The following is a 144,179-nucleotide window of genomic DNA, read 5'->3' on the forward strand; positions in this document are numbered from 1 at the left end:
TCAGTCTTTCTCCCCTGCCATTGAAGCAGAGAGCTATGCTGGATTTGTGTGAAGTATCAGTCTTTCTCCCTTGCCGTTGAAGCAGAGAGCTATGCTGGATATGAATTGAAAGTGAAGTATCAGGCTAATTTGGTTTGGGGTAGTAACCACCGTAACAAGCAAGCTACTCCCTGCTTTTTTGTGAATGCAAATCCTTTTTTCCACATTCATTCACATCCTCTAGACTTTATGGATCCACAGTGTTTATCCCACGCCCCTTTGAAGTCCTTCACAGTTCTGGTCTTCACCACTTCCTCCGGAAGGGCATTCCAAGCATCCACCACCCTCTCCATGAAGAAATACTTCCTGACATTGGTTCTGAGTCTTCCTCCCTGGAGCTTCAAATCGTGACCCCTGGTTCTGCTGATTTTTTTCTGATGGAAAAGGTTTGTCATTGTCTTTGGATCATTAAAACCTTTCATGTATCTGAAAGTCTGTATCATATCACCTCTGCTCCTCCTTTCCTCCATGGTGTACATATTTAGATTCTTCAATCTCTCCTCATAAGTCAGTCGATGAAGACCTTCTACCTTTTTGGTCGCCCTTCTCTGCACCGCCTCCATCCTGTCTCTGTCCCTTTGGAGATACGGTCTCCGGAATTGAACACAGTACTCCAGGTGAGGCCTCACCAAGGACCTGTACAAGGGGATAATCACTTCCCTTTTCCTACTCGATATTCCTCTCTCTATGCAGCCCAGCATTCTTCTGGCTTTAGCTATTGCTTTGTCACATTGTTTTGCCGACTTCAGATCATAAGACATTATCACCCCAAGGTCTCTCTCCTGCTCCGTGCACATCAGCCTTTCTCCCCCCATCGAATACAGTTCATTAGGATTTCCACTCACCATATGCATGACTCTGACTTATTGGCATTGAATCTCAGCTGCCATATCTTTATATATATATACTTTGTGCTAAACAATTGATATTACATAAGATTTGAAATACTGGGTCAGATCAAAGGTCCATCAAGCCCAGTATCCTGTTTCCAACAGTGGCCAATCCAGGTCACAAGTATCTAGCAGGATCCCAAGGGTTAAACAGATTTCCAAGCTGCTTATCCCAGGGATAAGAAGTGGATTTTTCCAACTCCACCTTAATAATAATTTATGGACTTTTCCTCCAGAAACTTGTCCAAACCTTTTAAAAATGCAGCTACACTAATAGCTTTCACCACATCCTCTAGCACCAAACTCCAGAGCTTAATTATGCATTGAGTAAAAACAATATTTTCTCTTATTAGTTTTAAATGTATCACTTAGTGACTTCATTGTCTGTCCACTAGTCTTTATACTCTTTAAAAGAGTACTTATTTTGTTGTTTTGTTTATTTTGTAACTGTTGAAATACAAGTGTTTAAGTTAAGCAAGAACTAGTTCTTTCTACTGCAAAATCATAGCAAGAAGGTCTTTGGGATCCAGAACAGCTGGCCTGGAGGGAGAAAGTGGAAGAATGAGGGGCTTGGGGGAGAGAGAGAAATTAGAGTGTACACAGAGTTTGTGTGTGTGTGTGTGTGTGTGTGTATGTGTGTGAGAGCGATTGTGAGATATTGTGCATGTGTGTGTACATGCGAAAGAGTCTGCAGAAGGGGAGGGGACAGAATAAGTTCATGTGCACTGTTCTTCCCTCATCACCGTTAATCTGCACCATCCCAGCGCAACCAGAACTCAAACGTTCTGAGGTCGGGCCCATGCTGAGTGCCAGTTTCATGGCTTTGATCAGACATGGGCAGTGATGTAAGTCTGTGAACATTCCCACCTCAGCCCTCAGAACTGTGTTATTTTAGTTCAGTAAAGACACATTTAACAAAGTTGCAGAGAAAACACTATTTTACTGAAAGCTGGCACCACAGTGAAAACAGAAACAAACTATTTTTTCCTAATAATAGAGCCATAGCCAGGCCCTTTGGCACCTATGGCCAAGTGAAAAAGTGCGCCCTCACCCTGAACCCAACATACAACACTATGAGCTGGGAGACTCTGTTACATGGAGGGGGCTTTAATCTCTATTTTTACTCAGCAGTGTCCTCCTGCTCCTTTGGGCTTCCAGTTCAATCAGAACCAATGCAGGGATCCTGGAACCATAAGCCATATTTATTTATAAAAACGTTATCTCTCTACAATTCTAGGTGGGGTACAAAATTACATACATATTAAAACTTATAACCAGCAAAAGGTTCACAAACAAAAATATTTTTACATCCATACATCAAATATTGTTCACCATATTAAATTAGTTACATTTGTAATGTTGGAATAGTGAGCATGGAAAATATTATCATCAGATCAGAGGATTCAGAATCATCAGACATATCCACTGCACCTAATGTAAGAGGCTGAGAAACTGCCCAGCAAAATTCTTTGAATATGTGGGGGCCAGTTGGATCCCTGGACACATGCACACCCACTGACTTTGCTTCTGCATGGTAGCAGGTGCAAACTCATTCAGTACTATAAAGCACACACAGGAGCTACAAAATGAAATCCCAGCATGTTGCTTGCTGGTTCCACCTCCCCCTGAAAACCTTGCACTCTCCACACCACCAGTCATAGCCTCCTCACACAATTAGAAATTATGCATTTAGAATGCATGAAATTACTTCCCCCCCCTCCCAAAAAAAAAAAAAAGAATGCATGAAAAAGAACATTCATCCTTCTGAGGTAAAAATATCACTTTCAACATGTATATTATATTTACAACATGTATATTATATTTACATGCACTGCGGTGGTGCCAACCCTGCAAAATGGATGATTGAAACCCATATGGTATTATGCCTATGATAACACGTGTTCGGTGTGGGCTTGGTCCTGAGAAAGCCATACGTAAACTGAATTACAATTAGAATATAGTAAACCATTCATATCAAAACAATACTAACTGCCAGCATTGAAACAGTAACAATCCTACCTATGAAAAGGCAACACTGCAAATATTATACCAGGTCCTAGAACACCAATGCACCCTCTATAAGGAAAACAGAATAAGCCAAGCTGCTACACATGCCTACACAGAAACTATACTCAAGCAGAATACCTCACCACGGTCATAGGTACAGAACACAGACAGACTCTCAAATACAAAATAAAAAGACCATAAAGTATAAATAGAAACATACAGATAAAAACTGAACTGGAAACCACAGCAAGTCAGACTCTATGCAGAGCAATAATAGAAAACCAGAAAGATCACCATTCCTCATAAAGCAACCAATAAAATCAAGAAATATAAAACATTAATCATAATAATAAAACCATACTAATAAAAATTATATTTCAAAACAGCTGATGAAGAGAGCATCAAATAATTAAAAACTCATAAAATATTTCCAAATGCCAATAAAATATTTCAAAACAGCAGACTCATCAAATAACACCCCAAAATTCAAATTCAAATTAATAAGGATTAAAAAAAAAATCCCCTGCTTTCCATACTTGGGAACTTTTGATTTCCAGATGCTGTGAGATTGTTGTGGATTAGCAGGGGGAGAGTAGGAGTTGTTGCACACATGCTCTCCTATGCTGTCTCACTCACACACTCACTCACTCTCTTCCATTCTCAATCTCATGCGCATACATGCACACATGCTCTCTATCATGTTCAATCTCACATGCACACACATGCACTTGCTCTCTTCCATATTCAGTCACATAAGCACACACACACACATACACGCTCTCTGCCATACTTAATCCCACACACACACTATAGGCGATCTGTCTCTCCTATGCTCAATCACACACATGATGTCTCTCTCTCTCTCTGCCATGCTCAATCAAATGCATGTGCGGCACACATGATCGCACTGTCTCTCTCTCTCTGCAATGCTCAATCCCACAAACACACACACACACATTTTATCTGCCATGTTCAATCACAAACATGCTGTCTCTCTCTGCCATGCTCAGTCATACACATAGAAACACACATATGCTGCCTGTCTTTGCCATGATCAATTACACACACGCACACACAAGCTTTCTCTCTCTACCACAGCCTCAGTCACACAAACATACACCCACTGTCTCTTTCTTATTTGTTTCTCCCCTCTGAAGGCACCAGGAGTATCAGCAGCGGTCTCCTCCTTCAGCCCCACGGCCTACCAGATTCTTCCTCCTTCTAGCCTCAGGACACGCTGCTCCTGCTGTTGCTCGAGGGAAGACGATGCTTCTTCTTCAGGCCGAAGGCCCAGCTGCTCCTGACTGTGGGAGAAGAGGAGGATAAGTTTCTTCTTCTTGCAGCCTGTGCTGCTGCTTCTGCTCCTGAGTGTTGGGTGGAGGAAGGCTGATGCTTCTTTTGCAGTCCCACGGGCCATTCTGCTCCAGTTGCAGTGGGGTGGGGATAGGCCAATGCATCTTCTCCCAGCCAGCGAGCAGTGCTGTACTTCCTGCTTCTGATTATTCTCGCAGCCCTGCAGACCCCTTGCTGCTCCTGACTGCAGAAGGAGGGGATCCTATGCAGGCCTCCTCCACTGAGCAGTAGGGTTGGTATTTTTGTTATGATTTGTCTTCTCCCTCTACAAAAATGGCCCTGAGGGGAGGGGGGACACTTAGAGCAGGCACAGAAGCTCTTCTTCTCCCGCCTCCCAGCAGCAGAGTTCTTGAGGACCAAGGATTGGATTGGGAGGAGGAGAGGCACTTTTCAGCACATAGTATGAGAGAGTGGTGGGTTGTCATGCCTCATGGTGGATAGCTCCTATGGCCATGGCTATATCAGCCATATGCTAGCTATGGCTCTGTCTAATAGCCTTCAGAACTCAGATTTGCTGCCATATATTAAGACTACATAGACTTAATTGGCATCTCAGAGACATGGTGGAAGGAGGACAACCAATGGGACAGTGCTATACCGGGGTACAAATTATATCACAATGACAGAGAGGAGCACCCAAGAGGCGGTGTGGTGCTTTATGTCTGGGATGGCATAGAGTTCAACAGGATAAACATCCTGCACAAGACTAAATGCCAACTGAATCTTTATGGGTAGAAATCCCTTGTGTGTCGGGGAAGACTATAGTGTTAGGAGTATACTACCATCCACCTGGCCAAGATGGTGAGACTGACAGTGAAATGCTAAGAGAAATTAGGGAAGCTAACCAAATTAGTAGTGCGGTAATAATGGGAGACTTCAGTTACCAACCAGGAAAAGTGCAGATGAACAGGATTCAAGTCCCAATCAAAATATTTTCCAAACACTTCTGTGCATAGATCAAATATAAGGCTTTATTGAGGCAACTCCACTGCATTAAATTTCAAGCGAGAACTGTTTACAATAGTCCCCCGACACGGTCCCTTGTTTCGCCGGTAGCTGCATCGGGAGGGACCAACAAGTTTATAACAATCTGTAAACAAAACAATTAAATGATCAGGACAAAACAATGGACTTAGCGCCAACCTAGAGATTAGTAAGGTAAACAATTGTTACATACCTGGATGCAGAATTTTATCAACATGGCAGGGAGTGCACTGACCCTCAATGCAGCCCAGTTACCCCAATATTGACTGGGTAAATGTATCATCGGGACACACTACAGAAATAAAGTTCCTGGATGGAATAAATGATAGCTTTATGGAGCAATTGGTTCAGGAACCGACGAGAGAGGGAGCAATTTTAGATCTAATTCTCAGTGGAGAACAGGATTTGGTGAGAGAGGTAACGGTGGTGGGGCCGCTTGGCAATAGTGATCATAATATGATCAAATTTGATTTAATGACTGGAAGGGGGACAGTAAGCAAATCCACGGCTCTCATTCTAAACTTTCAAAAGGGAAACTGATAAAATGAGAAAAATAGTTGGAAAAAAACTGAAAAAAGCATCTACAAAAGTAAAAAGTGTGCAAGATGCGAGGTCATAGTTAAAAAAATACCATCCTAGAAGCACAATCCAGATGTATTCCACACATTAAGAAAGGTGGAAAGAAGGTAAAACGATTATCGGCATGGTTAAAAGGGGAGGTGAAAGAAGCTATTTTAGCCAAAAGATCTTCATTCAAATATTGGAAGATAGATCCAACAGAAGAAAATAGAATAATGCATAAACGTTGACAAGTTAAATGTAAGATACTGATAAGACAGGCTATGAGAGAATTTGAAAAGAAGTTGGCCATAGAGGCAAAAACTCACAGTAAAAACTTTTTAAAATATATCCGAAGCAGAAAGCCTGTGAGGGAGTCAGTTGGACCATTAGATGATCGAGGGGTTAAAGGGGCACTTAGAGAAAATAAGGCCATCGCTGAAAGATTAAATGATTTCTTTTCTTCGGTGCTTACTGAAGAGGATGTTGGGCTAGGTACCCGTACTGGAGAAGGTTTTCATGAGTAATGATTCAGAGGGACTGAATCAAATCACGGTGAACCTAGAAGATGTGGTAGACCTGATTGACAAACTGAAGAGTAGTAAATCACCTGGACCGGATGGTATACACCCCAGAGATCTGAAGGATCTAAAAAATGAAATTTCAGACCTATTAGTAAAAATTTGTTACCTGTCATTAAAATCATCCATTGTATCTGAAGACTGGAGGATAGCTAATGTAACCCCCATATTTAAAAAGGGCTCCAGGGGCGATCCGGGAAACTAGAGACCGGTTAGCCTGACTTCAGTGCCAGGAAAAATAGTGGAAAGTATTCTAAACATCAAAATCACAGAACATATAGGAAGACGTGGTTTAATGGAACTAAGTCAGCATGGCTTTACCAAAGGCAAGTCTTGCCTAACAAATCTGCTTCACTTTATTGAAGAAGTTAATAAACATGTGGATAAAGGTGAACCTGTAGATGTAGTGTACTTGGATTTTCAGAAGGCATTTGACAAAATTCCTCATGAGAGGCTTCTAGGAAAAATAAAAAGTCATGGGATAGGTGGCGATGTCCTTTCGTGGATTACATTTATTTATTTATTTAAAATTTTTATATACCGGCATTCATGTTGCAAACACATCATGCCGGTTTACATATAACAGGGGTGTACAGTAAACAATTCAATAACCTATTTGTGTAGAAGGAAGCAGTTACAAATAACAAGGTAATAGAACTGGGAGGAGAGAAGAAAAGAAAGAGAATAACATTAGGTATAGGTATTTACATTAGTAATAACATTTTTACATGTGGAAGTGGTAGAATCTGGCTGAATAGAATTAATCGGTGTCCGGGAAAGCTTTTTTAAACAGCCAGGTCTTAAGTCTCTTCCTGAAGGTTGGGAGGCTGGGCTCCTGTCTAAGGTCCGGTGGGATGGAGTTCCATAGAAGGGGGCCGGCTGTTGAAAAGGCCCGATCTCTCAAGGTAATGTGTTTGGTAGTTTTGGCTGGGGGCACTTGAAGAGATCCTCTGAGTGTGTCTCTTGTTGGTCTGGAGGAGTTATAAATTTGGAATGGGACTTGTAAGTCGAGTGGGGTGTGTTGATGGATGGTTTGTTGTGCTCCGCGGCCGTGGCACCCCACGGCCACAGCCCCCTACCTGATTTGCAGCACTGCGGGAGCCCCGGGGGAGAGCTCCGACTCGGGCCATCGCGCCGGCGCTGCCCATTGCAGGGGAAGCCGTCCTGCTTCCCCCCAGCGGCGTCTCCCCTCCGCGGGGGAAATCCAAAATGGCCGTCGCCATGCTTAAGCACTAGGCCACGCTCCCTCCACAGAATTAAAGGGACCCATCCCTTTAAATGGCCTCACCTGTTCTCTCTCAGCCAGGGCAGAGGAAGTATAAAAGGCAGCTTCCTCTGCTCATCCAGTGACTTGGCAACGTCCTCCAGCACTGTCCGGTCTGCTTGCTTCGGTGAGTCCTTGAGCTTTGGATCCTGTTCCGTCTTGGTGTTCCTGGTTCCTGACTCCGAATTGGCTTACGGTGATTCTCTGGTTCCAGACTTTGTATTGGCTTACGGTGATTCTCTGGTTCCTGACTTCGGATTGGCAAGCGGTGATTCTCTGGCACTTGACCTAGGACTCCTTCAAGACCACCATCTCCAAGGGCCCACCTAAGTCCCAGCGGCCTGGGTCCCTATGGGCTCCTCCTGGGGGGACCGCGGGCTTCCAGGGCAAAGTTCCAGTTGGCCTTTGCACTGATAACCTGACCTCTCTAGGTCCACCTAAGTCCCAGCAGTTGGGTCCCTATGGGCTCTTCCCGGGGGGACCGCTGACCACCAGTGGTGAAGACCGTCCATCTGCTCACCTCCTCATCCGACTCCACAGTAGCTTCTGTCTTCAGTACCAAGGGTCAGCTGCTCTCATCCTCTGTCCTGCCTTGCCACCTGACAAGAGAACCTATGGATCCTCCGCAAGGTGTAACATCCCCTCGTCGGCCCAAGGGTCCACAAGCCTGAGCATAACATTACAAACTGGCTAAAAGACAGGAAACAGAGAGTAGGATTAAATGGACAATTTTCTCAGTGAAAGGGTGTGGGCAGTGGAGTGTCTCAGGGATCTCTATTGGGACCCTTACTTTTCAATATATTTATAAATGATCTGGAAAGAAATATGACAAGTGAGGTAATCAAATTTGCAGATGATACAAAATTGTTCAGAGTAGTTAAATCACAAGCATATTGTGATACGTTGCAGGAAGACCTTGTGAGGCTGGAAAATTGGGCATCGAAATGGCAGATGAAATTTAATGTGGACAAGTGCAAGGTGATGCAAAAAAGCAAACAGAATGTTGGGAATTATTAGAAAGGGAATGGTGAATAAAACGGAAAATGTCATAATGACTCTGTATCGCTCCATGGTGAGACCGCACCTTGAATACTGTGTACAATTCTGGTCGCCGCATCTCAAAAAAGATATAATTGCTATGGAGAAGGTACAGAGAAGGGCGACCAAAATGATAAAGGGAATGGAACAGCTCCCCTATGAGGAAAGACTAAAGAAGTTAGGACTTTTCAGCTTGGAGAAGAGACGGCTGAGGGGGGATATGATAGAGGTGATGTTCCCAACGTATCCCGGTATATAAAAACACTTAAATAAATAAATACAATAAATAAATAAAATCATGAGAGGTCTAGAATGGGTAGATGTGAATCGGTTTTAAAAGACTAGGGCGCACTCCATGAAGTTAGCATGTGGCACATTTAAAACTAATCAGAGAAAGTTCTTTTTCACTCAACACACAATTAAACTCTGGAATTTGTTGCCAGAAAATGTGGTTAGTGCAGTTAGTATAGCTGTGTTTAAAAAAGGATTGGATAAGTTCTTGGAGGAGAAGTCCATTACCTGCTATTAATTAAGTTGACTTAGATAATAACCACCGCTATTACTAGCAACTGTAACATGGAACAGACTTAGTTTTTGGGTACTTGCCAGGTTCTTATGGCCTGGACTGGCCACTGTTGGAAACAGGATGCTGGGTTGATGGACCCTTGGTCTGACCCAGTATGGCATGTTCTTATGTTCTTATGTTAAGGGTCTGCAACTTTTCATTTTTGTTTGTCTTTGACCAAAATATTTCAAAATGTCATCACACGCATGACTATTAATATATATATCTATACACACACATACATGAAACATAGATACACATAGGAGTAATTTTCAAAGATCTACATGTGGGGTTGTGCATGTAAAATTGGCATATCTGCATATAAGGACTGCCTCTGTGTGTGGTAAGCACATTTTCAGAAGAGAAAGTACGCCCATATTGTTATTGCTATGTGGAAAAGCATTTGCATATAAAGAGATGATTTTGAGGGCATTCTGGGGCAGGGTTTATCAGTATATGTCAAGATCATCAGTCAGGCACCCAAATTTTTACACCTCCTAATTATAAGAGAGTCTACAGAAAACTCCCTAAGACCCCCTTAAGGGACCAATCAAAGCTATCTGACCTGGTCCTCCTTAAGTCCCAATCCAGCAAGGGATTCTGGGCCTTGGGAGGATCCTGTCAGCCTAGAATATGAAGGCAGGGTCCAGAAGAGTTAGACAGGCCCCGGGGAGCAGGCGGGAAACCGTTGTATGAGAAAACCTGCTATATGTGATAACTCTGTTTTACCTGAACTTTAAGGTGAGCTGCATCATTTGTTTTGCTTTGCACTTTGTTTTTCATTGTAAATAAATTGCACATAAGGGAAACAGCCAGATTCTGCCTACTTATTCCTTCTGGGTATTTCCAAGCCATTATTGCCCAAGTTACCATATATGGTGGTAGCAGCGGGATCTCTTCCTAAGCGGGAAGCACAGGCAGCAGAAAGAAAAAAAAAAACCCGCAGAGTTTTTTTTTCCGCTTTTCCTGGGGCCTCCCAATTCCATTCACCCAGCTGAAGTTTCAACAGGCTAAGAGGGCAGCCCACCTGTACAGACAAGGTTCAAGCAATAAGTCAGGGCTGGACAGGCCAGCAGTTTTGGGGTTTTTTTAGATTTTTCACCTCTCCTTCCCTCAGAGAGATACCCAGCTTAGAAGCAGCTCAGTAAGCAGGGAAGATGGAGGAAGTGATCCAGGCCCTTGTTACAGAGCAGCAGCAATTACAGAACACCCTGCAAACTCAAACTGATGAGCAGATGGCACTGCGAGAACAGATGATGCAGCAACATATGGTGCTAACCCAGATAGCACAAGCTGTGCAAATTGCCGTAACCAGTCCTCCTGCCTTGTCACCAACACTACTTAAGATGACCCCGATGGTTTCTTGAAAAACTCTGAACACTCAGCTCGACTGGCAAGGTGGCCAGAGGACAGGTGGGTTACCTAACTGGGGAATCTACTCACCGGGAGTAGTCAAGACGCCTTCCAAACCGCCAATCCGAAAGGGAGGGCCACATACCAGGAAGTCAAAGCCACCATTCTAGAGACAGCAGGACTCACCCTGGAAACCTACTGACAGTGGTCTCAGCAGGGAGTTCTTCAAGCTGAGAGAAACAAAAGGAACCTAATACACAGATTTAAGGATGATGCTTGGAAGTGGCTGTGCCCAGAAGGGAAGATCAGAGTGGAGGTAACCAAAGTGCTACACAGCCTGGAGTGGCTTATGCAGCAGTGGGTCTGCCGACATCCAAACCTTATGCTGGAAGTGGTGGATGCCAATTATTAGGCCCAGACCATGTCTGAATCACCACAGTTCCCAGAGAAGCCACCTAACCTGGCTAGAGGATGACAGACTCCTAAGAGCCAGAGGCTCCAACAACCAGTAGAGAAGACCCGGCTGGACTTTGCACCTCAACCGCAAATCTCGGCTGGGCCACCATGTTTAGCTGTGGAGAAAGGGACCATTTTGCCAGAGACTGTGCCTGCAGGGAAGATGAACCAAGGGACATTAATGCTGTGACTGCACACTTTTGTAATTTTGTGGATGTCCCCAGCCAGAGAGTCTTTACTTTTATGATTGCGGTTGAGCTAGATCATATTCCAACCCAGGTATTAGTGGCCTCTGAGAGTGTAAAACACTCATACAAAGAGAGTTACTGAAGCGATTCCAGATAAACTAAGAGTAGTGACCCAGGCATGAATACATAGGGACCAATGGCAGTATCCAACAAGCAGGGTACAACTAAAGTCCCTGGTCAGCCAAGACAAATTCGAAGTGGGAACTCTTTCTTAGCTACCCTATGCCATGGTGATAGGATGGGACTGTCCAAACTTTAAGAGCCTCTTGAACCAGCTTAAAACGGGTTTGTTCAGCCACAACAATGAAGAATTGGAGTTTCCAGAACTCTTTCCCTTGAATGATCCACATTTGTATCAAAAAGACTCTAAGACTCCTAAGTCCCAGCGGTTATGCTGATAGGACAAATGTAGTTATGTTGCTAATTTAAAGGCAGCCGAGGAAGAAGGGTTGGAGTCAGGGGAAGAACAGTAAAACACCCAGAATGTTTTACCTGACTCCCCTTTGTGTGGGAAAAGGGGGGTGACCTGGGGTGCTTCCGGCAGGCCTAAAGGGAGGATGAGTCCTTTAAGTGGGGCCAGAAACATATATAGAGGGTGGACAGAAAGTTAGTCCCTGGAGCACAGGTTGCAGACTCTATTCCTCCTTATTTTGTGACAAAAGGGTTCTACTTTACCAAGTCACAAAAGGAAGAGTGGAGGGGAATTGATAGACCAATTCCTAGTTCCCAAACTGTATCACAAGAAGGTCAATCAACTTGCCCATAGCCACCTTCTGGGGGGGGGGGGGTGTCACTTGGGAAAGGATATTGCACAGTTCTATTGGCCAGGCCTCAACACCCAATTCTGACCCCAAAACATTATCCAAATACAACATGCTCATGGCAGTTAGAGACCTCGGAGTCACCCTAGACAAGGAACTAAACTTCAAATTTCATATCAAGACACTGATAAAAGAAGGATTCTACAAACTTCAAGTCCTCAAGAAACTCCAGCCCCTTCTTCAGCCCCCAGACTACCGTACAGTTTTACAATCCCTCCTCTTCGCCAAAATAGATTATTGCAATGCCCTCCTAACAGGCCTACCCACAACCACCCTCAAACCCCTCCAGCTCCTCCAAAACGCAGCTGCTCGGTCTCTAACAAACAACAAAAAAACGGATCACATCACGCCCACACTCAAACAACTCCATTGGCTGCCCGTACCCTTCAGATCTCAATACAAAACTCTCATGCTCATACACAAAGCAATCCACAATGACAAAGCCAGTTGGCTACAGAGACCACTGACCCCTTACAACTCCACCAGAAATCTCTGCTCAACCAACACAGGCCTTCTCGCCACTCTCTCCATCAAGGAAGTACATCGAATCATCACCCATCTATAGCAAGCCCTCACCTCTGGAACAACCTTCCCCCCTCTCTCAGATCCAACCCCTCCACGCCCTCCTGCGGAAAAAAAACCTCAAAACCTGGCTCTTCCGGAAAGCATTCCCTCCAGACACATAATCTTCTGCCGCTTCCCACCCATCCCCCCAGATAAATTGCCCCGTCCCCCTGGCCCTGCCAACCCCTCCTCCCTACCACTGTACATAATAAGTTAATCGATGTACATAATAAGTTAAATCAGAACATGTTCTATTAAAAGAATTATTGTAATATATTCTGTTAGTTATCTCGTTAAGCAAGTTAAAAGTACCTAGTTAACCTGTTACACTGTACCATGTCTTAATAAGACTTGCCTTTAGACATCATGTTATATGTAAACCGATGTGATATGCCAAATCGAATGTCAGTATAGAAAAATAAATAAATAAATAAACAGGTCCAGTTGTATTGCCGGTCCTGCCCTACCTGCCAACTTACAAAGCCTGCCGGCACTTCTCATTCCCATGCTCATAACCAAGACCCCTTTTGAAAGGCTGAGTATGGACCTTTGGGGCCACTAGAGAGATCTAGTCAATGAAATAAGTTCATCCTCATCATTTTGTACTTTGCCACAGGATATCCGGAGGCAGTACTGCTATGGAATATGAAGACCCCGTCGGTGGCGACTGCCCTAATGGAGGGTTTTTCACTACTTGGGCTCCCGAAGGAGATCCTAACAGATCAGGGAACCTCGTTCATGTCCAAGGTAATGAAAGAATTCTACATCTTGCTCAAGGTAAAAACCATGCGTATCTCAGTGTATCACACGCAGTTCGATGGCCTCATCGAGCTCTTCAATCAGATGCTCAAACAAATGTTGAGGAAGACAGTTTGAACTGGGATGCATTGCTACCATAGATCCTGTTCGCAATTCGTGAAGTACCACAGAACTCAATGGGTTTTTCCCCTTTTGAGTTATTGTATAGGAGGAGACTGAGACAAATCTTGGAAATAGCTCATGAGACTTGGGAAGATGAAGAGAACCGCGGGCAGAACCTCACTGACTACGTTCTCCAAATACAGGATTGCATAAAAAAAGGCCGAGGAGGTGGCCTGCCTATGCCTAAAGAAGGCTCAGGCTACCCAAGTCCAAGGTTACTGTGAATGGGGTAAATAATAAAAAAGTTTTAAATGTAATTATCTGTCTTCTGGGAATTACTGGTTTGCTGGGGCTGTGGCTGTCCCTGCTTGTGTTGTTAGGGCCTGGAGGTCCAGCGAAAGCATCCCAATTTTTTTTTTTTTAATTTTCAGGAGGCCTGAGGGGATTGATTGTCTGGAAGGCCTCAGACCATGGCTGCAATGTATTTTAAAAAAAAATTCTGGCTGGGAGGAGGAGGAATCGGGCCTGCTTCAGTGGCATCAGCCACGTTTAAACTGAAAGCGGCAGCGAGAGCCACAAATGAGAGGAGGTGGCCAGGCATCGGGGAAGTTGGGGTGGTCAGCTCAATTAGCTGCTACTCTGGATTTCTCTGATGCTACTACTGGTTCGTGAGGAACTGCCTCGTGTGTCACGGGAGACTGGGGAGCTCCCAACAGCATGCAAGAGCGAAGCCAGATGACACAGGACTGGAAAGGATGGCAGCTGAGACTGTTAAAGCCACTCCTGGATCCCAAGAGACTGCCAAGGCACCTCAAATTTGAATAAATAAATTAAAAAAATGTAAAAACCTTTTGTCGCTGTGTGAATGCAGCAATAAGGAATGGAAGTAAGTGAGGACGCTGTCAATGCAATGATTTTAAAAATCATGGTAACAGAGCCTTAGGCAAGCCCCGGTGCAATGCCAGAACCTCAGGACCCCACAGATGATGTCATTGGAGAAGTCAGTGGGCAGGTGGCCAGCACAATGCCTGAAGGCACAATTTTAAGTGGGAAAAAAAAGGAAAAAAGTAAATTAATATTTTTTTTTAACATGGTGATTTTTTTATAGATATGAGGAGAGGTTGCCACTTAGTTTTCAGAACCCAGTAAGCACCCCAAGGTTCCAATTGCCACAAGACTTCAAAGCTCACTCAAATTGAATAAAATCAAGACATTTGACAGTGGTGAGGAGGGTTATATGACCAGGGCAAGACCATTTTTATGGAGAAAATTAGTTTATTAAAATAGTTATTTTATTAAGTGTACCCAGAGCCTTCCATCTTATTAAAATTAAATGAAATGCTTCAGTATACTGGAGAAAGTCACCAGGGAAACCCACAGAGGAAATGAAGGAGCTCTGTAAAAGGTTATTTTAGAGAAAAAATTAAAGTTTTAGCTATTCTGACACAGGAAATCTCAGGAATATTTTCTATAATAAGGGGTGATCCTAGGGTATGTATGAATGGAATTAAGTGATTTTTGTAGTGATTGTGATTGTTAGGATGTTTTATTTTATGAGTTTTGATTATATTTATTCTAAACTTCAGTGCTGATTACAGTTAAAAAAAAAACAAAAAACAAGGTCCGTCAGGTGAGCATAACATAACAACTAGTAACTAGGGAAGCTATATCCATAGAAACACCAAGGAAATACTGTAGCTCTCCTGAACTTAAATGTTATGAATCCTGAATAATTATATGCTTTTTAAACAAATCACAACTGATTTCAAGTAACTGAGTTAAAAGAAAAATGTATTAGTCTTAAATTTATTCCCTTTATTCTGTAACATGAACTGGATTTGTTTAAAGGCAGATTGTAAAGGTTTTAATATGAAATTGAGCATAAGTACTATTTTAATTAATGACATCATTAGAAGCAGGAATTTCCCAGTTTTCAGAGCTGATAGTTTAGAATACTGACAGAGAGAGATGAGAGGAGCTGAGGGGAGAGGAGCTGAGGGGAGTTTGCTCGCTCACTTTTATGCGCGGATTATCGGCACAGGTTTTGAGCGCAGATGCGGTCGCTTATTACATAGGCCTTTACTGCGCTTATATACAGGTATTTCTCCATATGTGCATGGATTTCAGCACGCAAATCATTTGCATAATTTATTTTGTTCACATTCCGCGGTAGCAGCATCTTCAGCCGCGCTCAGTGATCAAAACCCATGCTCATAACTAGTGCTTGTTTTGCTGCAGGTCTTATTATATCAGCCCCACTGAGAGTTAGGAATGATAGCCTCTAGAGCAGGGGTGGGCAAGTCCGGTCCTCGAGGGCTGCAATCCAGTCGGGTTTTCAGGATACCCCTAATGAATATGCATGAAATAGATTTGCATACAACTGAGGCAGTGTGTATGCAGGTCTCTCTCATGCATATTCATTAAGGATATCCTGAAAACCCGACTGGTTTGCAGCCCTCGAGGACCGGAATTGCCCACCCCTGCTCTAGAGTCTCTTATTGGAATACACTTTCAGCAGATTTTTCTTAAATTGGATAAGGGCGTTCAAAGGACTTTCAGTCACCTATTCATTTACCTAAAGGACAGGTATAAAACTTAGAATCACTGGGAGAAAGACTTTAGCATTATTAGGGAATATTTTTTATATAGCCTATTTCTAACATTTGTTTCTCCTTAAATAGTCAATTTCATGCAGTATTCCCACTTTCATAACGTCCTAAATAGCTAAAAATAAATCCATGTTTCAATTATTTCCTTACCTTTTAAACCATTAATAAATACATTCCCATTCACACTCATTCATTCTCTAGTGTTTCCACCTAAATTGTGCTTTGAAACAGTAATTAGGCCTCAATTTTAGACATCAGCAGCCCAGGTCACTTCTTCCCCTCAAATTGGACGTGCGTTCATGCACCTTCGCCGGCGGGGCTGCTGGAAGTCGCTTTCGCCGCCGGCTGCCCCAGGAGGCAGGGGAGCCGCGGTGGGCGCCTCGGGAGGAGGGGAGAGAGGACTGGGGCTGCTGGAAGCATGCAGTAAGTTTACTTTTGTTACAATTTCTATTTGCTTTAATAACATGTCGAGTCGATTTTCGCCCTGTGCCTTGCTTCGGGAAGGGGGGAGAGAGGTCTGGCAATCCCCAATGCCTGAGCGTAGGAGAACCATCCACTTCCTGGTACCTGTCATTTCAAATGACATTTGAAATGACAGGTACCAGCGCACCCAGGATACTGTATAGGCGCTGTATAGCGTTCTATACAGTAAAATGGATTGCGCACGCCTACCACTTCATGGACGTGCTTTGGACGCGGCTTGCATTTGCATGCCATTTAAATACTGTATCGAGCGGTATGTGATCCGAACTGTGCGCGCGGCAAACGAGCGGGCACCCGGCACTGCCACACTTTTTCTTACGCGCCCTTACTGTATTGGCCTGTTTGTTGGGAAGAAATCAGTAAAACTAGGGAGTCACGAAATGAAACTCCAGGGATGAAGACTGAGAACCAATGTCAGGAAATATTTCTTCACTGAGAGGGTGGTGGATGCCTGGAATGCCCTTCCAGAGGAAGTGGTGAAGACAAAAACGGTGAAAGATTTCAAAGGGGCATGGGATAAACACTGTGGATCCCTAGAGGATGGAAATGAGGAAAAGAGCACATGGTGGGGATTTGCTGGTGTGGCAGTTACTACCCTTAAACAATAAGCCTTCATACTGTTGATACAACTCATTATTGCTCTCTGCTTTAATGGCAGGAGCAAAAGAGGAAAAGGGGAATTAGTTTCAGACAGCAATCAACAAGGACATGAACTTTACAGTCTGGGAAAACAAATAAGCATGGGGGTAACTTGCTGTTGCGGTTGTTACTACCCTTAACCAATAAGCATTATACTTATGATGTAACTACAACATCGCTCTCTGCTTCAACAACAAGAGATAAAAGGGTATTGGACTCGGACAGAAACCAACAAGAGCCCTGACTTTAACGGTTTGGGAAAATAAGTATGGGGGTAACTTGTAAGGCAGATGCCACCCCCTGATGAGACCTTTATGGGGGAGACCTGTATGGCACGGCTGGTGCTACCATAAGCTTGCTGGGCAGACTAGATGGACCATTTGTACCTTTTCTGCTGTCATTTCTATGTTTCTATATATAAACTGGCTCATGAGAACAGTTCACAATAAATTAAACAAAATAAAACAAAAAGATAAAGGTATATGTATCAGTAAATTGTATAATATAATACTGAGATGTAAAATAGGGTGAAGAACATTAAAAAAGTGTTAATTACAATGTTATGAATGAGTGAACTTCTAAACAAATGAGAAAAATAGTGTTCATTCATAACCGTAGTGAGAAGAATCTTGAAAGCTTTGATCAACTTTAAGCAGGGACTGAAGTGAGCGTAAAGTAGTGGCTTAGCAAGGAAGAAAGTGAAATGATTTGGCATTTTAAATGCAAAACAAACACTCAAAGGACGCCAAAACAAGCAATCAAAGTACCGTCAGCCAGCATGATATCAACCTGCAAGGCAGAGTAAACAGGTTATTGAAAATACCTTAATATCTATAATATGATTTTGGGAGGATAGAATCAACTTAAAGCAGGGGTTAAGAAGAATGTGTGAAAGCGCCTTAACGAGGCTATAGAGTGAAAAGAACTCTGGGTGCAGAGCAAACAAATAACAACTATCTTGAGAGAAATACCTCAGAAGCATAATGAATAAACAATAAATAAAAATTATAGGGCCTGAATCTGTATGGGGACAAATTAAGAGAAAAGTATGCAGGATCATCATAAACAAAGATGAGAACAGTAAATGTGAAAGCTATGGCAACCAAAGAAGAATATAGCAAAACAAATTGGACAGCAAAACAGGCAAACATGAAAGGATGAATTAAGGCATAAAAATGTTCGTATATTAATAACAGTGAGTGTAAAAATAAAAAATAAAAAATGAAATAGAAGCTTGAAATACAGTAAACAGAATATACAGTGGCATTAAAAGCACAAAGACATAGACACATAGAACATAGACTGCCTGTATGTAAGTAGAAAAAATAAGCAGATAAAAAGAGTTCACAAGAGAGAGCTCCACTCAAATTCCTTATTTAAACCTAAGGAAATTAATGAGTGAAATTCAAAAATCTAACATTGTTCACACCAGTCTAACAATGCAGAAAAGTCCTCATCATGGGGGTACAGCAAATGGACTTCCAGAACAAAGAAACGTAAGTCAGATACAGAATGGTTCACCAATTGCCAATGCTCTACCAATAGTGCTTCAGATCTGTTGTTTCAAATACAGGAGCAGTGTTCAAAAATCATAGTCCTGAGCTTACGAGATTTTTTCCAATGTATATAAGATCGCAGGGGCACAGGATGACATAAATTACTCCAGTGGTGTCACGCGAGGATGTGTGTTTCAATTTGTAATGTTTGCCACTACGGAGATGAATGAAGGCAGATAAAGTACATGATAAGGTATAAGCTTGACAATGGCCACATGGAGAATGACCTGTGGGCGATTCCAGATTAGTGTTGATAGGTGTCAGAAAAGAAATGACTAAAAGATCCCGAAGGTACTTGCCGATTTATAGGAAAATCTAAGAAAGTAGAGATAGCACTGGTCAATGTTTACGAATGATGGAACAAATTTCACTGATACAACTTGAAAAGGGTAATACGCAAGTAATTCTTGTATCTGGACTGGAGGTAGAAGGCAAAAAAAGCAAATCTCAATGTACATGATGGGCTCGTTTGTAAGCTTTCCTCAATAGGGGTCTAGGGTTTCCCTGAGAGAGAAAACTAGAAAACAACCTGTGCATTGGAAATAAAATCCAGAGTAAGGAGCATAAACAGCATAGTCATAAAAACTGGCCTGTAGAAGTATTATTCCTCAAGCGGCATGGATGGTCACTTGTGAATTGTAACAACTTGTTATGGTCAGTGGATTTGCGGTAAATGGAGGTTGTCAGTTGGCCTTCATGAAAGGACACCAAAATAGCTAGAAAAGGAATACAATGATGGGATATAGAATGAGTGAAGTGTAAATAGAGTCAAAACTTAGCACTGCAGCCAAATACCTAATCGCTATCAGAGATGCTGAACCACCTAAAGTTATGCCTCAACATGAACAAAACGGAATGCATACTCATAGGAAGAAACATCTCAGCACTATCATCTCCATCACTCTCACTACAAATAGATAACATCAACATCCAACTGAAAGAATCAACAAAGGAACTCAGCATCTGGATCGACAATGAACTCAACTTATTTATTTATTTATTTAAAGTTTTTTCTATACCGGCATTCATGATACAATCACATCATGCCGGTTTACAGATAACAGGGGGTGTGAAAAAAGAAACAGAACATTGAACATGTGCATAGAACCATAAAAATTACATTACAACAAGGTATATCTAACTTGGGGAATATTACTTTCTTCTCAAAAAATATTTTGGCAACTTAGCTTTTTTTTTTTTTTTTTTTTAACCATCATGCATATTGTACTTGAATCTGGATGTAGTATTTTGTTCCCCTACCCATACCCACGGTTTTAAGAGTTGCTCAACTTACAAAGAATTTTCATAATGTTTACAAAGACCTCTCTGGTCATTCAGTACAAAATACAATGCTAAAGCTCACACAAACGTAAGCAGCCCGCAAGATTAATGAGCAACAAGTCCCAACCCATGTGTCCATTTCTAATGCCATATGCCTGTAGTTCATTAAACCTCCAAAGGAGGCCAAATTTCCCAGCTTGTATTGGAAAACTAGGTTTTCCTCTATAAAAACGTAAGAATGCCGCTTAAAAAAGAACATTGCAACCAAAACCAAAGAAGGCTTTCACAAACTTCACCTCCTCAAACACCTAAAACCACTTCTCCACCAACATGATTTCAGAACAGTTCTACAATCGCTCGTCTTCAACAGCATTGATTACTGCAACTCCCTCCTGATTGGCCTACCTAAAACTACACTAAAACCTCTACAACTACTACAAAATGCCGCAGCAAGAATATTAACCGGAAAAAAGAAATCAGAACACATCACCCCTGTCCTGAAAACTCTTCACTGGCTCCCAATCAAACAAAGAATAGAATTCAAAACTCTAACAATAGTTCACAGTGCTTTACACAAAGCCAACAACTCCGCACTCAAGGACATAATCCAACAACACAAACCTCAACGACTGACCAGAACAGCCAATAAACTACACCTAGAAATACCCTCGCTTCCTCTCGCGAAACTCACCAACGCCAGGAACAGAGCGTTCTCCATAGCAGGACCAAATTTATGGAACTCTATACCCCTACAGTTAAGATCAATCTGCAACATCAAATCCTTCAAAAAAGAACTAAAAACTTGGTTATTCAGCCAAACTTTAAGAGACGGCGTGGGCTAAGCAACGTACATCTATCTCGAACCACTACACATCTCCGATCCCACTCTTTAGTCACACCCTCCTCTTCCCCCCGCCTTTCCATCCCCACCCCTCCTAGTCTTCCTACGTCATGCACCACCCCACCCACCATGCCCCGGTCTCCTATATAAGCCCCTTTCACCGACCACACAATCTACTGTGCTGCCCTTGCCTCATTAACTTCATATTTTCGTATTCCAGTAACATTATAATAGTTCTATTAAGTAATCTCTTAATCATATTCTATTTCTTTTTGTTATGTTACACAACGTTCTAAGGTTATCTGTATGAATTATGTTGTTGTATGTATTATATTGTTCTCATGTAAACCGGAGTGAAGGCAGAATGCTATACTTCGGTATATAAAAGATCCAAATAAATAAATAAATAAAAACAATTTAAGCAATCTAGAAAAATATAAAGTTGGATAATTGACCCCCTCCAGATAAAAAAAATTGTCATCTATGAAATGGAGCTAAATGGGGATAAAAGGTTGGAAAGGAACAGATGAGCAGACATGTTAAGATTCGAAATGGGACACATATAGGCAGGCTATGTCAGGTGGCTTAGTTGTACCCATAGCAGTTTCCTTCATTTGTTGGTAAAAAAATGTCTTGAAAAATAAAAAAAAATTTTGCAATGTAAGGTAAGCGAATCAGTAGGGATATGAACAGGATGCGGGCAAGAGTCAAGGTGAGATTCAATGATCAAAAGGGCCTTGTCCTGAGGGACATTGGTGTATAATGATTCAATGTCATATAAAAGTCACCCTTGACATTGAATCATTATACACCAATGGCTTCCTGTAAGTGTGTAATAAAATGTGCCAAGTCCCTAACAAAAGAAACAGAAGAAATCACAAATGGCTGTAGAAATTTGTCGGTGAAAATAGATAAAGGCTCAAAATAGATCCTATACCCGAGATGATAGAGCATCCAGGAGGGTGTGTGCGAGTCTTATGTATCTTTGGAAGAATGTAAAAAGTGGGAGTTGTAGGGTGATGTACTGTTAAGAAATGGGCTTCATGCAGCACACATTTCTCCTTTATTTTTATTTCTGAAATATGTTCTGCTCACCAATCCACTTGCTTTTTGTGATAATTAATTAATTGCCATCACTAGATATAGAATACTAGTATATATATTTAAGTTATCATCAGCTCTACTCTATAGCTAGGGTTATTTGATTATCCTTTTTTTAATTTAGTTAGCAAGAAAGTGTAGTTCACATTAGATAAAGCACATTAAGGAAAAAATATTAGATTGGCGAAAGATTCTCAAAGTAAGAAGGATAGCTAGTCTCTTTTATTGGTTTTGAAAAGTTAGAGTAGTAGGGGGAAGTTTTTTGACTATGTGCTCAAGAGTTGGTCGCTTTAGAGATCGGTTCCAGCTGACGCAAGCCAACATCGAGAGCCAGCTTCAAAATCTAGCAACTAAAGCTTCTCAACTTTGGGGCTCCAAACCAACGTGAGCCAGCTCTGCTCCCTATCTACATGTATTTGAAAGAACCCAAAAGTAAGTGTGTACACATGACCTGAACTGATTAGATACAAAGCACCTGATAATAAAAAATATATACTTGACATAATTAAATTGAGTAAACAAATCTCTCCTTATCGAGCTTGTAGCCAAACACATTAATGCTGACAAACCCGCTATAATACTGGGAGACTTTAATTTGCATGTGGACGCTTCCCCACAATCCATCAACTGCATAACAGTCCTCTCATCACTCAGTCACTTGGGTTTTACTCAAATCGTCAATAGTCCCACCCACAAGGCAGGCCATACACTGGACCTCATCTTCATTAACAACAGCTTTACCATCCACTCTAACCCCACGTGCTCACCAGTTCCCTGGTCAGACCATAGGGTCATCTACACAACACTTAAGATCAACAACCCACCACCTAAAGACTCTACAAAATCCACCATCCATTTCAGGAAACCATGTTCGCTAGATCTCCTTAATGAAAAGATATCAGAATCACTAAATCAACTAGATTTCACAGACACAACCACAGCAACTACCTCATGGATCAATCTCAATAATAAAATTGCAGATCAAATCTGCCCAACGTCAACCAAAACCATACATCCCACATCAGACAACAGAAAACCCTGGTTTACCCCGGAACTTAAATCTCTCAAGCAAACACTAAGGAACAAAGAACAATGCTGGAGAAAAAACCCCACCACTACGACACACGCAATATACAAATCCCTCCTCAACACTTACAGGAACGCTATACTCAGGACAAAGAAAGACTTTTATGCAAAAAAAATTCACAACTTCATTTTTGACTCAAAGGCACTTTTCTCATACGTCTCCTCATTAACTAAACCATCTCCTCCCTCCATCCCAGACCACCAAGCACTCAGTAAAGCCAACGAACTCGCCAATTATTTCAAGACAAAAATCACCAACCTCACCTACTCTCTCACAACCAACAATATTCCCCCAACCTACCATCTCATATCCCCACCTCAACAAAACGTTAGTCTTGTTTCTTTTGAACCTACCTCTTCACTGGAGATAGAAATTACCCTCAAGAATATCAAACCATCATCCCACCCATCGGATCCATTACCAACAAACCTGCTCATCTCCATACCAAACACAATCTCAAAACCAATTTCTGATATAATTAACACATCACTCTCTCAAGGTCAAGTCCCCAACCAGTTAAAATTGGCCATTCTCAAACCACTACTAAAAAAACCAAACGCCTCTCCATCAGACCCAGCGAACTTTCGACCAATCGCAAACCTACCTCTCATAGCCAAATTAATGGAGAAAACTGTTAACAAACAACTGTCAGAATATCTGGAAAATCATAACATTCTGTCTCCGGCACAATACGGATTCCGAAAACTCTCAAACACCGAATCTCTCTTACTATCACTTACGGACACAATCCTAGTCAACCTAGAGAAAAAACAATCCTATCTCCTTATTCTTCTAGATCTATCCGCTGCCTTTGATACGGTAAAACACACCATACTTATAGACCAACTAGCCAACATAGGTATCAAAGGCTCAGCTCTCAGCTGGTTTCAGTCCTTCCTAAGCAACAGATTCTATAAAGTCAGGATAAACAACAAGGAATCGCTTCCAGTTCTTTCAGATCAAGGAGTCCCTCAAGGATCTTCACTCTCACCCACCCTCTTCAATATCTATCTCCTCCCTCTTTGCCACCTGCTCTCAAACCTCAAGCTTATCCATTACCTCTACGCAGATGACATCCAAATCCTTATCCCTATTTCAGAATCCCTTCAAAAAACGATCAGCTACTGGAATGACTGTCTACAGCCAATTAAAGACTTACTCTCAAGCCTCAATTTAGTATTGAATGCCAACAAAACTGAAATGCTCATTATCTCCCAAGATCCCCTCACCATCTCTTCAAGCTCCTCTCACCCAAACTCAATTAGCAAGTTCTCACCAGACGTCAGGGATCTTGGAGCCTGGCTAGACAACAATCTAAACCTAAAAAAGTTTGTAAACAATACCGCAAAGGACTGCTTTTACAAACTGCAAGTCCTCAGAAAGCTAAAACCCCTCCTTCACTTCTCTGACTTCCGGCTAGTACTTCAATCCATCATACTATCTAAGCTCGATTATTGCAACTCCCTCCTTCTCGGTCTACCCTCAAATACCATCAAACCCTTACAAATGGTTCAAAACGCCGCTGCCAGAATACTTACAAACTCTAATAAAAGAGATCACATCACTCCAATCCTTCGTAACCTACATTGGCTTCCTATTAACCACAGGATCCTCTATAAAGTGCTCACAATTATTCACAAAGCAACATACAATCTTGCTCCGATCATATTAAGCACCCAACTCCAACCTCATACTTCATCCAGACCAATTAGAAGCGCATACAAAGGCACATTGCAAGCCCCTCAGGTAAAATCATCACTGAGCAAAAGAGCACTATCTTCAGGAGGCCCCCACCAATGGAATGCGCTCCCCCCAGATCTAAGACTAGAACCAAGTCATCAGGAGTTCAAAAAAAGCTAAAAACATGGCTTTTCCGTCAAGCCTTCCCAGATATCTAATGCTACCTAATCAAGTCTTTTAACCCAAATCATGGGTTATCTCACTGTTTTTTCCTATTACAATTTTTTTCAACTGTACCTTAATTTTTGAGCTCTTTCATCTTTGTATTTATACTTTACTCACACTCCATTTACTCTATCTCTTTTATATTTTTTTTTTCTATATAATATTTATTACTACATTACTATGTTTAATTGGTTATCTATTCTATTTGTTCCATAATTTATTGTTAGTTCTATTGTTACCTGTTTTATTGTTCAACTGTTCTATGTAAAGCCCACTACTCTTTTTGGGCATTTAAAAGTTGTATGTAAACCGGATTGATTTGTAGTTCCTACAAGAACTTCGGTCTATAAAAATTAAAAATAAATAAAAATAAATATAGCTAGGCAATACATTTAGAAAAATAGCACTTACAGTTTAAGCATTTAGTTGTAATACTTCCCTTGTCTTCTGATTCTTGTTGCACAAGAAAAATATAAGTGAAACACAAAGAATCAATTCTTAAATGAAAATTCAAAAGAAAGAGTTACACAATAATTCAAAGAACAAGTAAAAAAAATATACTTATCTGATAAATTTATGTGAAGGAATCAGTTTCTAATTTTAATCCTGGTATTTACCTTGAAAGGTATAGAGAGTATTCGATGAATACTCATTGCTTTTTTAAGAGTTTATTATAATATTTCTGCAAACTTTACTTGTGTTCAAATTGACATTGATAGTTTCAGTACAATTTATTTGATTGAAAACACTACTAGCTTAAATAAAATAACAATAAACTATATCTTCTTTACTTTAAAAACTTTTCTTTGCATTAATTTTTTTTCATTGTAAATTCTCTGGTCTTAACACCTGGAAATCTCTAAATTTAAACAATTTTGGGAAACCCTATAGCTTTGACCATTGAATATAAACATGACAGTGTGACTAAGAGAGATTCATTTTAGGCCAGGGGGTTTACATTACAATCATACTACAATCCAAAGAGTATTCCAGCTAGGGAACCACATCCTTGTCCTCCTCCCATCTTTGGAAAGCAAGTTGTTAACCGATTGGCAAGGACTCTATGAATTGTTGGAGAAAATAGAGCCCATGGATTATAAAATAGCCCAGCCAGATAAATGAAAGAAAACTCAAATCTACCACATAAACCTTCTGAAGAAGTGAATTGCCCATGAGCGCGGAGTGCTTCAAGACAGAGAATTGGTCCAGAAGTCAGACCTGAAGTTGACCAAACCCAAATTCCTTTTGGAGAGTAGCTGTCTACTGCACAGACAGCTGACTTAAATCAGCTGGTGGAGCAAAACAAGGAGATCTTCTCAAATCTACCAGGTCAAACCCACCTGGTGCAGCATGACATTGTTATGCCTCCTAGAGTGGTGGTACAGCAAAGACCCTATTGGATTCCCAAGGCCAGGTGCCACATCATTGAGATTAACCTGAAATAGATGCTCTGGCTCAGGATTATAGAGGAGTGTAACAGTGATTGATCCTCATCTATAGTATCGATGCTGAAGCCAGATGGGAGCATAAGGTTCTACATTGAATTTAAAAAAGTCAACAAGGTCCCAAGCTTGACACATACCCAATGCCATGAGTGGATTAACTGACTGAGCATCTGGGATCAGCCTAGTTCATCTCTACCCTTGACCTTACAAAATGCTATTGGCAGGTACTTCCTATGCCAGCAGTGAAAGAGAAAACTGCATACTTAATACTGGGGGACTTTTCCAGTTTACCATCCTCCCATTTCAACTCCATAATGCCTCCACAATGTTTCAAAAATCACCTGCTTCGGCCACATCAAGGGTACACAGCCACCTACATGGATGACATCATGGTATACAGCCCAAATTGGAAGGCACATCTAAGCCAATTCCAAGCCATGCTAACCAGTCTGAGGAAAGCGGGACTAATAGCCAACCTAAGAAGTTCTTGTTGAGAGGGAAAGAAGTCCAGTATCTTGGCTACACCTTGGGAAAGGGCAAGCTGCATTCACAGACCCAGAAGATTGAGGCGATCACCCAGGTACCAGTCCCCCAAACAAAAGCAAAAGTGAGAGCATTCCTAGATCTTATGGGGTAGTAAGGCAGAGTTTCTCACAAGGTTGTCGCTGAAGAAAGCACAAGAGAAGGTCCAGTGTCAAATGAAGCAGAAAAGGCCTTCTGGGCTCTGAAAGAGGTGTTGTGCTCTGAACCGGTCCTGGTAAGTCCAGACTTCACCGAACCTCAAATGGTATAAATCGATGCCTCAGAAGTAAGCTTGGGAGCCGTCTTAGCCCAAGAGAAGGATGACCAAGAACATTCTGTGGCATTCATTAGCCAGAAGCTGATGCCATGGAAGAGACGTTATTCAACAATCGAGAAGGAGGCCTTGGCCATCAAGTGGGCCTTAGAGGCCTTGTGCTACAACCTGCTGGGACAACAGTTCAAACTTGTAATGGACCACCAACCACTCTTATGTATAAATAGAAATAAAGAGTCCAGTGAGAGGGTGAGTACATGGTTCTTGGCCCTACAGCCCATTCAACTATAAAATCCAACATAAGGCAGGAATGGAAAACAACAATACAAATTTCCTTCCCAGAGAGGTGTCCCTGGTATAGGAAGTTCTCATCTCGGTAGGGCTGAGCTGAGAGTTAGGGTATGTGAGGGAGACTACAGAAAACTCCCTCAGATCACCTTAAGGGATCAGTCACAGCTATCTGGCTGGTCCTCCTTAGGTCCCAACACAGCAAGAAGTTCTGGGCCCAGGGAGGATCCCGTCAGCCTAGAATAAGAAGGCAGGGGCTCAGAAAGCTTAGACGGGCTCCAGGGAGCAGGCAGGAAGCCGTTGTATGAGAAATCCTGCTATGTGTAATGTGTCTGTTTTAACTGAACTTTAAGGTGAGCTGCATCATTTGTTTCTTTTGCTTTCTGCTGCATTTTTCACTGTAAATAAATTGCACAAAAGGGAAATAGCCAATCTGCCTTCTTATTCCTTCTGGCTGTTTCCAAGCTGCTATCAGCCCACACTAATCAAGTAGTGGAAATTAAAGCTGGTTTCTCTTTTGTCTGCAGTCTTTAAACTGGTGGAGGGTTTGGATGAACAGGTGAAGGTCCGGGTCAGTTGGTAGAGGTCTCAGCTAAATGGTGCCTGGAAGTACGTGAACAAGCAAGTATTTTCATAAGCAAGATGCGCACAGACAGCAGCCAACTTTATAAAATAAACTCTCTTCGTGTATAAAGTGAAGGTTATTATGCACACATCACAACTGTTTAACGCAGAAAAACATATGCATGTGATTTTATAAAATAGGTGAATAAACTGTGGATCTTTACATTTAAAAAAATGTGATCCTGCTGCCACTCCTTGTACAAGTCAAGTCACTTTACCCTCCTTTGCCTTAGGGCCTGATTTACTAAAGGTTTTCTCCATTCTGTGTCTATGGGAAAAATGCTTAGCAAATGAGGCCCTCCGGGAGCAGGGAAATAGCTTCTATATCTGAAAGGCGTAATATAAAATAAATAAATAAGTACATCGCCTTTACTGAAACATACATGTGTGCTTTCTGGGCAGTGACTCCGTGGTATTTTAGAAACCCGTAACTTTAGGTGTACCTGCTTACACATGCACGTGCTAAGTTACATACACTATTGAAAATTACCCTCATAAAGCACATGCACTTAAACATTAATGCATATAACAAACTAACTGTGAGTGACGTAAGAGACAGAAAAAAAAAATACATGGGGTATAAAATGTATCTCACAAGAATACATCTCTTTTAGTTTTTTCCATTGTCATTCTTTAACTGTCTTTCCTTCCCAGCCCCCATCTCTATTCCTCCCACAATGCCAGTACCTTTCCCCAAAGTGAAATACTGACTGGGTGGGGGGGGGGGGGGGATCTGGGTTAATTGAGAGAAGCTGAGGCTGAAGAACCAGGACTGTCTCGCCTTGCAGATGGACTGGGCAAACTGGTAAACCAATTGGTAAAACTGATAATTTCATTGCCGAGGCATGATAGAAAATATCCTGACTTGCATGCATAAAACCCGATTTACGGATGGTATATACATGCTTGTAAACTACACAGGTAAAATATTCATGCATGTATTTTTAAAGTTAGATGTAAAAATACATGAAAATAGTAGTTATGCTCCACTTATCCTGATAAATTCCTATTTATCTGGCTAAATCTTGAAAGAGGCACTTATCCGGACAAGTTCAGATTTATCTGGATAAGTCTTAAAACACTGCTTAACTGGTTAAGTCAGATAGCCAAATAAGTCTAAAAAGCTTTATTTATCCGACTATGGGGGTCATTTATCAAAGTGCTATATGGCATTTTCGCATGCGTTAAGGCCTTTTCGCATGCAAAAACCGCCTTTAACGCATGCGAAAACGCCATTAACACATGTGAAAGCTCACACTAGATAGGTATTTATATATGGGAGGCCTACCTAGTAACTCGAGGTGAGGTTTAGGTATTAGAGTAGGGGTTAGGGGCCACTTTGACATTCAAAGTGAGAAGTACGAACAGAACAGAGCTCTCATCAAGCTAGGTTGAGAGAACATTGCACAAATCTCATCTTTGGGTGAGTTTCCTCACTCCGAAGGTCATCAAATCTTCACAAGAGAGCACTGTTCTGTTCGTACATCTCACTTTGAATGTCAAAGTGGCCCCTAACCCCTCACTAATACCTAAACCTCACCTTGAGTTACTAGGTAGGCCTCCCATGGAGATATAAATACCTATCTAGCATGAGTGCATTACAGCTAGGCACTCTCTCTCTTTCCCCCTCCTACTATAAAAACTGCCTATTACCATAAAACACACCCCTTTTCCTATCGCATGCGATATTTAATGCATTTTGATAAATCCAGGCCTATGTGACTGAGCCAGATAAGTAGCTTTTTAAGACTTATCATTACCTAGCTGTATAAATAGGAACTTTTTTTTTAAATTTTATTTGTATGCAATTTCAAAAATGAAAATACAAGAACACCTTGCACAGAAATATGAGGTATACAGAAAAAGAACAAAATACATTAATCCATTATTTAGGGAAGGTAGAAAATGAAGATACCTCACATATTATAATAGGAAAAAGGGGAGAAACAAGGGAAACATAAGCGGATATAAATAAACTATGAAATTAAAGAAAAAGAAATGCCTCTCCCCGCCCAGAACATGCCCCCCCAGCCCGCCCCTTTCTCAGGGCCCGGCTTTTGTGCACGTATCAGCACTTATGCGCGTGGCCAGGCCCTTTTGAAAATGCATGCAGCGCGTGGCCGATTAAAAATTCGGCTGAATATGTATTTGCACTTTTTTTTTTTTTTACTTGTGTGCACATGTTCCAGGGTACATTTGTGTGTATTTTATAACCTGTGTATATCATATACAGGCAGGTTATAAAATACAGGAGTTGATTTTTGCACCCCTTATACACTCATATATGAGGATCTGTACAGCTGTTTGAAAGTTATCCACCCTGTGAGTACTTTGTAAACAAAATGTATTGCTCATAAGCTAAAATTTTCCTCAAAGTCTGAGTTGGTAGAGTATAAAATAAAAATAAAATACTGCGTGTCTCAACAGTCTTTTATTTTAAAAAGCATTTGCATGCGTAAAACTGGGTTTTACTAACGTAAATGCACTATAGTCGAGTAGGTGGGCTTTTGAAAATTGCTACAATATGTGCTATTGAATTGTCAATAGAATTTGCTGGTGTATGTGCACTTTACATGCACAAATGGCTTTTGAAAATTGCTACAATAGTGGTTACATTTACACATGTACATCATTTTGAAAATTTACCTGTATGTGTGTGTGCTAACTTTACCTATCCTGGATTTATCCACAGCAAAAATGTATCACCTTTTAAATTTGCCTGCCATTTCAAATCTTGAGGCCAAAGTACTAAAACATGCTGAGTTTTGCAAAATCCCGTCTGCATGTAAAAATAGCAACTTGTGCGCCTAAATTGAGCTTAGGTGCACAAGTTTTCCTTTTTACATGTGAAGCAGACTTTGCAATTATTTTTGCCTTCGCATATAGTAACCATACATGTGGAAGTTTACACTTGCTAAATTTTTTGCAAATTCAGTTGATAAACTGCAGAGATGTTAAGATACAAGCCAAATGGCCTTGGCAAGCCAGTTATCACAAAAAAGGCAAGTGTATGTCAATGGGGTATAGTTATCTTTATTGTGAAGTTGTCCATAGGAAGCATGTCAGGCTAATTTTAAAACAAATGTGCATGCGTACTGGCACGTGAGCAAATTTAAAATTGTGCATGCACTTACTTGCATGTGAATGTTTAAAATACACCAACTGCATGTAAATACGCTTTTAGGGGCAGATTTTAAAAAAGTACACGAGCGAGTACTTTTGTTCGCTCACCTGACGCAAACAAGAGTATGCCGGATTTAATAGATACACACGTAGCCACACGATTCTTTTAAAATCCGGGGTCGGCGTACGCACGGCTGCGCAAAATCGGCAGCCTGTGTGCGCGGAGCCGCGCAGCCTGCCTCCGTTCTCTCCAAGGCCGCTCCGAAATCCGAGCGGCCTCGGAGGGAACTTGCCTTCCACCTCCCCCCACGTCCCCTCCCTTCCCCTACCTAACCCACCCACCTTTATTTTAAAATTTAAATGTGCCCGAGGCAGGTGTAACTCGCGCATGCTGGCTGGCTGCCGGCGCGCGATTCCCCAGCCCAGGACCAGTTTCGGAGGCCTCGGCCATGCCCCCAAAACGCCTCCGGGACGGGCCCACGGCCCCACCCCCAGAACGCCCCCAATGAAGCGCCGGCCGCGACACGCCCCCCCCCAGGAAAGCCCTGGGACTTACGCCGTCTCGGGGCTTGCGCGCGCCACTGGGCCTATTCAACATAGGCTCGGCGCGCACAAGGGAGCTTGGGGCAAGTTTTCGGGGGATACGCGCGTATCTTACGCGCGTACCCCTTTAAAAATCTGCCCCTTAATTTTCAGAGGTCACTTGAGTACAGCTAGTGCTTTTCTTCCATAGAACTTTACCGGCTTTTATGCACACATGTAGGTAGATTTTAAAATATGCTTGCACAAGGGACAACCCAATTAGTCCACCAGTTTGCCCAGTTTATATCGAGGTGTTCCTGACCCCTCAGGATCTTCATCCTGCATGTCTCCCGGTTGACCCAGACCCCTCACCCTGTCCTGAAAGCCCTAAAACTCAACATCTACAGACTTGCTCTTCATTTGGAGCAGCAATAAAGTTACATGAATAACCAGCCGACATACGCCATGGTCTCCATTTTCAAAATATGGATTTATGCGGATAACTGTTGGCCCCGCCCTGGAATGCCCATGCTTCACCCATGCCCCATTCCTTCTCCACACTTTTTTTTATGCATGCACCGGTATGTATTCACATACTTCACGGCTTTTAAAAATCTGCGTTGCTCATGCGCATATATGGGCATTTTTGCACGGGCAATGCTTTTAAATCTACCTCTTTATGCATACATGTCCTGGTAGAAAATCCCAACTTGTGTGTGAAATTCAGAACACTTTAGTACAGTGGTCTCTTAAATGTAAATTTTTAAAATGTTACGCATGTAAAGGTTAGCATATTTATGCAGAAGTAGTCTCTACTTGTGTATTCCATATTTTAAAAGAGTCGATAATATGCACATATTTTAACTTTTGCGTGAACATAGACTTGCGTTAAAAAGGGGCCTTCAGTTATGTGCATAAGTTTCTTTTTTAAAAGACAAACAAGTACATTTTCCAACTTGTGTGTGTATTCTTACACCCGCTAATTATCTGGCTTCAGTGATATTAAACGTGTTTATTGTGTAATACTGATTGGGTGGGAGGTCTGGTTGAACTGGGGGAGTTCAGGCTGAAGAATCAGGAGGGTCTCGATGACCTGAAGAAAGACTACACTAACTGGTGGACTAAATGGTTAAACTGGTAATTTCACTCACATAAATATGTTTTAAAATACACCAACTTTCGGCGTGTAAATCCCAATTTACTTTATTTTCACGCATAAAATATGCACGTGTATATTGGGTAAGGTATGCACATTCAATTCATTGATATCTGCTGTTTCAATGCATTGCATGTATTCACATATTTTATGATATGCACGGATTATAAAATACTAGTGTAGATCTATGTGCAGCCATATACACACGTGCATGTGGTCATTTGCTGATGCTTGAAAGTTATCCTCTCTGTTTGGAATTATCATTAGAGCTTGAAATGGAGTGATACTCTGTATCAGCACTTCTCATCATCCCACTTGGACTTCAGGCCAATGCATCTCTCCTAGGGAGGAAGAAGTCGGAACGAGGAAATTGTAAAGAGTAATGGGGAAGAAGGATGCCATCATTGTTGTGGAAAAATAATCCCTTAAAAAAGAGAACATTTTTGCATAGGGGTTAAATGAATTTCAAATATCCCCAGGATGTCACTGATCAAAACAAGGCATGATGAATGCTTTGCTAGATAACTTGTACTGACTCTACTTCTGGTAGGAGCTGTCAGAGTTTTATACCAGACAAGGGTGGGGATGGAAGGTAGGGAAACGAGAACTAGAAAGGGCAGGTTAGAAGAAAACAAGAAAGTCAACTCAATGAGAAAGCCAGGGTTAAAAAGACATACTTTTACAGAGTGATAGTCATAAGAAACATTATAGGCGACTAAATTAGCAACTTGTTCTCTTAAGTGTAAAGCAAGAAAATGTGTTGTCATAGCCTTGAGGAAAGACATTCTAATTCTTCACTTGGCTTTTATACACAAGCTGCTCAAATAATGATTTAAATGGCAGACAGATCATCCAAGTTAAAAGTTCATACCTGGGCCTGGAGGTAGGGCGGACTTGCTTGCTGGATAGAACAACAGGTTTTCAACCTTGAGTAGTTTTAAATCACCGCTGAGATGAGTTCTGACAGTGCTTGCAGAGTCCTTGACGAGCAGCTGCTTACTCATAAACGGAGAGCGCGATATTTAGTGATCTTTACTTAATTACATTTCAGGAATTTGGGCTATCTATCCTTAATGTCATTGTACAAAATGAGTACAAGTTCACCGATGGTATATTACAGTGCATTCAAGTGCACCACTGGTAAACTAGCAAAAGGAATACTTCAGTGGGACAGTAGCGGTGGGAAAAAATGAATGTTGTTTTCCTTACCAATATCAGATGAACTGAAATAAGAGTCTCCAAAGTACATCCACATCCCAAACCTTCAAACCTGTAAAACTCTAGCTTTACTGAATCCAGGTTTAAGACCCAGGTATAGTGAGACCCTGCTACACCAAATGTTGCCACTTGTTACATTTCTGTGGATGGAACACCAGATAGCGCTGCACCAATTTACAGCTAAACATGGGTGAAAAAAGCAAAAAAAAACTTTTGTTCAAAAAGTGCAGAAAATGGAGCTCTGAGTTTTCATCATGACAAACTGTTTACGACATGAGGATGTTACTTCTGGCACATGCATAAAAACATATTTTAAAACTGCACTTAGATTTTGCAGCAATTGCAAAGATATTGGCCATGTTGCCTTTTCTTCCATAGAAACCTCTGTTATCAAATCCTATGGTAGAATTTTTTCATTAAACCTAACAAATTTTCATTGGAACTTATTGGGGAAAGAAGAAATCTACATTCTGCGCATCCTTATTTAAGGGCGTTTGATCATCCTAACTTATTGATTCTCCCAAAGTAAGCCTAAAGTCACTGAAACACTTGTACACGATGCTCCATCTAAATTTAGGTGACACTTCATTTTTGCACTGATTAAGGACCATTTCTTTTTTTTTTTTTTTAACTTTATTTTTATTGAAGTTTAACATATTTCAAATACAATCATATTTGAAAGGAAAAACAGAGGTTATATTGCTGAAATGAAAAGTATATATTCAAATGATAATTAAAAAAATACCACAGCAATCCCCTCATAGTAAATATAGATATATGAGGGAGGGAGAAAGAGATCTAAGGGCAAAAAAACGAATCAAATCAGAAAAAGAAACAAGGTAAAAGGAAAAAAACAGCGTTCCTGATTGACATTACCCACTCAAATGAGCCTCATCTTAAGTAGGTTGAGGGAAAACAATGCATCTAGCCTCAATAAAGTCCTTCAATTGTACAGGGTTGAATATAACATATCTATTAGTATTCATTTACCACAATACATTCACATGAATATCTAACGACGCAAGATACCCCAAAAGCTAACACATCCATTCGCATAACAAGAAATGTTCTTCTACGTTCCCGAGTAGACCTAGCTAGATCGAGAAAAATCAATATCTTCTCCCCTTGAAAGCATAAACGAAGAATATTCTCTCTATCATGTACAAACACAAAGGAGACTAACAAAGTAGCTTCTATTATGAGAAGGCAAAACAGAATTCTCAAGGAACTCAGTTAAGTTCAAAGAAACTTCTTGCTGTGTTCTGTCCATGATTTTCTTAGTAGATGGTAGGTAAAACAGGTTTTGAATCGGGGGATAAGCCGACACCAGAATTTGCAAAACTTCTTTCAAGTAAAACTTGAACATTTCAATAGGAGACAGTAATGGAATTTGAGGAAAACTCAAAATAAGTAGATTGAAATTCTTTGAAACATTCTCCAAGCTTTCTAATTTACGTGATACCACAATAGATTTCACTATGGGGCAGATTTTCAAAGCCCGGGAGGATTTACGTGCGTAAGGGGGTTATGCATGCCGGGCCTATTTTCAAAAGGCCCAGTGGCGCGTGTAAAGCCCTGAGACAAGTGTAAGTCCCGGGGTTTGAAAAAAAGGGGCAGGGTAGGGTGTGGGTGGTCTGGGGCGGGGCCGGAGCCTCCAGGCACAGAAGCCATTTGCCGCTGTGCCCGGGATCGCGGGCCGGTCATTGGCCGGCACCCACAACTTGCGCCTGCCCAAGGCAGGCGTAACCGGGTAAGATAAATTTTTTGGGAGGTTTAGCTTAGGGCTGGGGGGCAGAAGAGTTAGGGGAAGGAAAGGGAAGGTTTGGTAGGGAAGTTGCCTCTGAAGCCGCTCCGATTTCGGAGCGGCCTGGGAAGGAACGGAGGAAGGCAGCACGGCTCGGCACGCGCAAGGTGCACGTTATAAAATCGGGTGTACATTTGTGCGCGCCGGGTTGCGTGAACAAATGTACGCCGCGCGCGTACCTTTTAAAATCTGCCCCTAATTGTTTAGCTTGCAGTTCTTTAATCTCAGAGACAGATGTCGCTAAATCAAAAAATAGAACCTTCACATGCAGCCATCCCTTGCTCTTGGTTCAAACATTTAGAATGAGTGTCTAATGTTATGGTGACCAGAGATGAAAGAGAATTCTCAACTGATACCAGGATGCCCCAAAGACTGTCCAGAGTCACTTGAGAAGGTTTAATCAAAGCAGATCTGACCTGGAGGTTATTAAATACGTCCCAAATCTCCTGTGTACCAGAGACCATGCCAAGTGAGGGAACTTCACCTGCTGCCAGGGCACTAGGAACCGCTCCCTCAAACGAGCTACCTGCCTCCTGGAATAGTTGAAAGCGCTCTGCCATTTTCAGCTGCAGTCCCCTCAGCAACAGCAGAAGCACTGACGCCACCTGATGAAATGGGAGAAACACCAGATAGCCGCACCTGCTCCGGCGATTCTACTCCCACACAAGTGTCAAAGCCAGGTCGCCGCAGCAATGATCGAGCGACCGGGCTGAGCAAAACCTCAGCAAGCGACGGGCCGGCAGCCCCGCCAGCCAAGTCAGCAGTCGTTGGCAAGGGTAATGCAGGTGTGGAACTCGGGCAAGGTGATCTGCCGCATAGTTCCAGCAGAGGAGAAAGTTCTGACAGCCCCCTTTCCTGTTCCCCATAACGTCAGGAAGAAAGAGAAAGCTAGAAAATGAGGAATATGGAGAGGAAACACTGGAGCTCAGAGTTATACATCCGATCAGGATGCCGCCCTGACATGCCCCCTCCCATTCATCAATTATGGACCATTTCTACAAATGCAAAAAGATGGTGATTGATAATTATGAAGGACCCCTGTCAGCCCTGCAGTATTCTGTTCCTTTGTATTCCCATTTGGCTAAAAACATAAATTCAGATAACTTAGCCTTAGGGATGTAGTCACTCAAAATAAATGTGGCCACTGGAGGAAATATAATGTAAAAATCTAAATAACTGCAATAAAAGGAGAACAACAACAAGAAAAACAACAAAAAAATAAGACTCTAGGATGTCAATGGAGGAGTAACTATAAACATTCGGCTGATGCCTTCCACACTGCCCATAAACCTGTCTAGAGAGACCAATTCAGTCAAATACATCCAAGCCTTTGAATTATCTTCAGGTGCCCTCAGACTCCTGCTTGAGATAGGAATAACTCTGGACCAGAGCACTGCTAGAATCACGTAGCTCCCATTATTTCCTGTGGGACAGATTATAATCCTTTTTTTAAAAAAAAATGTAATCCTTATATAAAAACAGAAAATCTACCAGCAGCAAGCCCTCATTTTTATGCCTATCTGAATCCAGCCGCCCCACCCATGCAAACTGTTCATAAGCTTCCAAGGTTCGTATCTACTGCTGAGAGTTGCCCAATCTCAATCCCCTTTTTATGGCGACAATCAAAGGTCTCCTCTTTGAAAAATCTGTTTTCAACTTCCTTAAAGCCCGTATTGTCTATAAAATATTCATGCCATCTCTTTACTCCTAAGCATATTTTTCCTTGCAGTCACAACTTAACTCCCTCTCTTCTTCCCAGTCAAAGATTATACACTCACCCATTCGTGCAACATACGTTGCAACAGTTTAACATATCCATCTTAAAACTTTTAATATATGCACCATATGTTATGAAATGCACAGCAGATATGCAAGGGGTTATGCATCCCTAGGACTGTACAGATATAAAAAATTATACATCGTATTCTTATCCTGTACATGTAGATTACTAAGCGTGACTCATTTTACACAGAGTCTCACAACACTAGGGTGCACTACTGCATGCAGTTTTCTCTCTGGCACAGAAACTACTGCATATATCTATCTATCTATCTATATGTCATTCATACTTCTTTATCTTACCACATATAACACTTCCACCTACTTAACTTTCCTGGCCTATATAGAACTGTAGAATAAAATGCATACATAAAGTAAAAGCAGGAACAAAAAAATATGCAAAATAGAACTTTTTTATTTATAAACTTCCCCTGCCCCTCAAAAATAAGAACATTATACAAGTCTTGATTTCATGGATGATGGCTGTACTTTATGGCCGAGGATTAGTATGTGGCTGGATTTATCCAAGGGCTTAGGGTTACTCCTCTCATGAGAAGAAGGGGGCGTCATGTCCCTCTTTCTCCTCCTGCTGTTCCTCCAGCCAGAGACTAGCGGCCGTCAGTGGTTGGGTTGAAAAGAAGAGAGACTATATATGAAACCATATGTAACAAAGATTATTATTATTATTATTTAAAGATTTTTATATACCGCGGCACGTGTGTCACATCACCTCGGTTTACAGATAACAATAATTCAGCGAGGCACTTTACAATACAACATGTTAACTGATATAATAGGCAACAAGGTTTACCCGTAAACTAGGTAAATTAAAAAATACATAGAGTAATAATTAACAAGAGGAAGAATTTCAGGGAGAGAGGGGGGGGGAGGAGGGAGGATGGGGAGGGGGTGACGGCGACATAGTTGGGTAGTAGAAGACTCAGTTAGTTAATAGTATGCTTTTTGAAACAACCAGGTTTTTAGGTTTTGCTTAAATGTTTTGTGGCACTCTTCCTGGCGTAGATCCGAGGGCATGCTGTTCCATATTGTAGAACCAGCTATGATGAAAGATCGATCTTTTGTAGAGGCAAGTTTGGTCATTTTAGGAGAGGGTATCAGCAGTCTGGCTAGATGCTGGGGTCTGGTTGGTCGGTTTGACTCTTTGAAGTGTAGATGTTCAGAGAACCAAAGCATATTACTGTTGTGGATGGCTTTATGCATTAGTGTTATGGTTTTGTATATTATCCTGGATGAAACGGGAAGCCAGTGTAGAAACTGAAGTGCAGGAGTGATGTGTTCGTGACGACGTGTGTCAGTAATAATGCGGGCCGCTGCATTTTGTAACATTTGCAATGGTTGTAGTGTGGTTTTTGGTAAGCCTAGTAGCAGTGCATTACAGTAGTCAAGCTTTGATAGTATAGTTGCTTGTAGTACTGTGCGGAAGTCATATGGGTGTAAGAGCGGCTTGATACGTTTTAGGGTGTGGAGCTTGAAGAATCCATTTTTAACCGTTTCAGAGATTAATTTTTTGAACGTGAGATTGCTATCGATGATGATGCCAAGGCTGCGTACTTGTTGTGCCATAAGAGGGCTGGCTTGTGATAGTATAGACTTGTCCAGTGTGGTGTTTTTTGGAGGTGTGATGAGGAGTAGCTCAGTTTTGTTGGTGTTGATAGCCAAATAGTTGTCCGTGAGTATTTTTTTGATTTCTGAGAGGGCTGCGTTCCAGGTGTTCAGGGCATTTGCAAGAGAACTCGTTATAGGAATAATGATCTGTACATCATCTGCGTAAATGAAGTGTTGAAGGCCCATTTTTGATAGTATGTATCGGAACCACCACGATTTTTGGTAACTGTTTAAATTATTAAAAAGCTTGGAGGTAAAACATTGGGTGTGAAAGGGGTGCTGGGTGTTGAATTAATGATGGATAGTGGAAAAGTAATGAGGAAGGAAAGAAAAACTGAATTGGCTAAACAAGTGATATTGTACAAGCAGTGACGCTTTTATGGCTGGCAGCCAGGATTCATCCTTGCAATGTGCTACAACTGGACACTGGATGAGCCAAATGTTTTTTTCTGCCATTGTATTCTAGGTTATTCTGGACCCAATATACTGAGCATTTTTCCCATAGACCAATATGGGGAAAAACCTTTATTGCATACACCCCTTAAATATCAACCCAGTGTTCTGTCAGTCCTGCACTTTACTATGCTGCATGCAAAGTAAAGAAAAAGATTTTCCCAGTATTGTAAAAGTATTGTTTCAATAAAGGATTAAGAGTGAAAGAACTTCCAGTCTGTTGTTCGTTGCGGTGTTTGCAATTGATTTTTTGGGGTTTTTTTCAAAGCACCGGCTAGACTTTGCATCTGCTTTACTGCGGGTGAAACTACATGTGGAAATTTGAAAAAGAAATCCCTTGCATACCTGCACTTACCTGCCCTAACTCCATCCACTTTTCCAGAGGCTAGAAGTGCACATGCATGTACATACCTGAAATACACACAGATTGTTTTTTTATCTGCTGTGGGATTTACCCAGACAGCTGCTTAATTACCCATGCAAACTCCCTTCAGAATCGTCCTCCATAGAATTAATAGCCCCAGATCTAAGGCTATTCGTGGAAAGTCCCATCCCACATCCTGGATAGTATGACTTCTCCGGTAAACCACTTTATTTCTTGAGATGGAAATGCGGATGAGTGGGAGTGAATGGGAGAGCTGGGATGAGTGTGTTGCTGTTTATGTGAAGGGGTATGTGGCGGTGGCTGAGCATGTGTGAGGGATATTAAAGTATGTGGAGTGTGTGTGTGTGTGTTGGTTGTGGTTTTGTGTGAAGGGGAGTGATTGTGTTTGGTGGGTATGGGAGTGTAGGAATGTAGGGAAAGGTGAGAGTGTGCAGGGTAAAAGATAGGCATTGAGCACGTGCATATGTGTGCGGGTGGCAGGTGAGTGGGGATGTAAGGGGATTTGGGGTGAGTGTGCCTGTGGGTGTGTGTGGGCATATGAGAGGGCATATGTGAGTGAGGGGTGTGGGTGTATGAGTTGTGGGAAAGGATGGGTGTGTGGAAGTAATGGGGGTTTGAGCGGGTAGGTAGATGACAAGTGATGGAGGTATATGAGGGTTTGAGGGACGGTGTCTCTAGTGTGTGTAGAGGTGCGGCGTGGTATTTGTGTGTGGCTATGGCAGTGTGGGGAAGGTGGCTTTGAAAACAATTTTTGGTGCCTTCCTTCTCAGACTATTTTTCACTGTCTCTGTCAGTGTTGCTCTCTGTGCTAAAGTGCTGAAAGGATGGGGGAGGGGAGTGTTTTGGAGTGGAGTGCCAGTCAGAATTCTAACATGTTCTTATAAAAAAAAAATACTAACCTGAGGTTTCTGGGTTTCAAACTTGCCTGATGCATTCATATTTTCTTCCTTCCAAATCTGGTGAATTTCCATCCCTTTGTTAGAGACTTGTGCCTACAAATGGACGGACAGACAGACATCCCTTTTACATAATTCCTTCTAACATTCTATATGTTGTAAAGCATAAAAAGAAAAATACATGAATTTATGCTGGAAAACTGATCCACTTGTTTCATGGCTTAGCTCAGTTCAGCAACTTGGCACAAATGAAGGAGATTTATCTCCACAACAGAGGACTTTTTCAAAATAAAGATAGAAACTCTTAAGTGATACCCAGTGCAGTTCAGAGTGATTTGTCACAACAATAGATAATGAGGTCAATATTCAAAAGCCATTTAGACAGATAACTGAAAATGTATCCATCTAAATGGCTAACCGGCGATATTAAGTACTGTATGTGGCTGCATTCTAGCCGCAGAAGTAAGGGGCGATCTGGGGCAGTCAGGAGGTGTTTCAGGGAGGAGTGGAGTTAGACACATAAGTTATGCAGATAACTCCGATATTCAGAGTTAGCCACACCGCAGGGCTGTCCTAAAGTTAGCCGGATATACTTATCTGGCTAACTTTAAGATAGCCGGGTATATTCAGTGGCACTGCTGCGCCACTGAACATTCACGTTAAGTTAGCCACGGCTGAATATCAGCCCCATTTGGTTTAGATTTTGCTGGCACTAAACATCATATTTTAAATCAGACATGGATAGCATTGTATAGTACATTTGATTCTTCTGGGGAGACAAAATCAGGACACTTTTTGGACTCTGAATTGGGCTCTTATATTCTGATTGAAGCTAATTTTTCTATTACAGATTGAAGTGCAGTTATAACATTGATGCAGTCATATTTTATATTTAATTATGGCTCCTTAATAGTCATTTTCATTCTTTTAATCCCTTTGGTTCATAAACTGAGTACGTATATGGGGGTATTTATCACAACAGTTAATATTTTCATTATGAGATTCCCCCCCTCCCGGCATAACAGCTCCTCCTCGAAATTATATTTTATTGGAAAAAAAATCAAAACACCTTTTTTTGAAAAATGATTATGTGTCATTTTCAATGTCAGATGTTTTGCAATACACTGATAAGTTGGAATCAATCAATCAATCATTAACTAGTTACTGGCCAACAGGTTCCTGTTCTGTTAGCAAATAATTTCAAAGCATTACTTTCGTTGGATTTGTAAAATCAATACAAGACTCAAAATGATCACAATTAGATCACAATCCTAACCAAAGCCACAGGAGGTCTGGTACTGCTGCACAATTTAAAGTCTTCAGTAATGTATTTGAGGTGATATTTAGGGGAGTGCATTCGTTTGCAACGTATTGGCAATCCGCAATGTATATGCCATATTCGTTGTATTCGTGGGGGTCACAAAACGTATGGTGAACCCCCACGAATACAAGGTATCACTAACGAATAAACCCCCACCCTTGACTTGCCAAAAGTCCCTGGTGGTCCAGCGGGGGCCCTGGAGCAATCTCCTGCACTCGGGCCGGCGGCTGCCAGTATTCAAAATGGCGCCGATAGCCTTTGCCCTTACTATGTCACAGGGGCTACCGGTGCCATTGGTCGGCCCCTGACACATGGTAGGAGCAATGGATGGCTGTCACCATCTTGTGCTCCTACCATCGCTCCATCGCTCCAGAACCCCTGCTGGACCACCAGGGACTTTTGGCAAGTCTTGGGGGGGTCAGGAGAGTGGGGGGTTGTAGTTAATTAAATTTAAAGGGTTGGGATGGGGGTTTTTTGGGTCCCACGAGAATGGATGCAACAGATTTGGATCCCGACGAATACAAATACCGAATGGGACGAATCCGTCCCTGCTGCACGTTCCTAGCAATATGTAATTACAGTGTACAAACGCGCATTTGTATCTGACACCTTTTATAGGTACTAATTATTTCATTATAACTGAATAAACTAATGCATAGCAAGTGACATCAAACAAATGGTATCAACAGAACACTATAAAGTGAATTTTCAAAGGAGAAACGCATGTAAATGTAACACACTATCGCAGCAATTTTCAAAAGCCATTAACTCAAGTAAAGTGCACTTACCCAGGTAAATCCTATGGACAATTCAATGGCATATGTTGTAGCAATTTTCAAAAGCCTACTTACATGTGTAAAACCCAGTTTTAAGTGTGTAAATGCTTTGGACAATCAGGCTCAATAGTTTTTGGTGGAGAGGGGTTTAGTGATGCAGTTTAATGATTATTTTCAGACTTAAATAGGACACAACAATTTGGCGAGTATGTGATCAAACAATGCTGAGGAGGCAATAATTATATTTCTCCTTTAAGATCTGCTTGTTTAAACATTGTCCATCTGTTATCCAATAATGTTCTAGAATAAGCCTTAATATTTGACAAAATTCAAGGTGCATCATGAATTAGGGGTGTGCACAGACGTCTTTTTCATTTTGTTTTGTTTTTGTTGTTTTATTATTTGTTTTATTTCATATCAATAAATAAAACAAAAAATGAATTAAAAAATACTAAATGCAAGGAAAAAAAACACTTCTGGCCCCTTACCCAATGTTGCCAGCCTCCCTGGACCCTCTTCCCCCATGAAATCTTTAACATCTGTTTAAATCTTCATGCAACAAGGGCAATCCCCAGTTGATTGTGCCCTGTTGCTGACACTATTTCAAACTGTGACATTATTACCTTTTTTCCAGAAAAAATGGCATTATCTTGACTCAGGCCGGCACCATTTTGTATGGAAGAAAATTATAATGGAGCCGACCTTGGTCTGCCATCATCATTTGACACAGCGTAGTGGCGGGGCAGGAGTGACCAGTGACTCCATTGGGTAAGAGGGTCTACAGGAGGCTGAGTGCATGGGGGAAGGGTACAAGAGATAGGCAGTGGTAGAATGGGGGGCAGTCAGCATGGTAGGATCCAGACTATACTTTTTAAAAACAAAACAAAGGAAAATGAATGACATTTTGTTAGATTTATTTTTTTGTTTAAAAACAAAATGAAAAGAGAAATTTGGTTAATATTTCCCATGTATTTATTTATTTATAAAATTCTTTTAACCCATTTGTTCCAAAAATAGTTCACAGCGGCTTACAATAATTTCATTTCAACGAAAGCACATCGCTATCTGCAATGTGAAATTTCTAACCGAATCCAACGTACAACTGAAAACATTGCTGGAGAAGAAAAATGCATTTTCCAAAAGTGTACCTTATGGCCATTGAAGTGTAATGAGTCACAAAGATTTGTAAAAATAATGATGATAATTTCTCCCTAAGTCAGGAAAAGTGGCCAGACAGGATAATGTAAGCCTCACAACATTCTCTTACCCAGCACTGCTACCACTCTAGTAGAAAATGTCCAAAAATGGAACAGGAAGGAGTTTCAATACCCGGACTATAATCACAGATGCATAATTTATCCTGTTAGGAATCATCAAGTAAGAGAACCAAAGCATACAATCTACGGAGATGTTGCTATTTGCCTCTTCTTGTGCAAAAGTAGATAGGTGCTTCAAAAAAGAAGCAGACGTGCTGTGCACCAAGACCAGATCCAACTGGGTGCTGGATCAAACCCTATCATAAGGATGCTCTGCACTCAATGCATGCAAAACTTTAAATGAAAGACTATTTTGTTGTTGTTTTTATTACAACCTTATCGAATAAGTCTGGGAGCTTGTAAAAGAAAAAAAACAAACCACTGCAGATGCTTTTAAGCCAAGCAAGATGTGCATTGGGACATCTGTGTCCCATTTACATAGGATCTTGTATCTTTTTAGTGAATTGATAACAAAACATTAATTTCGCTGACGGCTAAACAAGTGCTTCAAAGGGAAGGAGCCGAGCTGGAGAGGATAGTCCCTCAATGCAAAAGTCAGCAAGAAAGCAACAATAAGAAATAGGTTATTTAAAGATGACAAGATGTACAGTCGGACACTCCCCACATGAGCACATCCAGCATTTGCTGCAAGTTGACATGAATTATGACCTTCTAATAAACCTGTGTACATGATGAACCTGGATCCACCCTGATCCGTGCTATAAATTCTGCGCTTTGCAATCATGTTTGACACATGCTGTCCCTTCCAGTTGATTGCTTTCCAGCTACAGTAGGTGAATCAAAGTTCATCTCACTGTATGCCTACTAATTTCTCTACTTTTAAATAAATATGCATGTTATTTCACAGTTATCAGGGAGCAATAAAGGAGCCTTGCAACCGTAGCTTAAACTACAAAGAATTGGGGAAACCCCCCCCCAAAAAAACCAAAAGCAAACAGCAGAGAAACTCACCTGGAAAGATATTGTTTTGTTTGACAGAAGACAAGGACCCCAGAAATAACTGACTTTTAGATTACCTGTGGTGCTATTGTTGCGTCCGTCGCTGCCCGATGTCTCCAATCTGCCAACCTTACCGCATTGGCGACTAGGGATGTGAATCGTGTGCCTGATCGTCTTAACGATCGGGTTCGGCTAGAGGGGGAAACAAATCTGATCGGTGGTGATGTGAATCGGAATCGGTTTCGATTCACATCGTTATTTTTTTTTTAGTGAGGCCCAACCCTTTAAAATTGACCCCTTACCTTCCCCCACCCTCCCAAACCCCCCCAAAACTTTTTACGATTACCTGGTGGTCCAGTGGGGGCACGGGGATCGATCTCCCGCTCTCGGGCCATCAGCTCCATTTTGGCTGCCACTCAAAAATGGCGCCGATGGCCCGATTAAAAAAAAACCCACCCGACCCTTTAAAAATGACCCCTTAGCTTCCCCCACCCTCCCGAGCCCCCCAAAACTTTTTAAAATTACCTGGTGGTCCCGGGAACGATCTCCCGTTCTTGGGCTGTCGGCTGCCACTCATAAAGATGGCGCCGATGGCCCTTTGCCCTTACCATGTGACAGGGTATCCGTGCCATTGGCCGGCTCCTGTCACATGGTAGGAGCACTGGATGGCCAGCGCCATCTTTAAAGATGGCGGCGGCCATCTTTACGACGGCGGTGGCCATCTTTAAAGACTCAGGACACACAGGAAAAGAACCTGTCGCTGTTACACGCCCTGCCCCGGCCATCCCACGTGCGGGCCTGCTCACCCTCATGGTTCCACAGCGGGTCCCGGGACGACCTTCCTCGCGGTAGTTGCCAGTCCTGCCAGGCCCCGGCATCCCGCGGCGGCAGTCGCCGGGCCTTCCACTGCGCGCCAGGCCTCATGCCGAGGCTCGGCGTCCTCGGCCATGTTAGCCACGCCCATACGCACACGTGCAGACTGCCCGGACTCATGTAGGGCCAAGGGTGGGTCCTAGCTCCGCGGCGCGCCCTGATTGATCCCTCGATATAAGGAAGTTCCTGCCTCTGCTTCCTTGCCTTGGCAATCGGGTCGGTTTGTTCTAAGATTACCTCTGCGCTTGTACCTGTTCCTGCTTGTTCCTAGTCTCATTCCAGGATCCTTCTGTTCCAGTCCTGTTCCTGACTTGTTCCTGCATCCTAGTTCCTGTGTTCGTCTGTCTACCCAGGTAGTACCCTCGGACTGTCTTACTGGTACTGACCTCAGCTTGCTCCTGCCTGCCTGCCTGCCTCAAAGACCACAGCCTGTTCCGGACCTGCCTGCCACCTGCCTCAAAGACCTCAGCTTATTCCTGACCTGCCTGCCTGCCTGCCGCAAGACCTCAGCCTGCCTTTGACCTCGTCCGACCTCCGGTACCTGACCCCTGCTTTGCTGACCACTCCTCGGACTGGCCTCTGGATCTTGACCTTTGCCTGCCTGATCTCGTCTCCAGATTCTGGCTCTGTTCCTCGCCTTGTCATCACCAACTCTGTTCTGGTTCTCCGTGTTCCAACCAGCAGCCAACTTTGAACCCGATCGCACTCCCCCTGTCTCCATGGGCACGCCGGACTTTCATTCTCTCAGGAGACCCTGCGAGGCCCACCTAAATCCAAGCGGCCTGGGTCCCTACGGGCTCCTCCCAGGGGGCCCTCGGGCTTCCAGTGGTGAAGCTCTTCCCAGCCTCTGTCTCCTCCAGTGCTCCACCCCCTGGGGGCAGTTACCTCCTGTTCCCTTTCAGGAGGCGTTCCAACTCTGCCCCAGGACAAGGGTCCACCCCCGAGCGCAACAGTCGCTCAGGTATCACCCAGCAGAATGAGCATGCTTATATGCAGGGCGAACCACAGGAAGTCCAGGGTGCTGGGGCTATAAAACCAGGAATTGAAGAGAGGCTAAAACCAACCAGGAAGCCGACTGTCATGGTACATGTGGGCACCAATAACATAGGATAGTGTGGGAGGGAGGTTGTGGAAACAAAATTTAGGCTTTTAGATAAAAAGGTGACATCCAGAATCTCCAGGGTAGCTTTCTTTGAAATGCTCCCTGTTCCACACACAGGTCCTCTGAAACTGGCAGAGCTCCAGAGTCTCAATGCATGGATGAGACAATGGAGCAGTTTAGAGGGATTCAGTTTCTTAATCAATTGTGCAACCTTTTGGGGATGGTGGAGTCTTTTCTGAACAGACAGGCTCCACCTTAACCAGAGAGGAACCAGGCTGCTGGTACTAACCTTTAAAAAGGAGATAGAGAAGCTTTTTAAGAAGAATAAGGAGAAAAGTCTATAGTTATTCAGCAGCGCATGGTTCAGAGGGAGGTATCTTTGAAAGATACTAATGAATAGGGATGTGAATCGTTTATCTGACGATTGAAAATATCGTCCGATATTTTCAATATAGTCAGATATTGGGGGGTCCCCGATAGCGATAGGAAACCCCACGATTAATTTAGTGGGTTTTCTTATCGTTATGGGGAGGGGGGGGGGCGGGAAGAAAGGACACAACCTTAAAACACAACCTGACCCTTTAAAATGAGTTTGTTAGTATCCCCCACCCTCCGGACCCCCCCAAAAAAATTTTTAAATACCTAGTGGTCCAGCGGGGGTCCCGGGAGCATTCTCCCGCGCTCGGGCTGTCGGCTGCCACTAATCAAAATGGCGCCGATGGCCCTTTGCTCTTACCATGTGACAGGGGCTATCGGTGCCATTGGACGGCCCCTGTCACATGGTAGGTGCACTGGATGGCGTCAGGTGGCAGAGTAAGAGATGCATGTGTTGCGTCAGAAGTGGACCCTTGGGCTGAGGTGGGGTTGATGCAACACGTAGGCAAGGACCTACGGGTCCCCACCGTCAGCAGGTGGAGTGGGCTGAAGCTAGAGGCTGCTGGAGCTTCACCTATAACCAGCCCTCATTCCCCTCAGGTTGAGCCTTTGGGTTCCAGGGTCTGCAGGACTTAGGTGGACCTCAAGGTTAGCTAGAGATGAAAAGTGATTCAGCCCAGAGATAGCAGCCGATAGATGACACTGGGAAAGGAATGGTGAATAAAACCGAGAATGTCATAGTGCCTCTGTATTGCTTCATGGTGAGACCACACCATGGGTACTGTGTGTAATTCTGGTCACCACATCTAAAAAAAAATATAGTTGCACTGGAAAAGGTTCAGAGAAGGGTAACCAAAATGGTAAAGGGGATGGAACAGTTCTTCTATAAGGAAAGGCTAAAATGGTTAGGGCTGTTCAGCTTGGAGAAAAGATGGCTGACGGGGGATATGATAGAGGTCTATAAAATCATTAGATGACTAAAATGGATAAATTTGAACTAGTTATTTACTCTTTCAGATAATACAAAGAATAGTGGCACTCCATGAAGTAATCAAGTAGCACATTTAAAACAAATCAGAGAAAATTATTTTTTCACTCAATGCACAATTAAACTCTGGAATTCATTGCCAGAGGATATGGTTAAGGCAGTTAACATAGCTTGGTTTAAAAAAGGTTTGGACAAGATCCTGGAGGAAATATCTATAAACTGTTATCAAATTAAATTAGGGACTAGCCACTGCTTATTAATAGCATTAGTAGCATGGCATTTTTTTTTACTGTTTGTGTATTTACCAGTGTGGAAACTTGAATGATAGTGGTTTGAAAACAGCCAGAAGGAATAAGGAGGCAGACTTTGGTTGTTTCCTTTTGCACAATTTATTTATAGTGAAAAATGAAGTGCAAAGCAAAACAAACAAATGATGCAGCTCACCTTAAAGTTCAGGTAGCATAGAGACATCACACATAGCAGGTTCTAACATAGGCTGGTTTCCTGCCTGCTCCCCAGGGCCTCTCTAACTCTTCTGGACCCTGTCTTCTTATGCTAGCCTGAAGGGATCCTCCCTGGGCCCAGAATACCTTGCTGGGTTGGGACTTAAGGAGGACTGGTCCAGAAAGCTGTGGCTAGACCCTTAAGGTGGTCTAAGGGAGTTTCCTGTAGATTCCCTCACAGCGAGATATTTGTATCCTGGATTGGTCAATGTTGGAAAGAGGATGCTGGGCTTGATGGACACTAGATCTTACTCAGTATGACAATTTCTTATGTGCCTATGTTAAAACAATCTTGTTAAAAATATACCTTATCATAATGTTGAGATAAGCTTTGAATATTCTCTAAATAAGTGGGACCATCATATAAAGATGCCAAATATACACATTAGTACAGTTGGAAAAGTCTTGATAAGACTACATCTAATATATAATCATTGGTCATCCTTATGAATATTGTTTTTAAAGATTTTTTATTGCAAATAAAAATAACTTAGCTTGAAAATAATGGCATGCTGTTACGCGTGCCGCCCGCAGCAGGCCCGCAGTGCTGCCCTCTCACCTTTTCACATGAACTCCAGCTCCTGCCTCCTTGTCGCTGGCAGCGGTGGGCCACTAGCTCCGACCCCGGGTTCCTTTCGGTGCCTCCAGCCCTGCCACACTACCTAGGGTTACCAGCCAAGATATCCCTGTTTGTCGGGCCTCTCCACGTGGCCCACAGAGAGACGCCGCCATCAGTGCTGCACCCCTTCCTAAGTACACGCGTGCGCGCATCATTAGTTCTTTTAAAGGGCCCGCAGCGGGAACCTGGACGTAGACCCAGATGTCAGACTCTTCAGCATATAAAAGCTCAGTCCTCGCTCCATAGCGTTGCCTTTGCAACAGGTCTCCTCGTACTTGTTGCTGATCCTAGAATCATCTCTTTGTTGTGTCCTTGTTTTCCTGTGGTTCCCGGTTCCTGTTTCGTCTATGTGTTGGACTGACTCTTTGAATTTGACCTCCGCTACGCCTGACTACTCTTCAGCTTCGGACTTCCGCTACACCTGACCATGCCTGCCTTCTCCGTGCTCTGACCATTGCCTTGATTGATTACACTTGCCTTCTGCATGCTCTGATCATTGCCTTGATTGACTACACTTGCTTTCTCCGTGCTCTGACCATTGCCTTGATTGACTACGCCTGCCTTCTCCGTGCCTTGACCCTTGCTTTGAACGACTACGCTACAGACTTTCCTGTGTCCAGAGTTCTACATTGCTTGCCACAACTTCCACTTGCCACTGGCTCTGATCCTAGACTGACAGTGACGCCTCCTCTCGCCTATCCTCTGGATGTGGACTTACAAGACTTAGGCCTTCCTTTGTTTGAGCGCCTCCAGTTACTCATTGTTCCTTTGGCGCCTGAGTTCCAGTACCGAATCCAGTCCAGGGTAGGACTACGTTTCGTAAATTGATATAACTCGAATATATCACTCTTATTTGGTGTATTCTATCCACTGTGTTTGACAGCATCTCAGGCTGGTCAAACACAGTGGATAGAATAAACCAGCCTGAGACGCTGTCTCGGGGACTGACAGTAGCTAGACACAGTCCTAGGAGGCATCTTGCCTGGGAGCAAATCAACCAGATAATCATATGGCTAATGTGGTGGTAAGGTCTCTGCCTGTTGTTTGCTGAATATGTCAGCGAATGCTGTATACTAAAGTGGAAGACCCAGCAGAGCAAGAAAGTCCCCATCTCTAGCAATCTTGATAACACGGTCCCCATCTGTAGCAACCCTCAAAGTATCAATGGGTTATGCAGCATGAGCTAGGGTAATCCCAGAATGATGGGGGTTTATTGCCCTTGGTAGGACATATAAGGAGATGGTCTCCTGCTGTAGGAGCCATGTCTGGAGGGTTAGCAGTAGGGTGGTGAGAGCTAGATGTCTGGGCAGAGGTTAACCATTAGAGATGTGCTTCGGGTTAGAATTTCGTATCAGGCTTCATTTCGGGGGCCCCCCCTGTGGGAATTTCATTTTTCCTGCGATTCGGAGGTTTTTTTTCAGGGGTCCTGATTTTCGGGTTAGTGCACGCTAACTGCGGATAGTGCACTAACTCCCAATAGTGCACCTTAAGGTGGCAGAGTTAGCGCGTACTAACTCCCGTTAGTACGTGCTAACCCGAAAATGAATTTTTTCCAAAATTTCAGAAAAAATTAAATCATTTTTCGGTTCTCCCGAACCATTCCGAATTAAGCAATTTCATTTAAATTGCCTAATTCGGGAAAAACGATTGCACATCCCTATTCACCATACACGGAGGATATTGTAACTGCGGTAGGCAGTGTGGTAGTGGGTAGATTGATTTGGCGAACCAAATCTTCCACAATGAAATTGCCACCTGCTCCAGAGTCCAGAAAGTCTTCAGTGTGGACCATAGTGTCTCTGGAGAGGAGACAAACTGGCACAAGTAGTTGGGGAGAGATATCAGGTTGACCTAGGGTTGCCTCTCGAACCAACCCTAGGCTCAGTAGTTTCCTGCTTTTTCCAGGCAATGGCTGGTGAAATGCCTCTGTCCTGTGCAGAAAAGGCAGAGATTGAGCCCTCAGGTACAAAGAGAACCAAGGAAGTGAAGGTCTAACTCATGAAGAGAATCAGTCTCTCTTAATCATATGCTAGAGGTCCTTATTAGAAGCTGGCATAAAACCTTGCCTTCGTATGCTGAGGAGCCTGGATAGGGCAAGGGATTGCCCTTTGTGAACCGAAAGGAGGAGGTTTAAGCTCATTAGAGGAAGGGTATTGCAGTTGCCTTTCAATCACTATTTGCACAGATACACATGAAACTCAAATAGAACGGTTTCAGAACTCATTTTAGGAAAAGTTAAATGAAGTCTGTACTCTATCTGAATTAAATTCTACAGTACCTGAATGTAATCCACTCTGAAGTGCCGAAAAGCGGAATATAAAAATAAAATAAATAAAGATCATTTTGGCTTAAAACTGAATGTACTTGGCCAGCTTCAGCACTGTTTTCACTTCCTGTGCTGCCGGGGGGTGCTGTGGAGGGGAATGCCAGTCACTGTTCAATGGAATTAGGCTGAGTAGCAGGTTCTGGAAGGAGCCAGTTTATGGCCCTCTCTGAAGGGGAGGAAACACACACACACAAACACAACAAGTAACACAGCCCACAGACTTTAACAAAGTGGTCAATGAAAAGGCCTCCGAATAAAGAAATGGCAAAAAAGTGATCCTGCACCAACGGGAATGATTCCTTTAATTTTCCAGTTGTCTTAAAGACAGAAGCTTGGTATCTCCCAGATACGAGATCAAAACAGAGCCGCTGAGTCTCAGAGCTGCTCCCTGTATAAGTGACATCTGAACTGGCTTAAGCTGCCCCTGTCTTTGGCCTGCTCATTGCTTTAGACATGCTGGAGTCCTGGCACCCTCACTCTCCAGAACTTTGCCTCAGAGTCCAGAGAGAGAGACCCTGCAAGTCCTCCAAGGCAGAATGAGCATCTTACAATTGAACCTTGCTCCCTGAGGCTTTTGTTTTGTGAGCCCCTTCTCCAGGTTTCCCTTTTGATCTTGATTTAAATTGCCTTTGTGTCCAATAATTGTTGCACTGGAGGTGGATTCTTGGGCTGAGGTGGGGTTGACGCAACCTGTAGGCAAGGGCCTATGGGTCCCCACCGTCAACAGGTGGAGTGGGCTGAAGCTAGAGGCCACTGGAGCTTCACCTATACCAGCCCACGTTCCTCTCAGGTTGAGCCTTTGGGTGCTGGGGCCGGCAGGACTTAGGCGGGCCTGGAGATAGGGTAATGAAGGTAGATGGTTCAGCCCAGAGACAGCAGCCAGCAAGTGGCGTAAGTCTATCCAAGATGGGTTGCGGAACTGGAACCCAAGCACCGAGGAACAAGGAGTGACTGGAGGTGCTTGAGCAAAGAAAGGCCGAAGCCTTGAAAGTCCACGTCCTGAGGATATTTATTTATTTATAATTTTTTATATACTGAATATTTCAGGCAAACATATCAAATCGGTTTACAGTAGGTAACAAATATTCATTTAACGATATTTGCATTTCCAAAAAGAAAAAGGAAGTAAATACAAAGTTTCATAATATATAAAAATAGAATAAAATACTAAACTAAGTTGCATAGTAAAGTATTTGTTAATAAAGTTTAAGTTATTAGAGAGGCAGGATAGTGAGTGCAGAGATAATAAATTTAAAAGTATACATTACCTTGACAGGATAGAGGCAGTGGCGTCACTGTCGAGCTCGGATGGAAGCTGTGGCGAGCAATGTAGAACTCTGGACAAGAAAGAGTCTATAGCAAGGTTATCCATAGCAATGGTCAGGGCACGGAGAAGGCAGGCGTGGTCAGGCGTAGCAATGGTCAACGCACGGAGAAGGCAAGCGTGGTCAGGCGTAGCAGAAGTCAGTACCAGGAAGTCAATCAATATGAGAAAAGAAAACGAACACAGGAACCAGGAACTGAAGACACAGGAACGATCAGGAACTCGGAGAAGCAACTAGCACTTGGAAACCAAGAACAGGCAAACCAAGGAGACCTGCTGCAAAGGCAACGCTTAGGAGCGCTGCCCGAGCTTAAGTATGCTGAGAGTGAAGACATTAGCATCTGGGTCCGCGGCCAGGTTCCCGCCGCGGGCCCTTTAAAGGCAGTAGAGTTGCGCGCGCGCGCCTAGGAGGGGGCACAGCGCCGTCGGCGGCGTCTCTCCGCTGAGCAATTGGAGAGGCCTGCTTAGAGGAAGAATCCTGGCTGGAGGTCCCGGGCAGCACGGCCGGACCAGGGACCCTGGCAGGGGTCCGAGGTCAGAGCGGGCGGCCAACTGCCGCCAGTGATGGAGAACTGAGCGCTGAAGTCCATCTGGGAAGGTGAGAGGGCCGCGCCGCGGGCCTCCCGTGGGCGGCAAGCATAACAGTAACGGGTCTGTAAGACCCATGGCAGAGCACTATTTAAAAAAAAAGACAAATAATTAAGAAACATGAATGCTTAAACAAATCAAGCACAAGACCAGCAGAGTGCAATTTATGAATATTTTTTCTGAACTTTAAACAAATTGGCTGTTCTGATTGTGGTATCATCGGTGGAGTCTATGCTTTACTACAGGCACAGCATAAATAACTGCTAAATGATGTGTTGAGACTACTGGAATCTGTGGTGAATCCCATAGTTTTGTCATCACTTTTAAGTGGGTTTTAAGCAGAAAAAAAGACTGGGAATTACTGCCATGTGAGAACATATTTTTTTCCCATTCTACTTCCTATGGAAATAATTCCTGTTATAGCAATATTTTCTTTGTAAATACACACAAGTGCTTATTAAATCTGATCCAAAGGACATTCTTCAAAGAGGGAGTCACCGCATCATTGTCCATCATCCCCAGGATGGGCAATTAATCCCACTGAATCCCGTCTCTTGCATGATGCCCGCTGTTTATGCAACCAGTTCATGCCATTCGCCTCTCTGCCCATACTTGGCAGCTAATGCTCCATGGCTAATGCGACAGCAGACAGCCTCAAGGTGCCAGCATGCCAGATGACCAGGCAGTAACCTATTTCTTTTTCTTATCCTTCCATCACATTAGTTGACTAGCTATGCTTCTGATCTGTAACCGTGCTTCATCAAAACAGTTTAGCAAGCCAGAACAACCTAAGAGATAGTGCTGGTGGTGTGCTCATGTCTGCACCGTCTCCTCCTCTGCAGTGTCTCCTCTCCTCTCCCCCCTTTTAACCTGGGAAGAAAGTGATGTGGTTGCCGTGTCACTTCACTTGCATGCACTGGGAAGGAATTACGTTGGGTTTTTTTTCATCTGGCAGTTTCCTACTGCTTTTTTGAGCCTCCAGCTCAATTGCTATGTGCCTTCATTCACACCTACTGGGGCATTTTTACTCTATTTTAAATCCCTCCCCAGACACACACACACACTCGATTAGTCTGGTCATTTCAGTGATAGTTTGGGGTTGGGGGTCAGGCACCAGGGCTTCTTCTGGAACCCTACAATAATGGGCCCTCAAGCTTGCTAGGGGAGGGGGGGGGGAAGGAGCCTGTGAACACTGCCTCAGCCCCCTCCCCAGCCCGCCCAGAAAGCAGAAGAATCGACTCAGAGATTCCACGGGGGACCTTCCACATTGAGCCAGCCAGAAGAAAGTGTGTAGGTAGCCATGCACCCATCTCAGAATCATCTCTGTGTGTAAACTGCAGACACCAGGGACTGTCTGTATGAAAATCTCCCAAATCGGACTGAACAAAATTCAAGCTCTACGCTCATTTGGACAGAGTCCTGCTGCTCTGCTCCTGTTGGTTAGAAATCTGGGGCTTGAATCATTCAGTTTGAATCTGGAAAGAAGATCATGGTGGATAGCTATTTTGGAAGCCTGGCACATAAAAATAATTGCTGTTCAAAGCTGGAGTAGATGCTCTGCGGGAGGCCACATACCATCAAACTGTTCAATAAATAGCATGTAATGAAGCAATTTGGGTTCATACCGCTCTGAGCCATAAAATGTATTAGCTGCCTAAGAAGAGACCTCTAAGAAATCCTGGAGAATCAGCAGAACTAATATGCAGCACAGGATCATTAGTTGCTGAAAGTGGAGAGAGCAGAAAGCATGATCTAGCAGTGTGTTAACGCTGTACTTGCCTAAATGATTGGCAAAGTGGTTAATATGAAATGAAATAAGTCCTAGTGACACAGGTAACCACATAGCCAGGTCTGTGATAGGCTGCACAAATAGAATTTAATAATTGGCAACAGGTTCTGTAATAGCTAGAAGTCCTGGTGGAAATGCAGGTACTTAAGTAGCATGGTTTGTCAGGGAGGCAAGAAGTGTGGGCAGTAGCCACACTACTTCTGTTGATTATTTAGATTACGAGCTTTGTTTCTAGGCATGGAAAAAGTGGGTGCTGGAGGGAACTGAGTTGGGATCTTCTGTATGCTCTTCTGTCCAAGATGTTGGCGTACAAAGGAGTAAGACGAAAAAGTTAGCCATGGATAAAGAGGTTTTGCTGGCAGCTGGGCAGTGGGGACAGAATAATGGGGCAAATTGGATTTGTTAGATGGCTTGTTTTTTCTGTCCTCATCTACTTTTATGCTAGAAGTTTTAAATGAAAATATTTTGTTATGCAGTCCTGACTTTCACTTTTCCTGACTTCTGAATTTAGAGACATGGCAACATGTTAGGTGATTGTGTAATCCCATCTCAATGTGCCTATCCTGCAAAGTGGGACCATAAAATAATTTTTCTCTTCGGAGCTGGAACCACTCACAGGCGAACTTTCACAATCTTACTTCTAGGGCCAGATCCTTTGTGGGTGGGGAGGAAGCTATATTTCCAGGGCCAATGTGACAGGGGGGTGACCTTTTGCACATTCCCTTTTCCTTTGTGAACCCTTGGGAGAGGGGACTTGTCCTTATAGTGGTGCAGTGAGTGCGAAATCATAAATGTAATTCTATTTACGCTTTCGGTTAATGGAAAGACTAGGGGGCATTCATGAAGTTAGCGAGTAGCACATTTAAGACTAATCGGAGAAAATTCTTTTTCGCTCAACACACAATAAAGCTCTGGAATTTGTTGCCAGAGGATGTGATTAGTGCAGTTAGTGTAGCTGGGTTCAAAAAAGGTTTGGATAAGTTCTTGTAGGAGAAGTCCATTAATGGCTATTAATCAATTATACTTAGGGAATAGCCACTGCTATTAATTGCATCAGTAGCATGGGATCCTCTTAGTGTTTGGGTAATTGCCAGGTTCTTGTGGCCTGGATTGGCCACTGTTGGAAACAGGATGCTGGGCTTGATGGACCCTTGGTCTGACCCAGCATGGCAATTTCTTAAGATCCCGATCTCAGTGCTGAGGTCAGCATCACACCACTTGCATCTCATTTCAGCCCATGCCTGCATTTTGTCTGTATATAAAAGGTACAAAAAAGAAGAAAAGGGCAAAAAAAGAAACTATATAATAAACCAAGGACCAACATTTTACTGTAAAAGATATGTTTGCATAGCTCAAATAGTAGCTGCATTGGGATGATGATGTTAGTCCCTGAACTAACGGCGTTACAGAGTTAATATGCTAGTGCGCTGTTTTCTTTTGGTTTGGGGTTTTTTGTTTTTTTTACAGCATGTTTGATGCCTTTGTATACATTCAAATTAAGAAGCTTCCTATCCCTGGTTGCGTTGACCCTCCCAGCGAAACCCGGTCCATGTAGGAGTGCTGCAGAATCTGTAAAGGTTGAGTAGACGTGCCATATTGCAAACATGCAGTAGCATGGGGACAAAGGGTTTCATGAATGTCGAACCTTTCTGTAGTCCCATTTTGGAGTGTTATCTGCTATGAAGATAACTTATGCAGGACATTTCATTTTTATGTGACCTTAGCCCCCAGTCTGTCACTTTAGGCCTTAGTTCCATTTCCTTTTTTCTAAAACATCTTGAGCTATCCATCCCCTCTTGCCCTCTTCCCACCTAGGAGAGCAGGGATTGGTTACTCAGGCCTTTTAATAACCAGCCATTTTGTGCTTTAAGGTGTGGCTAGTTTCATTTTAAAACATTTTTACAAAATCTTCTTTTCTTCGGATACACAGAGTAAACATATATTCCAAAAAACAACACATATCATTACTTAAAACAAACATTCATACACTCATGCATACACAAATACAATTTTTTTCCCCTCTTTGTAGTGAAAATTCTTTTTATTGCTGTTCGACCTGAGAAGCTCACAAAGGTCCGGACAGGACTGATAAGTATTTTCAGAAAAGAGCGGGAACGCTATAACAGGTCTGACTTACTGCCAGGGAGAGGACACTTATTAAATGAAAGCGGAAACATGGTTCATGGTGAAATAAAACACTAATGATTGCAAAAAATACAAAAAACAGAAAAATATGATTGTTTAAAGAATAAAGTCAGTAGCTATCAAAAGATGGGCTCACAAAGGGTCCCCTCATACATAGCAACCGCATATTACCACGCATCGGGGAGTTTCCTTTGATGGTGGGTTGGTGATTATTATAATATAAGGAAACAGAGGTTGAGTTGATGATGGGTTTCCCTTTGGGGCAAAAGTGCTCTCAACCCAGAGGACTGAAAATACGTGAGCACCACTCTGTTCCCTAGGTGGGCAAGACCAATGACAGATCTTTTAAGTGAGATTTTTGATGGCCAAAATGTTATCCTGTTTTTTCAAGAAGGAAAATACACTTTTTTTTTTGTTGTGAAGAGGTCTTAAGCTACCCCTCTTCACTGAGAACTTGGTTGGATCAGCAGGTTCCCATCCAAAGACTTTTCAGCCTGAGGATTCACCCTTTCAGAGCAGCTTAATAGAGTCAAGGAAGAGCGAGGAGACCCCATCCAGATTCTCCAGTAACTTTATTTATTTTTATTTTTATTTATTTATTAACTTTTAATATACCGATATTCTTAGGTCACATCATTCCGGTTTACAATCAACTCATGGAGAAAGGAAACAGAAATTACAAAAAACAGGGAAGGGGGAAGGGGAGCAGAGGAGGAAAATGGAGAGAGGGGGTAGGGAGAAAGCAAGAGCATGAGGAGTATAAAAAGCAGAAGTAGGAAAGGGTGAGAAAAGTGAATAGGAACTGGAGTAACAGTATTAACATAATCAACACGTTTCAAAAAATTACATAATCAACATTTCCATAGGATACATATTGGTTGGAGGGTGGTGTAGCAGGACGCAGTATGGCGGGAGCAAGTGAGTTTAGGTTTGATTGGTATCCGGATAGGCCTGCAGGAAGAGCATTGTTTTGATGCCTTTTTTGAAGTTGGGTAGGGAGGGTTCAAGGCGGAGAGAGGTGGGGAGTGAGTTCCATAGGGTGGGTCCAGCGATGGTAAATGCTTTATCTCTGGTGATGGAGAGATGAGCAATTTTGAGAGGTGGGGTATGGAGGGTGCCAGCAAAGGTGGCTCTGGAAGGACGATTGGAGGCACGGAAACGTGGCATTTCCTTCAGCCATGCAGGGTTGTTTTTATAGAGCACATTGTGGAGAACGGTGAGGGTTTTGTATTTTATACGGAAGGGGATGGGAAGCCAATGTAGATCCTTTAAGACTGGGGTGATGTGTTCTCTTCTGCGGGTGTCAGTGATGATTCTTGCCATGGAGTTCTGCAGGATTTGTAGGGGTTTGATAGTGGAGTGCGGGAGGCCTAGGAGGAGGGAGTTGCAGTAGTCCATCTTAGATAGGATGGTAGACTGCACTACTAGATGGAAATCTTGGGTGTGGAGGAGGGGTTTCAGTTTTTTGAGAATGTGTAGTTTAAAGAAACCCCCTTTTAGTAGGGATTTAATGTGGGGTTTAAAGTTAAGGTGTTGGTCTAATACAACACCTAGGTCTCTTACGGATGGCGCAAGAGGCTGGCAGGGTGGCAAGAGGGGGTGGGTGGAGGTGGGGACATTGGATGAGGCCTGAGATGTGAGTTCAGGGTTGTTAGATATGAGGAGGATTTCTGTTTTTGTTGCATTAAGTGCAAGCTGGAGGTTGGTTAGGAGAGCATTAATGGAGGCTAAGCAGGAGTCCCAGAATTGCAGAGTGTCTTTGATGGTTTTTTGAATGGGGATGAGGATCTGCACATCATCCGCATACAGGAAGAAATTGAGTCCTAGGTCAGAGAGTAGGTAGCAGAGAGGGAGGAGGTAGACATTAAAAAGGGTGGAGGAAAGGGAGGAACCTTGTGGAATGCCCTGCATGAGGGGGATGCGTGGGGATTCAGAATGGTCAATTTTAACTAGGTATTCTCTGTGGGTGAGGAATGATGTGAACCAAGAGAGCACTGTGCCGGAGATGCCAATCTCTGACAGCTGGGATGGAAGGATTTGGTGGTTGACTGTGTCGAAGGCCGCAGAGATATCTAGGATGGCGAGTAGATAAGAGTTTCCTTGGTCCAGGCCTATGTGAACTGTATTAGTGATTGCCAGAAGGAGATTTTCAGTGTTACGACCTTTCCGGAAGACAAATTGGGAGGGATGCAGGATGTTATGGTCTTCAAGATACTCGGAGAGTTGAGTATTGACTACTTTTTCAAGGATTTTGGATACAAAAGGCAGATTGGATATGGGCTGGTAGTTGGAGGGGTATTAGCATCTAAGGTAGGTTTTTTAAAGAGGGGCTTGACAATGGCAAGTTTAAGAGGGTCTGGGACTGTGCCAGAAGTGAGTGAACAGTTGATTAGGTCTATGAGGAGTTTGGTAATGGAATTGGGAATGGAGAGGAGGGTTTTTGAGGGGATGATGTCAGCAGTGTGGGAGGCAGGTTTCATCTTTTTTAGTATAGTTTCTATCTCCAGTGTAGAGGTGTTGTCGAAGGAGTGAAAATTGATTCCATTGGTTTTAGTAGGTAGGGGAGGGGTGGAGGAGGGTTTGGTAGTGAAACGAAGGAGAATATTATGAAGTTTATTTTGGAAATAATTAGCCAGTTCAACACATTTCTCATTAGAGTTTTCTTCCTGGGAGTTGGGGGTAGGGGGCTTAGTGAGCTCTGCAACATATGAGAAGAGAACATTAGAGTTGAATTGGTAGTTGTGGATTTTGGTCGCGTAGAAATCCTTTTTTGGCTTGTATGGTGGCCTGCTGGTAGTTGTGTAGCGAGTGTTTGTATATTGTCTTGTGTGTGGGAGAGGGTTGTCTGCGTCAGGTGTGCTCTTTCGCTCTGAGGTCTTGTTTGATCTGTCTGAGTTCATTGGTGTGCCATGGTTTTTTGTCAGTGGTTGATAGAGGTATTTTTTTGTGTATTAAGGGGCAGAATTCGTTGGCTATCCTGGTGTTGATGTTGTTCCAGGATTGCAGGGCTGTGTCAGGGCTAGTGAGGTCCAGGTTCTTATCTGTTTTGTCAAAGGCAGTGGTATGATCTTCTGAGGAACAGAATTTGTGGAAAGCAATGGTCTTGCTGGAGGTATTGGTCTTACTCTGTAAATGGGAGGATGTGGGGGGGGGGGGGGGTGATGGTAGTAAGGTGGGCATTGATGATGAAGTGATCGGACCATGGTATGGGGGTGGCAGAGGGGGTGCTGGGAGAAGTGATGTGAGTGTTGATAAAGAGGAGGTCAACTGTGTGACCAGCTTTGTGTGTGGGTGAGTTGATGAGCTGTCGGAAGCCTAAAGCCTGGAGGCTGATCAAGAGGGTTTCACAGGCTGGTGTAATGAGGTTGACGTCCACGTGGAGGTTGAAGTCTCCAAGGATGACTGCAGGTGTGTCAGGCTTAATGTTGTCTGTTATGTATTCTATGATGGGGGATGGGTCGTGTTCTATTAGACCAGGGGGAGCATAGATGAGGCAAATCTGCAGGGTCTTAGATTTAAAGAGCCCAATTTCCAATCTAGGGGGTGGATGTGAGGGATAGGCTTTGAGGTTGAGGTGTTTTTTAGCAGCTAGGAGTAACCCTCCACCTTTTTTCTTTTTTCGTGGGATATTAAAGATGTCATAGGTCTGTAAGGGGAGCTGATTGACGAAGACATGATCTGTGTCTTTTAGCCATGATTCAGTAATGGCACATATGTCAGGGTTGTCATCTGTGAGAAGATCGTAGAGGATGGGAGCTTTTTTAAGGATAGATTGTGCATTAAATAAAAATATGATTAGGGAGGCTAGGCCTAGGAATTGGGTGAGGGGCGTGATCAAGATGGGCACAAGTGATTTGCGAGAGGTAGAGGGGTGGGTGCTAGTAGCTTTGATCTTGGGCCGGCAGGTGTGTGGCAGGATAGGGATGGTCAGGTAGCACATTTTGGTGAGAAAAGCTTCCTGGTCATATGAGGGGGGAGGAGAATGAGTTGAGGAGAGGGGGGGGGGCGAACAGAAGGGAAGTGGGAGAAAATCACAGGTTACTGATTGTGGGGAAAGAGGGGGCGGATTTGCGGTTATGTGGGTCTAGGGGTAGTACCTGGTAAGCAGCGGTCTGTGATGTAGGGTGAGGGAACTGAAGGAGGTAGGGTGGAGGGAAAGGAAAGGAGGGGGACGGGGGTGGATGGGTGGGAGGAGGATCTAAATAACCCCGTAAGGTTGGTACTAGGCAGAAGATAACATCGGAAGGATGTGTTACAATGTAGTAATACCAGATACAGCAGTTAATAAAATAGTGCAGAGCATTATTGAACGTAAAATAGTGCAGTATTAGATGCTGTACTATTCAGCAGGTATTAACGGTGGAGATTTGAGATGCTAAGAGTACACAAGTCTTTACAATGGGGAGCAAGAGGGTCTAGAATGCCTCCGCGGGCTGCAGCGATAGGCTGGTAGTGGAGCAAATAAAGCACAGTGGCAATGCGGTGAAAGAGGGGGGTGGGGTTGACGGGGAGCACGAAGGGGCGCACTAAGGGGCAGGCCCCTTAGGTCGCACTCTTTCGTGCGCGTGACGCCCAGCGCGCGGCGCCGTTGAAGAGAGCCCTGATTTAAAGGGCTTTTCGGCCTGCCCCCCTAGGCGCTGACGTCAGCGCAGCTCCCTCTTACTGTTGGAGGGTCCGGGAGCTCAAGGGAGGGTTCGTGCAGGGCAATCCGGGGCGTCTGCGGCGGCGTGGTACTTTTTAGCGTTGGCTGCGGCTTGGGCTCCGGGTCGGCGGCAGCAGCGTGGGCTCCGGGTCGGCAGCAGTGGTGGAGGACGGAGCGAGAGGCCGAGGAAAAATGGAGCGAGAGGCCGAGGAAAACTTGGGACCAGGACACAGGGCTGGGTGTTCGGAAAGACCCTGGACTGTAAGGTAGAATTTTACTGTGCTAACAGGCGACCCCTGACCCAAGAATCCCGGATAAGCCGCTGGCAGAGCTTTGAGTGCAACAGTTTACACCACCATGGGAAGCTCAGCCAGTGTGCTGAAAGAAAAGGACGTCTACCCACAGTGAAACTCTCTACCTGTAATGACATCATCTGGAACTGCACAAGTATTTAAAGATGGACTTTTATTTACCTAAATCAATCAGTAAATTATTATTTAACACTCAGCACCTGGTCCTGTTTGGCTATTCGCAGCATCTCCCTCCAGAGGATGCCACGGCTACAATCCACAAAAGGGACACACTAACGTTTCTTGCATTGTCTGGGCCATAGACGAGAGTCTCCCCCCATAGAAAGAATTTCCCCCAGGAATCAAGAGTCAAGCTGGGAGGTTGTCAGCTAGCTGGAGCAGCCCCAGAGGCTATAAATGTGATTGTGTGCCCTTGGGACTAAGCACCTCGGGTAAGGGTTACATTTAAATTCACATTAAAAAATTGGAGGAACTTAGCTTATGGAATGTGAACTCATTTTGTTTGTTTTCGTTTGCTTTTTTTTCCACATTTATATTTTACACTTCAAAGGAAATATAACCTTGTCAGCAATCTATTGACAGTAACAAGTGTATTTGGTATATCATGATTAGATTTGATTTACCCCTATCCCAGTCGTCATGCAGGGAATTGGGTCTTCAATGAACACACCCTTTTTGTCTGGTTTGTATAATCAGAGATTAAAGTAATCGTCTCAATGGAGGTATTTTTTTGAGCTGTATGTATGTTCAGCTTATTGCAATGTATTTCACAATATTGAGATAGCATCGGACCTTTATATATGAAAGGTAGCAAAACAGCTCCCACTTCTTTTTCTGCTGCATTACGGAACGGGCAGAAGGAATGCCAGGCCCATTATGTTTCTTCTTCCTCTACCGCAAATGTGCCCAAGGCTACTGAGAAAAGCATACGAAAGTAGGGAGAACGAAGGTAGAGGAGACTGCAAGGAAGCCAATAGGGTATTGCATGGGTCAGGGAGAGGGAAGCACACACCCCAGGAACACAAAAGTTACGAAACAATGCAACCCCTCCTTCCACTTCGGATTTTTGCAACATCTGAATTTGGATGAATCAAAGCCTGTCTGCTTTTAGCATTAGTATGTTCTGAAGGTGTTTTCATTTACAGACCTGAGCAGATTTCCAAAAGGAAACCTTCATATGAAAGCAGTTAAAAGGCTGGATGTGGACAATTGTCCCCTGCTTCCCAGCCTCCCTAAAAACAGAGGCCTAGAGCTTAGTGGCTCTAGGCCTCTGCAACCTCCTCTCCCCACAGTGATAATTGGACCCCCCCCCCCCCAAAAAAAAACCAAACAAACATTGTAGCTCTATAGTGCGTTCTTTTGTCTCAAGGCCAAAAACCAAGGGGGAAAAAGAATGTGCCCAGGGGCCCTTTAATGCAATGGTGGCCCCAACCTCCAGGGACTGCCATAACCTTAAAGGGCCACCAGACCAAAAAAAAGTTGTGCAGCCCAATTGGGAGGTTAAGCAGGGGTCAGGGCTGACCCCCGTATTAACCAGGGGCCACCACTCAAGGTGGCCCCAACTCGCACAAAGTAAAAAAAAAAAGATAAAAGTGTCTGCATGGTGAAAGCCCTGGCCCTCCACCCCCTGCCAAGTATGAAATCAAGGTGTCATTGCTCCTCCTTCCTTCCCACCCCCCTCCCAAAGGTAAAGTCAATGTTTCATTGCCCCCTTTCCTCCACCAAAGGTGATGTTACAAAAATTCAGTGGTCCAGGGGCAGCCCACTCCCACTCCCCTCCCAAAGACCAATGTGAAACGTAGGCTCCAGGCCTTGGCTCCCCTTCCCCAAAAAGTCAAAAACAGAGGGTTCTGGGTCTTGGTCCTCCCCCCCCCACCCCTAAACCTTAAAATCAAGTTATGAGTCCCAGTTCGTGACCAGGGTGCACCTTCGCATCCAGCCCAGTTGATGCCATTTTTCTAAATGGTACTAACATCACCTGGCCCCAGCCATGTGACTGGGGCAAGGCCTGGGGATCAGACTCGGGCCATGTTGCTGAAGTCTGAACCCTGGACTTTGCCCCAGTCACAGGGCTTAGACCAGGCTAGGTGCAAGGGATCCATCCCAGCCTCGGTGTGGGAGCCGCAACTTGATTTTAAGGTTTGGGAGTGCGGGAGGGTGCCAGAAGGGGCTGGGGCCCATGATCCTCTGTTTTTTATCTTTTGGGTAGGGGACAGGGCATGAAGCCTACGTTTTCATTTTGGTTTGGGGGGGGGGGAGGACAGGGGAGTGCCCGGACTTGGAGCACTGAATTTTTGTATCATCACCTTTGGTGTGGGGGGGAGCAATGACACCTTGATTTCACATTTGGGAGGGGGTAGAGGGCTGGGGCCATCGCCACATGGACACTTTCATCTTCTTTTTTTTATATATTTTTGGGGAGTCGGGGCTGCCTTGAGTGGTTCAGCACAGACCCCCGCGCAATGTTTTATCCAGCTGCAGCATTTTAGTTTTTTAGTTGGCAGGCACTTTACATTTGAGGGGGGATCCTCAGGACCCTCACTTTTTAAAGAGTTGTAGGTATTTTATCAAAGCTGACCACCTTCTCAGTTGGCTGCAATAAAATAGCTGCATCTGATTGCCTGGTAATGACCTTCTTGCCATGCATTTCCATTATTCATGCATGCAAAGAAGGTTATTTTAATAGGGGAGGAAACTAGAGCAGGGAGATGAAAAATATCACATATATCACGCATTATCATCTCGATAGTACTCTATAGTGTGATATACGCTGTTTAACATGCATTAGAGCACTACCATGGCTTGATGCACCTCCAGAGTATCCTCTTCCTGAAAAGTATGCAGCTCAGAAGAAGCATCCATTCTAGGTGATTATTTCTAGAATTTGGGAACTCAGCAGTCAGCAGAGAAGTGGAGAAACAGAGAAGCACAGCCAGTTCTAGGTCAATGGTGCTTACCTCCTCCCAACTGGTCCTTGGCATGAATTAACAGGGGCAGGAATGCACACAAGCTTTATCTACAAGAAAGTGGTGAGGGCAGGGTTCCACCTTCCCCAACATCTGTACCCCTACCTTTTATCCCCTTCCTCCAGCTTCTTCTCCCTTGCCTCTTCCTCCCAGCATCCTCTCTCCTGTCTCTTACCCTCACTCCCAGGATCTGTCTCCTGTCTTTTTCCCTGCTATTCCCAGCTTCCTCCTCCCTGCCTCTTACTCCCCCATCCCCAGCATCCTCTTCCTGTCTCTTAACATTCTCCCCCATCCACAGCATCTCTCTCATTCCACCCCCTACCCAATCCTGCTATCACCACATCTGCCTGGTTCTTCCTACGTCTGGCCTGGGAAAAATACGGTTTTAGCAGCGAAGCTGCTGCCACCGTTCCTCCTCATCTGTGTCGACTCTGTGAGTAGGCTCAAACTTGTGTTCTGGCATTTTCTGTATCCTAATCTTATGATGTGCAAGATTATCACCTAAGAAATGTTGGCCCATGGGTTTTGAACAATGCTCGCATGGCCAGCACAGATGGGAAGGAGCAGTGGCAGTGGTGGCATGGGCTTCTGATGCTCTTCCCTATCTCCCATCGGGTCTGGGTTTGCATGAGCTGAGGTGTGGCATGCACGGCTGCTTACAGAAACCTGCTCAGCTGCGCATGCACACATCAAAGGGAACATTGTAGGTGGTGATCCCGGGCTTGTGGCACCCCCCTTGTACCCCAAATCAACACCCTGTTCGCCCTTCCCAAAAGCCGGCCATGTGGAGAAGAGTGGGTATTGTGACCACTCAAGGCCAACTGCAGAATCTTGTCATGGCTGGGACTGGTTTTTTTTCCCAGAAAAGTGCTGCTAACTGGGAGATGTGATGAGACACAGAGATCTGGTAAAGGCAGGGCCGGTGGAAGCACTAGGCAAACTAGGCCTGGGCCTAGGGCACCGAGTATTAGGGGGCGCCGCGAGCAGGTATCCCGAAGGGAACCAATGCCCCCAGAAGCAGGAAGGCTCATGCGGCCACCAGTGGACCTCATCCCACTGGCGGCTGAGCAGCAACACGCATATAGCAGGCAGATTGGCAGGGCCATGGTGGAGCTCACGTCACCACGGCCTGAAGAAAAAGGTCGCGTTTAAACACGTTGATGCTCCTCCTCCTTCCTGCCTGCGTGGCCCCGGAAGTAAACGTTGCCGGAGCCGCACGGGCAGGAAGGAGGAGGAGCATCAGCGCATGCAGAAGAGGAGCAGCACTTATGGGCCGCCACGAATCCCAAGTTGCAGCGGCCCGAGAAGAGGAAGAGGCCCTGTAGCAGGGCCGCTGCAGAGCCCATCCTGCAGCGACCCACGAAGAGGAGGCCTAGAGGTGAAAGAGAGGCTGAGGGTCTGTAGAGTGTGTGTGTGTGTGTGTGTCTGTGTATGAGATGAGCTGAGAGACTGTGTGTGGGAGTGAGGACCTGAATGTTTGCAGAGACAGCATGTGAGAGCCTCTGTGTGTGTGAGAGAGACAGCATGTGACAGTGAGAGCCTGTGCTTGAGCAAGACAGCATGTGGGAGTGAGAGAGAGCCTGTGTGTGTGAGAGTCAGACAGCATGTGCCAGTGAGAGACTGTGTGTATGAATGATTGTATGAGAGAGAGCATGTGACAGTGGGAGCCTGTGTGTATGAATGATTGTATGAGAGACAGCATGTGACAGTGAGAGCCTGTGTGTATGAATGATTGCATGAGAGAGAGCATGTGACAGTGACAGCCTGTGTGTATGAATGATTGTATGAGAGAGAGAGCATGTGCCAGTGAGAGACTGTGTGTATGAATGATTGTATGAGAGAGAGCATGTGACAGTGAGAGCATGTGGGTGTGTGTGTGTGTGAGAGAGGGAAATACATGTGAGAATGAGATCCTGACTGTGTGTTTGAGGCAAGATGATGGAGAAAAAAGAAATAGAAAAAAAGACAATATAAAAGGAATTGGCAAAAAAATAAGATAGGGAAGGTGAAAAAAAACAAGAAAGGGAAGGTGGAAAAAAAAAGCCTGTGACCAACCGATTAGAAAATTAAGATCAGACAGCAGATGTAAAAAAAAAAATTACTTTTTATTGATTGGCACATGTAATCTTTGGTACTGTGCAAGAGTAGCACATTCTCTATGCGGATCTCACAATGTACGAGATCAGCATGGAGAAAGTGAAAGCCCACGGGGCCTGCACAGAGGAGACAGCAGAATGGGCTTCAGTGTCAGTAACAGCAATCGGCGCCTCCCCAATAGCCATGCGGCAGCAGTGACAGTGGCAGCAGAGGAATGAGAGAGGTTCCGAGGTTGCTGGCAAAAGAAAGAGAGGGGGATCTGCCTTTCGTGTGTGCATGTATATGAATGGGACTCTGCCTGGGGGTGTATGTGTGTGAATGCATGGGTGCCTGCCTGGGGGTCTGTGTGTGTGAGAATGAATGTGTGCATGCCTGGGGGATCGGGAGGGAGTGGTGTGAAAATGAATGAGAGCCTGCCTAGGGGTCAGTGTGTTTGTGTGAGAATGACTGGGAGCTTGCCTGGGTGTGTGTGTTTGTGTGTATGCGAGGGAGCCAGTGAGTGTGAGAGCATGTGTGTGTATGAGAAAATCCAAGGGAGTAAGAGTTTGTGTGTGGGGGGGGGAGGGGGAGAGAGTGTGTCAGTGTCTGTGAGAGCGAGAGGTTATGGTGGGTATAAGAGCATGAATGTGTATGTATGTGACAGTGTATGTGTGAGAGAGAATGTACATGTGAGTATGTGTGAGAGAGAGAGGATAACCTCCTAATCCTCGCAATATCAGGGTGACTGGAAATCAAGAGCTCCCACGTATGGACAGCAGGGGCTTTTTAAAATCCTTATTAGTTTTAATTATTGAATGTTATTTGATATATGTGCTGTTTTGAAATATTTTATTGGTGTTTGGGAAATTGTAAAAAATGTATATGATTTTAATTAATAGAAATTCTATTTATCAGTAGTTTTAAAATATTCTTTTATTAGTATGGTTTTACTATTATAACTGATGCTTTATGTTTCTTAATTTTATTTGTTTTATGAGGAATGGTGGTTCTGTTTTTCCATTGTTAATACACAGAGTCTGGCTTCTTGGAGTTTCCATTTCAGTTTTTGTCTAATTTGTGCTCCTTCATTTTGTATTCTGTTTTTGGTGAGAGTCTGTCTCTGCTCTGTGTGTGTGACCGTGATGAGAGATTCTGCTAGCATGCCATGTAGTGTCTGTATAGGGATCTATAGCAATCAGGTTTGTTTTGTTTCCTCAGTAGGTGGTGTATTGGTATTCTAGGACCCAGTGTAATATTTACCCTTGCTTTTTCCCAGGTAGGGTTATTGTTGTTTGAGTCCTTGGTGTTATTACTGTTATGTTATGATGGGATTGCAGTATAGATTTTGAGTGTCTTTTTTTTTGCAGGGTTTTGTGTTAGTTCACAATGTGCCTGGCAGTGGAAGCTGTTTGTGCTGCTGTTACTGTGAGGTGACTCCAGAATTAAAAAATATATTTTACCATGATGAGCTGTAAGGGAAACATCCAAGCTCCATTGTTTGGGGGAATTTTCAGTGGATGCACAGAGTTAGAGAACTGGAGGTGCAGGATTTATATATATATATATATTCCAGACTTCACTCTCATAGCCATATAGAATTAGTTGAATGAGGCTATCAAATAATTTTATAGTAGTTTTACTAGAAGTGTGAAACTGGCCAGCTTTTTTAAATTACGCAGAAGACCCTTTGGACCTTTTTATTAACACTTTTTTTTTAAACCAATTTTAAAGCAGGATCCATGCTATAGAGGTGGGTGTGATTAAGAAATGTCATTTTGGCTCCCCGCCCCCCAAAAAAATTCTGTCTAGAGATGCCACTGATTTTCTGTGACCTTAAGCATTAGTACAAGAAGGATTAAGGGGAGGATGCTGGAAAGGCACACAAATGTCCCCGGGCGCTGGAGACCCTTGGTACGCCACTGGGTGCGAACTATATGGGGCTGCAAGCGGCAGCAAAGAGGAGTGGAGATTTGGCGGGCTGCAAGCAGCGCCCAACCTGCTCGCGACCCAGAAAACCACACAGCCGGTGGGCGTGATCGAGAACGATGTAGGAGTCGGGGCCGAGACCGGGGGGAAGGGGGGGGGCACAAGGGAGAAGGCTCGCCTAGGACGCCTAATCCCCTTGTACTGGCCCTGGGTAAAGGGTAAACAAAATAAGAGTGTGTCACTGAAGCTCTAAGACTAGAAGGTGGAGGGCACTCTGGACGTCAAGCTTAAAGGAGATAATCAAAAAGTCATCAGATGCTTTCTGCGGTACGCAGATAGAAAATAAAAATAAAAAATTCAGCTACATCGATGCAAGCTCTTTGGGAACATGGTGAATGAATGCAAGAATTGCTCTTCAAATTGAAGAAAGCAGAACTGGATGGTGTTCTGTCTTTTTTTTTTTTTTTCAGTCAAAACATTATGTTACTAGGTTACCAGGTTACTAAGTTAATTGATTTACAAAAGCATCATAAAGGTAACAGTAATAGTCTTTTATCCTGATGTGTGCTGTGGTTAGAATGCAACAACAACAACAAAAAGAAACTTAGAAGACACACCTAATGAAAAATGATGTAAAACAAGAGGAAACTCTGTGAAATGAATAAATGCCACCACTTGTAATCTGTAATTAGTGACTCAGGCCTGCGTAGGGGCAAGATGTAAAGGGTGAGGCATACCGGATGTTTTACCTCAGTACTAAGATTAGGGTTTCTAGATTCTACAGGTGGGTGTCAGTCCTCATTTTGACAGTACTGCTTTTAAACATTACGCAAAACACATAAAGGAGTGCTATACCTGTGTATGTAAAGCATGAGGCCAAAACTGAATGACACCCTCCTCCCGAAGAAGCATTGCAATGTCCAGGTGATGCACAGCCTGACCTTATGTCAAAGACTTGGTTCTTCACACAAGCATTCCCGGAGAACTAAGAGCAGGAAGAACTTATACTTGATCAGTTTAGCCTATGACCAGACCCACCTGTCGTCCATAAGTCCTTGAAGAGCTCATCATTGAATCTTAATCAACCTCGATTGTTTACTGTAATCTCCGCTAATCTCCTCTAATCTCTATGTTATCTGTTAAAATGTTAAATGTATTTATAATGTTATTTATAATGTTATTTGTTATAATGTAAGCCGCCCATGTGGCGACAGTTTTATTTCACTGTACACCGGTGTGATATGTATTTTATACAGGAACGTCGGTTTATAAAAAACTAAAAATAAATAAATAAATAAATAAAGCAAGGCAGACTCCAGAGCCAAGGCGAGGATGGCAGGGGGGGAGGTACGTTTCTCTTGGGCCATACACTGCTACTGCTCCCATCATCCTTTGTCACTCTCGCAAAACCCCATCAGGGAGCTATTCTGGGAGTACAAACTCATAGGTACATCTGTAGAGGCACTGAATGGGTATGGGTATGTGTACGCGTAATCTTAAGAAGCGGCTCGAGTACATAGAATGTCACATGTATGATTTTTTACCCACCGATGAGAAGTTGTACATGTGCATGCGATGCAAAGAGCTCCTGGCTCTCAGAGAACGAGTCCGATCTCTGGAGGCTAGAGTGGCAGACCTGGAGGAGCTGAGGCAGACAGAGAGGTATGTAGATGAGACCTTCAGGGACATAGTAGTCAAGTCCCAACTTCAGACTGGCAGCCCTGGTGCTGCCTTGGAGGAAGAAGGTCTCATGATGGGAGAGCATTAACCAGGTGCAGCAGGAAAGGATCCTGTAGCAAGGACCTGCTCTCCAGGTGATGCATTGTCCTTTCACACTGAGGATATTTCCCCAAGGCCTACTGCCCAGGAGGGAAGGGTTAGGTCGGCCATCATAGTTGGTGATTCGATTATTAGGAATGTAGACAGCTGGGTGACTGGTGGGCGTGAGGATCGCCTGGTAACATGCCTACCTGGTGCGAAGGTGGCAGACCTCACGCGACACCTAGATAGGATCTTAGACAGTGCTGGGTAGGAGCCGGCTGTCGTGGTACATGTGGGCACCAAAGACATAGGAAAATGTGGGAGGGAGGTTCTGGAAGCCAAATTTAGGCTCTTAGGTAGAAAGCTTAAATCCAGAACATCCAGGGTAGCATTCTCTGAAATGCTCCCTGTTCCACGCGCAGGTCACAAGAGGCAGGCAGAACTCCGGAGTCTCAATGCATGGATGAGATGATGGTGCAAGGAAGAGGGATTCAGTTTTGTTAGGAACTGGGGAATCTTTTGGGGAAGGGGGAGTCTCTTCCGAAGGGATGGGCTCCACCTTAACCAGGGTGGAACCAGACTGCTGGCGTTAACCTTTAAAAAGGAGATAGAGCAGCTTTTAAACTAGAACAAAGGGGAAAGCCGACAGTTGCTCAGCAGCGCATGGTTCGGAGAGAGGCATCTTTAAAGGATACTAATGATGCATTAAAATTAAGACATCCCGACAGTGAGGTTCCAATAATTAGAAAAATAGCCCAAGTACCTGTAACTAAAAACTCGCCTGAGCTAAAAAATTCTAACTTATCCCTATTAATTAAAAAGCAGAATGAAAATACAAACAAAAAACAAACTTTGAAATGTTTGTATGCTAATGCCAGAAGTCTAAGAAATAAGATGGGAGAATTAGAATGTATAGCAGTGAATGATGACATAGACTTAATTGGCATCTCAGAGACATGGTGGAAAGAGGATAACCAATGGGACAGTGCTATACTGGGATACAAATTATATCGCAATGACAGAGAGGAGCACCCGGGAGGAGGTGTGGCGCTTTATGTCTGGGATGGCATAGAGTCCAACAGGATAAACATCCTGCATGAGACTAAATACAAAATTGAATCTTTATGGGTAGAAATCCCTTGTATGTCGGGGAAGACTATAGGGATAGGAGTATACTACCGTCCACCTGGTCAAGATGGTGAGATGGACGGTGAAATGCTAAGAGAAATTAGGGAAGCTAACCAAATTGGTAGTGCAGTAATAATGGGAGACTTCAATTACCCCAATATTGACTGGGCAAATGTATCATCGGGACACGCTAGAGAGATAACGTTCCTGGATGAAATAAATTATAGCTTTATGGAGCAATTGGTTCAGGAACCGACAACAGAGGGTGCAATTTTAGATCTAATTCTCAGTGGAGCACAGGACTTGGTGAGAGAGGTAATGGTGGTGGGGCTGCTTGGCAATAGTGATCATAATATGATCAAATTTGATTTAATGACTGGAAGAGGAACAGTGTGCAAATCCATGGCTCTCGTGCTAAACTTTCAAAAGGGAAACTTTGTTAAAATGAGAAAAATTGTTAGAAAAAAACTGAAAGGAGCAGCTACAAAAGTAAAAAATGTCCAAGAAGCGTGGTCATTGTTAAAAAATACCATTCTAGAAGCACAGTCCAGATATATTCCACACATTAAGAAAGCTGGAAAGAAGGCAAAACGATTACCGGCATGGTTAAAAGGGGAGGTGAAAGAAGCTATTTTAGCCAAAAGATCTTCATTCAAAAATTGGAAGAAGGATCCAACAGAAGAAAATAGGATAAAGCTTAAACTTTGGCAAGTTAAATGTAAGACATTGATAAGACAGGCTAAGAGAGAATTTGAAAAGAAGTTGGCTGAGGAGGCAAAAACTCACAGTAAAAACTTTTTAAAATATATCCGAAGCAGAAAGCCTGTGAGGGAGTCAGTTGGACCACTAGATGACCGAGGGGTTAAAGGGGCACTTAGAGAAGATAAGGCCATCGCAGAAAGATTAAATGATTTCTTTGCTTCGGTGTTTACTGAAGAGGATGTTGAGGAGGTACCCGTACTGGAGAAGGTTTTCATGGGTAATGATTCAGATGGACTGAATCAAATCACGGTGAACCTAGAAGATGTGGTAGACCTGATTGACAAACTGAAGAGTAGTAAATCACCTGGACAGGATGGTATACACCCCAGAGTTCTGAAGGAACTAAAAAAATGAAATTTCAGACCTATTAGTAAAAATTTGTAACCTATCATTAAAATCATCCATTGTACCTGAAGACTGGAGGATAGCAAATGTAACCCCAATATTTAAAAAGGGCTCCAGACGCGATCCAGGAAACTACAGACTGGTTAGCCTGACTTCAGTGCCAGGAAAAATAGTGGAAAGTGTTCTAAACATCAAAATCACATAACATATAGAAAGACATTGTTTAATGGAACAAAATCAGCATGGCTTTACCCAAGGCAAGTCTTGCCTCACAAATCTGCTTCACTTTTTTGAAGGAGTTAATAAACATGTGGATAAAGGTGAACTGGTAGATGTAGTATACTTGGATTTTCAGAAGGGGTTTGACAAAGTTCCTCATGAGAGGCTTCTAGGAAAAGTAAAAAGTCATGGGATAGGTGACAATGTCCTTTCGTGGATTGCAAACTGGCTAAAAGACAGGAAACAGAGAGTAGGATTAAATGGGCAATTTTCTCAGTGGAAGGGAGTGGACAGTGGAGTGCCCCAGGGATCTGTATTGGGACCCTTACTTTTCAATATATTTATAAATGATCTGGAAAGAAATATGACGAGTGAGATAATCAAATTTGCAGATGACACAAAATTGTTCAGAGTGATTAAATCACAAGCAGATTGTGATAAATTGCAGGAAGACCTTGTGAGACTGGAAAATTGGGCATCCAAATGGCAGATGAAATTTAATGTGGATAAGTGCAAGGTGATGCATATAGGGAAAAATAACCCATGCTATAATTACATAATGTTGGGTTCCATGTTAGGTACTACAACCCAAGAAAGAGATCTAGGCGTCATAGTGGATAACACATTGAAATCGTCGGTTCAGTGTGCTGTGGCAGTCAAAAAATTGGGAATTATTAGAAAGGGAATGGTGAATAAAATGGAAAATATCATAATGCCTCTGTATCGCTCCATGGTGAGACCACACCTTGAATACTGTGTACAATTCTGGTTGCCGCATCTCAAAAAAGATATAATTGCGATGGAGAAGGTACAGAGAAGGGCTACCAAAATGATAAGGGGAATGGAACAGCTCCCCTATGAGGAAAGACTAAAGAGGTTAGGACTTTTCAGCTTGGAGAAGAGACGGCTAAGGGGGGATATGATAGAGGTGTTTAAAATCATGAGAGGTCTAGAACGGGTAGATGTGAATCGGTTATTTACTCTTTCGGATAATAAAAAGACTAGGGGGCACTCCATGAAGTTAGCATGGGGCACATTTAAAACTAATCGGAGAAAGTTCTTTTTACTCAACGCACAATTAAACTCTGGAATTTATTGCCAGAGGATGTGGTTAGTGCAGTGCAGTTAGTATGGCTGTGTTTAAAAAAGGATTGGACAAGTTCTTGGAGGAGAAGTCCATTACCTGCTATTAAGTTCACTGAGGGGTAGATTTTTAAAAAGTGCGCCTTCGCGTACATTTGTTGGCGCACCAGGCGCAAACAAAAGTACACTGGATTTTAGTAGATACGCGTGTAGCCGTATCTACTAAAATCCAGGATCGGCGCGCGCAAGGCTGCCGATTTTGTGCAGCCGGCGCGCGCCGAGCCGCACAGCCTGCCTCCATTCCCTCCAAGGCCACTCCGAAATCGGAGCGGCCTCGGAGGGAACTCGCTTTTGCCCTCCCCTCCCCTCAACTTCCCCTCCCTTCCTCTATCTAACCCACCCCCCCGGCCCTATCTAAACCCCCCCCTACCTTTGTCGGGGGATTTACGCCTCCCGGAGGGAGAAGTAAATCCCCGCGCGCCAGCAGGCCGCTAGCGCGCCGAGACGCAACCTGGGGCGGTTCCGGAGGGCGTGGCCACGCCCCCGGACTGCCCCGGGCCGAAACCATGCCCCCGGGACCGCCCCCGAAACGCTGCGTCCCGCCCCCAAAACGCCGCACCAATAGGCCCCGCCCCCGACACGCCCCCTCGAAAAACCCCGGGACTTACGCGAGTCCCGGGGCTCTGCGCGCGCCGGCAGGCCTATGGAAAATAGGCCCGCCGGCGCGCAAGGCCCTGCTCGCGTAAATCCGGGCAGATTTACGCGAGCAGGGCTCTTAAAATCCGCCCCTTAGAGAATAGCCACTGCCATTAGCAATGGTATCATGGAATAGACTTAGTTTTTGGGTACTTGCCAGGTTCTTATGGCCTGGATTGGCCACTGTTGGAAACAGGATGCTGGGCTTGATGGACCCTTGGTCTGACCCAGTATGGCATTTTCTTATGATCTTATGTTCTTATGAGTAAATGTCCCGCGCAGATTTCTGTTAGGCTTTAGCAGCTTTTGTGAGCATATGCAGGCGGATTTTGAAACATGCTCCACAAGGGAAAAAACAGATTTTCCAGTTAGTCCACCAGTTTTGTCCAGTTGATATTGAGGTCTTCAGGAACCCTCTGGTTCCTCATCCTGTAAGCACCCACTTGACTTCTAACCTTCACATTGTGCTTAAAGCCCAAAAACTCGAGATCTCTAGACTTGCTCCTCATCAGGATCTGCAGTAAAGTTATGGGGATGACACACGGACACACGCTATGGTCACCTTTTTTAAAATTCAGATTATTGTGCATAAGTCTTAGCTACGCCCCAGAACACCCAGTCACCACCCATGTCCTACCTGCTTATACTTGATGTGCGCATGGATAATTACACACATACTTCACGGCTTCTTAAAATTTGTGTTGCTTACGTATGGCCCGCATATGCGCATATATGGCCATTTTTGCATGAGCAACGTTTTTAAAATCTACCTGTTAGTTTAAGAGAAGAATGGCCAAGAACATCCTGTGGCATACATTAGCCAGAAGCTGATATAACAAGAAAGGTGTTATTCAACAATTGAGAAGGAGGTCTTGGCCGTCAAGTGGGCCTTAGAGCCCTTGCACTAATACCTGCTGGGACAGCAGTTCACACTTATAACGGACTACCCACTGCTCCTTTGGATAAATAGAAATAAGGAGTCCAATGCAAGGTTGATGAGATGGTTCCTGGCCCTATAACCCTTCAACTACAAAATACAACTTAGGGAAGGAATGGAAAACTCCAATGTGGATTTTCAGTCCTAAGAGGTGTCCCTGGTATAGGTAGATGCTCTCCCGAATAAGGGTAAGCTGAGCGGGAGGATATATGAGAGTATCTACAGGAAACTCCCTCGGACCACCTTATGGGACCAGACACAGCTCTCTCACCCGGTCTTCCTTATGATCCAGACCCACAAGGAATCCTGGGTAAACGGAGGGGGCTCTCATCAAAGTTCAAGAACTCAGGGCCTAGAAGGAGCCTACGCTATAACCTCCTATGATTGATGTGTGTACCACCTGAAATTAAGGAGAGCTGCATTTTTGTTTTGATTTGCTTTGCACTGTAAATAAATTGCACATAAAGGAAACAGCCAGAGTCTGCCTCCTCACAACTCCTGGGTTTCATCTAAGCCACTATCACTCAAGTTACCACAGTTACTAAGATTTATGATGTATCTGATATTAAAAGTGTTTCTTCTAGATTAAAGAATATTTATTTTAATATTAAATTTTTTGACCTTACGGCCTTTCTTGAGGATTCAATTTCTGTTGTAAAGAAAGGGCTACTATATTGGTGACATATGCTCAAGAATCTGATAAACAATGGACCTTGAGGCTTTTCTTTCTCCTGAAGAAAGTACAATTTATAGAGCAAAAGATTTCAATATTCCCAGATATAGTCTCAATCTCACAGAAAATTATTCTGTGATTAAAAAACAGAGGGTATTGGCTTTAGGAGCCACGTTCTAGTTAAAGTTTTCTTGTTAATGCATTATTAAATTCCAGGGTATTAACTACGTCTTTTTTTATCCCATTGAACGTGAAAACTTCCTACAGAATAAGTCAAATCCAGTTAGGTTGAAAACTGTCATATAATCTGGGCTCAATATATAATATTGGCCTATGGCTTTTTCCCCTCAACTCTCCCCTTAATGTGGTTTGATATAACAGTATCTTTGCCCTTTAAGTTTTGCTCTTTTGAGAATGGTTTTCCTTGTCTATTGTGAGGATTACTAGGTTTTTCTTTAATCAAGATTTTGCTTAAATGCGATTTTTTTAAATCTAATAAAGTTTTGGGTTTTTTAATCTTCCCCTTATTCCACCAGTATTAGAAAATGTTCCAGGTTTAGTGGGAGGCAGCTGATTTTCAGACATTTTACAATTTCTCTAAAGAAATTCTTTTTACTACAACATACATAATTTGATATTGTAAACTGGGAGGGTAATTTTTATAATGACCCACGAAACATGCATTGCCAAAGTGCCTCCATTGTGCCATTTCTCAAAGCAAACTTGTGCACATAAGTTTGCTTTTGAAAATTATCCCTACAAACATGTACAACCTAACTTGCACCAAGTTACACCTGCTACTTGCAGGGCATAACCAATGTTATCCTTTTAAAAATCAAAAGTATGGGTGCAAATTCCAATTCTTCTCCCTCCCCCACCATACCATTTTGTGCACATAAAAGTATGCATGGAATCTGGTCGCGCACATATTTTTATACACATGCCTGTGCAATTTTATAACGAGTCATTTACATGCATCAACTTGTGCTTTGTAGATGTAAATGGCTTTGAAAATTACTCCCTAAGATGGGATAAGTTGTTTACATAAGATTAAAAAAATGCTTTTCAAAATGGGGGAATGGTTAAGGCTAAGGGGAAGGGAGTGGGAGAAAAAAAAAAGTGCATGTGGCAAAACCTACCAAGTCTCCTGCATTGGACATGGGTTTCCATCTGCAGGAGTCCATCTCCCACTCTCCCACACAAGAGCGGGAATTTCCCACTCACCCTGGACAGCTGAACCAATGGGGAGAGAACAGAGGCCACAGGAACCCATCCCACTATGCCAACCTCTCTAAACCATCTCTCTGTGCCAGCACAGTGAGTCAGGTTCAGACCCCAAAGACCAGCAGTTCCTGCTGAGCCGGGGATGCCTGGGATCAGCAGCAGGAAGTGCCGGCCCCCTCAAGTTTTGAATCGGTTCAAGATGTCAGCACAAAAGAGATGATGCAGAGCAGTCGGCAGCACAGAGACCTGTTTCCACTGCTTAGATTAACTAAGGGAGATACAGGAGAGGGAAGGGAAGGGTCGGGATACTGAGCAGAGATGAGGCAGTGGAGCATATTGTTGAATTGATGGAGAGGCAAGGGAAAGCTACTAACGAAGGAGAAGAGGCAGAGGGACGGATGCTGGGGAAGGCATAGGACAGATGTTGTAGAAAAGGGGAGAGGCAAAGGCAGGTAGGGAACAGAGGGAGAGAAATATTGGTGTAGGTTGGGATAAGAAATAGAGAGAGTCGGGAAAGGAGGAATTCTAGAGATGAATGATGTAGGTATGGAAGAAAAGGAGAAGGAGGTGGAGGGGATGAGGGAAAACGAAAAGAAATGGGTGTTTGAGAGAGAAAAATGGAGAAAAGGTAAATGAGAGCTGAAAGAGGTGAGAAAAATTATGAGTGAGAAGAAAATGGCAATGAAGAGAAGCAAGATGTAAGCAGAGAAGAGAAACGGGACGGGAGGGTAGAGAATACCAAGGATCAGACCCAGAATGGAGCAGTTATTTGATAGAAGCAGAGTGAAAAATGAGCCCTGATGAAGGAGAGGGGAAGAGCAAGAGGACCGGGTATAAGATGTGAGAAAGAGACGACCCCGAATTTGGTGGGAGTGGGTGGAATCCAGGGAGATGATGGAGGAAGAAAGCACAAAGAAAGAAGGAAGGGAAAGTATTAAAATATCTACTCTGAGCAGGGCCGGTGCAAGGGTATTGGGTGCCCTAGGCGACCCTTGCGCTCCCACCCCCATTGCCACCCCCCTTCCCCAGTCGCGTCCCCTCCCTGTTTTGGCGCCGACTGTGTGCTTCTCAGGGCGAGAAGCACACAGTCTCTATTTCTCTTTGCCACAAGCGGGATAAGGCCCCGCTGGCGGCACCACGTGACTGCTCTTCGGCACCCCCTACGGCTCGATTCCCTAGGCGACTGCCGAAGTTCGCCTAATGGACGCGCCAGCCCTGACTCTGAGGGAAAGAGACAAAAGAAGGAAGAAAAAGAACTGAAATAGGAAACTCAAAGGGAGAAAGGCACCAGAAAGAATAAGGAGGCAGAGATGGAACTAAGAGAAGGATGGAGAACAAGCAGAGATAACAGGATATATTTCGGAGCGGCCTCGGAGGGAACAGGCAGCGCGTGCCGGGCTCAGCGCGCACAGGTTGCACAAATGTGCACCCCCTTGCACGCGCCGACCCCGGATTTTATAAGATATGCGCGTATCTTATAAAATCCAGCGTACTTTTGTTTGCGCGTGGTGCGTGAACAAAAGTACGCGCGCACGCTGTTTTTTAAAATGTACCCCATTGTGTCTACTCTTTGCCCTGCTGACATACTAAATACTCTACAAGAGCTTCTTTCTTCCATTAGTAACACTGCAGTGAACAGTGCAAACTGTACACTAAATTCAAGCAGCAGCACAGCAGTGTACTGAACCAATGATTGACAGCATACTTTCTTTCTCTCATTTCCATTTTACAACTTTGCCTGGAACTCGGAACTCTGAAGCAAGGAGCTTCATAACCTGAGTGTAGACTCTCTGAAATCAATCACACAACTGACTGAAATAAGTTTCTGTTCAAGGTTCTTTTTCTTTCATTTTCAACTAAATCAAAGAAAGAGAGACAAGCCAAAATAGAGCGGTGGAAAAATGACTTACAAGTGATTGGTCTTGCCCCTTGCCCCATTTCCAGGCTTCTAAGAATAAGTAAAAAAAAAAAAAAAAAAATTGCTTAATGCTTCCCCCATAGACTAATGCAATGAAATAAAATAAATGAAAATTATGTTTTATTTGCAACACTATTTTTTTGTTGCCAATGAAACAAAAAAATTCATTGTTTTTCATTTTGCTTTGAAATGAATGCACATCCCTAAAATATGCACTTTCTGCATTCTTTGTTTAATAAGACATTCATCTGGGATTCAGTGATCACCAGATGGTGTGCTTCAGTATTAGAGTGTAGGAAATGAAGGCTCATTCAAAGATGAGTGTCCTAGTTTTCAGGAAAATTAACTTTGTTAAAATGGTGGCGTATATCAAGGAATCGTTGGCTGGATGAGAAAATCTAGGGAAAGCAGAGAGCAGAGGGCAAAACTAAAAGGAGTTATTACATGGGCAACTAACCTTTGTGTTAGGAAAGTAAATAAAGAAAAGATAAAAAATGAGACTGCTATGATTTTCTATGAAGTAGCTGAAAAAGTAAGAGAAAAAAGGCTAGCATTTATAAACTACAAGAAATCACAGAAAGTGGAAGACAGGCAACAATTTCTGGAAAAGCTAAGAGAAGCTGGGAAAGAAATTAGAAATTAAAAGATGCAAATGGAAATAAAAATAGCAAATATAGTAAAAGGATGGGGAGGAGGGAAAAACTTTTATTTAGATATGATATCTATTCTCTGTTGCATTCGGCAAGCTCCAGGTAGATTGACTTTATTCTTATTTTTCCTTTTTTTCTTTTCCCCTGAGTTTCTGTAGGATTTAGTTTTTATGACTTTCTGTAATGATTTGTCATATTTGCACTGATTGTGCAAATATGACAAATTATGTATGTTTATTCCTTGTAAACCGCCTAGACCTATGCATATTGTATATAGGCGGTATATAAAAGATTGTTTGTAAATAAATAAATAAATAAATAAATAAATAAATAAATAACTCCACTTTCAGGAACGAGCTATGCTCCAGTGGGCCATAAAAGATTTGTATGTTTCTTTGGGGCTGGAACCTCAGGCTAGCTCTCTCATTGCCTCTTTTCTGCAGGGTCTGGATCCTTTTTCTACAGGGGTAAAGATTTGTTCTTTCAGGGCCATGAGTGCTAAGGGTGACTTGGGTACACATCTCTCATTGCCCCTTGGGAGTGGTGTCTCTCATTCACTACGTGTGTGCAGCTAGTGCCCAAAAACCATACTGGAGTCACTGAGTTAGTGTCCAAACAAATATCTTTACCAATGGGCCATCAGATTGTAGAATGACAATATTAACAGAATCCTCTACACCACAGTCTTTCCCCTCTATCTGTGCATGACTTTCAAAGACCAGGAAAAGGGAAGCATCCAGCCTCCACGGCGTGGATAAGAGGAGTTCCAGGTGGGCAGGTCACCCTTAAGCTGGGTGTAAAACCCCTTATAAACTGGCAAAAATGGTGAATATAGTCTTTTGTAGAGATGTGAATCGTGTCCTCGATCGTCTTAACGATCGATTTCGGCTGGGAGGGGGAGGGAATCGTATTGTTGCCGTTTGGGTGTGTAAAGTATCGTGAAAATCGTTAAAATCGTGAGCCGGCACACTAAAACCCCCTAAAACCCACCCCCGACCCTTTAAATTAAATCCCCCACCCTCCCGAACCCCCCCCCCAAATGCCTTAAATTACCTGGGGGTCCAGCGGCACACTAAAACACGGCAACTAAAACCCCCTAAAACCCACCCCGACCCTTTAAACTAAATCCCCCCCCTCCCGAACCCCCCCCCAAATGCCTTAAATTACCTGGGGGTCCGTAGCGGCGGTCCATAGCTTAAATTACCTCCGTAGCGGAGGTCCGTAGCTAAATCGGGGGAAGGGGGAGAGCAGGAAAACCGGCACACTAAATCGTTTAGTCTTCAGCCGGCGCCATTTTGCAAAATGGCCGCCGCAAAATGGCGGCGGCCATAGACCAAAACGATTCGACGCAGGAGGTAGTTCCGGACCCCCGCTGGACTTTTGGCAAGTCTTGTGGGGGTCAGGAGGCCCCCCCAAGCTGGCCAAAAGTTCCTGGGGGTCCAGCGGGGGTCAAGGAGCGATTTCCTGCCGCGAATCGTTTTCCGTACGGAAAATGGCGCCGGCAGGAGATCGACTGCAGGAGGTCGTTCAGCGGGGGTCAGGAACCCTCGCTGAACGACCTCCTGCAGTCGATCTCCTGCCGGCGCCATTTTCCGTACGGAAAACGATTTGCGGCAGGAAATCGCTCCTTGACCCCCGCTGGACCCCCAGGAACTTTTGGCCAGCTTGGGGGGGCCTCCTGACCCCCACAAGACTTGCCAAAAGTCCAGCGGGGGTCCGGAACGACCTCCTGCGTTGAATCGTTTTGGTCTATGGCCGCCGCCATTTTGCGGCGGCCATTTTGCAAAATGGCGCCGGCTGAAGACTACACGATTTAGTGTGCCGGTTTTCCTGCTCTCCCCCTTCCCCCGATTTAGCTACGGACTGCCGCTACGGAGGTAATTTAAGCTATGGACCGCCGCTACGGACCCCCAGGTAATTTAAGCCATTTGGGAGGGGGTTCGGGAGGGGGGGGGATTTAATTTAAAGGGTCGGGGTGGGTTTTAGGGGGTTTTAGTGTGCCGTGTTTTAGTGTGCCGCTGGACCCCCAGGTAAGTTAAGGCATTTGGGGGGGGGGGTTCGGGAGGGTGGGGGATTTAATTTAAAGGGTCGGGGGTGGGTTTTAGGGTGTTTTAGTGTGCCGGTTTTCCTGCCCTCCCCCTTCCCCCGATTTACAATTTTTTGACGATAAATCGGGGGAATTGGTATTGTATCGTGGCCCTAACGATTTTTGACGATTTAAAATATATCGGACGATATTTTAAATCGTCAAAAAACGATTCACATCCCTAGTCTTTTGTACAGAGAGTGAAATCCTCTCTTTCCCCAGAGAGTGAAGACTCTGGATGGGTGTTCTTAGTGATCTCTACTTTACTCTTACTCACGATTCGGTGATCTTCTGTTATTTCTCTCTCTCTTTTCGGGATCCCCTAGAAACAGATAGCTCATCCTATTCCAATACAGGAAGGAAGGGACAGCCAAAAATCTTCCTCCTGGATCTCAAACTGAAGGTCTTTTCCCTTTCAACAAAATTGAACACCAGAGTTCCTCCTTGTAGCAGGCACCACCGTACCTCCTTTCCTCACCAAGGGTATGAAGGGCAGGCCTTCCCTAACCTGGGCAGCCCCAAACACAGGGTTCCCTGTGTCCTGAATCTAGGTGGTACCCAGAGATCTCACAAGGCTCCTATCACAAATTAGTATCAAAACCAGAAAAAACAACCTAGAGGGAAATCTCAACCAGCCAGTGAGTGGACTGGAAGGAATACATTCATGACCCTGTTCAGGATCCCCAGGCAAGATGTGCCTGACTCCTCTGATTGGACCTGAAAAAAATTAACACAGGAAAATCTCCTCACTACCTCCTAACTGCTAGCAAACCATAAGGGACTTCCCATAATCTCTCTGGAGAGAGCTACCTAAAAATCCTTCCCAGGAAGACAGTCATTCCAGCACTGGGAGGGTCAGCACAGAATGGTAACCTCCCCCACTCTTTAACCTGCACTAGCTGAATTAGGATTTCCCAGGGTGTACTGGTAACATGACCATAGGGTCCATTACAACACCTTCCCACTTACACAACTACTGGGCACAGATTTTACATTAATAACTATATTGCATTGCAATACAAATATCACCATGTACAATAACCAAAACAACCAGAGAGCATTTGCATCCATATCTGTCTAGTAACAAGGCCCAGGCAGGCTCTATACCTGGTGTAGGCACTATCCTGCATGGTATGAGCTCCATCCTAAAAAAGAAAAACACTAACACTTTAATAGCTATCCCCCAGACATGGATGCATAATGAAAATTGGAATAAATCGCTGTTGTACTTGCTGGGCTGTCTGGGCGTGACCTTGCCCCTCAATGTTTCAGACTCCATCCTTCTCTCTGCACTGGAGCAGCACCTCGTCTCTCCGGTCTCCGGGCCACACCTAGTCGTCTCCCTTCTCGATAGCAGGGAGTGCTGGTCTGCCTCTCACCCCCCTCTCACTTTCTCAGGATTCGCTCTCTGGGTTTTCTCCTGGGTTTGTGCTCTTTTTCACCTTTTCTTCCTTCAGGGGGTCCTTTGCTTCAGCCTTTCTCCCCTCCCGTTGGTTTCAAGGTCGCTCTCCTTTTCCTTCTCCCCTCCCCCCCCCCGACTTATACTTCCCAACTGATGAATATGCATAATCTCATGTATAACCTCATGGTGGGGGGAGGGTTTTCTGCTGCATTGCAGGTCTTCTTCCCCCTCCCCATTACTTCAGGAGATGTCCCGCCATATTGCAGGTCTTGTTCCCCCTCCCCATTTTCTTTGGGGGGTGGAGAACTGCCATGACTGTATGCCAAGTTTTCTGCCAATGTCAGCATTTCCTCGGTCTCCAACCGCCCCCCCCCCCCCCAAAGGGGAGAATCTTTCTGACCTTTGCTTGCCTTAGCTCATCCATGGGCTTAAGTTGTTGTCTCTCTACTTTTTGTTTGGAGAGACATTTACAAACAGGCAGATCTGATAAGCATATCAGGGCAAAAGTTCTTCATTTTCCACTGAGACAATGCAGTTTTAAAGTTCACCAGGGTAAAGTCTTTTGCCGTGGCGGTGCTTGGGGCCTATCAGTTTCTTGGCTATTATGATTCATATCTGATTCAGTGGTAGACATGAGATACCTCCCTACACAGTGTCCTGACCTCTTGCATTGTACCCTGTCTACGCTTGTCTGCTGCCTACCCCGACCATTGGCCTATTCTTCATCTCTCCAGTCTGCTGCCTGTCCTGACCCTGGGGCATGCCTCTGGATTCTTGTTCACTCCACCGCCCTAGGGACCCACCTAAGAACTTCCAGCCATCAGACCCTAAGGGCCCCACCTAGGCAAAGCTCCATTCTGCCCCACATCAGGATACATTCACCAGCTGTCAGTGTAGGCCTCGTAGAGTCCCCTATGAGGCTGCATCAACTGCGCCACAGCAACAAGTCTCACACCGCTCATCATAATAATGCTATTACTGGCATCAGTAGCATGGGATATACTTAGCTTTTGGGTACTTGCCAGGTACTTGTAGCCTGGATTGGCCACTGTTGGAAACAGGATGTTGGGCTTGATGGACTCTTGGTCTGACCCAGAATGGCAAGTTCTTATATTCTTAAATCTCAATCTATTTTCAGAAAACTGTGTTCATGAGGAGATAACTACACTTAAAATAGATAGGTGATGGGACCAGATGGTGTACATCCAAAGGTTTAAAGGAAATTTAGAGATGTTCAGGTAGCAACGCTGGTTTTTTCTATTCTTTTTTAGAATCATAAGTAGTTCCAGATGACTGGAGACTTAGATATGGTTCCTATTCATAAACATCGAAGTGAGGAAGAGGCTGGGAATTACAGGTCAGTTAGTCTGACCTCCATGGTGAGCAAATTAATGCTAAAACAGAGGATAATGCAGTTTCTGGAATACAATTGATTACAAGATCTAAAGCAACATGACTTTACCAGAAGGAGGTCTTTTACATTTATATTTATTAAAATTTATGGATCGCCTAACACAAAAGGCCTAGGTGATGAACAAAGTAACATTCATAATAATAAAACATAAAACAGATAAACAAAACAGGAATAAAAATGAAGAAAACTTAAAATAATCATAAAAGGTATCATAATAATAAAACAGGCAAAATAAAATAAAGCAGATTAACGATAATATTTTTAAAAATTAACAAATTTAAATATAGGCTAAATTGAAAAGAAAAGTTTTGACTTGTTTTCTGAAGTTCTTAATAAATCACTTCTGATGTCGATAGGAAAAGAATTCCAGAGGGTGGGCCCAACAACAGAGAAGGGACACTCATGGGTCATGTGCAGTCATGCGACTTTTGGAGAGGGAACCTTGAGCAGGACACGCTGAGAAGATCATAATATTCTCGTAGGTTGATAAAATTTCAGAATTGCATTGGTCCAGTGTCATGTCTGGTTGTTTAGGAGTTTAAAAATTAGCATTCCCACCTTATATTTAATTCTTTCATGTATTGGAAGCCAATGTTAAGTCAATCAAAGTAGATGTGATGTGATCAGAACGCTTTAAACCTGATAGTAGATGTGCAGCCGAATTTAACAGCAACTGTAATGGTCATAGAAAAGTGTGAGGGATGCCTAAATAAAGGCTATTACAGTAATCTACAATGAGGAAAATGGATGCCTGTTATACTGTATGGAATTCAGGAAAGTGAAGTAGCTTTTTAAGACCAGCAAGGACATGTAGCCTATAGAATTCCTGAGATATACCATGTTTTATTTGGGGATGAAATGAAAGAGTATTATCTAAAGTAACACCAAGACTTTTCATATGGTTCTTAATTGTAAAAGTAAAATTGTTCAAGGTGATGGTATTTTCATTGAAGAATGAGTATGGGCTATGTATAACTAGAAATTCTGTTTTAGACATATTTAAAACTAGTTTGTTGTGCTTTAACCATTTTTTAATTGTAGAGACACAGATGTTCAGGTGCTCTACTATATCCTGCCAAGAAGGGCAGGAAAGGACTTGTCAGACAATTTTAACTGTGTTATATATTTATTACATTGTAAACCGATGTGATGTTCCCTACGGACTTCAGTATATAAAAGCAAATAAATAAATAAATTCTGATCCATTTCTTTAATTGGGTAACCAGAGAGTTGGATCAGGGGAGATGTAGTGTTCTTGTATTTCAGTAAGGCTTTTGAGATGTTTCTGCATAGGCAACTTATAAATAAATTGAGCACCCTTCGTATGGACCCTAAAGTGAGTGAATTAGAAACTGGCTGAGTGGGATGTGACTAAGAGTTGTGATAAATGGAGCCGTGAAGGATTATACAGGTGAAAACCCCAAAATACCTTAAAGGACCGGATCCAGAGATCTGGCCCAGTCCACCTTAAACCTAAGTCTGCAGGAAGCCAGGGAATCCTGGTCCGGGTGGAAGTCCCTGGGAAGATGAATAATTAAGCCAAACCCGAGAGAGGAGACTCAGGGGAGAGCAGGAAGCCTAGAGAAAGAAAACACTACTGAACTGAGGGTTCTAACCCTACCTTTGTGTTGTTGAACTCAAAGAATAACAGAGCTGCTTTTGGTTTGTTTCTTGTCACTAATAAAGACGTTTTGTGCAAGATTTCTACCAGAGTCCAGCCTGAATCTGTCCTCTAGTTACTCTCAGACTGATCATGGTGCAACAGGAGTTCACTCCCAGGAAAGGAACATAACTAGCAGTGTGCCACAGGAATTGTTCCCTAGACCAGTTCTTTTCAATATCCTTGTGAGTAACATTGCAGAAGGATTATCAGAAAAGTTTTGCCTTTTGCTGATGTTAACTAAATATGCAACAGGGTAGACAGCCAGGAAGGTATGGAAAACATGAAGTGGGAACAAGCAAAGCTGCCTGCGGAGTGGTCTGGGGTCTAACAGTTAAGATTCTTTTTTTAAAATGTTTATTTATGAAAATGCCATATTACATAAAAGTAAACAAAAGCAATCAACGGTAACCATGATATTGAATAAGTAGATATCGACAAGTCGAAAAAAGAATGTAGCATACTTCTTAGAAATGCAATATCACATTTCTTTTCCAATAAATGAAAAATAAAACCCCCACAATTAGGCTGCTGTAGAAGCCCCACATAGACTACACAAGGCCAACACTCCCATTCATTCAAATTATAAATATAGAAACTGAAAAACATCTGATAATCCAAGTAAGCAATGGAAATAGAATTTAATATGACCAGACAACTGAGTATTGCAACTCTTCCAATTTCATTTTTGTCAATGGAGGTAACAGTAAATAAAACCATTTCCAGGCTATAAGATAATCTTATCACATCAATTTAACAAATGCTGTCGCCATATCGAAATTGTAGGAAATTTGGAATTAACCCTGAATAACATAATACAATATTTTGCTTTTAGAAAAGCAATATTAAGACATTTTTGATAACCATGTGACAAATCTTTTGCCCATTCTAATGAGCCAAGTATCAAGCTTTCACCAATATGTGAGGGTTTACAAGAAATAATTTTATCAAGAAATTAAAAAATTGAAACCCAAAAAGGAAAAATGGTAGGACATAATGCCAAATTGTGAACGATAGAACCATCAGTTATATGGCACTTAATACAAGCTGCTGATTGAGCAATACACAGTCTGTGCTTTTATAGCATCAACATATGAATGATGTAATATTTTGAACTGCATCTCCTGGAAACGAGCATCAATGTAAACTTTACCTAATTGGGAAAAAAGAGACATCAAGTCTTCTAAAGTAAGTGAAGAGCCAAGACTTGTGCTCCAGTAATTTGATATACCATTCAGCGTTATCGATGAAATCTTATACTGTACATACGTAACATATCAGCGAGACAATCTATTGCCTTTAATACCCAATGTTTTTACTTCCAAACCCAAGGACTCATTCTGGAACAAAAGAGTGCACTGATGTTGCAATGTTTGAACATAATGTCATGCTTGCAGAAAAGCATAAAAATGTCTATGAGGAAGGGCATCATCTAGTGTAATTTTTCAAAAAAGAATAAAATACTGTGAGCTGTGCCACAGGACGCAGGCCTCTATTATACCAAATCATCAAAATTCTATCATCCTTACCAGGAAGAAATTCTTTATTATCCATAAAAGGCAAATAACTAGAGATAGTATGAGGTTTCCTGGGTCATTTATTAATAAATTTCCACACTTGTAACATTGGTAGAAATAAAGGATGAGTCCTTAGATTAAGAGGAAATTCAGATACAGTCATATGCAAGATGCAGGCCAGAGAGAAAAAATTAGCATAAGATTCCAGAAAGCCTTTTATACATAGGTATAAAATCCCGATAACTCCTCCCAAATAAATCTCATTATAAAAGTGAAAATCAGTTGGAGATTAAGGCTATCATATTGTTGTGATGGCTGGCTGCGGAACCAAACGGCCAGCCACACTCACCCTCCGAGCTGGCCCAGGCCCCTTCGCGGCATCCCAGAGCCACCGCCGTCACTTCCTTCCGGTGCGGCGGGGCACTGACACCGCCGCTGCCATGCTGCCTCAGCCGCTGCTAGGCATGCGTGGCTTGCTGCAGTACTTAAAGGGGCCGCAGCAGGAAAACTTCCCGTGGCCCCAGATGCTGAAATCATCCCACAGCACTATTTAAGGCAGCCCCTGCTGCCCAATCCTTGCCTCAGCACAGGGCATACTCATTCTAGTCGTGAGCTGCTCAGCATTCATGTTCCTGGTCCTCACTCCGTGCCCCCGTTCCTTGGACTGATTCTCTGGCTTGATCTTGGTACATTTCACTGACCGGATTGCCTGCCCTAACCTTCTGCCTATTTTCTGGACTCTGCTCTCTTTGCGGCCTCCTCTCTGCTCTCTTTGACCTCCTCCTGGACTCATCCGTTTGCTGCCTGCCCTGTTCTTCAGCCCGTCTTCTGGATTCTGCTTATCTGCCATCACCCTTGAGTACCCAAGGGCTCAACCTGCGGGGAACGAGGGCTGGTATTGGTGAAGATCCTGTTGGGTCTTCACATCACCTGTACCGCCTGCTGACGATGAGGACCTGCAGGGGGACTTCCTCCTGCAGGTGGCATCAACCTCGCCTCGGCCCAAGGGTCCACTCTGCGTAACAGATATGTATGAGGTCGAAGAAGGCTAACATAACTGATCTTAGTGCCCTTGCTCCTCCATTGAAAAGATAGAATAGCCGTGTTCAAAGATGAAATATCTTTAGATTTCAGCCAGCACAGAATCATTTGCAAAATATATAATAGTTTCATAAACAGAGTCATCTTGAATAATGCAACTCTGCCAAATAAAGAAAGGGGAAGTTCACGCCAAGCATCCAAATGCATAACAATCTCTCTCAACTTGGAACCCACATTAAATTGATACTATTGTTTCAAGTCCACTGGTATGTACACACTCAAATATTTAATAAAACTATTAGCCCATTGTAGTGGAAAGATACCAGACCAACTATTCTTTATCATAGAACTAGTAGAGAGAACTTCTGATTTATCATAATTTAATTTTAAACCAGCAAATGAGCCAAATTGTTAAATGCAATGCAGCCAGCATTGAATTATTTAAGTCAGTAAGAAAAAGAAACACATCATCTGTGAACAAATGTATTTTATATTCTCGGGTACCTAAGTGAAAGCCATGCACTCCAAAAGTAATTCTTATTTTGGTAGTCAAGGGTTCTATAGTCAATATATATAAAAGCGGGGATAAAAGACATCCTTGTTTCATACCACAATATAAACTTATTAGTGAAGATACCACATTATTGATGGTTAGTCTAGTCTGTGAATCAGTACAGAGCACCTGTATCCAGTGGATAAAGGAATTCGGGAAACCATATTTAGACTATACCCAAAATAAATAAGGCCATTGTACCTTATCAAAGGCCTTTTCTGAATCCCGCTTACTCTAATCCCTTGCTGACCCAACACTTTGGAAGACCATAAAGCTTCAAATACCTTTTGCACATTGCTCCCCCTGTGCCTAGCCTTTACAAAGCCCGTTTGATCTGCTTCAACTAAAGACAGAATACTAAGGGCCAATCTAGTTGTAAGTACCAAGGTTAGTACCTTAGCATCAACATTAATCGAAGATATAAGTCTATACAATGAAGGGAGTGTTGGATCCTTATCTGGTTTATCAAATACTATTATTAATGCTTGATTATCTCCTGACAGAAAAGTATCTTTAACAAAAATAACATTATAATAGTTTAGTAGGGGCTGAGTGAGATGAGAGCGCAATATTTTATAATATTTAGAGCCTAAACCATCTAATCTCATTTTCAATTTTCTGATTCTAGTATCTAATTCAAATATAGTAATAGGTGAGTTCTTCCTTTTGTTTTTCAGATAACTGTGGGAGAGGAAGATCTTTGAAAAAAGAATCTCTATCTATATGCAACAATGGAGAAGCAGAATAAAGTTGTGCATAATATTGTTGAAAAATATTTATTTCTGCAGTATTCATGTGAAGTGAATTATGTTGGTCTTTCTTGTGTGTTATTATATTTAGCTTTAATGCCTTTCACCATATTTGCTAAAATTCTGCTTGCTTTATTGCCATTTCAAATCATTTGCTTTCATATTGTATCCACCCTCTTATTACTCTGAAAATAAATGGTTCAAATTGCATCTAAGATCAGTTATTTGTTGTTTGAGCACCATAGACAATGAAACCACGTTTCTTTTTAAGCTTATTCAGTTGGGAGGTCAAAGCCAATATTTTGTCATCTTGTGTTTTCACCTTCTGTGCCACATATACAATAATTGTATCTCTCATCACAGATTTCTTGCCGCCCATAAAACATTATCAGATTTATTGCCGCTGTCATTAAAATCTATATATGCTTTCCATTTAGAATTCAAATACTCTTTAAATGTTTGATCAGTAATGATTAGGATTCATTTGCCATTAAATGCTCTATTCAAAGAAATGTTCAGTCAAAATAGCAAGGTCATATGTGCATGATCAAAGAGAAATGGCATCTGCCTATATTAGCATTTGCAACTTTCTTAAATAGGAAGGAAGAAATGAAAAAACTAATCTATGCATGAATAACTATTATGTGGCACAGAATGAAAGGTAAAATCTACTTCCCCTGAATGCAGCACATGCTAGGGGTGTGCACGGATAAAAAATTCATTTTCGTTTTTCGGTTTGTTTTGGGAGGTATTTTATCATGAAATGTTTGATTCATTTCATTCTTGTGAAAAAACAAATCAAGCATTAAAAAAAAAATGAACCAGAAAAAGAAAATGGGGCCTCCCATCCCTACCATTCATTCCTCCCATCCAGAATAATGCCAGGGCCAGGATCCTCCTGGCCCCTACTTACCTGGTCCAGTGGAGATCCACCATCCAGGCCTAGGCCCAGACTCAGGCCCAACCTCAGTCTTACATAGACTGAGGCAGAGTGCTCCAACCTCAGCCTATGCCGGAGCCTGGATCCATGTCCAATTCCGGGGCACTGACCCAGATCCAGGCTCAACACTGGGCCCAGCCCGGAGGACTTTTCCCAACACCTGGTTCTCAGACTAGGCGTGATACCACAGTCTGGCCCAGAGGCCAGGTCCCAATGCCAGGGCTTCAGCCTAAAGTCAGGCACAGACCTAGAGCCCAGGTCTTTCTTCGTAACTGACACCATCTGCTGGGGTCATGCCAGAGTTAACTAACTGGTGCATTTACCCCAGTGGATGGCGCCATTTTGATGTATGTCATCAGGCCTATGTCCAGGCCAAGGCCCCATCATCAGGATCCAGGCTCTGGACTGGGCTGCGGTGTTGGGCCTGGGCCTGGCCCCTGGCATAGGTCAATGACTAGGTATTGGGACCCAGCATCTGGGCTGGGCCCCAGCATTGGGACCTAGCCTCCGGGCCAATCCACAGCACTGGGCCTGGGCCTGAACCTGAGGCCCATGTGTCAGGACCTGGCCTGGGAGCTTCTTTGGACACCTGACGGATCAGGTAATTGAAATTTTTGGAGGGTTCTGGCCTTAGCTGAGGTCCCAGTGCCAGCCCAGGCCTAGGCCAAGACCTTGACATCACGCTCTGTCCTAGGCCACAACCCCTACTTTGGGCCTTGGCCTATGCTATAGGCAAGGCCTTGGCCTCAGGCCTAGGTATAGACCCAAAGGGGTAGATTTTAAGAGAAGCTCACGTGGGGTACATTTGTGTGTGCTACCCGGCGTGCACAAATGTACACCCGATTTTATAACATGCGCGCGCTGCCACACGCATGTTATAAAATCCGGGGTCGGCTCGCACAAGGGGGTGCACACTTGTGCACCTTGTGCTGCCGAGCCCTAGGGGAGCCCCAATGGCTTTCCCCGTTCCCTCCAAGGCCACTACAAAATCGGAGGGGCCTCAGAGAGAACTTTCCTTCTGCTACCCCCCACTTCCCCTCCCTTCCCCTATCTAACCCACCCCCCAGCCCTACCTAAATCCCCCCTACCTTTGTTTCAGGAGTTACGCCTTCCCCTGCCATGGCCTCTGTGCCGGAGGCCTTGGTCCTGCCCCCGGACTGCCCCCGGACCGCTCCCAGACCGGCGCCACGCCAACTGCCCTGCCCCCTTCTCACCCCTTTTTCAAAGCCCCGGAACATACGCGCATCCCGGGGCTAGCGCGCACCGTCGAGCTTATGAAAAATAGGCTCAGAGCGCGGAGGGGCAGGTTTTTGGGGTTACGTGCATAACCCTTTGAAAATCTACCCCAATGCATTCTTTTTTTCCAACCATGTTTATTGAATTAAATGGAGCCATGAAAATATCATCAAAAGATATTTTCGTCTATAATATGTGAAATCTGCATCTAACAAACAAACTTCCAGAATATCACAGTAATATTCACAAATAAATATGAACATAAAAAAATAAAATAGCATATGAAAGGACCGAATTCATTATTTTTAAACAAATGAAACAAATAAGGTTAGTTTCATTGGGGGCCCTCAATTTGTTTCGGCCCCCCCGAATGAAAATAATTGCCCTTATTCGTCATGTTTTGCACATTTGTTTAAAATGAATGCACATCGCTAGTACATGCCAAACATCAATTAAATAGAGTTCTCGCATAAGAAACTGTAAACCTGTATATGCTTCATTAATATAAGCAAGTTGAGGAGGTTTGGCATCTATTTTTACATCTACCTCAGTAGTGAAATTCCAACCAAATATGATATTGTGATGAGAGAACTGACTAATTTATGTAACCAGGTTTGTAAACATTTATGGGAGCAAACATTCGAGGCATAAACATTACAGAATACATAAGTTTGATAATAGAGAATGGCAGCCTCAAGAATAAACCTCCTTTCTGGATATTTAACCACCTTTTCAACCATAAATGGCAGATCCTTATGTATCAATAAGATGTCACCTTGTCTTCTAGCAGAATATGAAGAAAAGTAACATTGACCAACCCAAATTTTCAAAACAGCTGACAAAATAAAAATCGTTATACAAAAAAATTGGCTTCCAAAATGAATGAACAAATATCAGAAGTAGAGAAGTGCATGAAGTTTGAAAAAATAAGATGACCCAAATAAAATGCCAAGATATCCTCTACAGTTGAACACAACCATACTCATGTTAATGTTCCATAGACCTCTTTTGAAAAGCAGCGATATCTTACCAACTTAAAATAAAGATAAAAAAATAACCTCAGTGGTTTCAAATGAAACACAACCAACCAAATGAAACACAACCAACAATTGCATAGTACTCAATCAGTCCTGGAATCAAGGAGTTGGTGAACCTAGTTTAGCCATAAATCTTTCTACTTGACCCATATTATGGAGTAGTAAAGGCTTTTCATTCCATATAATCTATAGCCGTGCAAGGAATAATAATGAAAATTGAATACCTTTTTTGCCAACTCTGTACATATAGATGCCATATTCTTATGGGCCATAGTCTTTAACTTTCTTCAACTTTCCGATATGCGTTCATGATCTTCTGTTTCACTACATAATTCAGAAAACACATTATTGCTGTAAATTATCATGCACCACACCAAGGCAATGTGCTCTCTCCACATGGACAGGCTCCATTTCCAGGGATAGGCACAATGATTCTGGCAGCCAAATTTGCATCAACTGTTATAAACTGGAACCTTTAATCTTCTCAAGAATTCCTATTACTGGTAGGTTATTCAGTCTTCCATGATTTTCTTGGTCATTGATTTTAGCTAGTAATTCCCCATTTGTTTTCTTTAAGTTTGCCAATTGCGTAGACAGTGAATCTATAGTAGATTCCTGTGAATGCACCTAACCTTCTAGTTCATCAAGACTTACTGTATGTTTTCCCAAAGAGTCTTTCATTTCATCTACATATAATTTAAAACTGTTCAAACTATCAGTAATTGTATGGACACATTTTTTTATACTCTTTTTATCATTTCGTCTTTCAGTGCATCCAACATTGACTCCATCTCAATCGCCATAATGGAGTTACTGTCATTTTGTCTCTCATCTGCTGAGGCATTTTTGTAGATATACTGAGTCAAAGACCTGGATTTAAATATCACTTTCAACACTAGTGATAAGGTATATGAGCACAGAAAGGTCACTAAAAAGGGTTTAAATGCCAAACTCTCAGATCTCAGACAAAAGCTTCCTAGAAATCACGAACTTGAGAAATTTTCAACTAACGCAAACTAGATATAGAGTGATATCAATTTCTGGCCCAAAACTATGGAATTCCATGCTAGAGGAACTTTGAACATTAATGGACTTGAAAACATGGCTATTCAAAAATGCCTTCTACTTGACAGAATTACCCAGTTCCCCATGACTCAGTTAACCAAAATAAGTCTTGAACAATAACCCACCCTCGCAAATCCCTATAATCTAGCTTTGTTTTCATGTTATTTGTCTACCATTGTAATACTTCCATTTATTATGAATGTCCACCTTGTAACACTCATTTTAATTATGAATGTTTTACCTGTAAACTATTATGAACTAGTGATTCTCACATGGAATGTCTGTATATAAAACATTTAAATATTTAAACCCCAACGGAGCTCTTCAATCATGCGATTTCCTTCATGACCTGCACAACCAGAAATCTAGCACTAAGATTTAATACTAAAAAATGCAAGAGTTATGCATTTGGGCTGCAAAAACCCATGGGATAGATACAGTATAGCGGATGAAATTCTTCTAGTCATGAAAGAAGAGCATTATCTGGGGGTAATCACATGTAGCCAAATAGGTAGATAAGGCAACAGCAAAAGCCAGAAAGATACTTGGGTGCATAGGGAGAGGAATGGTCAGCAGAAAAAAGGGGGAGATATTGCCCCTATATAAGTTCTTGGTGAGACCTCATTTGGAATACTGTGTACAGTTCTGGAGACCACACCTTCAAAAGGATATAAACAAGCTGGAGTCAGTCCAAAAGATGGCTACTAAAAGATCAGTTGTCTTAGTTCTAAAGCATATGAGGATAGACTTAAAGATCTAAACATGTATACCCTAGAGGAAAAGCGGGATGGAGAGATATGATAGAGACATTTAAATATTCCAAGGTTTCCATGCAAAGGTGGTGGACCTCTTTCAAAGAAAAGGAGGGTCTACAATGAGGGGTCATGAAATGAGGGTGAAAGGGGGTAGAGTCAAGAGTAATCTAAGGAATATTTCTATACAGAGTGTTTAATGAATGCATTTTTTTCATTTCATTTTCATTTAATAGAATTTATTAATCACTTCACACAAAAGGCCAAAGCAATGTACAATAAAGCATACATAAAAATAAGAATATGTACATAAAAATAAATAAATAAATGAAACATAGGTATGTATATACTAATCTTTCTAAGCGATAGGTATATTACTACTTTACATATCAACATCTTGTCAACAAATAATTAGCTGATCAATAAATTTGTAGGTGACCTGCTGCAGAAGAAAAGACTTAAGACCACTTCTAAAAGTTTTACTGCTGGGATTTAATCTTAACTCAGCTGGTAAGGAATTCCATAGAGGTGGTGCTGCCACAGAAAAAGCTGATTCTCTAGTAGACACTAGGGGGTAGATTTTAATAAAGTACGCCCGCGCGAACAAGAGTATGCCAGATTTTAAAAGCATAGTTGCGTGTATCCTTTAAATTCTGGGATCGGCGCTCGCAAGGCTGTGCAAAATCGGCAGCCTGCGCGTGCCGAGCCGCGCAGCCTGCCTCCATTCCCTCCGAGGCCACTCCGAAATTGGAGCGGCCTCGGAAAGAACTTTCCTTCCACCCCCCTGCACCTTCCCCTCCCTAACCCACCCCCCCAGCCCTATCTAAACCCCCCCCCCCCACACACCTTTATTTGAAGAGTTACGTCTACCCAAGGCAGGCATAACTCGCGTGCGCCGGCTGTGAGATTCCCCGGCCTGAGAGCAGTTTCAGAGGCCTCGACCACACCCCCGAAATGCCCTGAGCCAGAACCACACCCATGGCCCTGCCCCCGGATGACGAACCCCCAACACACACCCCCTAGCAAAGCCCCAGGACTTACGCACGTCCCAGGGCTTGCGCACGCCGCCGAGCCTATTCAACATAGGCTCGGCGCGCACAGGGGGAGGTTGGGGCAGGTTTTCAGGGGGTATGCGCGTATCTTACATGCGTACCCCTTTGAAAATCTGCCCCTAGGTGAGCAAGTCTGACTGATGGCACATCAAGCATTCCACACTGAGATGAATGTAGTTGTCAAGACGGTTTGTATACTTTTAGCAACGAATTAGCCCATGAACATGTATTCAGATTTAACAATTTGGCTACGATCATGCCAATCTTATAAACAATTCATTGCTTGACTGGTACCATTTTAAGTTTACAAGTACAGGGGTTATATGTTGATTCTGCTTTGTATCAGAAATTAAACAAGTGGCAGAATTTAACAATAATTGCAAAGGTTGCAATGTAGAAGCTGACAAACCAAGATAGAGACTGTTACGGTAATCAATCATCGGAAAAATTATTGCTTAGACAATTGTTTGAAAATCTGAGGCAAAAGGTAAATGCTTTAAACCTACAATCACTTGAAGCTTGAAAAATCCAGATCTAATAGTTTTTATCTGAGGTTTAAAAGAAAGGTGAGAATCAATCAATATTTCTAAACTTTTAAGCAAATCAGGAACATTGAAAGAACAATTTCCCTAAAAAAATCAATGGATAAGCTTTCAAGGTATAAGATCATTGAATTACCACAAATTCCATTTTAGACATATTTAGCGATAATTTATTATGATGTAACCACAATTAGACAGAGGAGAAGCAAATATTTATTTTATTTATTTAAAGATTTTTCTATACCGTCGTTAAGTTAAATACCATCACAACGGTTTACAGAAGGGCACGATAAAGAGAAATATGGGTGGTATAGATTACAAATTACTCGTGTTCCATCATAGTATGGTAACAATGTAAAATAATAAACTAGGTGTGTAAATTAAACCTGATTGTTAGGAACAAATTAGGCAGTTTGATTTTAACATTAATATGCTTATGTAGGTTACTAAAAACTTCTGGCTTGGTGCATCCTTATCGCTCAACTATTTTTCTCCTTTTCTTTATCTTTATAAAATGCTTGTTTAAAAAATATGTAAGAGTTCCATCTTATCATTCCAAGATTGATGCAACCAAATGAAAAATTGTATATCATTAGCATAGATTTTTTACCCGTCGCAGGTGGTTGCAAGCAATTTTGCAATGTTAGCCAGGTAAATATTAAACAGGACTACTGATAAAGCAGAACCCTGAGGAACTCTCATATCCATAGAGGTCAATTGTGAAAAATCATTATTACATTTTACCTGTATTAATCAATTCCTTATAAAAGAGATAAACCATTGTAGAACTTTTCCAGCAATACCACATTCTTGAAGACGAAATAGAAGTATCTTGTGATCAACTTATCAAAATTACTTTTGAAACAAAAGGTAGAGAAGAGATGGATCTGTATTACTAAAATCTGATATGACAAGTGACAGTTTTTTAAAAATAGGCTTCCCTGTGGCCTTTTTAAGAACATTTGGAAGATAGCCTTCCTCAAAAGATTTATTAACAATGGAAGTCAAAATTGTAATCAATAAATCTTTTGTTACTTTGAAAAAGGTAACAAAGTAAGGGGGTCATTTACCAGACGGATCGCACACGATAAGGGACGTTTCGCACGCGAAAAGTCCCTTATTGCATGCGATACCAAGATGGGGGCGGAGTCAGCCCTGGAAGAGGAGGAGTTGGGGCATCACCGGGGCCGACTCTGCGAAGACGCCGCGGACGACAAAAAGGTAAGAGCCTTTTCGTGTCTGAGTTCGCGCCCAATAGCTACACCTTCCATGGTGGCGCTATTGGGTGCGAAACCGGCAGCGATCGCACAGCAGCAGTGCGATCGCTGCCGGCTAGCGCAGGACCGCCCCCCGTTTCTGCCCCTCATTACCTAAAGTATCTCAGGCCTGTGATACTTTAGAAAATGAGGCCCTAATTGCTCAATGAACAATAAACAGTATTCATCTTTGAGATAATCTTCCCAACCTTGAATTGGGAGATCTGTGCAAAAGAAGACCAAGTAGTGTCAATTTGGGAACTGGGTGAAGAGTACCAAACAGGCACATTCAAAAAAATTAAGCAGATTTTTAAAACTTTTAACTTAAAAAATCTTTTAAAAGAATAGGCAAAAAAAGAATTACTAATCAACCAACTGAAGATTTATTAGTAGTGAGATTTTTGGCCAATTGAAATAAAATCTTTGGATTATAGCCAATTGTCCCAATTTTTTGGAAAAAAAAGTTCTTTTAGTCTCTAAAGTTTTGGGCTGGTATTGAAAAAGCATTAACCTAAAACTTTTTGCAGATTCAAAGGAGCTTTCTGCCAAGTCCATTCACATTTTCTCAAATCACGACAGGATGAAATCAATTCAGGGGAATTTCTAATGTTTAGTTTCCTTTGTTTGACTTTCATTAATTTAAGTGGGGCTATTTCATCAACTGAAAAAGTTACAGCATCATTCCAGATACAAACTAACAGGGTCATTCATCAAAGTGTGTTACGGTGTTAACACCTGCGATAACACCATAACGCACGTGAGTTATTGCAGCTCATAGCACAAATGAAAATTTGGCAAACTTAATCAAAGGGGCAGAATTGGGGAGGGCTTGGGTGGGATTAATTAAAATAAGGAGCATTATCATAAAGTGCAATAGCGTAATGCACACTATCGCACGCTTTTAACGCCAGAAATAACACCTTTTTTCCTAGCGTTAAGCTGTGCGATGTGCCAAAAATGGCCATAATGCAATTTGCGATAAATATTGCAAATTCCGTTTTTGGGCATTTTTGGGCATGGGGAGAAAGAGTGGAATGGAGTGGAGTGAAGAAAGAGAGAGAGAGAGCCTCTGAGGTGGCACACATAGTAATCAACTATTTATACTGCTATAGGATGGCCAGCTAGTAACTCGAGGTGAGGTTTTGGTGGTGGTGTAGAGTTTTGGGGCCAATTTTACATGCAGAGTGAGACGTAGAAGAGCACAGTACACCTCAGTGAAGATTTGATGTGATTTGGAGTGAGGAAAGTCACACAAAGATGAGATTTCTACAATGTTCTCTTGCCCTAGCTTGATGGGTACTTATAAAGAGTCTCTCTCTTTCTCTCTCTCCCCTTCCAAAAAAAAAAAATAGCATTTTGATGAAAGTTAATACAAGATGAAAAAGAGTCAGAAAATTGTGCAATATCACCAACTCTGAGAACTTAATTAAGAAACAATCAAACCATGGCACATCTTGAATACTAACGGTTTCCAAACTGTGATTTTTTGCAAAATTATTCACAAAAACCAGGTCTAAGATATGACCACTTTGATGAGTGGGCTTTTGAATTAAATGACACCATCCTAATGATTCTAATATTTCTAAAAAAAGACTTGCATTTGGTACAGGAGAGGAACTCTTAATTGATAAATTAAAATCCCCTAGAATAATCAAATTATTAAAATCAATTTTAGCCATCATTAATTGCTCAAAAAAATTAGATATATTTGTTGCTAAAAATTTTTGGTGGACAAAAAGTTAGACAAATTGAAAAACCAGAAGTCTAAAGCAACAGAATTTCACACAAAGTGTCCCTGCCCATGTCTTCAAATTTGGGTTTGGATTTCCAAAATTTTTTTTAAAGTAAGTAATGCCCCTCCCCTCGCCTTTTTCTAGGTAAAGAAAAGCAAGCATAATTAGGTGGTCAAATTTGATTTAAAATGACAAAACCAGAATTCAATAACCAGGATTCAGTCACATAAAAAAAAAATCTGGTTTTCCAACTATAATCAAATCAAAAACAAGTTGAAACTTACTCTTTATAGCTTGGGCATTGACCAGCATAACCACAATATCAGATAAAGTATGAGTAAAAGAAATATTAGAAGGCACAATATTAACCAGCCAAGATGGTCGCCAACAACAAGCAGACCGTTTAACCTTTGCTAATTCTCCATACCGGCCATAATTACTGATAACTGGAATCATAAAATTAGGCTGAGACAGACAGAATGTAGAGCATTATCATGACTATCAGCAAAATATTCAGTCATATTTGACGCACACAATGTCACACACAAAGCAGCGAACAAAGGAATTCCTTTGTGGCACTCCTTCATGCATGTGGTGCCTTCAGTGTCACTCAACAGTACTTGATCCCCCCATGCAGTTGACATCAGCGGAAGGTGGGGCTTACACCCAATGACAAGTTAGCCAATGAGAAGGCAGATGCTGGCTCCTCTCAGAAGGGGAGAAGAATGGCATAGTCTCTGTTGTTCCAGAGAGACAATAAGCAGCCCCTTCAGTGCAGGCAAGTCTCTCTCTGGCATCGCTCACCAGTAAGAACTTAAGAAATTGCCTTACTGGGTCAGACCAAGGGTCCATCAAGCCCAGCATCCTGTTTCCAACACTGGCCAATCCAGGCTACAAGTACTTGGCAAGTACCCAAACATTAAGTAGATCCTATGCTTCTGATGCCAGTAATAGCAGCGGCTATTCCCTAAGTCAACTTGATTAATAGCAGATAATGGACTTCTCTTCCAAGAAATTATCCAAACCTTTTTAAAGCTCAGCTACACTAACTGCACTAACCACACCCTCTGGCAACAAATTCCAGAGCTTAATTGTGCAGAGTGAAAAATAATTTTCTCCAATTAGTTTTAAATGTGCTACTTGCTAACTTCATGGAGTGCCCCCTAGTTCTTCTATTATCCAAGAGTAAATAACCAATTCACATTTACCTGTACTAGACCTCTCATGATTTTAAAGACCTCTATCATATCCCCCTCAGCTGTCTCTTCTCCAAGCTGAACAGCCCTAACCTCTTTAGCCTTACCTCATAGGGGAGCTGTTTCATCCCCTATATCATTTTGGTCGCCTTCTCTGGTGAATTGGTCATTTAACTTATCAACAACCATATTTCTTGGTACTTGATCCCCCCCCCCCCCCATGCAGATGACATCAGCAGGGGGTGGGGCTTACACCCCATAGAGGTAGTGGAGACAAGGACAGCATCTGAATTCAAGAAGGCATGGGATAAACAACAAGGGGAAGATCTTAAAACCTACGTGCGAGCATAGATTTGTTCGCGCAACACAGCAACCGCGCGCATGTTATAAAATCCAGGGTCGGCGCGCGCAAGTGAGTGCACAATTGTGCAACTTGCGCGCGCCGAACCGCACAGCCTTCCTACGGAACGTAGGAAGGCTGGCCGCTCCGAAAAAGAAGCGGCCTCGGAGGGAACTTTCCTTCTTCCTCCCCCCACCTTCCCCTCCCTAACCCGCCCCCCAGCCCTACCTAAAACCCCCCTTACCTTTGACAGAGAAGTTACTCCAGCCTCCTGGCAGGTGTAGCTTACGCACGCCAGCCAATGGCCGGCCCACGATCCCGGGCACAAGAGCAAATGGCTGCTGTGCCTGGAAGCTCCAGCCATGCCCCCGCCCCACCCACAGACCGCCCAGGACCACGCACATCCCGAGGCTCAGCGCGCGCAGGGGCAGGTTTTTGGGGTTATGCGTGTATGTTACGTGCGTAACCCTTTGAAAATCTGCCCTCAAGGATCTCTGAGCAAGTGGTAAGGATCATAAAGCTGAGTATCTGTCATGGATGGGCAGACTGCATAGGCTGTGATGGTCTTTTTCTGTCGTCATGTTTCTATGTAAACTGCAAATAAAGTCTTTATAATGTGTGAAACAGCAGTACCATATGGTACATTTTGCCCCTTAACTTCCTAGTGTTAGTAGTATTCACTTGTCATATGAAGACTGTGATACAGACATAGGATTATAATCATCTCAGACAGCCCTCTCTTGCCTTCATCAGGAAGCGATTACTGTTCTTTACTGGTCTCCCCATCCCACTTCTCATCACTGCATTCAGTCCAAAATGCTGCTGCCAGAATCAATTTCCAGGCCATAAGCTTTGGCTTTGCTTCCCAGTCCCCCCTTGCTGAATCCCTTTATTGGTGCTACATTTCTATCCAAGTTAAATTCAAAACGTACACACACACACACACACACACTCTTTTTCAAAGCTTTGTACACTATCCCTACATACTGCTTTTCTCAGTTCTGCATTCCCTCCTAATTCTTGGAGCTCTTCAAAGCCACGTAGTGTCCTTAATACTCTCTTGCTGCATGTTCCCTTTTTAACTTGTCTCCCCTCTCATGACCTGCAAATCCTACCTCAAAATTTCCTTACAAAGCATTTTGCTACTCTGCAGGGAATATGGATGCCCTTGCTCCGTCTTCATTATTACCATTGCAAAGTGCCTTTTGCTACATATTTTGGTTTCTAGGTGGGTGCAGGGATTTGTTTTGTTTCCCTTTAGTTTCGTTGGTGGGTTGTTTCATTTTATAGTCTTTTTTTCCCCCTTTAATGTTATTCCTTTTTTATTTTGAAAAGATAACCTTGCTGCCTGCTGCCAAACTAAAAGGAAGCCACCCCTCCCCCCCCCCCCCCCCCCGTACACACACACATCTTATCCCATCCCTATATTTATTTATTTTATTTAAAAAGTATTTATAACCTGCTCCTCCTGAAAAGTTGGGGGAAGGGTACAATAAAACATACATAATTGTTAAAGCACAATAACACAAACATGTACAATCTAACGTCTATATGGCTTGCTATAATGTAGATGTTCTCTCTGGTGATACATTCAGGTGGTAGGAGCAGGCATATTGCGGATGTAGAGGGACACATAAGGTTGGAGGTGTACCTTCAAAGAGGTCAGTTATTGGGGAATGCAAGCTGAAAAAGACACATATTTAATAATTGTTTAAATAGCTTGGGATCTTTGGTTAACCATAGAGTTCTTGGGAGGGAGTTCCATAGTGTTGGGCCATGGATGGAGAAAGAGGTTTCTCAGTAAGATGTGTTACTTTTGGAGAAGGAACATCGAGCAGACACTGCCCTGTGGAACACAGAACACGTGTGGGAGTATGGATTCTTAAAGCAGACTGCATACAAGGTGAAATGATATTATGAAGATGATAATGTATAATTACTGCAGTTTTGTACTGTATGCAATAATGAACTGGAAGCCAGTGTAATGCCTTGAGAACTGGGGTGATATGATCTCATATATGTGACCCAATGAGTTAATGGGCACCAGAATTTTGTATAATTTGTAGTGGGTCTAAAGAGGGCAAGAGTAATTCCCATTCACTCCTGTCCCACTGGTGCCATGCTACAAAATGGCACTGGCCTCCTGTCAATCGGCATCATTTTGAAGTACGGCACCAGCAAGGCAGGAGTGTCTGGGGATAACTCCTACATGCTTTGGAACCATCAATAGAGTAAGATGCCTGGGGTGGGGGGGGGGGGGGGGCTGGGGGAATTAGAGGGATTTTTTTTTTTTAGTTTAGCAGTAGGGGACAGGGTTTCCTTTTGTTAATGAAAATACAACATTTTTTGTTTTGTTTACAAAATAAAACTGAACAAAATAGGAAATGTGAATGACATTTCTGATTTTATTTGAAGTCAAAGCACCTCCCTAGTGGTTTTTCTGTAAGTTCACTATCACTATTGCCTTCACTTTTAAACTTTTTATGAGTAAACGGTTTTTTATTGAGCAATAATAAACAAAACAAAAAAACAGGGCTGTGTGGCACTTCTACAGCCCAGGGACAGTAGAAAACAACAGTGTATACTTGCTTGCTCATTTTCCGTATCACTGGAACCCCCCCCCCCCCCTTTCCCTCCACCCCCAGGGATCATCTTGGAGAACGTATCGATCACAACTTTACTGTGGAACCACTTTATTGAACGCTACCCAAAGCTGTGGGTTGATGACCAGTGATGTCCAGCCGGCCACACCAATGTTCACATAAGTCCGCAGTCAGTCATTGACTATTAAACTCCAGGCATGATGTGGCAGAGACTGTAGGTAATGGTGCCAAGTCTTCAGAAATTTACGGCGATGGAGTGGAGACGATCTGGAGGCTAAATGTTCCATCTCCACTAGGCGGTGGAGAGCATTCCGCCACAGTCAATAGGATGGGGCACCTGAGGAGCACCACTGAAGTAAAATCAGCTTTTTCCCAACTTGACAGGCCTTACGAATTAATAGGCGACACTCAGGCCCCCTAATCATGGATGTGGGGATACAGCCAAACAAAAGAGCTGATGGAGAGACCAGAATCCGGACCCCCATTATACCTGCTAGATATTGTGTGATATGGCCCCAGAAGGCACGATTGCGAGGGCAGCCCCAAAAAACATGCGATAAAGTGCAGTTATCGGCCAGACATTTTTCGCACTGGTCCGAGGTTAAATAAGACGTATGGGGTGAGATATGCCCTCCACAAAATTTTGTACTGCATCTCTTGCATGTACATATTGCCAGAGCCTCGTGTTATCCCATTAAAACTACTCCATATCATCTCTGGGGACACCTTAAACAGGCTGTCCTTGTTCCATCTCTCCGCCAGTTTCCCACCTGGGTCACATTTCAATTTACACTTGAGCCACCTATGTATTCTTGCCAAAGTCAATTTCACTGGTTGCTCCAACTTTAACATCGCATTCACCTCTCCAAATACAATTGGCGTCCTGGTGGGCGCCAGGCAAGGAATTCACATAATGCTACAATTGCAGGTATGGGAAAATCTGGTTGGAGCGAAACTTGTATAAGTCGCTGATTTGGGGAAGTGAAAGGAGAGCCCCCTCCCCATCTAGGACATGTCCCAGCTGTGTGATACCCTGCTCTGCCCAATATCTGAAAGCCTTAGTATTGGACCCTGGTGAGAATTGCGAGTTCCCCTGTATGGGAATCAGGTAAGCGCATTGCAAGGGAACATCTAAGATCTTGCATAGCCTTTTCCAAGCTAGCCGCATAGGCTCCAATAGAATATGTTGCCGTGGTGTTTCTGGAAGTTGGGAGGTCGGTGCCTGCAAGACAAATCGTAAATCTAAAGGCGCTACTAGTGTCTGATCAGCATGTATGTGTGTAAAACTAGAAGAGCCTAGCAACCAACCCCTGGTTATAATTTGGCCTGGTTGCTGGCCAAATTATAAAGGGCCAGGCCCGGGACTCCCATACCACCCCCTCCCCCTGCTCTCAGAGCTACCGCAGTGCAATATGGGCCGGTTTACCCCGCCACAAAAATTTCCTGCATCTGTTCGCTTAAGAAGGAGGGGAAGATTTTGAAGCACATATAGCCATTTGGGGAACAAAATCATTTTAAACAAGTTGACACGGCCCCCCCAGTGAGAGCAGCAACTCCTTCCATGCATAGAGCTTGTCCTTCGTCTGTTGCAGTAACGGGGGGTATATTAAGCGTATACAAAGCTTCCAAATTTATGGACAGCATAATCCCCAAATATCAAATATGACCAGGTGCCCAACAAAGCGGAAAGGGCCCCTGCCACCGCTCCCGGACCTCTGCAGGGAACCCAATTTATCCTAATTTATCTTGAGTCCTGAAAAGAGTCCAAATGTGTGGAAAATCTGGAGAACTGTATGGGAGTGAATGTTCCCGCCTAGTCAAAAATAGTAAAATATCGTCCACAAAGGCAGCGTACTTAAATACAGACCCCTGAAGCTGTATACCTCTGATGCCCAGGATGGTCTGGATGCTCTCCAACAAGGGCTCCAAAGTCAGAAGGAATAACAAGGGGGATAATGGGCAGCCTTGTCACATACCTCATAGAATTTGGAATGGAGAAGATTGTGAGTTGTTCACAACAATAGCGGCGGTAGGGTCTGTGTATAGAAGTTGAATACTATTTAGAAAAAAACCCGTCAAAGCCTAAGCAGCTAAGGAGAAGAAACATATAAGGCCATTCAACATGATCGAATGCCTTTTCTGCATCCAGGCTTACCTACCAAAAAGAGCTCCTCCACCCTTTGACATAGCGCCATAGCAGCTGTAATCAGGCAAATATTATGAAGAGCATAGCGACCTCGAACAAAACCCTCTTGTCCCAGCATATCAGTTCTGGCAGAATAGCCGCCAACTGTTCTGCCAAAACCTTAACAAGTAGTTTTTGATCAAAATTCAAGAGAGAAATAGGGCGGTATGAAGCCAGTGACATGGGGTCCCGATTCGGTTTGGGAATTAGTGCAACGTGCGTGATATTGTTGTGTTTTGGATAGGACCCCAACTATATCAGTTCATTGAATACCGCGGGCAGTACAGCCCCTTGTTTACCTGATAAAGTTTTATAATATTCTGCTGTATATCCATCTGGTCCAGGGGCTTTAAAACGTGGCGCATAGTGAATATTGTGAAGAACCTCCTCAGAGGTAATCGGCCCATTTAATCAGGCCTGTTGTTCTATTGTGAGGTGGGGGAGTATCACTTGGGAAAGGAACTGCCCTGTCGCGGCGGGGTGTTGTCCCTCAGAAGTATAAAGGGCCAAATAATACCGCGAAAAAATAGTCATGATGGCCGGAGCGTCAGTTGCGATCCGCCCAATAGAATTTTGCATCACCACTATGTGTCTAGACTTGCAAGCCTTGCAAATTAAGTTAGCCATCATTTTCCCTGCCTTGTTACTGTACTGAAACAGTTGGTATTGATAAAAGAGTAAACTTTTCTTCGCTCTCTGATGTAGCAGAGTATTCAGCGTTGTTTGAGTTGCCAGCAAATGTTCTCGAGTTCTTTGGGTAGAGTGTATAAAGGAACGTTTGGCCTGTTGGAACTGGGCCGTCAAGGAGAGTAAACGTTTATCCATCATTTTCCAGCGATGGGCTACGTATGAGATAATATCTCCACGTATTACGGCTTTACCCGCATACCAAAAAAGAACAGGGTCTCTCTCATGTTCTTGATTAAGTTGGGAATATTCCAACCACATAGCCCGCAGGAATTCCTGAAACGGCATCTTATCGGTGAGAAAGTAAGGGTATCTCCACATTTTAGAGGTAGGGGACGCAGAGGGAAAAGAAAGCTCTATCCATATGGGTGCGTGGTCTGATATACTAATCTTCTCTATCCTAGCATCTAACACCTTGGGGAAGGCATGGTCACTGAGAAAGAGGTAGTCCAGCCGTGCGTACGATGCATGGGCTCGCGAGATATGGGTGAAATCCGTCTCTGTGGGATGGAGTGTTCTCCAGACGTCCACCACATGTAAGGAGTTTTCTGAAAAAGCCATACCTTTACTGGATGGATGGGCGGGGCATAGCCCATGGAAGGAATACATATCCAGGTTCCAGATAGCGTTAAAGTCCCCTCCCACAATAAACATATGATCCAAATAAGGTACTAGATGACCATAGACATCCTTGAAAAATACGGGGGAGTAGGTATTTGGAGGATATATATTACATAGTACAAGTGGGGTGTTAAAATAGTCATCGAGTAGGTATTTGGAGCATATATATTACATAGTACAAGTGGGGTGTTAAAATAGTCATCCTGTGAATCTTTAATTTCCCACTTAATATTAATGGAGATCCGCTTGTGGATTAATATAGCCACCCCCGCGGATTTGGTAGTTGTAGAGGCATAGTGTGCCTCACCCACCCAACCTCACTTCAATTTAATGTGTTCTTGGTCTGAGAGGTGAGTCTCTTGGAGAAAAGCTATGTCAGTGCATTTTCTCTGCAAGGGTGTGCAAATCTTGGTACGCTTAATGGGGGAGTGAATTTCACAAACATTCCATGAAACCACTCGGGTCTGTGAAGCCATCAAAGCTCCAGGCTGTTTGTCAGTAATGAAAGCCTAAAACTCGTATTGTGAGGTGAGGATGCTCTCCCAGCATGAGCATCCCCCCAGAACCCAAACTCATGACCATCATCGCCCAGATCATCCACAGAGCATGGCGACCCCACATAGTAGTACATAATCTAGAATCCAAGGTGACCTCCAGGTGAACCCCCGCCCTCCCCTCCAAGCCCCCCACCCCCACTCCCCTGCCCCCTCCAAGCCCCCCACCCCCACTCCCCTGCCCCCTCAAACCCTCCCCCCTTCCCATACCCATATCTCTCTATCCCCAGTGGCCTAATCGTAACAGGGGAAGATCACCTCTCTGCAAACATGGCCCCCTCCCCCCACCCATCTCCCCCATCCCACCCCTTGTAAGTGTGATAGAAACAAAACCAGTGAACATTTCTCAACTAGCAACACATCGTTGAAACCGAACGTTATCATCGCAAACTGCTGCACTTTTATGACAGGGATCCAGTCCTCACAGCTTCTCCCATCAATACCAAAAAAAACATGAAATAAATAAGCTGTGATGTCGAGGCAGAGAACATCCGGTATGGGCAGCAACGACCACCCTCATATAGGGGGTATGCTGGCGCATGTCCGAGTCCATCAGAACGTGACAGGTCCCCTAAAAAAAAAACGGGTAATATGCGGCAGCAATCTGACAACCAGAAAGAGACCGTTCCTTTCCCCATACAAGGCCAACGAACCTCACGGCAATCAGTGAAGGAGCAACAAACAGATTAATGCAGGTGAATACTGTAGCTTGACTGCAGAGAAAAAGAAAAAAAAAGTTTCTCCGCTGCGCACTGAACAGCCTGAGGCCCAATGGAAAAAGCGCAGATCTCATTGTCGCATACAGCACCTCCATTGCTGAATTCTCACGTCTCACTCATTGCGTCGGCATGGGTAGCTCCCGGAGGTAGATCGCGAATGTATTGCTAGAGAGTGGGGCCCTCCATAAACCAACAGATCCCTGAAGGCATCTGCACTTGAACGTTTGCCGGGTATATCAGTACGGCTCTTTGACCCAGGGCAGATAATTGGGAGCAAAACAGAGCCAGAATTCGCCGCTGTGCCGATAAAGATGCAGAAATGTCCTGAAATACTAAGATTTTCGTATTGGTTTGCAGCAGCGTTTTCCCTTGTCTAATGGCACGTAGAATCTATGATTTGTGGGCAAAATTTAAGAGCTTCACGATGACCACCTGCAACTTTCCTCCCTCCGCTCTCCTTGGACCCAGCTGATGAGTGCGCTCTACCCGGAGCGGGCCGTTTACCTCCGATAGTTTCAGTTCCGAAGTAAGCCAGTGCTCAAGGAAGTGCGGGAGATTATTTTCCTCTATGAATTCCAGCAATCCTACGAATCTCAAATTGGAACGCCTGGGCAGTTCTCTAGGTCCTCCAGTTTAGTATTCTGCTTTTCTACTGCTGCCTTTAAGGCTGCTATGTCACTCTGGGCCACGCAGAGGCCATCTTGATTCTCGGCCACATGCGTCTCCACTTCCAAGACCCTCTTTTCAAATCCCGCCAGGCCCGCCAAGAGCTCAGCAATCTGCGCTGAAATCTTTTTAAACTCGAGTGACAGAGCTTCAACCACCACTGTCTTCATTTCCGCGATTGCGGCAGTTGGAGGAACTGCCGCGTCCGCTAGTCTGGGATCCTCCTCGATCGGCTGTTCAGTCACACGTGTCTTATCTTTATCTTTGTCTTTTTTATTGCTCCAAGCCACCATCTGCCCACAAAATCAGCTCCTGGTATTTCAGTTGATCTACAAAGCTGTTTCTGTTGGTATAAAATGCAGTTGGGAAGGGGTGGTATGTATGTATTTTGCATTTTAGGTGATTTACAAATAATATGTTTCCACTTTATTATTTCTGTCATTAGTACTCAGTTTAAGGAGAGGACAGAAAGATTAAAGTGCTGAGGTTGGTCTTATGTGTTCTCGTCTCAAGTCCCATCCCAAACACAGAGCAATATTTTAACCCAATCACATGCCTATACATACCACTATGCTATAAGTCACAAAGAAAGTTGGATAATGGGAATTGTTCACATCCACCTTACATACCAAATATCATATGAGAAGCTGAGTGACATTCAGAGGGGAGAGAGAGCTGTGACTATCAAATTACACTCTTTTCTGAAACTGCATTATTTTAATATTATATTTTGGCCTTCCAGGGATTCAGAAGTGACACCAAAGGAGGAAGAGAAAGACTGGTAGTGTTTGATACACTGGACTAGGCATGTTCAACATTAACTCATGGCACTGAGTATGCAAAGGATGTTAGCATATCCACCTTTGCCCTCTCCTTTCCTTCAGCTTGCCATTTATGGTCATGCTAAAATGCATGACATTAATTTTACTAAATTTAATGCAGCATCAGCATATTGGAATTACTCCCATATATTCATAATTTGGTCTAAAGAACCTAAATTATACTGATTTTTTTAACTTCTTAAGCTTAATAGAATATGGTGCAATATTAGGAAATAGGGAAATACCTAAGTTTTAAAATTATTCTGTAGGTTTACCAGCTATGGTCTACCTTCAACAATGGTAGTTTAGAGGTAAGAACAAGTATCGACAAGTGTCTGGCTATGTGGCCTAAGACATATGTTAACTCAAGTCTGTCTCCAGAGCAGAAGGAGTTGAAAGAGTCAGTTGTGGCACTATAAACCTTTGTAGAACCTCACCTGTTACATGCAGGATCAGAAAACCTGCACTCCTTTTACTGTCTTTCATATATCATTTATAGAAAGTAACATGATTGTTACAACAAAGCTTCAGATCAGTGGCATATTAGTTGGGCTACAGAGACCTAGATGGAAGAGACTGTGGGGTAGATTTTCAAAGGGTTACGCGCGTAACCCCCAAAAAGCTGCCCCAAGCTGCCCGTGCGCACCGAGCCTACCTTGCATAGGCTCGGCGGCGCGTGCAAGCCCCGGGATGCGCATATGTCCCGTGGCTTGCAAAAAGGGGTGGGGCGGGGCGGTTCTGAGTGGTCCAGGGGCGGGGCGGGAGCGTGGCCGGAGCCTTCAGGCACAGCAGCCATTTGTGCACCCTCTTGCGCAAGCCAACCCTGGATTTTATAACATGCGTGCGGAAGCGCGAGCATGTTATAAAATCGGGCGTAGATTTGTTCGCACTGTGTTGCGCACTGTGTTGCGCGAACAAATCTACACCCGCACGCACCTTTTAAAATTTGGCCTTGTGTGTAACAAGTCCCTCTGTGTTCCCAAAACTCAAAGAAAGTTTCCAAGTAGCATGACTCTGATGGAAGGAACACCACTCAAGACAGAAAGCAGGAGATGTCTCAATGTTCCATGCCAAGAATGCTTTAACAAGCTAGTGGATAGCTACAGAAAGATTGATACTAAGTAGGATTTGAAGTATGCAATCTCAGTGAAATTATTCTGAGACTTAGAGTCCACTGGAGCCTAAGGGGCTTTTTCAATATTTATAATGCCCCTCTAGCCAACTTTATCCAGAACTGTAATCTAGATTGTGAGTTATATGAGGACAATATCCAGATAATTAATTTCATAGATGTCAAACAAATTCCTGTGGATATTGTCTGCATATAACTAGATCATAGTTTTGAACAATTCATGCGGATATTGTCTGCATATAACTAGTCACCAAAAAGGAAATCTCTATCAAAATCAACACACCAAAAAAGATGCCATTCCCCAAAAAAAACAATTTAATTAAATTTTTAGATATAACCGCATCAGCAAGCCTGACAGCGTACTCCCTATGTTTTCAAAGCGGGAGTCGCTCGGTCTTCTAATCACTTGCGGTCATATTTTGATTTTTCTTTTTTTATCTAATGATTTTTTCAAGACAGTCTTTGCATACAGTACTCAAAACATCATTTTATATTCTGAATCAGCTCGACAACCGGCCGATGTTTTGCAGGGACAACTGCTTCATCAGGAGCTGCAATTCGTGAAAGTCAATGTATTTGATAAACCATTCTATGCAAAAATAGCACTTCTCAAATATTTTCTTGCAGATTATTCTGTCAAATCAATTCCTATATGAAAGAACAAAATAGTGTCAGAACAAAACATATCTTGTCCATATATTTATGTTACTTATCTGGGGTAGAATCAAAACCTTATAACAGGACGACCATCACCTCGAAACCTGTTTAAACAGAAGGAACAGAGACCATCTTTACGTCAGACGCCAGCTTATAAACAAACCACATCCAATCATAGGGGGGAATATCTCAGCACACTATGACGTAATTAGCAAGTTTTCTTCACAGAAAAACATTCAATTCAAGTTCCGCGTTCAGACCTCTAGGGCAGTGGTCCCCAACCTTTTTTGCACCAGGGACCGGCTTCAAGCAAGACCATTTTTCCATGGCCCGGCAGGGCGGGGCAGGGGAGGGGCTTTGGTCATATGAGGGCGGGGTTATGGAGGGGGTTGGATTTTAGTGCACACTTATCATTTAATTATGACATTTATAATGTGAATGTGACTCAACTCACCATAGGTTCTCATATGCATGGCACACTGACCCATGATCGTCATGGGGCTAGATGTAAAAGTACAGTTTGTATCCACGGGAACCCCCCTGACCCACAATAATGGATGTAAAGCAGAATTACGACATTCCCCATACAACTCACCCTACAAAAAAGATATTCTGGTTCTGGTGACATCTCAGTAACAGTAACTCAAACTCCTTCTACTTCCAGGCTCAATAGCCCTACTTATGAAAAGACAGCAGTTTACCACCAATGCATGTCCTCTTGAGAAAACACAACAAATAAGACCGATACAAACGCTTACATGCTAGCAAAATATTTTATCTCGGTAACAGTCACAGAACCGACCTAACATACTCCCAGGATCTGTAGTAATGCACATAAACTAATCTGCACACAGTTACACCTGTATTATGGAATACACTCAAACAGGAGCAGCCCTATCTATGAAAAGGTAACACTACAAATATTAAATCAGGTCCTAAAAACCAATACACCTCTTATTAGGAAAACAGAACTAGCAAGCAGCTATAGATCCCCACACAGAAATAATTGTAAAACTATACTAATAAGCAGAATAAATGTTTCAAAACAGCTATGAACAGAATAACATCCAACAATTAAAAACTCATAAAAACTATTAAACATTCTCCAAACACCAATAAAATATTTCAAAAAAGCAGACATCACACAATTAAAATGGCAGTCAAGAAAAATAAACTTAAAAAGCCACTTTTACTTACCCCCTCCAGCAGCTGTCCTACTCCCCTTCCCTGCAGGCCGTGGCACACACCAGAAGCAGCAGTAGAAGCTAAGCTCTATACTTATGGTCCTCTTCCTTAATGCCCATGACTCACACACACACCATACCAGTCATGCCCCCATGACCAGTTTCTGTCTCTCACACACCAATCATCTCCCAAACAGTCTTTGGCACACACACACCAGTCACCTTCCTGAACAGTTTCTCTCATGCCATACACACACACAGAGGCTTCCCACTCCCATGTTCTACTTACATATATGGGCTTCTCACTCTCATAATCACTTTCTCTGTCTCTCTCTCTCACACACACACACACTCACCAGTCTCTCACTCCCATGTTCTCTTTCAGATATACAGGCTTCTCCCTCCCATGATGTGTCTCACTCACACCCAGGTTTCTCACTCCCATGCTCACTCTTCACATGCACAGGCTTCTCATTCCCATAATCACTTTATTTCTCTCTCTCTCACACACACCAGTCACCTGATCTCGCTCATGCATACACACACACACAGGCTTCCCACTCCCATGTTCTCTTTCAGATATACAGGCTTCTCCCTCCTATGCTGTGTCTCACACACACCCAGGTTTCTCATGCCCATGCTCACGTCTCTTCACATGCACAGGCTTCTCATTCCCATAATCACTTTCTCTCTGTTACACACACACCAGTCTCTCTCATTTCCATGCTCACTCTCCACGTGCACAGGCTTCTCATTCCCTGAATCACATTCTCTCACATTCACACATACCAGTCTTTTTCTCTCACACACACCGTCACCTTACCAAGCAGTCTCTCTCTCTCATGCATGCACACTCACCCAGGTTTCTCACTCCCATGCTTTCTTTCACCCCCACAACACCAGGCTTCTTACGCCCATGCTTTCTCACATACCCAGACTTCTCACTTCCATGCTTTTTCTCTCTCACACACACACATCAGTCACCTCCCTGACTAATGTCTCACACTCTCACATACACATCAGTCATCTCCCTGAGCAATCACTTTCATTGTCTCTCACATACACACATCAGCTCTCTGACCAGTCAATCACACACATGCTGGCTGCCTGCTTCTCTCTCTTTCTCTCACTCACTTCCTCTCCCCTCCCCCCCCCCGAGCACAAACGGTAGCTACACCACCTCCTCCTCCAGCCCCCGCAGGCCAAGAAAGACGAATCCCATCGGCCGCGGGAGGCTCACGTTGCTGTCTCCTTTACCTATTATCAGCTGCTTTGATTGCTCGGGGGCCGATGCTGCTGTCGCCGCTGCTATTTTTTCATACGACATGGCTCTTTCTCCTTCCCGCGCACCGCGTATCACTTCCTGTTCCGGGTCAGAGGGAGGGGGGGGGGGGGGGCGGGAAGAAGAAAAGGCCAGCCGCGGATGCCACAGCTTTTTTTTTTTTTTGCACCGCTGCCGTTCCCGCTGGGCTTGAACATGCTGATAGCCCAGCGGCAACGGCAGCAGGGAAGGAAGAGCAGCGGGGCTGCGGCGCCACGGACCGGCAAAAAACTCCCACAGCCCGGTCCCGGTCCGCGGACCGGTGGTTGGGGATCCCTGCTCTAGGGGATAGAGTGTCTAAACAATGTATCCATCTTTGTTCGGCTTGAATCAATTTTTTATTTAAATCTCCTCCACGCCAGTGTGGCAGAACCTGTTCTAAAACACAGACTCTTAATTCAGCAAAAACATGTCCTTTCTCAAGACAATGAGTGACAATGGGTGCAATTAAACGTTGTGTAGCTAAACTGAAGCGGTGTTCAATAACTCTTGTCCGCAATTGTCATGTGGTTTTTCCCACATAGGTCATTTCACATGGGTATTGGATGATGTATACTACTCCCTCAGATTTACATATAGTGTGTTGCTTGAGCTTAATTAAAATTTGTGGATTTTTAAATTGAATCCGAGTAGTCATGAGCATGTTTGTGCAGACTGAGCAAGCTCCACAGGCTGCATTGGAGCCAACACTGTGTTTCAGTGGGTAGATGGTTGAGTCAGAGTGTACCAGCTGATCCTTTAAACTTGACCCTTTCGTATATGTGAATCTAGGTCTAGGTTCAAATTCATCATACAGTTGTAGCATGTGCCAATTTTGATGAATCACATCTTTAAACACTGATGCTATGGGAGAAAAAGGCACTACACATGTCATCGTGTCTTCTGCTGTTTTTTCTTTTGGCAAAAACAACCAGTCTCGATTTGTATATTTAGCTGGAAGGTACGCTCATTTAACACACTGTCTCAGATATCCTCTGTTCAAAAAACGATCACTTAATACTGCTGCCTGATGATGGTAATCTTCTTGAGATGAGCAGAGGTGTCTAATTCTAAAAAATTGCCCAGTTGGCAACTAGACCATAGTTTTGAAAAATTTTGATTAGAGGGGCCTTATAAATATTGAATAAAACTGGGGATAAGACCAATCCCTGAGGCATTCTATATCTCAGTAAGTGGGGAGCCGAATAATGGCCAGCCCAACCAATTATTTGGAATCAGCTTGTCAAAAATGCAGACAATTTAGAAGCAGATCATGGTCTAAAGTTTCAAATGCAGCAGATAGGTCCAAAAGAACTACCATAGAATTCTTGACCCTGTCCACCTGCACTCTAGCAGCACTAACTAAAGCCAAAACAGCTGATTAAGTGAACCCTTCCTCTCTTTGTGACAATAAATCAGGATTCTTGTGTGAGCTGTATTTGTCACTAAAGAGTGAACACTACATTTTTGTCTCACAGTGCTGATAGCTGGCTGCATCCCATGGTGCTTTCAGTCACAGTCAAATTCAGGAATAGACTAGAAACTCAAACTTTGACCCTCTATTTGACATTGCCACTAAAACCAACATGACAATATCATTTTAATGAAGCTTACATTAAATTTGATATCGCAAAGCATTTGCACATTCAATTGAGAAAATTGGTTAAATAAATGCTATACATTATGGGGTAGATTTTCAAACGTTGTGCGCGCTACCCGGCGTGTACACATGGACGCGCAATTTTAAAACATGAGTGCGCTGGCATGCGCATGTTATAAAATTTTAGGTCGGTGCACGCAAGGGGGGTAGACTAATACAAGTACACGCGGTGACACATCGGGGCCTTCCCCAGTTCCCTCCCAGTCCTCTCCAATTAAGGACTGCCCCGCCCCACCACGGGACTTACACGCGACTCGGGGGTTTACGCACGTATGTCTTTAAAATCTGGCCCTATGTTGGACAAATCATAATAGCGCTTCCCTGAAATAAGAATTGAAAACAGCACTTGGTACAGCTGTATTGATCTGTTCTTAGTTGTGCAAGAAACATGATTTTGAGACAACAGTATGGCTCACTGACATTGCCTTCCATTCCCTAAGCAGGACAGCATTAGCTAGTTCTTTTATCTATTACAAAGAGGAATGGTCAAAAGCAGCTTGACTGCAGCTGCTATTCCAGATGAAGACAGAGAAATAAATAGGACCATCTTATGCATTCAGTTTTTTGTAGGAATTGTATCATTAATTGCTATAAATTACTTTCAGATTGAAGATGGAAGTCATGAAGTTTACATGACTAAAGGATTAATATGAAGCTAAAAATAAATGAGTAATTGTTTTAATACATTTGTTCCCAAACTAGATTTTGCAAAAACTCCAGCAGAAATTATACAAAAATGAGATCAAAAGAATTAAGGAATAACCAATGATTCTTTTAAAATAATAGTCAGATAGATCACCATACAGTACACTTATTCACACTGATCTTGATTTAGAAGCTAGAGAAAGGTTGTAATGAATACCTGTTTGGGAAATGTGGGCAAATATCTTATATGTTATCTTGGAGTAAAAGGCCATTTGCTTCTAAGGACACCAAATAGTAAATATAGAGCAAATGAGCATACAAAGGTGAATTTTTAAAGAGTTGCACAAAGTGACAGAATCAGGAGTGAGCACTCTATTGGTCAACTACCATGATCCCAAGGACCATATTCTCCAGTCAGGAACATGTACTCACGCACCAATCCTCCCCATCAGCCCAAACCTATGGGTTGGAGCACCTGCCATACTGGCTGTACCTTCCTTGAAAGAAAATCTGCATTCCCATTATCCTTTTTTAGTCAGTGTTTTATTTTAAAATCAAAGGACTGGAGCAACAGGAACCACTCTCCAGGTGGAATTCTTAATTATGGACGATCTATTTGAGGGATTAATAGTCTGTCGCCAACACAAATTTCTGTCCAAGCAAGTGCAGGGACTCTAATGCCCACTTCATTGCCAGAGTCTCTTTCTTCAGAGTATTTTTGTCTCCAGAAGAAGTAACTTGCCAGGACAGGTTCAGAGAAGAGGGTCCTTAAGAGCCTTTTCTGTCTCACCAAACAACTAGAAATACTGTGCATTGGTTTTCTTCGGTAATCAGGTCAAGGGCTCTACACTCTGGTGGCAAAATCTGGGACAAAGTACCAGTAATAATTGACCAGACCTAGAAAGGTTGTCACCTATTTCTTTGTTAGTGGTCTTAATGCTTGTCAGATGGCATCCATTTTACTAATTTTGGGCTTGGTTTTCTGGTTTCCTGAAGCAGAATTTTCAAGATTCTGTGGCAAGCATTAGCAAATTCTGAAGCAGATCTTTCAAAATTCTGCAGCAATTAATGTGGCAAATTTGCATAATTTTGCATAACTTCACACCTCTATGCAAAAATAGTCAATTTTTTATGTTTAAATTTATTTAAAGAAAAATACATAGAAATGATTATTATCCATGGTTCTGACATATACTATACAGATTTCAAAGAGTAGACAAAAAATGCAGAACTATACCCAGTTATCTCCCCCAATTCCTCCCTTTACCCGAACCCTCCCCAAATCCTATATAAACGTATAGATATGTTGAATAAAAAAAAAAATATATATATATAGATAGATAGATAGTGAGCACATGGTGAATGTTTATTCTGACACTCATCATATGGAGCTCAACAATAAGAGAGTAAAACAATTCAGGTATAAACAAAAAAATTCTTAAATCCATTCCACCCACTAAGACCTAACTCTGTACTACTGTAAAAGATAATAATCAATAGAAAATGTTAATAGATATTGAGAACCATACTTTGAGCTCTGTACAGAAAAGATGTTATATATGGTTGCCAAATGTCCAAAACTCTATTTTTTTCAAAGGAGTACCTACTCGACCTGTATGAAGTTCCACAGTAAGAAGGTTATAAATACTATTCCTCCAATATGTTATCAATGGTATATCCTGCTGTCTCCAATTTCAAAGAATAGAAACCTTGGCTAGTAGAAAAGCTTTATTAATCTAAATGTTCTGGGGTTTTTTAATACCATTGACAGAAGAAGGCAAATCTTTGAATAGAGCAATTTGTTCCAGGAAGGGACTCCTCACATCGAGGACATAAGCTGTATATGCAAAACCTTGTTTCCAAAATAATTGTATTTTCACACGCGACCAAAATAAATGACCCCACTCCTATTGTACATTTGATACACAGTTCTGAATCAGAAAATTTAGCCAAGTAAGCTTGTCGTTGTGATATCTAGAATCTGGAAAGGATCTTATATTGAGTTTCTTTCATTTGCATATTTTGTATGAGTTTGGGGATTTGAACAAAATGAGTTATAAAAGACTGAAGCGGTATTTGAATGATGTAATCCAAAGCGCCTGCACAAATCTACAAATTGTAGAATGGTCCCTTGATCATCAACAATATGGTATAACAATGTTATCCCCTTATTTACCTAGGAAGCAAAAGCACCAGTGTCTATCCCAGAACTGAAAACTTTATTTCCCTTAATAGGCAGAAAAGGAGAGAGGCTAGGGTTCAAAGTCAATTTGGACGTAAACCAATGCCATGACTTACCGAGTGAGGAAACCCAAGAATGGCTCTTCAGATGTGTAGGTGAGGCAGCTGGTTTGGCATGTAGAACAAAGCATAAAGATGAAAAGGCTACCAGCGCTGACTCTAAATCGAAAGCAGAATAAAAACTAGTGGACATAATCCAATAGGTCTAAGGTTAATCACTTGATTGTAAGTTTTTAAATCAGAAAAATCTAAACCCTCTTTATGCCAAAGTTTCAATAATTCTTTCAGAGCCATTTTTAGGTTTTTTCCGTCTCCAAAGAAAAAGGCAAACCTCCTTATATAGTCATTGCTAATCAGCATGGAAAACAAAAAGTGGGAGAATGTCCAAAACATAAAACCATTTTGGTATAAACACAGTAGAGGAGTAACCGAGTGGACAAGTCACTTCCCCTCCATTATTTCAGATACAAATTTAGGGACAGATTCACTAAAGTTTTTCTCCCATTTTGTGTCTATGGGAAAAACCCTTACGGGTAGATTTTAAAAGGCACTCTCGCATGTAAATCCCGGGGTTTACGCGCATGGCCAGGCCACACACGTAAACTCCGGTACACACACAACTGCCAGGCTTCTTAAAAGGGGTGGGGCCAGGGGCGGGGTCTAGGTGGGGCAGAGGCGAGCAGAGGTGGGCAGAGACAGTGTCATGATCACTGTCCCAAAGACTCACGCGGTGGCAGCGGCAGCAGCTGGCTCGTGCAACTTACTTCAGGCTGCAGACCTGAAGTAAGTTCTGCAACAAACCTAAAAAAAAAATTAAGAAGGGTTTAGGGGTGTGGAGGAGAGGAGAGGGGAAGGGGAAGGAAGGTAGGCAGGGGGTAAGGAAGTTCCCTCCCAGTCTGCTCCTTAATTTTCCCCCCTTGCGTGTGCCGCCCACACATACATGCGCGGATTATAAAATCCAGCGCGCAAGTGCGCGTGGCCCACGGATTTTATAACATGTGTGCGCCAACGCGTGCATGTTATAAAATCAACATAGCCATGTGTGCGCACTGGGAAGCACGCGTGCACATTATAAAATCTACCCTTTAGTGAATCAGGTCTTAGATTGGGGCCGATGTGATAAGACCAGTGCGGATTTGTTGGGCACGCACGACAAAAAGCAGTGGCAGTGCAGTATATAATAACGGCTGTATATGCTAATTAGATACACACATAAAATCCATACACAGCAAACATACGCGCCACAATGCACGCAGTAACACACGCTAATGGTCCTATGTAGTAAAACGCGCAGACATCCGAGCGGACATCCTTCGGCGTGTGTACGCTTGCGATTGATTCTCAGGGCAAAAGTCTTTCTTTTTCAAATAATTAATAAATTAGTGGTTCAGAAGTTGATGTGAAGGTGTGTAGAGCAATATCTAACCCCTTTGTGATCGGACTCTGAATGCTGGTGAGAGCATGAAATGCAGACTGGCAATTCTGACTCGTTGAGAAGCTGCCTTCTCTCTACCCGTTCCGTCCGCCACTTGGCTGACCTGCAAAAGCATCGCTTACCTCCTGCCATGACCCAGGCCCTAAATATCTGCATTAAAAAACGTGCACTAACCTGATCTCCCTGCTAGCACAGCTCCCTGCATTGCCTGTAAATAGATAATCGCCTCCTTTGCATGCCATTAGCATGCACTCATGCAGAAAAACCAAGGGACTGTAAGCGCATTTGTACACATTTTTTTCTTGCACACAAAACCCTCATTACATACCTGTATAGGGCTTTCCATGGGAAAACGTGTACAAACGCACGTAGAAGCATGCACAAACCCGCGGCAGCTTCAATGCACCTTATTACATAGGCCCTATTGTAAGCCCTCTAGGGACAGGGAAAGTACCTAACTGTAACTCGCTTTGAGCTACAATGAAAAGGCATGAGCTAGATACACTAAATAAATACAATGGTCATTTTAAACAAGTGTATCCAGCCAGAGAGGAATACATTTAAGTGTGACCAGTTCCATAAAATCCTTTTAGTGACATTTTGGAGCATGGAGATATTAATTTCATGGAGTTGAGAAATATTCCCTGGTAACCAAATGCCTAAATATTTCACCCCCTCAGGAACTCACTTCAGTGGGATACCACCTTCTCAAGGGAGAGGGATGATATGATAGAGACATTAAAATGCTTCAAAGGTATAAGAGAAATGTAACGGAGGCAAGTATTTTTTCAGTGGAAGACAAGTTATAGAACAGTAAACTATGATATAAGGCAGAATCAGAGTAGATGCAGAAATAACATCAGGATACTTTTCTTCACAGAAAGTATGTCAGATACAGGATATGTCTCCCAACGAAGGTGCAGGGGGCAAAAATGGTTTCAGAATTCAAGAAAGCACAGGATAAGCAAAATGATTCCTTAGTTGTAATGAAGGGTCTGTCTCTACTTTAGCTCTGCTGAATCATCTCTCCACTACAGTCTATCCAAAAGTCAACTGTTCAACTTATCTACCTCCATTTCCATTATGACCATGCAAATCGTCTTCTCTTTTTGCTGCATTGGTGTGCCATTCACTTCCACATACAGTTCAAGCTTCTACTTATCTACAAGTGCATTCACTCTGCAGTTCCTCATTACCTCTCCTTTCTTACCTCTTCCTACATCCCTCTTAGTGACCTCTGTTCATCAGGCAAGCGGTTCTTATCTTTTCCTCCATCTCCAACTCTAGCGTTCCACCCTTGCTGCACTGTATACCTGGTGCGTCACAGTCCCCCCTCCCTAGACATATTCAAATCCTACCTAAAAAAACTACTTTTTTTGAATTAGCTTTTAAATCTTAAATTCTTTGTACACAAGCCTACTGTTGTATATGCTAAGTTTCCAAGTTGTACAAAATGCCAGGGCCAGACTGCTCACAGGCACATAGAGGTATCATATCACCCCCCAGTCCTTTGCTCATTATACTGCCCTTTATGTGGTGCATCAGATTTAAGATCTTATGTTTGCTTCATTGTGGCTTAAGTGCAGACACATCAATCTGTAATCGGTTCAATGTTAAAAATTTACAAACGCCTTAGACCTCTATGTTCAGCGGGCTTTAATTTATTGGAAGTCCCAGCTGCAAAGTCGGTTTGCCTTGATGAGACACATGAAAGAACTTTCGATGTTGCTGGTCCTTTATATCGGAATAAACTGCCTGATAATTTGAGGCAAACTGAGGAACCCTTCAGGAAGCAGCTAAAATTTCTTCTTTTCAGACAAGCCTATGGGAGTGAGGTTTAACAATTTTATGGACACAGTTGTGGTTCTGGACTGCTCTTGCATACACAAGGGACAATATTATGCAAGTAGCGGGTTTATCAAAATATTTTACCACATATGGCCAATCAGGATTTTTTTTTTTTTTAACAACTTTTAACTTACCTTTTATTTATTTTCATTTTATGCCCATGCTTTATATATATATATTACTATGTGATAATGTTTTTTGCAGTTAATTTTATGTCTATATTTTTATGTGATAATGCTTTTTAGTTGATTTTATTATGCATGTCATTAATTGTTACTCGCTGAGTACTTAGGATCATGTGGGCTACAAATAAACTACAATAAATAAATAAATAATCATGTTTAGTATAATAAATAAATGTCCCAAAACCCCCTGTTTGTTTTCCCTCTGTGTCTTGACTAGAACATAAGCTACAAGGAGCAGGGAGTATCTGTAATGCATATCTGTACAGAGTGGCATATGTTTAAAGTGCTATAGAAATTATTTAATAGTGGTAGTAGTAAGCAAAGATAAAGACGGCGATCAAATAGGATCTGGGATATTGCAAAAGAAGGAAGAACAGGTAGACCAGATGGGTCTTGTGGGCTTCTTCCTTATCAGGCTTTGTGATTCTGTTTTTACGTTTCTATGATCTGTTCTATTTGTGTTGGAATAGAAAGCGATGAGTTCCTTATTCAGACACAGTCCAGTGAGCAAAGTTGGTACTTGATTCACTAAGGGGTTTTTCTCATAGACACAAAATAGGAGAATAGCCTTAATGAATTTGGCCCGTGTCAGATAAACTTATCTGGCTAACTTTAGATGTATATTCAATAGTGCAGCTGCAATTGAATATACCTCTATATGAGGCCCACCTAGTTACTCAAGGTGAGGTTTAAGTAGGAGTGTAGGGGTTAGGGGCCCTTTTGACATTCAGAGTGAGATGTACGAACAGAACAGTACACGCTTGTGAATATTTGATGACCTTTGGAGTAAGGAAACTCACACAAAGATGAGATTTGAACAATGTTCTCTCAACCTAGCATGATATTTCCCAGGTAGAGAGCCCATCAAGCTAGGCTGAGAGAAAACTGTACAACTCTGATCTTTGTGTGAGTTTCCTCACTCCGAAGGTCATCAAATCTTCACAAGAGTGTATTGTTCTGTTCGTACGTCTCACTCTGAATGTCAAAGGGGTCCCTAACCCCTACAATATTACTTAAACATCACCTCGAGTTAACAGCTTGGTGTCCTGAGTGTCACCATAGCTGCCTGAGTTCTGTTAAACCTATTTTATATAGAAAACCTCTCAACGAATCCACTCTTCCAGGTCTACCATGTGGAATTGAGATTCTCCAGGGAAAAGTACCTCCACGGGGGAAGAGTATATACACTCTCTGAACCAGAGACAGAGGCCATGAATCTTTATATCCAAGAAAACCTAGCATGGCCTTCATCCTCTCCGGCGGAAGCCGGGTTCTTTTTTGACAAGAAGAAAGATGGATTGCTTCAACCCCGTATTGATTACCGAGGCCTGAATACCATGACTCGGAAAAACTGATACCCCATTCCCCTCATCTCGGAACTATTTGACCGACTCAAGGGAGCACAGTTGTTAACCAAACTGGACCTATGAGGGGCCTATAACCTGGTACGCATCCGGGAGGGGGATGAGTGGAAGACAGCATTCAACATTGATGATGGACATTATGAATATTTGGTTATGCCTTTCAGTTTATGCAATGCTCCAGCAGTGTTTCAAGCCATGATTAATGGCATCTTCCGGAATCTCTTGTATTCACATGTCTTGATTTACTTGGACGATATTCATATCTTTTCTAAATCTATGGATCAACACGTAATCCACGTACGACAAGTCCTCCAGCGAAAATAAACTGTATGCCAAGATAGAGAAATGCCTGTTCCATAATAAGGAATTACCCTTTCTGGGATACATTATTTCTCAAACTGGGTTACACATGGACCCAGATAAACTTAAGGCAATCCTAGATTGGCCTAGACCAGCTGGACTTAAAGCCCTACAATGCTTTTTCAAACTATTACCAAGAGTTCATTCCGGATTATTCAACCCTGGTTGCGCCTCTCATGGCCAAGACCAAAAAGGGAGCCAATGTTCGTAACTGGTCCCCAGACGCCACCAGAGCCTTTCAACTATTAAAAGAGGAATTTATCAAGGACCCTTGTTTACAACGACCACATCCATCCAAACCCTTCGCTGTTGAAGTAGATGCCTCAGCCTTAGGAGTAGGAGCAATCCTCCTACAATCGTCAGAGGAAGGGAGTCTGGTCACCTGTGCCTATTTCTCCAAGAAATGTTTCTCTACAGAAAAGAATTACACTATCAGAGATCGAAAACTCCTAGCCATTAAGTTAGCCTTGGAAGAATTGCGGCATTTATTAGAAGGGGCAAAACATGCCATCACTATATATACAGATCACAAAAATCTGGCATATTTATAGAATGCCCAACGTCTGAATCCACGGCAGGCCCGGTGGGCCTTATTCTTCACTTGTTTTAATTTCAAGTTACTTTTTCGACCAGCCAAGAAGAATCAATGAGCTGATGCTTTGTCAAGAAGTTTTCTTCCAGATGACATTCCGGAACCTCTGCGATATATTATTCATCCTGCTCAGATTATGATCACTGCTACATTTACAGTTCCCATGAAAAAGACTGTAGTTCCTAAGCGGCTAAGAGAGAGAGTTTTACAATGGGCTCACAAATCCCATGTGGCAGGCAATCCGGGCCTCCACCACACCAGAGAGCTTCTCTCTCACCATTATTGGTGGCCACAATGGAAAGAGGACACTAAAAGATTTGTGGAATCATGCTCCACTTGCGCCATGCACAAGCCCGCTCGAACCCAACTATGGGTTCTTCTGCAACCCTTAGCCATGCCTGATAAACCCTGGTCCCACATAGCAACAGATGTCATTACTGACTTACCTATATCTGAAGGGAACAACACCATCTGGGTTGTGATAGACCATTTTTCTAAGATGGTCCACTTTGTTCCCCCTTCCTGGCTTATCCTGAGCACCAGAATTAGCTCATTTATTCATTCAACATATCTTTTGAATCCATGGACTGCTCGATACATCCTTTCAGACAGAGGAGTACAGTTTACTGCGAAATACTGGAGAAACCTTTGTAAAAAATATGGAATTCAAATGGACTTCTCATCAGCATACCACCCACAGACCAATGGTTTGGCAGAACAAACCAACCAGTCACTTAAGACATTCCTACACTGCTACGCAAATCAACATCAAGATAATTGGGCCTCACTACTTCCCTGGGCAGATATGTGCCATAATAACCATTATACCCAAGCCACTGGGACATCACTCTTTTATGTAGTTTTCGGTCATCATCCCCGAATACCTCTACCCATTGCCACAACTTCATGTTGCCCAGCAGTAGAAGTAGCCTCCCAAGATTTGAAGAAATTGTGAAAAGACATTCGTATCCTTTTACAACAGGCTGCAACTAAAGCCAAGAAGCAGGCAGATAAAAGACAAAGACCTGACCTGCAATTTCGACAGGGAGATCTAGTCTGGCTGAGCACTAGGAATCTCAGACTACGTATGCCTTCCTTGAGATTTGCTCCTCGTTTTGTGAGACCCTTCTCAGTCGAGAAACAGATTGGAGAGGTCACATACAAACCATGACTACCACCCTCACTCCGAATTCATAGTGTCTTCCATGTGTCTCTCCTGAAACCAGCAGTCTTATCCTGGCCTTCAAGGAAACCTATACAAGCTGCAACCAAGGTGGTGGAGGAAGACTCACAATATGAGGTAGAGGAGATTTTGGACTGCAGAAGAAAGGGGCGATCTTTTCAATAATTAATCTCATGGAAAAACTATAGCCCAGAAGAAAATTCATAGGAGCCACTCAGGAATATTCAGGCACCTCAATTGCTACGTGACTTCCACCGATGATTTCCCTCCAAGCCTAAGCCTAAAAAGCAGAGGGGAGGACCTTGCGGAAAGGATACTGTTACGATGAACCTCAGGTTCGGGGGACACCCCCCCCCCCCGACTTCGCATGGCTCCCCTCTGTCATCGGCACGGCTGCGCGCTGTTACTCGCAGTTCAAGACACCCGAAAGCTCCGCCCCCTCACATTGACATCTCCGACGGGCCAGCACAGAGCGCGGAAAAATGGGCATTTAAACCCAGACTCTCAGCACAGCAGTGCCTCGGCTACAAGCTTGCTTGTGTTGGTACGTTCTTGGTTGCTGTCTCTTCCTCTATACCTGGACTGTTATTTGGGTCTGCTGTCTTGCAGCCTACCCCGACCCCGGACTGTTATTTGGGTCTGCTGTCTTGCTGCCTACCCCGACCCCGGACTGTTATTTGGATCTGCTGTCTTGCTGCCTACCCCGACCCCGGACTGTTATTTGGATCTGCTGTCTTGCTGCCTGCCCCGAACCCGGACTGTTATTTGGATCTGCTGTCTTGCTGCCTGCCCCGAACCCAGACTGTTATTTGGATCTTCTGTCTTGCTGCCTGCCTTGAACCCGGACTGTTATTTGGATCTGCTGTCTTGCTTCTTGCCCTAAACCCGGACTAGTGTTGGACCTGCTGTGTCGCTGCCTGCTCTGATTTGGGACTGCCTTGGAATATTGTTTCATCACTGGCCCTGGATCTGACCAACACTTGGGGTTCATTCTTCACTACCACTTCACTCAAGGTAGGCGATTACTCTACCACTAAGGTCCAAACCTTTATCGGAGGACTAACAATTATCCTGCTTACAGCCTTGTTTTGTTTTTTTTAACCATTTTCTTAATAAATGAAATTCCCCAAGTCTCTTTTTCCCTGAATGTTTGTCTTGATTAGATTGTAAGCAGGGACTATCTACGTTTTTGTACAGCACTGCGTACATTGAGTAGCATTATAGAAATGATAAGTAGTAGTAGTAGATTTAGGTAACAGGATGATACCAACTACATTCTGTTCTTTTCTCAATTCTTCTTTCACTAATGCTTCAACATACATGTATTTTAGAAGTGTGCATATTAGATCTGATAAGATTTTACACAATTTGGGTCCCATACCTTCTAGGCCCAGTGATTTTGCAAGATGCAAGTTAGTATTTATTTCTATCAATGGACGCAAGAAGAATATTCTATACAAAAAAAGTCCAAAGAAAAAGCGTAAATAAACTACCTGTGTTTTAAAGATAGTGAGTAGTAAAAGTATTGCAATAAAAAATTGGTCTTTCTACCTCATTACGTCCTACATTAGATTTGCTAATTCTTAAAATAAATATATAGAAAAAGTGGGACAGATTTTGGAGGATTTATGCGCGTGGGGGGTTACACGCACCGGGCCTATTTTCAAAAGGCCCGGTGGCACGTGTAAAGCCCCGGCCCTTTTGAGTGGGGTGTGGGTGGGGCATGGGCAGTCCGGAGCAGTCTGGGGGCATGGCCAGAGGCCTCCGTACAGCTGCTGGTTCGGGGGATATCTCGCCGGCCAAGTGCCAGCGCGCACAACCTACGCCTGCCCAGAGGCAGGCGCAACTTATAAAATAAAGGTTGGGGGGGGGGGGGGGTTAGGTAGGGGGAGGAAGGGGAAGATGGGGGGAGGGCAGAAGGAAAGTTCCCTTCGAGGCCGACCCCGGATTTTATAACATGCACTCAACTGCACGTGCATGTTATAAAATCAGGCGTACATTTGTGCGCGCCGGGTTGCGCGCATAAATGTACACCCATGTGAGGGTATTAAAATCCGGCCCAGTATGTTTAAACATAGACCAACATCTATGATCTTATACAAGATCTTGGGCTATTTAATGTAATCATTACATATTATTAAAACAGCAATTAGACTTAAAAATCAGTCTTATAGAAATATATCTGAAGGATGAAAGGCAAAAATTTATCTTTCTCTGGATAAATTTGTCTTACAAGTTCTTCAAAAAAACAGATTACAAACTCCTAAAATAAGGCACTGTATCTAGCAGTGTTTATGTTGTATCCATTATTCACATAGTAATTGCACCAAAATCATCTTACATCAGTTGTGTTCTTATTAGTTCCTTATACTTCCCCACCCACATAGAGGTAATTTTCGAAAGGATTTACTACTATTGTAGCAATTTTCAAAAGCCATTTTTTACCCAAGTAAAATGCACTTATGCAAGTAAATCCTATGACAATTCAATGGCAAATACTGTAGCAATTTTCAAAAGCCCACACAGTTTGATGTAGAAGAGATCTTGGATTCCCACAGGAGGCAGAACAAATTTGAGTATCTCATCGCCTGGAAGCACTTTGGCCCAGAATAAAGCTCGTGGGAGCCCGGCACCAACCACCAAGCTCCACATCTAAAAGAAACTTCCACAGGTAATTTCCCTCCAAACCCAAGCCTTGGACCTTGAGGAGGGGGCTTAAGAGGAGGGTACATATACAGTAACTGGCTCGTGGGTTGCCCCTGTGAGCTAGATCACTTACCCGACACTGCCTGACTGGCCCAGTACAGCCATTCTGCATGGCCAAAGACGCTGCCACTCCCCACATGGCTGGGAACACTGCCATCCTCCACCTGTGGGCCACCTCCTCAGCACGCGCTGACATTTAAAGGCCCCGTGGATGGATATTTAAATCCCAGCTGTGCAACGCCAAAGTGCCTCAGCAACAGATTGACCACTATTGATAGTGCAAGTTGCTGCTTCCTCCGCATCTCCAGCCTTTCAGCCTTGCCTTCAGCCTGACCAGCCTTGCTTTCATCTCTCTAGTCTGCCATATTAGCGTATGTGGGCTGCGCGTGAACAGCACAAATCTTTATGCGCCACAGGGATCCTGAACACTGAGGGGGGGTGGGGGGAGAGAGAGAGCCTCTGTTAGAGACATTCTGACACATTGGTCTGCCTAGAGAGCAAGGGTCTGTAGACCCTTGTAACACTGCCCCCCCCCCCCCCAAAAAAAAAACAAACCTCACCCTCAGTTGAAAGTGCCCCTCTTACAGTGGGAGATATATAGAGTGTCAGATTGTCTCTCCCTCTCTCCCCCCCCCCCCATGGTTACTTGTGTGTAAGTATGTAAAGGCTCCACACATGCACGCGGTAGGGATATTTTAAATGATATGCGTGTACTTGCATGCACGATATAAAATTAAGCGTATCTTTGCTCGCGTGCTAATACAAGCATTTATGGGTGCATGCAGACTCCTTTTAAAATTTACCTGTAAGTGAATATGCTCCACATATTCCCATCCAACCTCTTTTGAGTTTATCATGTTCATTAGAGTCAAAAAGCATTTCCTGAATGTATGCTGTGTCTGTCTTCAGTTTCCTAAGGGAAGTAAGAATTTTATGTCCCTTACTAGGATAGTGTAAACAATCTATATTGATGTTGCAACCGTCCCTTCCCGACGGCTTCACTCCGCCTACCTTTCTCTCTTTGCATCTCCTCTCACTGTGGATGGACGCCTGGCTGCCGTCCTCTCCGGCGTCCCCGGACCGGCTTGGGTGCTACCTCCCGCCATGCTCCACTGGTACCTTAGGGCACGTGCGCCGCGCGGCCTCACTCTTATTTCCTATTTGGCGCGAACCTCAGGGGCGTCCCCATATGATGACGTCACGCTGCCCGGATATTTAAAGCCTACGATGTTTGCTAGCCTTTGAGTTAGCAAGGGGAATCTTACGGATGGGATTTGCTCTCCGTATCCAGCTATTCTGCCTCTCCAATTTTCAATTGGACTCTTAATGCTAACGAGGTACCCGCTCTTCGGGGGCCTCACTTGCTTTTCAGGTCGCTATCAGGAAACCAGTACTCGCTCCTCGAGGGCCCATGTTCCCTGACTCGCTGCCTTCTCCTACCTTCTCTTCTGCCTGGAAGGATTCGCTATGTTCAACACCAGTGAATACTACCATCTTCACCTCAGAGCTGTTCCCTGGAACCAGGTATTCACTCCTCGAGGGCCTGCCTCCATTCCAGCCCTAGTGCCATCTCCTACGTGGAACCGCTGTGTGAGTACATAGCTTCAAGCCTCTCAGCTCTCAGATACTCGCTTCTCGAGGGCCTGCTCTCCCTATCCTGGGGTTCTCCACACTGAGGCTTTGTGCATATTCCACTGTACTCATTATTCTCAGTTCCTTCCACTACAGCACTGCTACCGGAGGAGTCGCTGTTCCAGCACCCGAGGGATACTAGCCCAGCTGGGCTACTTCTGATGCTCACTACTGCCATCTCTGGTGGCTTCATCACTTTGTCTAATAAAAGATCAATCTCTGTGTTTGTGTGTCCTAAACTGAGCCTGACCTGTGGCCCCACACGGGACTTCCCCCCGAGGGCGTGGTCATCTGCCACAGTGTCCAAGGGTCCACCCAAACCTCACTAATTATAACAATTGATTGTCACCAATTTAATTTCAACTATTTTTTACTGTAAAAATTAGTATATAAAATATGTTATGATATAACCCTAAGTACTTCCCAGTAGAGCACTTGAAAGTAAAAAAGGGACACTACAAATGCTTTTCTTTGTTTCCTTAAATTTTAAAATAAAATATACTTTGTTTTCTCACACCATTATTTTAATCCAGGCGCTCATACATTCTATTCGCTTCACTCCTCTTTCAGGATTTTTTTTTTTAATTAAATGCCCTTCCCCCTCCCCCACAATCTCAATACATACTCTTCCCACTGTTTCTCTGATCCAAAACACTTATCCACATCCTAAAAATTCCAAAACAGAATTATCTCCAATAGTAATATCCTGTTACTCTGTAGAGTAACCCCTTCGGTTCCCCCACACAAACAATAACATATCATATGATGCAGCCAGTCATTCTCTTTTTTTTATGTATCAGTATAGCCTTAAAGGATCCAAAGGCCACATTTCTTCATCCATACCATACAAAAATATTAAAGTATATCAATTAGAAACTGGTAGAGAGATGTTAAGAAACCTATTTTGTAATTGTGTGCGCATACTACTTTCAGGCAGTTTAAGTTTTTCAAATGTATTCCGTCTGTTAAATAAAAAGTATTTTAAAAAGAAAGAGAAGAAAACCAAGATTAAGAGAGAACCAAATGTGTCCATTGCATTTGTGGCTTTGTTATAAAATGCTTCAGGAAAACATCTTTTCCAGCCTTTTTCCACAAACTAACAGGGTCATTCATCAAAACACGAAGGGCTGCTATTGCGTGTGATAACGCCCTAACGCACGCAGTAACTATCGTATCATGACTTTAACATTGAAATGAGGGAAAGGGGAGGGGGTTAGGGCAGGGTTAAAAAAATATTGATGCCACTTTATCTTCAGCAGTAGCGCCGGAATTAACTACACCTTTCCCATTGACACTATGGGGGTGAAAGTGTGCAGCGCGGCCACAACTGCGGCGGGTGAAAAAACACCACCGCGATGCAGCCGCCAGCTCACTGTCACCCCGCCCCTTTTTTAATATTTATAGTGGAATGATGAATCCCTGATAAATTTCTTCTCTTCTAAGAGGATCTCCTTTTTCTCTTGTTCAAAAGTAAAAAAAAATAAAAATAAAAATGCCCTTTTGGCTTTAACTGCCTTTTTCACCATGCTGGCAGTCATTTGGTCTTCCTTCAACCTTTTTTTTAATGCACGGAATACATTTTATCTGGGTTTCAAAGATGGTATTTTTGAACAATGCCTATGCTTCATGCAAACTTTTAACCTTTACAACTGCTTCTTTTAGCTTTTTACTAATTAATTTCCTCATTTTATCAGTGTCCTTTTCAAAGCTATATGCTGTTGCAGTAGTTTTACTTAATGTCCTCCCTCCACTTGCATTAAGACAAGTCATGTATAAGGAAAAGTAAGAATTAAATATAGCAGAACTAGAAAAATTGGCAAGAAGGGCAACAAAAAACAACATTGTGGTTGGAATGGTTCCTTTATGAAGGCTAAATAAGTTTATAAAATCATGCTTTGTGTGTAAAAAATTAATACAGAAATAGTTATTTATCCCATCAAATAGTACTAGAACTAGGGACACTCTATGAAACAAACTGGCAGCAGATTTAAAACAAATTTACGAAAGGTTTTTTTAGGCAATGAACAATTAAGCTATGAAATTTGCTGCCAGAAATTGAGGTCTAGGGCAGTAGTATAGCTGAGTTTAAAAAGGTTTGGACAAGTTTCTGAGGGACAGAGCCATAAATAATTATTAATCACACTTGTCTGTCTGAACTGCTTACTTCTGGGAGTGAGCAATATGGAATGGACTTTTCCATTGGGATCTGCCAAGTACTTCCAAATAACCCGCATTGACTACTGCTGGAAACTGAACGCTGGAATTGATAACTAGTTTTGACTCAGCATGGCCCTTCTTGTGAGAAGGTAAATTAATGTAAGGTGAAATATTGGTGTTTGGGAAGGAGAGGGAAGTACTTTTACATTGCCTTGAGGAAACCCAACTAATACTGAGTTGTAGGGCCAAGTAGCATATACAATATGCTTATTGTTTTATGTACTGCAGTTGTGTATTTCTCCTGCATTCACTAAATTCTGCTTAGGAGATTTTCTGGTCTTCTTAAGCTGTTCACCTTTCATGCAAAAGCAGAGTTTCTATTTTGATAAACTTTCAAACACTGAAGTCAAGCAAAGGGCATTGCAAAATGAATACGAGAGGGAGTGGCATCTTACAGGAATGTGGCAATGGCGTCCATGTAAGAAATATGTAGACCAAAAGAATGTCTGGAATGCTTCAAATTGGGCTGTTGTATGTCAGTGTTGTACCTGCTGCATGGCATTTGAAGTTGGGACAATTTTTAATGCTAAATGAAAGATATGTAACTGAATATTTAAATATATTGTATAGGGGCCCAGATTGAATAACCCAAAACTGTATATTCAGGAGCTTAATTCAAGAATAGCAGGACTTCTGCTTTGTGACCATTAACTGCTGAGTTTCTTGGGCTTACTTTTAATGAAAATCACAATTAAATTTAGAGAGTTACTGATCTTGATGCCTGATAAATAAATATACCACTAGAAAGCAGAATTGAAATAAATTACTCCAGAGGTAGTTAAGTCTTATCTAAATTTTGTCTAAAAACAATTATTTGTGGTAGATTAGTACCAGTTCTAACAGGGATGGGTTCTGGTTGCTGCCATAATACTATGGCCTCGTGTGTATTTATAAGAAAGGGTAAAAAGTATTTAAAAAACAAAAACTACAAAAAACCTCACACCTTGTTTTCCCCAACTAGGTTTCTTAACTCCTAGTTCTAACTAACTAGAAATGTTGACTATTACTCTGAAAATGTGGAAGAATGATTACGCAAACTCTTGTAGGCCCCCAAAACCACTATTATTTACCTATAAAATATTAATGAACATAAGAACATAAGAAATTGCCATGCCGGGTCAGACCAAGAGGCCAAAACCAGGCCACAAGAACCTGACAATTACCCAAACACTAAGAAGATCCCATGTAAGAAATATGTAGACCAAAAGAATGTCCGGAATGCTTCAAATTGTACCTGCTGGGTATGGTATGCAAATTATTGAAAGAAGGTCCTGAGACACTCTCCCCCATCTCTCACTGTGGGGTAATCCTCGGATATACTCAGTTACATTATTTTTAGATATGAAGCCATGGTTTGCAAAGGGCCTTCGGTTTTTGGATCAGATCTGGCAGGGAGGTACATTTTGTTCTTTTTCAGATCTGCAGCAAAAGTATGAGATTCTGACACATACCTAGTATATTTACTTACATTTACATAGAGACTTGCTGAGAATTCAGGGGAACATGACAGTATTATTTCCAGAACTGGGTTGGAAAAGATTATTACACAAAGGCTCTTTCTTTACAGATTAACAACTCAAGTATATTATTACTTGCAGGATGAAACTCAACTTTTAGAAACTGACTCCTTATTGATCCAGAGCCGGAATACTGATTTATCATTGAAGATAGATGAGAATGACTGGAGTGCTATTTGGCACTCCACCCTTAAATTAATTATTTGTAACAAAAGTAGAGAATTAATGTTTAGACTTCTACATAGAGCTTATAGATATCCAACCTTTTTTGCAAAATTTCATAACTCTAGCCCTCTTTGCTGGTGGGGCTGTGGAGAGAACGGGCTCTATTTCCACATGTGGTGAGACTGCCCTGTGATTCAGAACTTTTAGAACAAGGTTGATAAGGCGAAGAAATATATTTTGGGTACTAATTTGGTACTGATACCTTCTTTAGGCTTACTGGGGTGGTAGGGTGATTTTGATTTCGATAAGCATTGAAAACTGTTGATGCATCATCTTCTTCATGCCACTTGCATTACTATACCTTACTTCTGGAAAGGAACATCTTCTCTGGCTCACTGGAAAGGGGTCATGGCAGAAATAGCAATCTTGGAAAAGATTACTTTCTGCCTTAAAAATAAATCTAAGGGTTATGAAAAGGTTTGGGATAAATATTGGCTCTGGAGAACATTGGTACAATGATTATGTTTCGTGATGACATTAATGAGATCTGCTGATTTTATGTATCTACTCACTCTCAAGCTTGTTTTATGGATGACACTACCATGTATCAATTGTATTTCAAGGTGATTGTAAATAAAGAGTTTTTAAAAAGGAATCAGTAAAAAAAGAAATGATCTAAGATTGAACCAAATTGCCTCAGACATTGCAGGATTAACTTGCAGATGATGATCAAATAACCAAAAAGCAACACGATACAATCAAGACTTCAAAATATTAAACGTCAAAATTTAACAAACATTGTGATCTGAATATCATCCGCATAAAATGAAGGTCGACATCCATGATCCTGGATAAGAGTAGCCAATGGTAAGATGAAAATGTTAAACAAAAATGGGGAAAGCATTGATCCTTGAGGAACTCCTGTGGGCAGTGACCTAACATCAGATGTCTGATTAGCTCAATCTACTTAAAATGATCAATCTGTAAGATATGATATAAACCACTTTAAAACTCCATCTGTAAGACCAATTTCTACCAAACAATTAATGAGTAATGAATGATCAATGGTACTGAATGCTGTACTCAAGTCAAGAAATACAGTGATTGCAGCATCACCTAATTCTGAATGAAGTCTAATGTTATTTGTTAGTTAGAGTAAAGCTGATTCCGTACTATGATTAGTGGAAAATCTGGAATGATTAGGATGTAAAACATTTGTTTTCTAAACAAAATCATTAAGTTGGTTGAAGACTACTTTCTTAATGATTTCTGAAATCATCAGTAAATTAGAAATCGGCCTATAATTGGCCAGAATGTTTGCATTCAAAGATTCTTTTTTTAAGATTGCTTTTACTCTTGCAACTTTCAGTTGATTGGGAAAACAATTATTAGATAATGAATTATTGACTTTAAGAGAAATAGGTTCAAAGAGAGAAAGAGATGATTCTAACAGCAGCTTAGAAGTAAGAGAATTCGACTTTGAGATGGTAAGGCAAAAAGTCTTTAGAAGACAACTGACACCCACTCTATTAATTGAATTAAATGAAAAAAATCATGATACAGCAGAACAACTGGGAGCAACCAGCTGAGAGTCAGTAGAAAAGGATTTACAAATAGTTGCAACTTTATCCAAGAAAAAATATACAAAAGAATTATCTGAAAGATTAGACTTATCACGAGAAAACAAAGAGGGTTGATTTGCCAGCTTAGACACAACTTTAAAAAATTGTTTAGAATGATTTTGAGATGATTGCAGGCTATCAGAGACAAATCTCCTTTTTGGTAAAAGAACCTCATTAAAATAGTATTTGTTAGCATCCAACCATCTTTCTTTACTGTCTGTCGACTTGTTTTTGCACAAAATCTGTTCGTGATGGCATACTTGCCTTTTCAAGATCCTAAGATCTGGATGATACCATGGATGAGAAGAAACATGATGCTTATTAGACTGAATAAGGTGGGCTGTTGCAGTTGATAAAACATTATTCCAAGTATCTATTTGCTCATTGAGAGATAAAGAATTAAAGTTTTCAGGAAAAGAATCTAAATTGGAAGCTAATAGGTCAATATCAACATTTTTTTTAAATCTCTATATTGATATACAGAAAATATACGTGAAGGCTTTGATACAATTTGATTTAGATAAAACAAAAACAATGGTTAGTCCATGGATACTTAACACATGAAAAAGAATTAGCCAAAAGAATAGAATTATTTGTAGAAAAAATTAAATCTAAAGTACGACCAGCCTCATGGGTTATAAAATCAACTCAATCAAATTCTTATCAGATAAACGATCGGGTTTCTCAAAATGAACATTAAAATCCCCCAAAATAATAAAATTTGAAATAACAACTTCAGTCATAAGTTCCATGGTTTCTGTTAAAGAAACCAAAGATGAATCCGAGGGGATTATGAATAACAAGAAAAGACTGATTAGATAAACAGTGAAACTGTACCAACAGTGCATCAATATGAGAATAACACTTTAATGAGTTCTTTCAAACATAATTGTTTATTAAAAATAATAGCAACCCACTCCCAAATGTCTATTCCTACATTTATACAAAAAAGAAAAACCATGTGGGCATATTTGTGTAAGACAATAAGTATTGCCATTCTTTAAACATGTTTCTATAAGAACTAAAAACTAAAGTTTGTAAAGAATAATTAGATCTTTGATGTGAGAATACTTAGACCCCAATGATCTAACATTTACAAAACCATAACGAATTAGGGGATGAGATAAATGAGAATCAGCATGAGGAATAGGTATAAGAAAACAATTATCATAAGAACAATGAGACCTAAAAATCAGTCTAGTAACTAGAGAACCTTGTTGACCAATTACCCACAACTACAGGAATTACAGCCATAGAAAAAGGAAGAAAAGGAAAAAAAAAAAACAAGTGAACAAATATGGTCCCTCATAACTACAAATAAATATCTAAATACATGGAACACACAAAGTTAGGGGGCAGGGTAACTGTTCAACCACAGGAAGAGCGTCCTGGGGATGTCCTGAGCATGGAGGAGAGCTAGAACAGCTCTGAAAGGCAGATGACAGAAGTTCAGGCTCATAAGGTGGAAATACCTCTGGCATCACTGTGGAAATTTAGAGGCCCCAGTTAATAATGTCATCAGGGGGGCAGGGTTACTGTTCGACCGCAGGAAGAGCTGAAACAACCAGGAGGTGTCCTGGGAGAGTTCTAAGCACGAAGGAGAAATGGAACAGCTCTAAAAGGCAGATGATAAAAGTTCGGGCTCACAAGGTGGAAATACCTCCAGCATCACTGAGGGAATTTAGAGGACCCTGTTAATGATGTCATCAAGGGCAGGGGGGGGGGGGTTTATTGTTTATACACTGCCTCTATTATATGCAACTCTCTCTCATGCATATTCATTGTAGATATCCTGAAAACCTGACTGGCTGGGTTAAAAACCCCTGTCCTATACTATGGAACCAGTGTGCTCTGTGTATTGCTACTGATGCAAATTTTTTTTTAAATTTTCTCTTTATTGAATTTTCAAAATAATTACAAAGCATTTTATATCTTTGCACAGAAACATACAGAAAAAATAAAGAAATTCGATCAAAACTGATCTTTTACAAAAAGAAAATCATTTTTTTAGTCCACTAATATGTGTTAAAGGGGCAGACATAAGAAATACAGAGGAAGCCAATTTTTAAAACAATAAGAGATAAAGATAGGAAAATGCCAATAGCTTGGTTTACTCAATTCTATTTTTAACTTTGTTGAGATATTGGACTAACTATAGGTGATGATACCCTCATCAACTTATTTTGGGAATTAAGCCATGCTCTGAGGTGTTCAGGGGCTAGAAAAATATAAGGGATAGATTTTTTTAAAAAGCACGATCGCGTACTTTTGTTCGCGCAGCAGGCGCAAACAAAAGTACGCAGGATTTTATAAGATACGCGCATAGCCGTGCATATCTTCTAAAATCCTGGATTGGCGCGCGCAAGGCTGCCGATTTTGGGCAGCCTGCGCGCGCCGAGCCGCGCAGCCTGCCTCCGTTCCCTCCGAGGCCGCTCCGAAATCGGAGCGGCCTTGGAGGGAACTTCCTTTCGCCCTCCCCTCCCCTCACCTTCCCCTCCCTTCTCCTACCTAACCCCCCCCCTTACCTTTGTCCCTAGATTTACGCCTGCGAGAAGCAGACGTAAATCTACGCGCGCCGTCTTCCGACCAGGGGGCTGGTCCGGAGGCCTGGACCACGCCCCCAGGCCGGCGCCACGCCCCCGGTCCCACCCCCGAAACGCCACGTTCCGCCCCCGAAACACCGCATCATCCGGTCCCGCCCCTGACACGCCCCCGACACGCCCCCTTCAAAAAACCTCGGGACCTACGCGTGTCCCGGGGCTCTGTGCATGCCAGCGGCCTATGCAAAATAGAAGCGCCGGCGTGCAAGGCCCTGCTCGTGTAAATCCGGGCGGATTTACGCGAGCAGGGCTTTTAAAATCCGCCCATAAGTGTTGTTATATTTTACAACGCACCTACATGGGTACCTCAGCTGGTAATTGGCTCCCAGCAACCTTGTATCCTACCTTAAGGCTAAAACCCCCTCCTTCTCTCCTGCGTGGCTTTCGCCAGATCCAGAAAGATCTGCACAAATTGGCTCATAAATTGGGTTCTCATGTTCTGGAAATAATTTCTCATTATAAATCCCATATCATTTTCATAAATAAAGGAAATTAATAACATGGCTCTTTCCACAATTTTTTTTGTTGATGATTCTAAATATTCAGTTACGTTTCCCATTTCCAGCTGGTTATAGTTTCTATCTTCCCTTGATCGAGTATACGGCAAAAAATACACCTTATTAAAGGCAGGAATGTCATCTGAAGTAATATTTAATACCTCGATCAGACATTTACACAGAGTCACTCTAGGTAACACTCCCATTACTTTTGGGAAATTCAACAGTCTTAGATTTAATCTTCTGAGGCGGTTTTCCAGAAGCTCTGTTTTTCTATTTAAAGCAGTACAATCTTGTACTGTAGTAACTTGCAATTTCTGGATATCTTTAAGTTGTTTTTCCATTTGTTGTATTTTATTCCCTTGCTCTGTCAATTGTAGATTATGGTCTTGAGTCACCATGTCTATATGTGAAGAAATTTGAGTTATCTGAACCATCGTCCCATGCGTAGCCAAACTTTGTTGGGCCAAAAGCTCCCAAAGCGAGTCCAAAGTTACCACAGGTGGCTTAGACGGCATAGCAAACTCCTGTTGGTTTCCTTGCGGCAATATCACTGGTGTTAACAAACCAGGCTTTAAGATAGAAATTGGAACAGTCTTACAATAATTTTGATGATTATACTCCAAATTTGAAACCAAACTCGAGACTGCCTCGCCTCCATGCACTGGTGTTTCGTCTCCCGGTGCTCCACACGCCGCTGCTCCCTCCATGGTTCCCGACAAGCTCTGTGGCCTCATGGGTCCAAAGCATTTCCCGGCGGCGGCATCAACGATATCGCCTGTGGAGGTCTCAACGTTGGAGGGCTCAGTGTAGTTTCCCCAGGCGAGATGGCGGCCTCCTTCCCAGTCTCGCCTGTGGGTCTGGCTTCTCATGAATCGAAGTGAGTTGAGTGCACTCGGTGATAGTCTTTTGTCCCGCAGGGAGGGAGGGTGTTGAGGGAAAACCCCTCACTTTCCCCTTACGCTTAGGGGGCATGATTTAACAAAAGAAACTCAATCTCAGTGGAAAGAGAGTGGGAGCTCCAAGACGCGCTGCTAGCAAGCGGCCATCTTGACTCCACCCCTCCTACTGATGCAATTTTGCATTGTTCATTTTCCAGTTTATATGCTCATTTTGTCCCTCCTCCCACATACGACATGTGCACTACAATTTACATCTGTTTTTGTAATCAATCTTCTTCCCTTCCTAGGAAATGGGAGAATCTCAAATAGAAATAAATAGTGAAGTTAAAATACCAATCACCACAAAAGTGTGATTTTTCTTCATCATGGTTGATTGTCATGTTTTAGCTGTTTAATAGTTTTCTTTTTTTTTTTTTTAACATGCAACTATTATGCTACCAAGCCTATTTTTTTTTAACTTAAATACTTTTTTTCTGGAAATAAAACATGTGCCTTTGTAGAAATGCAATGAACAATTCCATTGCACAAAATCGGGGAGTCTTTTAAAAAAAACAAAAAACAAAAACCCTTGTCTTTAATAAGTTAGGCCCCTTCTCTGCCCCACCACCCTTCACCATTAAACAGTGGATGTTAAGGTTGGTAGTTGATTGCTGTCCATTGAAGAACGGACAAGCAATACTTGGCTTACAATATGGTATGAACATTAGTCAAGATATGGAACAAGTTAAGTGGAACAGTGGTGGAAATTCTGCCCCAGATGCAGGTTGGATATTCATATAGGGGTATATTTTCAAAGAAGCGCGCGCTACCCGGCTACTTACACGCGTCCTGGGGCTTTACGTGCATGGACAACACCGGGCCTTTGAAAATAGGCCTGGAGCGCATAGGCCTTTAAAATCTGGCCTATAGTGAAGGCAGGAAGATGGACAGTATCCTCTTGAATTCTCTTCCAGGCCTACTTTTCTATGATTCAGAGATGTCTATAGTAAACCCATTATATAAACAAGAAATCAACAAAATCAATTCCTACTCGTTTTTATCAATTGGTGGCTAGAAAATTTAACATATAAACATTCATACATTTTTTTTAAAGAGTGCTTGTTTAGTTGAAGGCAGTTTAGCTTGTATTCTTTACAATGGATTTTGAGATCATGAGTTTTGCAAAGATCAATGATAGGGTTACTACTCGGCTCTGATCCTTGAGGCCCATAACCAGGGGTGATCTACAGGATAACCAAATATATGCAAATGGAGTCACTGAACATTAAGGGCCAGATTTTCAAAGGGATACGCGCATACCCCCCGAAAACCTGGCCCAAACACCCCCTGCGCGCGCCGAGCTTATGTTGCATAGGCTTCCGGCGCGCGCAAAGCCCCGGGACGAGCGTAAGTCCCGGGGCTTTCCTGGGGGGGGGGCATTTCGGGGGGCGTCGTGATCCACGCGTCATCGGGGGCGTGTCGAGGGGGCGTGACGCGTTCAGCGCGTCATCCGGGGGCGGCACCGTGGGCGTGGTTTCGGCCCGGGGGTGTTCCAGGGGCATGACCGCAGCCTTCGGACCAGCCCCCGGACCGGAACATGGAGCGCGGCAGCCAGCCCGACGCGCGCAAAGTTACGCCTGCTTTGAGCAGGCGTAACTTTTGTGATAGAGGTGGGGGGGTTTAGATAGGACGGGGGGGGGGGTTAGGTAGGGGAAGGGAGGGGAAGGTGGGGGGGGTGAAGGAAAGTTCCCTCCGAGGCCGCTCCGAAATCGGAACGGCCTCGGAGGCAGGCTGCCCAGCTCGGTACGCGCAGGCTGCCGATTTTGGGCAGCCTTGCGCGCGCCGACCCCGGATTTTAATGGCTACGCGCATATCTATTGAAATCCTGCGTACTCTTGTTCGCGTGTGCACAGATTTATAAAATCTGCCCCTTATAATGGATATTCTCAAAATTATATGTTTCATATATGAGAATTGGAAGTGAGAAAGTATTTTGGGATTCATTCATCTCTGTTTTGGGCTTCTCTTTGGCAAATAGTGTCAGATATATGGGTTGTGCAGACTAGCAACTGTTGTAAGGTTTAATTGGGGGACATTTGGAACTGCCAAACACCTAATTAACACAATTTGAAAACTACATTCAGGGGTAGAGGTGGAGCCAACACAAATACCCAATTATTGACCTTGGTCCTCATGTACACAGCTTTTATTCACCTGTTGGAGGACTCAACCTTAAGTATATTTACTCCTGCCCAGGCAGGAGTAAGTCCAGTCTTCTCCACTTTTCTCTACATAGACCAAATTATCATCAATGGAAGGAAAATTGTCACTTTTCTTTATCTTCAAGGAAAATCAAGGAAGCTGTGGTATACTATTTTATTTTACCCTTATCATATTCCATTCACAGTAGTGGCTTTAAGCACCTGACTGCCCTTAGGCAATTGGGCAGCCATTCATCCCATTCATTCACATGAAATATTAAAAAAATTGTTCAGAGATCCTAACATGTGCCATTTTGACTGCCTTCTTGCCATTTTTATAGAGACAGTATAACATTTTCCACAACATTATTCCAATATTGGAATGGCAGAACCAGTTGCATAACCAGGGATGGGAATGGTAGCACAGGTTCTTTCTCAGTCAAACAATGAGCACCAGACGTTTATAT

This window comes from Rhinatrema bivittatum, chromosome 1 (assembly GCF_901001135.1).
Source record: "Rhinatrema bivittatum chromosome 1, aRhiBiv1.1, whole genome shotgun sequence".
Lineage (NCBI taxonomy): Eukaryota > Metazoa > Chordata > Amphibia > Gymnophiona > Rhinatrematidae > Rhinatrema > Rhinatrema bivittatum.